Raw genomic sequence first — 114,016 nt, 5'->3', positions numbered from 1 at the left:
TTTAAAAAGAATGTTTTTTTTGTGAGACACAAAACTCCTCTGAAACAATTCTTTGCATATTTCCTTTGAATTCATATTCTTCAGACAAAAGCACACACCAATAGAACTACGAAAAAGCAAATAATGTACAGTAAGTAAAAACGACTTCCACTAACTGGCCAAATTCAACATTTTAAAAAAAAAAATGAAATGTATTTCAGAAATGCTTCCTGCCACATTGACATCAATTACTCCTCACTGATCTTCTACGGTGACAAACACCATAGCGTTCAGGTTCTATTGTACACTCTTAGGTCTATGAAAATGGAGGCAATTTTACTGAACTTCTCCTGCAAGAATTTTGCAAAGTCATGCAATTGAGTGTTCCTACCCCGCTTTCCATCCTCCCATTGTGTTCCCACCAGATATTGCACCGCACATTTCAGATTCAAAGAGAGCTTCTGATATTTGAGAAGCAGCACAGCTGGTTGCGTTAACACAATTGACTTCAACTAGAACAGCGGCTGAGATTCTGCGAAGCTCCATATGCCTCTGTAACTCTCAGCTAAGTTATCTCCCATTACAAGCATGATATGTGCCTGCTTATGCAGAGGTTGAAACTAAATCAGGTCTTGGGCTGTCTAGGTAAATCCACATCCGATTTGTGGCTTCTGGACTGGAATCACCATAGCCCTGCCCTCATTGATACCACAAATTCTGGGCTACGGTAATTTGAAATACCAAACAGCCACAGTCTGCACGCTTACGCTTTGATGCAGAAAGGCTTACTTAAGCTGTTTACCAGACAGTGTAGATACATAAAATTCCATTTCAGCTCCCGTGTGACACACTTCAGAATGGAAACCTGGCAAAGTTGTTTTTGAACATCTGGGTAAAATGTATTCCACAATAATATCACCGTTTTAAAAAGTCACTTTCTAGCATATTTTGCAATATATAAAAAAAGAAACACCTTTCCCTCTCGATTCCGTAAATCAGAGAGACATGTGGAAAAATGACCATCATTTTCAGTTGCTAGACAATGTGCGTGATCATACTGCCAGTATATAATGCATCTTAAATTCAAGACAGCTTTAGATAAGCCAGATTTTGGAAAATTGTGCTGACAGATGAATTAGCACCATAATATTATTCAGTACCATTTTTCAGAAAATGATAATCATAGTAATAAGTTTTAGCCTCTCCATGATCATCAACATTAAAGCTCATTCTGGTATATTATTTAATAACTTTTTCATCACCACAACCCTAGTTTCAACCTCTGGTTTGGCAACTGTATTTTCTTAACCTTAACAACTTGTTATGTTGTCAACAAAGTTGCCTTTCACTTCAGTTATTAACAGAGCTATTCCCACTCCACGTCATTACAGAGTTGTTTCGTACTCCAGCCGTTCCTCAATGAGGGCTTCGTCCTTGTACTGGAGTCGAGGAGGTGAGGACGCACATTCAAAGCTGAGGATAGCCTTCCGCAGACCTCTGTCCAAAACGTGCCTGTCCCATGCTGGATACTTATTCCTCAAAAGGTCAATTTTAATGACTGTTTCTTCTATCCGTGGAGTGCGTGAAGATGGTGTTGAAGGGGCAGTAGGTCTGACCTGAAACACAGGTATACAGCCATCCCTTTCTGTCAGTTTCTGTTCCCTGCTCTGTGACACAGCCCTCAAAGCATTCGCTGCTGCCTCGGCCGGCAAACTGAAAGTGGCCACGGGCTCCTTGCAAGCGCAGCTAGGTGTTTGCCCAAACCTTGGCCCGTTTGGGTGAAAAAAGGCATAATACATCAACATAAAAACAATGCCAGTCAAAAAGCTACTGAAGACAACACAAAGCGCTGGTATGGCAAAAGCATCTGTTATTTGCGGGGCTCTGTACAAGTACCACAGGGCACTCAAGGCAGTGTTTTCCAATAAGATTACAAAGTAGTAGATGAAGAGTCGGCACCGAGTCCTCCCTTCTTTAACGTTGAACCAGCTGAATATGTAGATTATCCCCACCACCATGTCGAACACAATCTCTCCCACTTGGTGATGCAGAACTCGGTTTCACAATGAACAATCCAAAAGGTCATGATACACCAATGCAGCACAATGAAGATCCCAAAATACAACTGGAAAACCGAGGCAAACAAGGCAAAAGTGATGACTCTGGCCGCAATGGTGAAGAAATGCCAGCAGAACTGAATGATGACAGCCATGTAGCCGATGGGCTTCTTGTCGTTTCTGGAGTCACGAAGGGCCTTCTGGTAGGAAGCTAAGGCCCAGGCCAAGGACACGAGGGAGGCTGCAGCTGTAAGGCCTGTAGAGGAAGATACAAAGTACACAAATGGAATAAGTGCTTTATGACCATAACTGTTGCATACAGTTATTTTGACAAATACTTTTATGGTATTGCCTCAGAGTTTTTCGGAGCCCATCTCTCCTTTCACCTTAGTGGATCTGCTGTCCCTTGTGTTTCTGGGCTTCTATTCATGGGCTGCACAGCCAAGAGATATTGGCAGAGCCTAGGCCTATTGGTAGAAGCTTGTAAAAAGGGTGTTGGTTGAGTCCAGCTATGGGAAATTGCCAGGGGCCAGGCCTGAGGTTTTGGCAGAGCCTAGCAATGGGAGGTTGGCAGGACCAAGAATGGGGTATTGCCAGAGACCAGCCATGGGAAGATGACAGAGCACAGAGAGTGGAATATTGTCAGAGTTCAGCGATAGTATGTTGGCAGAACCCAGCTATGAGATATTGGTGGATGATTCATTCTCTTAAATATCCAGTGACAGGAGTAACGGAATTATGAGACCGGCTTATCCAGCACCCATGAGTGCTTGGAGAGCCTGGCAATGGGAGAGTGGCAGAATAATTGAAAGTCCTCTTATATTAGTATTGAAATTATCAGTCCAATTGATTTAAATATCCCTCACTGAAAAGAATATTCTGAATACAAGTATAACGTTATTGAACATCAATCTGGTAAATCCTACTGATGAATGTGGTTTTATTGTGTGAAGCACCACACATTCGAAGGTCTGAGATGCTTCATGGTGAGGGTGTCAGCTTTGAGATCCTTGTTTTAAAATTTGAGATTGTGCAACATTTTTAAAAAATTTTAATTCTATCTGAATCTGGAAAGACGCTTTTCATAAAATCGTAGAATTATACAGCACAGAATGAGGCCATTTGACCCATCATGTCTGTGCCAGCTCTTTGAAAAGAGCTATACAATTTAATCCCACTCCCCCAGTCTCTCCCCATAGCCCTGCAAACTTGTCCTCCCCAAATAATTATTTTCTGCAAATATTTTTAAGAAGCCTGAAAAACTGGCTTCCAATTCAGACTGAATTTAAGGCAATGTTAAATTTTAAGTCAACGCTTTTAAGGCAAGGACCACAAGAAATATTGGGCCTCAAGAACCAAAAGGTTAATTTTCTGCTTGTTGTAAAGCCTATTTTACATTGGGCCAGACTGCAACTACCCAGAAAGGATGGGTTGACTTGTTTGCAGCAGAATCAATCATATATTGCTTGCTTGGAGATGCCTAAGTATGTTCAGGATTCTCTATAACTGATCTCCTCATAGTCTGCATTCAATTGTATTGCTTCCGGCTGGTGAATTATCCACCCATGCTTTCTTTATAAATCCCAGTGATAAAAGGCATTGAAGTAAACACTAATTTAAATTTATCAAAGCTACATTTTCCAACCCAGCCTAAATCCATTATATTAACGATTAAACCATTTGATATAAGCAGCGTGGAACTAATTTGGTTTCATTTGTGACAATGCTGAATCTGCAAGGCTCTGGGCTCTTGTTGAAAATCAATAACCAGACCTTTAACTTTAGCATGATATTCACAAATGTCAACCTAGTCAGAAATCTCTTTCATGCCTTAAGCCAAGATGTAAACTTACCCTTCAGTGGTGCAGTGTTTGCGTTCTGATTAATTTTGATTTACAGCAGTATTAGTGCAACCAATAAAATGGCACATAAATATGAGTTACGCCTTCAGGAGCGAAAGGGTAAAAGGAAAAATAGGCAAGAAATTGGCAGAGAGAATGTATAGCATACTCCTTAGAGATACTTTTTTTTGTAGAACATTAATTGAATCTGTGCTTTTCCATTCTTGCCCTTGAGTCAGAAGATTAAAGATTCAAGTCTCACCTTGTAGTCTTTGAACTTAGTTTAGGTTGACACTTCAGTTCAGTCTGGGGGAGCACTGCATTTTCAGAGGTGCCGTACTTCAGATAAGACTGAGACTTTCAACGAGTTCCCTACTGCTTGTTGAGGTGGATGTTTTTGATCCCATGGCATTAGTTGAAAAGAGAAGGGAGTTTCTCCTGGTGTCCTGGCCAATAATCCTCCAAGTAAAATTGCTCATTCACTTCATGGTTACTTGTGGGACATTGCTGTGAGCATTTTGGCTGCTGCATTTGCCTACGTCACTATACTTCACAGTAAAATCCTGTGAAACAGTTTGAGACATCTTGATGACAGTGATAAGGAACTGTATCAAAAGCAAAGATTATAATTAAATATTACAGTCAATCAGCTTCACTAAATACCAGGGAATATTTCAAGTAAATTAATTCTAGTCAAATAATCCTTGGATTTGATAAAAGCCCCCATATCTCAAAGTGCTCTACAGAGAATTTCTGACAAGTGCAATGTTGTGTGTATTTTGTAGGCAGATGAGGCAACTTTGCACACAGATATGTCCCACAAAGAGCCATGAAGTGAATGACTTATTTATCTGGAGGTTTGTTGCCCCAGCACATCTGGATAAATTCCCTTCCCTTTTTAAATAGTGTCTTGGGATCTTTAACGTCCACCTGGACTGGCAGATGGGATCTCATTTTTGACCTGAAGTATGGCAGCTCTGACAATGCAGCACTACCCAGCACTGCACTAGAGTTTCAACCAAGACTGTGAGCTCAAAGGTGTGCCATAGAGTTGGAACCCAAGACCAGAGTAAAACTGAGCCAAACTGATATCAGCCCCAAATCTTTAAATAGATATCTCTAGTCACAAAAGTTCTTATATCCTTAAAATTTCAGATGGTATAAGTTTGGGAAACAGTTTTAAGTTCATCCTTAATTTGGAGATTGATTTTCCATAGTATCATAAAGAATACAGAAAATTGGCTTCCAAATTTAGACTGAATTAAAAACTATTTTTGAAATTTTCGCACCATCTGAGATGTTAAAAACATGAGAGGTTTCAAATCCCTGGTGTGTTTGCGAGTCTAATGATTGGATTTGTAACCTGTAACAAACAGACATCAGAAAATCTCAAATAGAAACAGAAGTCACTGGGAATACTCAGCAGGTCAGGCAGCATCTATGGAGAGAGGAAAGTGAGTTAACGTTTCAGGTCTATGACCTTTCATCAGAACGTCCTGATGAAAGGTCAATGACCTGAAACGTTAACTTATGGGGTCGGGAGGTCAGGAACACGTGTCATTGGAGTTAATTAAATTGATGCCAAAGCTGTGACTCAGAATAGTCTTGTAAACCTGTCTGCTCTGAACTTTAGTGACATGCAGTCATTTAGACTGAGTCATGGCTTACATTTTGAAAAAGTGTTACCTGCAATTCAGTTTGTGAGACCTATGCACTCATCTGCCACTCTGGGGATGACAATAGTAAAATCCATTATATAACCACATTAATTTCAGCATATTCTGCAATTTTATTCTACCTATTTCACAACTCAAAATTACTTTTAATTTCTGTAGATAGTGAAACAAATAATTCAACACTCAGTGAATGGTAAGAGGACATTTAGAAACTCAAAATGTGAAGGCAGCTCTTGAATGTATAGGAGCTACATGGAGCTAGGGCTAACTCAAGGTGAGAAAGCAACACACCTTTCTAAGCCTCATCCACCAGTTGCAAGCAGTTTGACAGACACCCAATCAATAATAATAACAATCCTTGCATTCCATCAGGGAATGCATGTCCTGAAATTACCTGTTGGTAAGCAAAAATACTTTTAAAAATAGTGTTAGTTACTTTTCTTCCTCTCTTTAGGGTTCCCGCATTTCACAAGCTATTCCCGGGTAAGACTGCAAGCACTTAAGTGACCTGTTTCCAATTCATGGTATCTATCTCTGCTCAGTTACAAGGACATATATCTAGGCTTGATGGTGGAGCTGGCACGAATGGTCACCTTGTGTTCCTACTTTCCTTTGAGGAAACATCTCACAGGCACCTGAACAGCCCCTATGCCAGCCTGGCTGAGAGTGAGCACTCTTTAACTATGACCATAATATATTCAATAAAAAAGTCACTGATTCCAGTAAGAGCAACTGTTGGTTAAAACTGGACTCAGCAGCTCTTGGCTCCTTCAAGTCCCGTTTAAGACCTTCATCTTTGACTGTGCCTTCCCTCCACTCCTCCTTACCTCAACTCCCAGCTCGGGTCCAAAAATCCCTAACTGTCCATTGCCCTGTGACACCTTAATGACGTGAAGGGCACTATACAAGTGCAATTTGTTGTTTAAGCCTCTAACTTTCTTAAACTTATTCCCTCTTTGGAAACAGATTTGGCAAAAGTTGTTTTGTGAAGACAGTGCCCCTTTAAGCTTTTGGGAAATGACTAATACTTATACAGCAGGGTTTGAAAGAAAATTTAAAATAAGTATTTAGTAGAAATATCAAATAATGATTTCATAAATTACCAAAAGAGAGATTAGATCAGAAACCCTTGTTAAATAAAATATTCTTCTGAAAATTACAGAGGCAGGTCACAGACAGTAGTACAATTAGGCTTCAAATGTGAAGCTGCATATTGCTTGATGGGGCAGGAGACAAGAATCAACAATCAACATGCTCTGAAAAGCAGTTAGATTTACATTTTTATTGGACTTTGTTGGCAGTTTTCATCCTCACATTCTATTTAGAGAACCCCTCAAGTACAAATACAAGCTTCCAGTTTGAAGTTATAAATATTTCTGTTATATATAGATGGTAACTGTCTGCACTGCATGGTGTAGAGCGATTAATCAGAATTAAGCTCAATATGTCCTAAAGGTGAGATCTAAGTCACATGCCGAAATGAAATAACAATTGCAGTTTCAGACAAGAAGGAGCTTTCAAAGCAGAGGTTATTTTAAGAGTGAAATTAATGAGAAGGTGTTCATGTTATCCACGTCAGAGGTGATGAGCTTAGAGGTTCCACAGCGTAATGGTTAGGTCACAGGCGATAGGACCGGGGTTTGATTCCCAGGTGGGGCTAATCTTTAGGCAAGTTTCTTTAATCCACACGCCTCTGTTTACCTAGCAGGAAGTAGGAACCCAGTTGATTGTTGATTTGCAGTCGCTTTTCGGGGTTAATAATCGCTACAAAAAAATGATAATAATTTGGTCACTCAATCCACGACTGTTTGTGGGACACTGCTGTGTGCAATTCACTGCCGCGTTGCACCCACAAAATACAAGGTCAATCCACTTTACAATATATCCTTTAAATATTGAGACATCTCAATGATGTGATAAGGTGCTAAATCAAATGCAAGGCTTATTATTATTATTATTATTATTATTATTATTAAAATGGTAAAAATGGCTCTTGTGCCTTGAATGTTGGTCTTGTAATTCTGAAGATACACCTGGAGGGCATAGGTTCAAAGTGCTTTAATATAAAAGACAGTGTAATTTATAATCTGGTACAAAATAAAATCTGCTGGTGTAAAAAAAATTCAGTACGGTGATATAAAATGCGGTGATATAAAACCAGGAGCAGTGATATAAAAGCATTTACAGCGGTATCAAATCAGGTTGGAAATATAAATCAGTATTAATAGGATCAAGGAGACCTCGTGCAAAATCAAAGGCACTGTTTTGATTTATAGAAAGTTCTTACATAATTTATTTTACAAACACTTGTTTTGACAAGCAAAATTCTTTGATGGTTTAATTGATTACATGGGTCTGGTCGACAATCATTACTGAGCTTGGTGTGGCACTGTGTCTCTCTGTGACCCTAAAACTGTCTACTGACCCTAGTTAAATACTTTGACTAAAACTTATTTTCTGCAGCATAAAAAATAACCATAACATTTCTTGTGTTAATCATATTGAATTTCTATTAATTGCCAGAGGGTGATATATTTAATAGGAACATCCTTTAATACAGTATGGTATTACCTTTAGAGTCTCAGCTGTATCCTTTTTGTCAAATAAAATCCTATTCTTTAGAGTGGGATTTGCAGCACTGCACTACATCCTGAGAAGACCAAATTGAGGCCTCAATTCATGATCAGTTGATATCAGCATCAAATCAGTCTATAGTTTGCCGCATTGACTCGACGGGAATTGGCATTCAGTTCAATCTGGAGTCTGATCAGAAACCGTCAATCCTGAACTATTAGCGTACCAGAAATGAAATGGCTGTCACATAGGTGGAGGAATTTGTACTGAAAGTACATCCCCATGGAGTATTCTCCTTTATTATTGTAGAAATGAGTTACCATCAGTAATTGTGGGCCCATTATAATTAGATTCCAATGTTTAAGCTCCATTTCATTCAGAGAATTATCCTGCTACGTTTAAAGATGGTAAAGACTATTTGAATGTCTGTTTTGCAGAATTGAATTTGCAGCTGTACTTGTCGGCTCCCCTATGATCATTATTTCTGTTCATTGCTGCTTGAAGCATCTGACTGCTTGGTAAACATGATATAGATTTAAAAGAGGGATCAAAACATTATGGAAACAACAGAAGTGAAATAAAGGTTAACTGGGTAATGATGTGAGTGAACCATTACATTTCCCAGGGAGATGTCACTCTGGCCAGCACTTAGCTGAGGATAATGCAGCTGCAGTGGTCAGTGTAAGTGAAGATAAGAGCCTGATCATCATCAATTAGTCAGATGACCCTGTCTGCTTCAATGCACACAGAAGCAGCTCTGATTTTCAGAGCCATTAACTGCAAGTGACATTTTAGTTTTGCACCACAGAGACCAGAAATGCTGAAACAACTCGATGACAGTTTGCAGGTTGCATTTTCATCATGTTCAGTGGCTTGTGCACAAGAAGACGCGATCAACAAGGACCTCTGTAAAACAACTGGACCAAATGTCAGCTAATTGTAGGAAATGGTTTAAAAACCTTAGGTCATGAATTTGAGGGTTTTACAAAACAACTTCACCTCATGGTTTGGGACATCATTCCTCTTGACTACTAATGTTTGCTTTTGAAAGATCTTGCTTTCCTCTCTCTACTGGGCTGTCAGCATCCGTTCAATGTGATTTCCATGTATATCTCCGGTTTTCAGGGCATCTTTAATAATATTAAAACAATTAACTGATATCCAGCATTGAGTAATGAAGTTCCATGCGTGCGCAATTAAGTACATACACAGAAGCTCTCCTGCGACAGGCACGGACAATTTGGAGTGGATAATATAAATCTGGTTTCCTGTTCTGAATTGCTCCAGTACTGAAAGTTATGTCACATTACATCCGTAATATAAAAAGGACATTATATTTCAGTGAAATGTATTGCCAAGTGATTTATAATGCTCCAATTCCAATGCTTAATTATGTTCTTTAAGCACATTTAATGTCAAATTTCTGCCCAAAGCTGCTGTTATAATGGTTCTTACAGATTTGAAGTCTGTTTATGGAAGGTCTGAGAGTCACAGAGGGTTAGCACACTGTCCTTTCGACTACCATCTATAGTGAGAAATGTTTGTAAAATTGTACAGGATGCTACCAACTCCAGCAGTACCCCAATACATACACTGGGGTCCCCGAAAGTCTTAATTCTTGCTAATCTGTGTCTAACACGCTCCAGAATTAGAGTGTGTCGCTTCAGGGAGAGTGCACATTCCACTCCAGATCCAGGGACATTTTCATGTGTAGGTGGCAAGAGCCAAGGCTTGGTTGCCATGGTTAGATTGGCAAAAGGATGACATATTTCATGTGGCTCACAGAGCTGGAGTGACAAGTCAAGAAAATCCAAACAAGCATCTCCATCAGTCATTGCCTTTAGCACTTGGCTCAGGATTTTCATAATACACAAAGTACACTTTGTGACCTTCCCCTAAAACAGTTAAGAAAATTAAAAATATATTGCAATAGTGTGAATTGTTTCCTTCAACTTGTGCACTGGCGCACTTGCTCATTTCCATCTCAGAGCTGATGACAGATACCGTTCATTTTGTACAATGTAAGTTTTGATCAACTCCTAACTTGTTAGCACATATTGATGAGTCTCAGCCTTGGTTTGTCCCTCTTCATTATTATGGATAGTGTATGATGCCATTAAACTGTAAATTGTTTTGACAGGTTATCCAAATCTCCTAAAGTAAGATAACTTTAAACGTTGATGCATTATTCAGTAGGTATGTGTCTAAATGTCTCAGTTCCATTTATCGTACTTTAACATTCAGAGCTGTTACAGTCAGTTACATTGGTATCAGCATTGACCATGTGGCTGACACCGTCAGTGCATTGAATTGTTTTCTCCCCAAAACAACAATGACCATTCGTTCTCTTAGAATATCGTAAAGAAAGAATAACTTCATTGCACACAGTAAAAACTGCACAAAAGCCATCCTCACCTTCATTCATATTTTGTGTGACAGATCTGAGCATTTTCTGGTCTCGTCATCTGACATAGGTTTTTTTCTAAAATTTTATAAATTAATTTCTAAAACATGTGTTAAAGAGACCAGTGCAGATAATTTTATGATGTGTTAATTAACATGTGTGCTAATTAATAATAATAATAATCCTTGCATTTGATATAGCGCTTTTCACGTCAGGAGGACGTCCCAAAGCGCTTCACAGAACACACTGTAAAGTGAATTGACTGTATATTTGTGGGCGAACGCGGCAGCCAATTGCGCACAGCAATGTCCCACAAACAGTCGTAGATTGAAAATGACCAATTTAATTATTGTTTTTGGTTTTGGAGGGATTATTATTAGGCGTGTGGAGTGAGGAAACTTGCCCAAGGTTTCGCCCTGCCTGGAATTGAACTCAGGTCTCTCAGTTGCAAAGCGAGTGCTCTAACCACTGAGCTACAGGACTCCACAAAGCTCCACTGAGCTAATTAACAGTTGGTCTATTTAGCAACTCTATGACACACTGACTCGTCTCTGGATAATAATTAACAATGATTTTGATAAAACATCTTACACATCAGAACATCTCAAAGTGCTTCACAGGATTTACTATAACGTTTAGTGACTGTATTCTATAGGCAAACCCAGCAGCATTTTGCGAAAAGCAATGTCCCACAAACACCATGAAGTGAATAACCAATTTTATCTGAGGTATTGTTGGTCAGGACCCGAGGAGAAATTCCCTTCTCTTCTCAAATTGTGTGCCATGTGCTGGAGGTGGATCCACTCTGACATCACACTGAATGGTTGTATCTAAAAAGAACAACTATCATGGTTGAGTCACAAAGTGATATTTCGTGATTCGATCAGATAATTGGACATCAAACGTGATAATTCACGGGGTGGCAACTTCAGAGGTGCTATGGCCTGGCTCAAAAGCTTCCAAAATTGCCTTGGGTTCAACTAGACACACATAGTCGGGGAAGGGGTATTTAGCACATCATAGATTAGTTTTCAGGTACGTGCGCGCGCAAAAAAAAACAAAAAAAAAACCCTCTGCGCCCCCCCCCCCCGGGGCTCACATCAGAGCCCACTATGGTCCTGTTGGGTTCGCTGCCCCAATCTACGGGATAATGCCATCCACCTGACCGCTCGCTCCCGGTCCCCGCGTGCGCACTATGGCTGCCGCTTTGACCCGAGCCCCCTCACCCCCTCCCTCCCGCCCCCCTCCTCTCTCCCCCCAAACCCTCCCCCCTCTGCATCTCTCCCGCTCTCTCCTCCTCTCTCTCCGTCCCTCTCGTCTTCTATCCCCACTTGACCCTCCCACAACCTCCCTCTGCTCCAGCCTGGGAATCCTCCGCCGGGCTCACCGTGGCACTCGGCGTTGGCTGTCCAGCAGCAGCCACACCGACTGCCCCATTCCCCACCACACTCGCCAGCCACCCCGGACACAGACCCGGGGAGTCAACCTCTCCTCCCTCATCCCCATTCCCCCCACCCCTGCCTCACAACCTGGACCCCCCTCCCCTCCCACACACCCTTCTGTCAACCGCTCCCTCCACATCGGACTGCAAAATGTCCGCTCCCTCTGCAACAAGGCCCTGGTCATCAACGATCTCATCCTTGATGAGAACGTTGATATCATGGCCTTAACAGAAACCTGGCTCACCCCAGGCGACACCTTCCCCCTCACGGAGGCCACGCCACCCGGCTACACCTCCCACCACATCCCCCGCCCCAACCGCCGTGGCGGTGGTGTTGCCCTTATCTCAAGGACACCACTTGCCCTATCCCCTACTCCACTGGCTCTTTCCCCTCCTTTGAGCACCTCACCCTCTCCCACCCCTCATTCCTCTCCCTTAAAATCCTCCTCCTCTACCGGCCCCCTAAAACCTCTCCCACCTTCATCTCTGACATTTCAACACTCCTCACATCTCTTTGCCTCTGCTCTGATCGCCTCATCATCCTGGGCGACTTTAACCTACACTTCACCCCCTCCTGCTCCATCTCCACAGACTTCTCTTCCCTGCTCTCCTCACTCAACCTCTCCTTACACATAAACTCCCCCACTCACAGTCACGGCCACCCACTCGATTTGGTGATCACCCGGGGCCTCAGTGTCTCGGATGTCACTATTACCGACAAGGCCATCTCTGACCACTACTTCATCTCCTTCACCACCTCCACCCCCCTCCCCACCTCCACCAGACCCACCACCATCTTCTACCGCCCTTGGAAGAAGTTACCCCCACAATCCCTAACCGATGCCTTGGAGTCCTCTGAACTCCTCTCCCTCTGGCCTTCAACCCTCACCGACCCCTCTTCTCCTCTCTCCCTCCTCCACAATACCCTCTCCTCCACACTCGATACTCTTGCCCCCATCACTTCCCGCACTGTCTCCTACTCCCGCTCCTCCCCCTGGTACACCACCCACCTCCGCTCACTGAAAAGCCAGGTGCGGGCTGCTGAACGCACCTGTGTCAAATCTGGCCTAACGGTCCACCGACAAATCTGGCTGGACCTCCTCAAAATTTACCGCTCCACTCTAGCCTCGGCCAAGTCGTCCTTCTACTCCAGGATAATCCTGGAGGCGAAGAACAACCCCAGGCTACTGTTTTCCACCACAACCCGACTCCTCCGTCCCCCCCGCCACCCCGCGCAGGTCATCTCCTCCAACCTTCACTGCGAGGAGATGCTGGATTTCCTTGAATCCAAGATCAAGGGAATCCGCTCCGCGGTCACTTCCCCTCCAACTTCCACCACCCCCACCCCCTCACTCCCACACTCCGACTGCTACCCATCCTCCCCTACTCACTTTTGTACCCGTTTCCCCACCCTCTGTCACGAAACTCATCCTATCCCTAAAACCAACCACCTGCTCCCTTGACCCCATCCCCACTCCACTCCTTATCTCCCAGCTCCACTTTCTTGCCCCACATATCACCGACATCATCAACCTGTCCCTCTCCTCTGGCTCTGTCCCCATTCCATTAAAAACTGCCACCATCACGCCCACCCTGAAAAAACCCTCCCTTGATGCGTCGCAGCTATCAAGCTACCGGCCCATCTCCAACCTCCCCTTTCTCTCCAAGGTCTTGGAAAGAGTTGTCGCCTCCCAACTGCGCTCTTTCCTTTCCACCCATTCTCTTTTCGAACCCCTTCAGTCAGGTTTCCGTGCTGCCCATAGCACAGAAACTGCCCTGGTCAAGGTCACCAATGATATCCTGACCATCTGTGACCAGGGCTCCCTCTGCCTCCTCGTCCTCCTCGACCTATCGGCAGCATTCGATACGGTCGACCACGCTATCCTACTCCACCGCTTGTCCTCCCACCTCAACCTTCAAGGCACTGTCCTTGAATGGTTTAGGTCGTACCTTTCTCACCGTCTTCACTTTGTCTCGACGAATGGCTTCTCCTCCACCCCCCGTACTGTCTCATGTGGTGTCCCTCAGGGCTCTGTCCTCGGTCCCCTCCTCTTCACCCTCTATATGCTCCCCCTTGGTGACATCATCCGCAGACATGGGTTAACTTCCACATGTATGCGGATGACACCCAACTCTACCTTTCCTCCTCTACTCTCAACTCCACGACCACCGATGTCCTGACAGCCTGCCTGTCCGACATCGAGTCCTGGACGAGAGACAACTTTCTTCAGCTCAACGTGCGAAAAACCGAGGCCCTCCTGATTGGCTCACGTCAGCGCCTCCGCACCTCAGGCGCTGACACCATCAGCATCCAAGGCTGCACTCTCCACCTCTCAAAGCCAGTCAGGAACCTCGGCGTTTTGTTCGACCCTGAGCTGTCCTTTCTCCCTCACATCCGCACCACAACTGGCACCGCCTTCCATCACCTCCGGAACATCGCCAGACTACGGCATTACCTCACCCCTCACGCTGCTGAAACCCTGGTTCACGCCTTTGTCACCTCAAGGCTGGACTATGGGAACTCTCTCCTCGCCGGCCTTCCCGCCACCTCCCTCCACAAGCTGCAGGTCATTCAGAACTCTGCAGCTCGTGTACTGTCCCGCACCAGGCTTCGGGACCACATCACTCCCACCCTCGCTCGCCTCCACTGGCTCCCCATCCCCCAGAGGATTGATTTCAAGATCCTCATCCTCACCTACAAGGCCATTCACGGCCTTGCTCCCTCCTACCTCTCCAACCTACTATCCCCCTACCTACCTGCCCGTACCCTCCGTTCCTCCGGCTCCGGTCTGCTCCACGTCCCCCGCCCCAATCGCCCTACCATCGGTGGTCGGGCCTTCAGCCTCTCAGCCCCGAGGCTCTGGAACTCTATCCCCCAGTGCCTTCGCCTTGCTTCCTCCCTCTCCTCCTTCAAGGCCGGTCTCAAAACCTTTCTCTTTGACCGAGCCTTCAGCTCCCCTCTCGACTCTCTTCCCCCTTCTCGCTCCCTCCCATCCCTCCCCTCACCCTGACCATTTCCCCCTGCTCGGGTCATGACCCAACTGTGCAGCGCCTTGGGACGTCCTCCTGACGTGAAAGGCGCTTTATAAATGGAATCTTGTTGTTGTTGTAGCTGCAGTCACTTACAGAATGGGGCAACGGGAGGAATGGAATATCCCACGGTCTGATAATATAAATCCACCAGACTTGAATGTGAACATGCCTTTACTTTGTAAATTTTATCTGCTGTACAAATAAACAGGAGGTGGGGAAGTCTTTTTAAGTTTTATTATTATAAAGTCTTATTTTGAAAATATACAGCTTTATGAGTTTACCAATATCTAAATTTGACAAACAGGTTGGTGTGTCTGCCCACCATCCATCTCACTGCTTTGCTGTAGCTTTCTGGCCAGTACTTGAACACATTGAAAGGTATGTACAAGGGAAAGCATTACATCATTGTTTGATTTCACAGCCGGCTGAACACCAAATTCATCTGCATTATGGCTCCCAAAGCCCTGCTGATGCACCAAGTACAGAATAAAGATAAATAGTCCTGGCCTTACAGATCCAGCATTCCCCATAACACAATCTCGGCAGATAATTAATGCATGTTACCAAACAATAGTCAAATCGCTTTATCCTACTTTTCCAGTGAATTAAAAGCACACAATTCAAGTAATAATTTATTCACTCAATTAAAAATCTTGCAAGTGAGAAAATTGAACATTTAATAAGATGGGGGAATGCATATTGAAATCATTTTGTCAGCCTCTGTACACACTTGTGTGGAAAAAAGGATTCCATTTCAAACACTCTTACTACTGAATATGCCGGTGAGATTCTGGGGTGGCGGGGGAGAGAAGGGTGGGGAGGGATTCAGGTATCACTGAAACGGTTTAAAATTCAAGATTGTGCAGAATTCTTTGAGAATTCTTGTGCTCTTAAAAAGAGCTGAAGAAAAACAGCTTCCAAATTCAGACGAAATTTAAGGATTTTCAGAACTTCTGCACAAACGTAAATTTTAAGACAATGGTCTCAAGGCTAAGGCAATTCTCTTATTAGTTGCATGAGTTTTTCCTGCAGGTCTTTTTATATACAAGAAAGCAAATATCAGAAAACGCATTGTGTAGGATATTGTCTGGATATCCTGACAGCAAGCTCTCATATATCACGTTTGCTTGAGATATGTTAAATAATACAGGTTGGAAGATATTTCCTGGTACAAAGCCCCAGTGAAGCATGAATATTATCTTATTAGAAAGCAAGGCCAGATAACTTGTAAATATTTTCTAATCCTATCTTCGTCTGGCTCTTTTTCCCCGAGCTGATCAACTTTACAAACCTTGTCCTCACCTTCAGATGTCTTTACGGCCTTGCCGCACTCCATCACTGCAATCTCTTGCGATACAATCTCTACCATCCCATTTGCTCTGCCAGCTCTGTCTTCCGTCATGTTCCCCACCCATCAGTAAGCAGGTTTTTGGCCACTTTGGCCCCATCCTTTGGAACCTTTTCTGAACTCCCTCCGCCTGCCCTCCTCTGTTTATACTTTTAATACCTGCCTGAGGTGACCAAAAGCTGACCAAATAAATCTCAATCTAATGTGACATTTATTCACAAAAAATGTGATTGTATTATAGATGAATTAAGGTTATGTTATGAAGTCAACAGTAACTCATTTTAGCTGGAAATCAAGGCTAGATGTAGTTATGCATATTCATGACACCAAACCATATCTGTGGATAAAATATCTGTTCTTAAAAATATATAAAATAAAGAATGTCAAAAAATTGAATTCATGTTCTGCCATCATTTCTTTACTCTTCAGTCATGTAATAATAATAATAATAATCCTTGCATTTGATATAGCCCTTTCACGTCGGGAGGACGTCCCAAAGCGCTTCACAGAACACACTGTAAAGTGAATTGACAGTATATTTTTGTGGGCGAACGCGGCAGCCAATTGCGCACAGCAATGTCCCACAAACAGTCGTAGATCGAAAATGACCAATTTATTATTGTTTTTGGTTTTTTTTAGAATTTTTTAGAATGTAGAATTTTCTCCTAGGTCTTTGGTTTGGAGGGACTGCCTGTGTAGATTTTCTTTCATGTCCTTGATTCATAGCGAGTCACAGATTTAAGTCTATTCATTTTTATCTGTCAGAGGAATTATCAATGGGAAATCCTCCTGAGTGAGCGAAAGAAAGAGAATAGGCATTGTGATTGCATTATAAGTTGAATCTTATAATTTGCAATGAGCTGAACATTTTCATCCAGAATTCCTCTCCCTTTACCCCGGACTTACATAGACTAAAAATACAGAACAACAGAAATTTACAGTACAGCAGAAGGCTATCGTGTCTGTACTGGCACTTTGCAATTGAACACTGCACACCACACACTGAAGTATGATGTCATTTGTTGGTAAGGGCATTGGAACAAACTTCCTTTGCTTGTGTGAATAGTGCCAATGGATCTTTAAGATCCATCTAAACAGGCAGGCAGGACTATGATTTACCAAAGCATGGCACCTGTGACAATACTGTGCTCTCCCAGCACTGTACTGGAATGTCAACTTTGACTACATTGTTTGAAGGTCACTTCTGCCCAACATGTTCTTCCTTGATACATACGTTTCTGCCCTTCTTATAAGAGCATTCGGCAAAGTTTTTGTCGAGTACGGAAACCTTTTCAAACACTTCTACGAGAGTGAAGAACTTCTCAAAGGAATTCTTATTGTAAAGAAAAAAAATCAGTGTATGCACACAGTTAATGGAATGACGTGACTTGGGGCATTGACCCTCATTTTCAGAAGTCACAGGACATTCACAGAGTTGGCTGCAAAGGCTAATGGAATCCACTTTACTGTCAGGGCTTACATAAAAATTATCTTCCGCTTCCCTTGCCCTCACTTTTCAATGTCAACGGCTGGTTATCGTGCCCCCCACACACTTTAAAATATCCTCTTGTCACATGTTTACTTCTGAAAACAGTCATTCTATTTGACAGTAATTACAAGCGAAGTGTTTTGAGATATTTTGATGCTAAAATACAAGTTTGTTCTTTTATGAGTTGGAAATGTGGTCTGCGGCATATCAGTCATGGCTACAAGTGACCAGTTTATTCTCTTGTAATTTTATACTCGGGATTTATTTGGTATATTTCTGTAGAAGCTTATTTTGTGTTGTTTCCAGTCTATTATTGTTCAGTTGGTGATCAAGCTTAAAGTGTTAATACTTGGACATTCTTAAATGCTCAATAAATAGAGGAAATCTAAACCCAGATTAAATTTGTCCTCAATATAACACTGGTGAATTGAATGCAGATTTTAGCATGGGGGGGGGGGAGGGAATTCCACTTTTTTACCCAGAATTTGGCAAATTCTTAAATTCAGCCTTCATTTTGAACCATGTTTTCTGTAAGTTTCTTTTAAGAAATACAGAAAATCAATTTCAAAGATAAGACTGAATTAGTGTTAAATTCTGGACGCTATAAAATACTACATAAATAGAGGAAATCTAGATCCAGTTGGGATTTCTCCCAATATATAAGGTCAAAATACCTTAGTTTGACTTACAGTCCAATTTTCATAAGAAACAACTGGATTTCATTGGTTTATTTATCATGCGTTTATCTACATTAAAATATACCTGCTACTCCTTAAACCATTGTTTTAATTGATCCAGCTTTTCTTGAATGCTATTTATCCTCTTTATCTCAGTCACCTTCCTCCATTATGTAGCTTGGTATCATTAATAAAGGTTAAAATATTGTAAGTGCTCTTATCCGAGTTATTTATGGGTCATTCCAGTTGTTAATGTACAGTAACAACCGGCATTAATTTAGCACGCAAATTTCCTGCAACTGAATGTTGACAAGATGGAAGCCATACTCTTTGGTTCCCGTTAACGTTTTTTCTCCTGCGGTTCAGACCTCCTCAAACTCCCCGATCTCCTCACCCTCCATCGGCGGCCTTCAGTCACTACGCCCTGGAAGCTGTGGAACACTCTCCCTCAATCCCTTCGCCTTGCGCCCTCTATCTCCATATTCAGGTTGCACCTGAAGACCTTCTTCTTCGACCATGCCTCCAGTCACCTTCCCCCTCCCCCCAGCTCAGCATCGGGCTTCACCACTGTTAATCGCTCCGAGAGATGTGGATGAAATCCGCTGTAAATACAAGTTGTTGCTGTTTCGGAGTGCTGTACAATGATGGGTCAGGTGCCAAGCTTCAGAGAGAGGTGAGGGGGAGAGTGGAAGGGGTGTAACCATAGATGCTTTCAAAGAGCTAGGTTTTAAGGCAGGATTTCAAGACAGATAGTGAAGAAGTGAGAAGGAAGAAGGGAGCTCTGGAGATTAAGGGCATAAAGTGAAGACTTGGGTACCAATGATGGTATGTTATGATGGAGAAGCAAGCAAGCACGTGTTTGCCAAGCGAAGGGAGTAAGTAGAGGTAGGAGAAGATCAGAAAAATAAGGAGTAGCTAAACAGGGTATGAAAAGATTTACAGATCAAGGTGAAGACTTTGAAATCAGTCATTTCATGAGATTTACTTTTCTTTAAAAGTCCCAAACATAGAACTTGATCACTGACAAGTAACCGCAGAAAATTCCACACGTTCCTTGCACGTCACCTGCACATTTTACAGTTTCATATGAAAGTTCTGCAAATGTTGATGGTGGAATAGAGAGAATAGTACCTGGTTAAATAAAGAACTGGAAAGGTTCTGAAATTGCCATTGAAAAAAAAGAGACAAATTTGCTCTCACTCATAATGGCCCTCAAACATGCTTCTGTTGTCTTTCGAACCAGGCATCACTGTAATTTCAGAAAACACAAAATACTGCACATTCTGGAAATCTAAAACAGCAAAAGTCACTGGGAACACTCAGCAGGTCAGACAGCATCAATGGAGATGATCAGATCATCTCTTTAACCCATCATCCCCATTTTCTCCTTTGTCTTCCTTGCCCTGTCTCCACCCTCCCTGTTAGTCCTTAAAAGCCTCTCCCTCCTAACATGACCTAGGGTCATGGACCCGAAACGTTGACTCACTTTCCTTTCTCCATAGATGCTGCCTGACCTGCTGAGTGTTCCCAGCAACTTCTGTTTTTGTTACTGCAATTTCAGAAATGGCTTCACCTTGATCTGCTATAATAATACATGTTCCAATATAATTTCTGATTCAACTCATGTACCTGCGGGGGGGGGAGGGTTGTGATTTATTACTTGAAACATCTCATTTGGAATTCAAACTACTTTCATTAGTGGGTTTGCCAGCAAAAGGAGAGTATGTGCCACTAACATTAATATTTATAAACGTTTAGGGTTGAGCAAACGATTATCTGTAATTACACCATAAATATGAGTGCAGATCTGGGTCAGAAATCTGAGGTGACCCGCACTTCAATGGTTGGACCAATACTATGCATTGGATTTGAAAGCTGAGCTACGCCAGTTCAAGATGAAACAGTACGTGATTCTGCTATTTTTAGCTTTTCAGCTCCTTCTTGGCGATTACATCACCAGTAACAGCAGCAGCAGCAGCAGCAGCACACTGCAGTCATAACGCAGCATAAATCATGCCAGATGCTGCTTGCTGCCCGTGAATGAGCTTCACATTAAAACTGTTGATTAGCTAGCTTCAGGAAACTGCGGAACTTTGCTTGAATTTTCATAGAATCATAGAATCATAGAATCGTACAGCACAAAAAGAGGCCATTCGGCCCATCGAGTTTGTGCTGGCTCTTTGATTGGAGCAATTAATGTCAATCCCACTCCCCAGCCCTTTCCTCATAACCCTGCAAACCCGTCCAACGCGTTTTTAAAAGTAGTTATCGAATCGGCCTGGACCACCCTTCAGGCAATGCGTTCCAGATTCGAATAACTCGCTGCGTGAAAACATTTCTTCTCACCTCCCCTCTGCTTCTTTTGGAGACTAATTTGAATCTGTGACCCCGAGTCACCGACACACGCACCAGTGGATACAGTTTTTCCCTTTCTAACCTATCAAATCCCCTCATGATTTTGAAGACCTCTATTAGGTCTCCTCGTAACCTTCTCTGCTCCAATGAGAATAATCCCAGCCTCTCTAGCCTTTCCTCATAATCAAGGTCCCTCATTCCTGGTACCATCCTCGTAAATCTCCTCTGCACCCTTTCCAATGCCTTAACATCCTTCCTAGAGTGTGGTGCCCAGAACTGGGCGCAGTATTCTAACTGAGGCCTAAACAGTGTTTAATTGGCCCAACCCTACTTTTGACTAGCCTTTTATTCTTGATCTGCTTGTAAAATATTTTAGAATTTCCGTTAATGTTACCTGCTAACCTTTTTTCCTATAATCGTTTTGCCCCTCTTATTTCCTTTTTCAAATCTCTTCTGCACTTCCTATATTCTATTTGGTTGTCTTCTGTATCTTGGGTTTGACACCTGTCATACGCCTCCTTTCTCTGCTTCATACTAGATACAATTTCCTTCGTCATCCAGGGAGGTTTGGAAGCCCTACTTTTCCCTTTTATGGGAATGTATTTATTCTGTCCTCGAGCCATCTCATCCTTGAAGACTTCCCACTGTTCTTTAGTTGTTTTACCTGCCAATCTTTCTTTCCAGTCCACCTTGGCTAGGTCCCTTTTTAACTCACTGAAATTTGCCCTCTTCCAGTTGAATATCTTCACCTTAGATGGTTCCTTGTCTCTTTCCATATGCACTCTGAATCTAATGATGTTATGATCACTATTGCACAGATGCTCTCCCACTGAAACCTACTCCACTTGCCCTACTTCATTCCCCAGAACTAGATCTAGCACTGCTTCCTTCCTTGTTGGGCTGGAAACGTACTGATCAAGAAAGTTGTCCTGTATGCATTTTAGGAATATTTCCTCCTCCTTGCCGTTTGCGCTGTTGTTTTGCCAGTCTCTGTTGGGATAATTAAAGTCCCCCATTATCACGACTCTATTGGCCTTGCATCTCTCTGAGATCTGCTTGCAGATCTGCTCATCTATTTCCTTCCCACTATTTGGTGGTCAAAAGTATACCCCTATCAGTGTAACAGCTCCTTTTTTGTTCCTTAACTCTAACCAGATAGATTCCGTTTTGGGGCCCTCCAACACCTCAACCCTTTCCACGGCTATAACCGTATCCTTGATTAACATTGCCACTCAGCTCACCAATCTTATTTGCTAAACTCCGTGAATTTAGGCACAGGCTCTCCAAGACCAACTTGACCTGTTCTGCACTTCCCCCCTGTTTTTTTTCTCCATTTTCTAACTCTTCATTTTTTGCATTCCCTTCCCCCCATAAAACTAGTTTAAACCCTCCCCTACAGCATTAGATAGCCTGTCTGCAAGCACATTCGCCCCAGCCCTGTTTAGGTGGAACCCATCCATATGATACAGGTCCCATCTGCCCCAGAACTGGTCCCAATAATCCAGAAACCTGAAGCCCTCTTTTCATTTTCTGAATAAATCACAGCAATCTAGTACTTCCTGACTTTTTTTTTCAGAAACGTTAATGCTGCGTCCCCGGGGTGGGGGGTGGGAGGGGGTGGTTACTGAACTGTCACAAATAGGACAAAATGAAGGGGCAGAAACGCAACACAACTGATTCAGTCACTGACTATCACTGATACAAAAAACTGTGTCTCGATCATCTGGGGAAGGGAGATAAAAGCACAGTCAATGAGTATTAATTCACTTAATAATAATAATAATAATAATCCTTGCATTTGATATAGTGCTTTTCACATCGGGAGGACGTCCCAAAGCGCTTCACAGAACACACTGTAAAGTGAATTGACTGTATATTTGTGGGCGAACGCGGCAGCCAATTGCGCACAGCAATGTCCCACAAACAGTCGTAGATTGAAAATGACCAATTTATTATTGTTGTTGTTTTGGAGGGATTATTATTAGGCGTGTGGAGTAAGGAAACTTGCCCAAGGTTTCGCCCTCTGCCTGGAATTGAACTCAGGTCTCTCGCTTGCAAAACGAGTGCTCTAACCACTGAGCTACAGGACTCCACTCTACAGGGGCACTTGCAGCTGTATAACAATCTTGGATCTTTTGACCAAAATGAGTTTTTTCCGCCACTCTGAGGCTCAGAGTGTGAATGTGTACACTGATACAGAACGTAACAAACATGAGATAAACTGCAGCTGCCTTATCAAACTTTTGAGATGCAAACAGCTCCCTTATCAAAGCTTTGTAAAGAGACCAATACCATGTCTGATCATGTCTATAAAACCTAACATCCCACGCACTATGACCATCAATTCTTTTATTTTCACTATTTTATGCCTTCTCTTGAGAAGGAAGACAGTAACACAAACACGCCTACATAGCTACCAGTTTGAGCTGCAAATGTGTGGTGTGTAATTTATTTGATTCAATGCAACTAGAACAAACTACCTGGAGTTATTTGAACTGATACATTGTTTAGCTCCCTCCTCTCCTGATGGTCTCCAAAGGTATCCTTTGGCACTTGACCGAAATGCCCATTTTTGACTTACGATCCTTGACAGTGCATGTTGGCAGACACTGTAACTATGGGGCATTGCATCCGAGTCAGTTGCTGTCCTCACCTGTCACACTCGGCTACACACACAGATGCACTATTCAGCAGGAGTCATCGAATAGCTATCTGTGGTCAGAAATTTCTCATGATCTTAGCCTTAAGACCATTGTCTTACAATTTTGCTGAATTTTGGAACATTTTATCTTCATTTGGATGCCAGCTTTACTTGAAGATGACACCTCTTGCAAAATAGCACTCCCCCAGCTCCGCATTGGAATGTCAGTCAAGATTACGACATGCTGAGTGGTGCTTGAACAATGGTTGGAAAGGGGTTATTTAGGGGAAAGGGGGAAACAGCTGAACGTATGGGTTCTAATCACAGTTGATACTGGAGTCTGTGGTAAGCAGACCATTCCTTACCTTGGAGCGCTTCTAACCGATGGCTTTGAATCACGATGCAGAGCTGCAGAACGAGTTGTGGAGCACTCTCCAGAAACGTTGCCAGCAGATGAAGCATACTTACATCTGCGTACTCATACACCATGTTCCAGTAAAAGCGCCAGCGGTCCTGCTCTCCACTCCGGCGGCTACGGATACCAAGGTATATGGTGCGTAAATACCTTTGAACAAAATGGAGAGAGAAAAGCACTTAATTATAATAATAATAAAAATAATCATACTTAACTTGCTATAGCACCTTTCACATATTTATGGGGTTTACTGTAGAGTGCAGTCACATTGTGTTTTGAAAGCAAACTGGCAGCCAATTTTGATCACAGCAATGTGCCACAAACAACCATGAGCAAAATAACCAATTTTATTTGGGAGATTGCTGGCCAGAACTCCAGGAGAAATTCTCTTCTCTTTACAAATAGTAGCTTGGGATCTTTAACATCCACTTGAACAGGCAGATGGGACCTTGATTTAGTGTCTTATCTGAAGGACGGCATCTCCTACAGTGCAGCACACCCCCAGCACTGCATTGGAGTGTCATCTTAGACTATATGGGTTCCAAATTCCAACATGGGATTTTAACCCACAACCTTCTGCCTCAGAGGCGAGAGTGCTACCAACAGAGTTAGGCTGACAAACACATTTAAGAACCTTTATGGCACACTCTGGTCAACTTTCCGTGAAAACATTACAAGAAATTGGCATGTTAATCTCAACCAGCAAATGTTTTATAGCACATGTGAGAAGTTCTAAGCATCATGTTATTTCATTCTACAACTGTTCCATAAAAAGATCCAGTTGGACAGAGTTCTAGGTTACAACGAACACGAGGAAAAACTTAAGCAATGGATGATCAATGATGGTACATGAGATATAAATTCTACTTCATGAAATTCAAATGAAGCAAAGTAGCCCCCTGAGAAAAATAATGTTGTCTACAATATTAAAAATAAACTGTTACGGATCAAGCTCTTTTAGTGGATTGCTATCTCTACCTACATCTGGAAGTATCTGTCCTCAATTATTCTCACACAAGCTGGCATGACAATCACAGGCATGAATCTATGCCCTTCCCCTATGGCAAAGCTTTACAGCTTCAATGTATTGACCAGCCACCCACTCTCTAAACGTTACCATAATCCCAGTTGCAGCATGTTACAACATGTGAGTTGCTTATTTTGAAAAAGGTCAGTGCTTTAACTCTTTATTTACCAGGCAACAAATAAAATAAAAAGCTAGATGTAATAATGAGGTCTAAAAGAACGCTATATTTGCAACAGATTTCACAAAGGATTGGTAAATATTGAATCCTGACAATCACAGTACATGTTTTATCCTGGACCCTGGGAGCTCTTGGTAATCCGTCTATTTCTGAGCAAATTGTGCTCTCAATACCACGTTTTAGATCCTTGATTGAAAGAGTGTGAATTCTGATGCATTTTCTTCACGCATCTATTTTGATTTGAAGTCAGGCAGAATTATAAAAGTGAGCCCAGATGTACTGAAATATGAAGAAACACACTTTGAGTTTATAATTGTGCTTATTCTACACATTTATTAACATGTTTTTCTGTAATACTTGGTAAGCTGTAACTGGCTAATGAAAGGTTCAGAGACTGATTGAACCAGTGAAGGCTCACCCTTCATTCAATTTAGATTGAATTTATTTCTCAGCAAACCATTGCTCTCGCTCCAAGTGTCTAGTCAAAATCTAATCAGTATTGTAGATTCCCTTTATTTACTGAACACACCAACTATTCTCACTTGGCATTCATATCCTTAATCAACATTCACTTAATATTTTTTGCAAGAAAGACACTGCAGTGAGAAAATCATCAGAGGAAAAAGAAGCAGGCATATCAGTTTGAGCCAAACAAGGTGCACTATGTTTCAGCCCCCACAAATTATTACCATCCCTCCCCCCCACTCCCACTGTTGGCCCTGCCCTCATCATTGCTATTGTTAACAAGAAACTGTTTCTAATCTGTTCAAAGTTAGTCATTACCCTCAACAGTATATACTGTGAAGTACTTTGAGATGTCCTCCCAACATGAATAACAACAACAACAAAATTACATTTGTATTGCGCCTTTCACGTCAGGAGGACGTCCCAAGGCACTGGGCAGTCAGTGTTATGGACCCGAGCTGGGGTCGCGATTGGTGAGGGTGAAGGGCAGGGGGGAAGGAGGGTGGTTGAAGGCACGGTAGAAGAAGAGGGTCTTGAGATGGGTCTTGAAGGAGGCAAGGGAGGGAGTGAGGCGGAGGAACTGCAGGATGGAGTTCCAGAGGGTGGGTGTAGAGTGGCTGAAGGTTCGCCAGCCAATGCTGGGGCGCGCGAGAAGGGAGACGTGAAGCAGGCCGGAACCCACTGAGCAGAGGGCGCGAGCAGCTAGGTAGGGGGTAAGGAGGTCGGAGAGGTAGGGGGAGCAAGGCCATGGAGGGCTTTGAAGGTGAGGACCAGGATCTTGAACTGTATCCTCTGTGTGATGGAAAGCCAGTGGAGTTGGGCGAGGATGGGGGTGATAGGGTCGTGGAGCCTGGTGCTGGAGAGGACACGGCTACAGAGTTCTGGATGATCTGGAGAGGCCGACAAACAGGGAGTTTGCTCAGTCAAGTCTGGATGTTATGAATGCGTGTATGAGGGTTTCGGCGGCTGTGGTGAAAGTGTTGTATCAAATGTTAACAATTTAATGATTTTAATATCACTGTATTCTCTTTACGTGAAATGTTGCCCAAGTGTATATGACCGCATCAGCAAGCAGACTGCAAGTTGCAATGGCCCTGTAAACATTGTTTTGTTTTCATGTAAAGCATATTCCTGTATCAAAGGGAGTTGCATTATGTGATACAGAAACAAACTACTTTCTGGGCAGAGAATTACATAGTGTAACTGAAGGGCCAGCATTTACAAGTCCTGAAAATTAGCTCTGTACATTGCTTATGACATACAGTCCAAAAACAACAACTTGCATTTAACGCAGCCCCTTTCACATAAGGTAAGGTCTCGGAGCTTTTCGTAGAGACAAGGCTAGGTGCTGAGCAAGAGAGAACGGGAGGAAGGGGGAGGTGCCCACAAATACAGTTCAAAGAAGTAGGCTTTTAGGCAAGATTTAGGGACAGATAGAAAGGGGGAAAGAAACGCATGGGGAGAAGGAGGTTACGAGCGTAGCAGCTGAAGACTCAGCCACTGGTGGGTATGACAAATTGAAAGAACCAATTTGTTTTCCAAATTAGACTTAACTTAAGAATTTTGCAAAATTCGGAACAATTAAACTTTAAAGCAATGATCTCTAGTGTAAGTTTATTGGCACCTTAGGTTGGCATTCATAGCACAATTAAACAATTAAACAATTAAACACTATGGGAAGAAATTCTACTTCTGCGTTCTTGAATGAAGTTACAGAAAACTGGTTTTATAATAAAGGCTGTATTTAAGAATTTCCCAAGTTGTGGCTGCTCTAAAATGATATTTTTTGGGGAGTCAGCTGAGTGTCTGACACATTTCCACATGTGACCCATCACCACGCTTCAGAGTATCCAAAGTTTCTGGAACAGAATGCACTCTCTCTCCTCGAAGGGATGCACTCTTCTTACGTAATTGACATGTGTTGGTGACAGCCAAGGCTTGGGGACCAGAGTGTACATTGGAAGAACTGCTGGAGTTTAACCAGCTAAAACCATACACTGTAACTTGCAAATCTAGATAAAGTGGGTATATCTTCATCCAATTTCTCCCTCCAAAAAGTGTTTCAAGGACGCAGGGACAAGTGACAAATTAATTTGATCTTGAAATAGATATAACACCCTATTTTAAAGGGTTTGAAAGTTATTTGTATTAATTTCCTGATTCTTAATAAACTCAGGGTAATTCTTTCATATATTTTCATATACACATCAGGACATGGGGGGTCACAGGTTCAGGGTTTTCAAGAGGATTTCAGAACAGATACCAAGTATTTCCTTAGATAGATGGTAATCGATGCCTGGAATGAATAACCAATAAGTAAAACAGAAGCCAGCACGTGGATTGATTTGAGAAATTCCTTACTGGAAATTCCTTAACAGGAAGGCTATATGTATTTTGACACAATAGAATCAAATGAAGGGATTTCTCCACCCGAATCTCGTGTGAATCTTTTTGTGATCTGAACAAAGCCAGTTGGTATGATGTTGGTATGATGCTGGTAACCTTCTCATTTGATACCAGGCTCGGGGGAAAGCTTACAGTAACCTTTTGATAGTGAAATTGCCACATTGACACAAAATCACTGAATCAGTGTAAGTGATCGATTGTTACTGATTTACAGAGGAAGCAGCAAAGTTAAAGTTCAGTGACAGTAAACATCTCAATGTCAGCCTAGTTTTGACATTGTTTGAAAGACGACCAGAAAGCATTCTGCATCCTCGTATTCTTCAGACTGAAGGCCCGATTTTAAATTGACTGCATACTTTTACAGGTAATTTTTTTTGGACAGCCAGGTGACTGACACATGCAGAAAGCTATCACCATGCCTAAGAGTATCCAAACCAATCTAAAAACTCCATGCATCCCAAATTCCATGCAACACATGGAAATTCTAGAGACTAGCTAAGTTGTAATCTTGAAATAGATATTTTTGCAATTGAACTGAAATTGATTATTTTGGAGCATCATTGGGAGCAGAGATTGAGTATTTTATGAATTGGCTACATTTGTTTCCATTGTTCTTTGAGATATTTAATCTTACTCACTACACAATGGAAGCTGAATGCTCTGATTTCCCTGTAACTGAAGTGCAATTTCTTCCACCTCATATGAATTCATAAAGATTTTGTTCCATTAATGCAGGCAATTCAGGCAAAGCAGTTTCATTCCATCAAGATTTCAACAAGCAGTTTTTACTATGAAAGGCACCCACATTTGTTGGTGAATACCATTTTTCAATGCACCAAGACTGCAAATTCAACAATGTAATTTACAAGGGTATTTTTCAGCTAAATAGCATATGTTTCACAAGTAATCAGGAAATGATTGTCTGTGTCTCATATGACATGCAGTTGCCGATCCATCAATGCTTCTTTCAATGGTTCAGGTACAGCCTGGGAAACATGCTGTTATTTGCAGATCGAGTGCTATTATTCTGCAGCTGGATACGTTGCCTGATCCAATAATCCATTTAGAACCAGGTCTTGTATTCCTTCAAAAATGTAACTGCATTCGATTATCTCCTCTTACTGTCGCAATCCATACCTGCTGTTCCTGTGATAACAATGACAAGACTATAACACATTGCATCAGCCACTGGCATGTTTGTCACTCAATTCCCCAGGGGCTACAGATCTCCACCAGGACACCACACTCTCCTCATTTCATATGCATTGACAAATCTAGTGTTTTAATTATGGTTCAAATAACTAAAGTTTGTCTTACTTAAACCAGACTGTGGAAGCTAAAGACTGAACCTAGCAAACATTGCTTATGCAGGAATTCCTCTATTCAGCTGCCATAACATCAAAAGGAATGGAATGGGAAAGGACCCTTTGGTATTCGTCAGTTCCACTCCTTTTAAGACCCACTTGGACCCTGACATTACACTCTCTGGAGTGAAATAATAGTTTGCTGGAAAAATATCTGCCTCGTTGCCAGATAGTGATCTCCAGTTAATATTGAATTTGTGTATGGTGGCTCGAGTAAAGGGATTCCTTGCAGGAATCGCAATTCATATTCCGAAGAGCCTATTTCCAGCTTCATGGTATCATTCCTAATGCATTGTTTCCAAGGAAACCTGGATAGGGGTGGATTTTTGGGTCAAGGGTCACAAAGGGAGAGGTAGCCTGGATAGGAGAAGAAAGAAGGGAGAAGAGCTTGGATTGCAGTGGAAAGAAGGAAAAGGAAGACTTGATGAGAGGGTAGAAAGGGTTTTTTGCTTTCGGTCAGCAGAATATCCAATGAGCTGGATAACCCAGCCTGTGCTTATTGCAAGAAATGCAGTTGAATCCATTTTCATTAAGGGTAAGGCTATACTTCGCCACTTCTTTCGATACTAGAACTTCCACAATCTCCATAATACATATTGAAGCCCAGCTAAGAGATCAGGGATATCCAACTGCTACTTTTAAAGCCATTTGAAGGCACCGTCCCCTCTCCCATGCATTTCACAACATGGACAAGTCAGAAAGATGGTCCCTTTTATTGCAAAAGCAATATCCCACTTACATGAGCTGCCATGCTTCACTTCTGCCATTAACCATCTGGGGCATTCCGCCACCTGGGAAAGATGCATCTACAAAGAGCCTTGGGCCTCTCCCTGAGTAATTCCTCTTTGTAATTCTCTATCGATGTGAACAATGCTGGACTCTCATCTTACAATTAGTACTGACTCGTGGGACATCTATTGTTTTTGGTCAAACAGAAGGTAATTGACACGGTGTTGCTGTGCCCTCTATTATCTTACAGGGCAGCCCATTCATTAATAGAAATTTGACAGCTGTAAAAATGAATTTCCCATTTAGACTGTGATGTGTCCACCCTGCACATGTTATTATGTTCACACTGATTCTGACAGATCAAATTTGTTATGGGTGCTGGTCACATCAAGATTAGAGCAGTTTTAGTTGTCGAATAAGTTATTTTAAACTAGAAACATGCAATGTAACTGTCAGTAATGTTTACAAGTCAGCAGAAAGAGAATTTGAGCAATATTCTGTCTGTCTAAGATAGAAAAGTTACTGTGTGCAAATTAGTTCACCGACAAAACACACACTCACTGCACTTTGCAGTGAATCCTGTGAAGCACTTTGGGATATCCTCCTGGCGTGAAAGTCTCCATGTCAAAACATGTAAGGATTATTACAAGTTGCCATTTTCAGCCTACAAGTGGCTCAGCACTACTCAATGCTGGAGGCAACTGAAATGGGAAATACAAAACTTGTCTGCTATGTCTGAGACTCACAGAACACAGAGGTATTTTGTCATGGGGTAAAAATGCAGTGCGTCATATTATTAAATTATTTCCTCTGTCCTCTCCTAGGATCTTATGGGAGCAGGAAGCAGTCAATACTAATATGTGGATGGATCCAAAAGCTGAGACAGGACGGCTTGAAAAATTTGAGCCTCTCTGATTCATCAGTGGGAGTTGGAGGGGTAGACTTGTCACTGAAGGTTTGGTATTCTTCTACTTCAGATACTGCTAATAATAATTCAAGCACCCCGAGATACTTCCCATGTGAAGGATCCTATATAAATGCAAGTTGTTGTTGTTGGTTAGCCTTCAAGCCAATTGCCCTAGCCAACAGGGTGGTTGTAACTGGATGAGCAGTGGGAAGCTAACCATTAATTCCATGATGGGAACTGTAGGATCTTAATACCTTGACGCTTGCTGACATCTGTGTCCTCCCAGGATATGAACTACTCCAGAACTGGCAAAGAGAACATCCTTTGAATGTTTTAGCAACTGGAATTGGACAGAGTCTCAAACATGTCATGGGATTTCTGCACATACTGTATAAGACTCTTAGCTGATAAAAGAAAAATAACAATTTGCCTTTATAGAACACCCTTCACACAGGGTAACATTGGAGTGCTTAACAGTGATGGAGAGTGATGCCGAGCCTGGGAGAGAGGGGCCTGACCCTAGGTATGGTTGAAAAGGAAGGTCTTCAGGTGTGACCCGAAGACAAGCAAGGAGGGGCAAGGCAAGATTGAGGCAAGGAGGTTCAGAGGATTAGGGTTTACTGACTGAAAGCATGGCCGCTGATGATGAAGATGAGGGGGTGAGGACATGTCGGAGATTGAAGTCAGCTGAACGAAGGGGACAGTTAGAGGAATGGGGTGGAGAGGTAGGATGGTGCCAGGGGATGAAATGATTTGGACACGAGAGTGAGGATCTTGAAATCAATCCTTTCTGCAATAGGTAGCCAGTGGAGTCTGGGGTGATGGGGTGTATGGAGTTTAGTACAGGTGAGGAATTAATTAATTCATTTTGAAATAATTGTATTTTATGAATGGTGGAGCTAGGGAGACTGGTGAGGAGGGTATTGAAAAAAATCGAGACAGGAAGTGCTGAATATGTGAATAAGGGTTTCGGACTGCGTTAATTGTGAGATACAGTTGGAAGCAGGCAATGTGGCAGAGGTGAAGGAAAGCAATCCTGGTCGTGGACCAGAAGTGGGGTAGGAAGGCAGCTGGGAAATTAACTTGAAGCCTAGATTGCACAAAGCTTCAGTACGTCTGAGGGATAGGCCAGGGAGGTTAAGGAGGTTATAGCCACAGATGAGAAGACATTGACAGAGCCAAAGAGGTTACCTTCCGACTTGTCAACATTTAACTTCAAAACAAAACGCGAAATACTGCAGATGCTGGAAATCTGAAACAAAAACAGAAGTCGCTGGGAACACTCAGTAGGTCAGAGAGCATCTATGGAGAAAGGAAAGTGAGTCAACATTTTGGGTCCCTTCGTCAGAACAGAGATGAAGGTTCACGGACCAGAAACGGGGATTCACTTTCCTTTCTCCATAGATGCTGCCTGACCTATTGAGTGTTCCCAGCGCCTTCTGTTTTTGTTAACTGCAAAATATTGGTGCTCATCCAGGCCTTTACGGCTGACAAGTAAGCAAACAGAACATCGGTGCACCTGGGGTTGTGCCTGGATGAGGAAAAGTAGATTTGGGTGTCATCTGCATACTTGTGGAAGTTAGAAAAGATTAAAACACAGTACAAGCACAGATATGGAACACTGTTAGTTAACATAAATTGTTTCCAGGTAATAATATGTTTTTCAGAATTGTCAGGCTCTAATTTGCCATTTTCTCAACCAAATTCCTCAATAAAGAATCCCATTAGAATTCCCATTGACCTGCAGGAACTTTGCTCCAAAGGAAAACTGCATTAGAACAGTGTACTTCCATCTCTGCATCTTTTGAAACCCTCCCAGCAATTAATGATTTCCAACAGATAGCAATAGTGCAATAAAACTGCATTAATTGTTGTTTTCAGAAAGCATTCCTATCAACATGGAATGACAATTCCTTTCATCCGCTGTACAACGATGTGCCAATTATGCTGCAAAAATAGATATGAAATAGAATAAAAAACATAAGCCTGTAAAGCACTTTGGTTTTCTCTTTAAATTAAAACTTTACTGCCTGCAGCTGTGTTTGGAATTGTTTGAGGTTATTTCAATCAGCAGCTTGCATATATGCTGCATTACACCTGGAAGGATATGCTTAGTCCCAATACAGATCAGGGTAAATGAGGCAGATTAGGGCATTATTTGCATCTAATTCTGCACATTACTGTGTCCATTCAACAATATCTTTAATTATCAATAAAAAAGCTTATTCGGTTGTGTTTCGTTAACCCATATTCTAAACCTTTTCCTGTAAACATTTCTTTAGATCTGCACATTTAAACTCTTGTTCATCAAACATTGCTTCAATGTGTGTGTCACATCATGTGCACCCATTAACACAAAACAAATGTCTCTAGTCCGTGGACCATTCAATCCTCCTCCACCGCCTCTCCTCCCACTTCAACCTTCAAGGTTCTGTCCTTGACTGGTTCAGGTCCTACCTTTCACATCGCCTCCACTTCATCGCGGCAAATGGCTTCTCCTCCAGCCCCTGCACTGTCTTGTGCGTGTTCCTCAGGGCTCTGCCCTCGGACCCCTCCTCTTCACCCTCTACATGCTCCCCCTTGGTGACGTCATCCACAGACATATAAATTTCCACATGTATGCGGATGACACCCAACTCTGCCTCTCTGCCTCCATCCTAAACTCCAGGACTACTGATGTCCTGACCGTCTGCCTGTCTGACATCAAGTCCTGGATGAGGAACAACTTTCTCCAACTCAATGTCAGCAAGACCGAGGCCCTCCTGACTGGCTTGCGCCAGCACCTCTGCACCTCAGGCGCTGGCAGCATCAGCCTCACTGGCTGCACACTCAACCTCACTAAGTCAGTCAAGAACCTGGGTGTCTTGTTTGACCCTGAATTGTCCTTTCTCCCCCACATCCGTGCCATGACCGGCACTGCCTACCACCACCTCCGCAACATTGCCAGACTCCGCCACTGCCTCACCCCTCAGGCTGCTGGCCACGCATTCATCACATCAAGGCTCAATTACGGAAACTCCCTCCTCATCGACCTTCCCAACTCTTCCCTTCACAAGCTGCAGATCATCCAAAACTCTGCAGCTTGTCTACTCTCGCGCACCAGGCTCCGTGACCTCATCACTCCCACCCTCGCCCGACTCCACTGACTCCCCATTCCTCAGAGGATCGAGTTCAAGATCCTCATCCTCACTTTCAAGGCCATCCATGGCCTTGCCCCTCCTATCTCTCTGACCTGCTAACTCCCTACCAATCTGCCCACTCCCTTCATTCAGCGAGCTCCGGTCTGCTCCCTGTCTCCCGCTCGACCGGCCCTACCATCGGTGGCCAAGCTTTCAGCTTCTCTGCCCCCATGCTCTGGAACTCCATCCCTCAGTCCCTTCGCCTCGCTTCCTCCCTTGCCTCCTTCAAAGCCGGTCTCAAGACCCTTCTCTTTAATCATGCCTCTAGTTGCCCTCCCACTTCTCTGCCTTCCTTCAACCCTACGCTACCCTTCCCCCATGCTCGGGCCCCAACATCTGACTGTTCAGCGCTTTGGGACGTCCTCCCGACGTGAAAGGCGCTCTATAAATGTAATTTTGTTGTTGTTGTAGTGAACACAATGTTAGGTTCCTAACGTGTGTTCATAAAGCTTAGAGTCAGTCTGTCTGTGGAGACTGAGTGGAGAAACAGAGTATAGAAACCAACTTTGAGAGTAGTAAATCCTGAAACTGCATACTAAGAAGCAAATTCACGCGTGGATGTGATGGTTGTGCTGAATTCACTGTATAACCGGCTGACTTTCAGGAGACAGTTGATGCTAATCACTGGTGACACAACAGAGATGATCAAAGCAATGTTCCAATCCCCAACTCATACAAACTACAGTAAGAGGTGGAGTTCAGCTGGATAGCTACATTCATGACATAAATTGCTTTAAAGGTATGATGATTTAGGACAATGCCTTATCTGAAGGATGGCACCTCAGACAATGAGTGCACCTCCAGCACTGCACTGGAACATTAGCCTAAACTATGTGAATCCAACATCCTGACCCGGGAATTGAACTCACAACCTTCTTACTCGGAGGCAAACGTGCTAAAACTGAGCCAGGCTGACACCTAATACAAAGTAAAACCTTAAGCATTTTGAATTATTTACTGAATGCTGAAACACTAGGAAAATAATACATCTTAATGTCATTTGTACTACTGTGTTCAATCTGTTGTAAGGAAAGCAACTTTGCTTCTAATATAGTATAAAGTGATGCAAAGTGTGAGGCTAATTTACACTTCCCACTACAGATCACATTAAGGAACAAAGGGGTAAAACCTGGGATGTTTAGCAGCATGTTCTTTGTGATTGTCACAAGGTTGGCATTATGAAACATCACACATTTCCCCCCACAGATCCTATTAAGCAGCACTGAAACATTTCAGAATCAGATCTTTTTTTAAAATGTTACTGCGTGACAACAACAAGAAGAAATTACATCTGAATAGCGTCTTTCACGTTGGGAGGACAGCAGAATTTAAATTTTGGAGTGACTCATCCCAAAATTTAAAAAGAATCTGTCCTTTGAGATTGCACTAGTCTGTGCAAACAGTTTTCAACCGTACAGAAAAAGCAAGTCCAGCTAGATGTGCACCGATCATGTTTGTACTGCAGTGGGTGTGTACTGAATCGCGTAGTTTCTCAAGCCTCCGCCTCCAAATGGTGTCAGAAGTAATGCTCTAGCATGATTGTCTCTAGCTCAATGGAGTCCTGCACCTTTGTGGTTAAAGGACCTCGATTTGATTCCTGGCAGGGCGAAACGCTGGGCAAGTTTCCTTACTCAATGACAACAACAACTTACACTTATATAGTGCCCTCTATGCAGGGTAGCATCTCTAGGGGACTTAACAGTGGCGGAGCCTGACTCCAAGCCGGGGGGGTGGGGGGGAGGAGGCCGTAAAGTAAGCAGGGTCGAAGAGGAAGGTTTTCAGGCGGAACTTAAAAAAAGAGGATAGAGGGGGCAAGGCAGAGGGATTGAGGGAAGAGTGTTTCAGAGTTTCGGGGTGGTAGTGACTTAAAGTGCGACCTCCAATGGTGGGGCGGAAGGTGTAAGGGATGAGCAGGAGGCTGGTGCCAGTCAAGTGGAGGGGCCGGGTGGTGGAGAGTGAGGAGGTTGGAGAGGTAGGGCGGTGAAGGGAGTGAAGAGATTTGAGCACAAGTAAAAGATTACTCCACACGCCGCTGTTTACCTAGTAGTAAGTAGGAACTCGATTGTTAGTCAACTGGCAGATCGATTTTCTGGGGGTAATAATTCCTTCAAAAAATAATAATAATTTGGTCACATAATTCACGACTGTTTGTGGGACACTGCTGTGCATGCTGGCTGCTGTGTTTCGCCCACAAAAGATACAGTCAATTTACTTTACAGTATATTCTGTGAAGCGCTTTGAGATGTCTAGATAACGCGTAAAGGTGCTATATCAAATGCAAGGATTATTCCTCTTATTAATATAATCGCATCTGAGAATTGCTGTTATAATCACACTGATTCACCTCTAACCATGCAGGTTAAATAATAATAATGAGGGAGTAAATAGCAATAATAATTGAATTATTATTCCTGAGCTATTTGTTCAATATATTACTTTGAATTGAAAAATATTTTCCTGGATTTTTCGGTCATTGCTATAGCTCCAGTAATAAAACTCAAAGCTCACAGATCATGGCTTTTTAGATCAGAGCTATTCATAGGCACTTTCATTCAAATGCTGATTATTTCCCAACTACAATGAGATGCATATTTCAATTTTTCATTAAGAGTATCCTTAACAGGCAAAAGGATGCTACTTAATCTCCACAAATGACTTGTTAGGTTATTATGCACTTTCACATGTCTGTGACTCCTTACATGTATTATCCATAATCAATTCAAGCGAGGATTCATTAAAAGATTACTGTTAACACGGTGTCTGTAACCTGAGGAGGTAGTGGTTAAGCAACATATTATAAAGCCTACAGCACTAAAATAATAATAGTTCTCACTGCATTTGATACAATGCCTTTCACAACAGGAGGCTGTCTCAAAGGAATTTATGAGATTAACTGTAGTGACTGTATTTGCAGGTGAACTGAGGTTAGCTGAAGCTGTCAAGTTATGAGATCTACTGCAATATTGTACCATAGATGGGAGTTCTTTTCCTATTTATATTGATTGGGAATCCAGCTCGGCAGCTTCACGTACATCTGGAGGTTGTTCATTGAACACAGCCATTGTTGGAACTCTTCAATCATTCTTGTGTCTGCCTGGCAAGGCTGAAACAATCTTCAAACGCTTTGATGTCAGGCTTGGTGGAAAGGCAACAGTGGGCACAGGTCAGGAACAAACCTGCAGAAGCTGTCGTTGGATGTGGCAATAGAGCAAAAGAACTCTTTGACACAGTCAGTCAGAGCACTTATGAACAAAAATACCATGTTCCGATAATGGAATTAATCTGTACCAACCCTGAGGCTTGAAAATCCAACTGTTGACTTGGAAACTAAAAGGCTCTGGTTATTAAAAGATGCAGCAATCAATTTTAAAGCTAGAAAAGAAAATACTTGCATTTTTTAAGTGACTTATCACAACGAAAAACACTTTACAACTGTTTATCTTCAAGTGCATTGACTGTTATTTTTGTAGGCAAGCACAGCAGTCTTTTGCACTATCGTGGTTCAACAACAGCCTTGAGGTGAATGACCAATTAATCTGGACTACTGTCGACAAGAAAACTAACTTCTTTTTTCCAAAAAGCATTAAAGGATTTTTAAGTTTTACATGAACATGCAGAAGTTCAATTCAATGTCTTATCTGAAAGACAGCACCTCTGACATTGCAATCCTGCACTTCCCCAGTGCTGCTCTGGAGTGTTAACCCAGATTCAAATCCACTCAGAGGATTTGAATCTACACCCTTTGGCTCAGGGGCTATCAACTGAGCCAAGCTGAAGTGCTAAAAAAATTCTATTGCAAATGTAACCGGAAAACTGCTTTCCTGAAGCTGTTCTGAAGCAGCAGAACAGTCCTGTACATTCTGAAATTAAATCACTTTTTGCTTTAATTTTTTTTAATGATTTTCTCCTTTCTCTCAACCACCTCCATCCTCCAGCATCACATGAAGCACTTATCTGGGAAGGTTTGATAGCTTTCCAGCTGTATTATCAATGTTGCTGTCTTGCAAGCTGGAGGTGTGTGAGAGCCTCAGGAATACAGTTGGGAACATTGTGTACTGTCACATATGAGGCACTGTGTTGTTACTATCCTAACCTATAATCATCTGTTAAAATGAATCACTGCTCTGCAATCACCAATTAACATTTTACAATAACTTTACAATTTTAGCAAGATTTGAAACACTATGGCACACAGTGAGTTCCCACCCCTTGACTAGGAGGCACTGCCCTATGATTAACTTTGCTCCATCTTCCTATCTTTAGAGAGCAATTATTTGTAGTTCAGCATAATCTCATGTTTTATTGCTTTATTGGCTTTTAAGATAGTGAAATTGGTGATCAATAAGGATCAGTGGGACTGCCTTATTTCTCCCAACACAGGGTCAATGTACAATTTGAAAGTCCACTTTGGCGTTAGTTACTTCAAAGTGAACAGTCAGTCCTGATCATCTGAGACCATTTAATTAATTCACTTTCTGTTCTGCAAACTCCTGTTGTGTTTGCCAGAAATGGACTGCTCAGACTCAGATTTGATCCTCAGCTGACAGGAGGAAAACTCAGTTGGGACCACTGGTCCCTGAAGCTGGTCAGAAGTAGACATGTGATAGAAAGTCTCCAGTTCAGAGTGAGCCGTGTTTGTGTGTGTGTGTATGTGTATATATATAATAGAAAAACTTTAAACCATCTAAAAATAAATTGTGGGGGTTGTAAAAACGTTTTTATTTTGTGAACAGTTTTTCATGATTTTAACCTCTGCCTACAACCCATATGTAGCTTGAGTCAGACATGACTAAGAATTTCCTGTCTGCTTCTTATGTAATAAAGCCTGTTGTTGAGAGACAAAGAATGATCACAATTAAACAATATTAAAGCTGCAATATTAAGAGAATCAAGAGACCATTTGTTTATAATAAATAATAATAATAAAATAATCTTTGCATTTGATATAGCGCTTTTCACGTCTTTTAGACATCTCAAAGTGCTTCACGGAACATACTGTAAAGTGAATTGACTGTAGATTTGTGGATGAATCGCGGCAGCCAATTGCGCACATCAGTGTCCCACAAACAATCGTGGATTGAAGTAACCAATTTATTATTGGTTTTTGTATTAGGTACAGGAGGCCATACAGTCCACCAAGTCTGCTGCGTCAATTTATTAGTTTGTGGCAGATTGTTTAATCCCATTTCACTACCTTTTCTCCACACCCATAAAAATTCATACTTTCCATGTAACCATCAGGAATGTTGTGGAGCCATTTTGAAATGTTCAGGCACCGGGTTTAGTGAGATCTGCCGTTCTGGAGGCAGAATTTGAGTCCAGCAGGAGAGGAATTTGCAGGGGAATGAGGGACAAGGTAGGTAAATGGAACTGAATGGATAACTCATTTGAAGACCCAGCAAACATAAATGAGTCTTTTTCTGTGTTGTAAATTTCTATGGATATATGGACGGAATTCAAAAAGGATTTTAAGCTACTCACTATTTGAAGCTATGTTCTGACTCTTCCAGGCAATATAGTCTCTTCCAGTCTAACCTGGCATCTTTGGTTGGCGTTGCTGCTTGATTTTCGAGCAGTCTCTTTTGGACCACCAGGTTTGGGACTAGCTGTGGAGCTGGTCCTTGTGTCTGACAAACACAAACCTCTACTACTTTAAACCTATTAATCTTTTGTGTTGCAACATTGATGGCAATCTGCTACCAGGGCCCTTTTATAGTCTATTTTTTATACAGGCTGACAAGTGAGTATCAAAATGAAGAAAGTGCGCTGTGAGTGTCAAAAGCAGAAACAAAGACATCCTCCTGATGTGAAATATTAAATGCAAGGGTTATTTTTTTTTACTGGTTAGGTTTGGTATCGCCTGAATTTTGGCAAGAGACTGACCCATATCCTCCGTGCAATAATCAAACATTTGCATTATACCACATGAGCCTTGACCCCAATTCCATACTTTATCCCTCATGGATTTCGTCAATATTTTGAAACATCTTATATTGGTTAGCTCCAAAGTTAAGCTTATTTAGTTTACTTAAGCTCAGCCAGGATGGCTCTGTGGGTACTTAAATTAACCTTAGTACCCCAGGTTAGGGAGAAATCCACCAAATTTCCTAATTGAACATTAAGAGAACTGAGAAAAATCACTGTTAATTCACTTGTGGAGCATGGAATTGGAGATAGATCAGTATCAACATTGAAAAAGTTGGTTTATTGAATTTCTTAGCAACTCTCAAAGGTTATTCTTAAAGCAGTGACTTGTGATTTGCCAAGGCTTATTTTCAATCCCATTGTTCTAAATAGATAGAAGAAACATTTGGAAAAGAATCATAATTTAAGTGGCTGAGGTCATACCAAACCTGTCCTTCGGAGGTGAGGCTTCTTTCACTGTAAGTTCAAGCGCTGAACATTTCATGTCAAGCAGCCGATTGTTTTTTTTGTGTGGGCGAAATGCAGCAGCAATGAAATTGCACACAGCAGTGTCCCACAAACAGTCATGGATTGAGTGAACAATTTATTATTATTACAAGACATTGACATCCACTGCAGTTACAGACAGATTTTACTTTAGTGATCATTCTGCTTGTATAGATTGCTATGATCAATATTTTAGTTACTCTTTAGTTTTTATATAATTTATAAAGAGCAGCATGCCCTCTGGGTACATGTTCATTAAATGAATAAAGCAATTACTAGTCCAACCGACTGAGGACTGGCCTACAGTAGTCTTTGTTACACCAAAGTCATATTATAGTTTCACAAAGTCACTTCTGAAAGACAGCATTGAGCATCAGACACCGATTAAGCTTTTTAATATATACAGGAAACATCCATTAGTGTAAATGTACTCAATCAAGGACTAAAGCACTTGTGCTGTTATACATGTCACGGAAGATAAAATGAATAGCCAAGTCCTTAGTTGGACAACTAATTCTACTGTAATTATTTGTATTCGATCCATTTGCTTCAACACAACACAACACAAGATGCTAGCATCTCTGATGGCAAAATCAAAACTAGTAAGAGGAAAAAAAGGTCAAGGATTCTTTTATTTTAATAAACAGCAACAATCTGCAGGGGAAGTATGAAAAAGGTTTTAAAAAAATCAGGGTTATTATTTACAGTGAGATATTGAGCAATGCAGATCGACACAGTTTGGGGCTCCATCTCTTATCTACAGAGATGAAAGTCTGGTGAAGCATACTAGTCTCTGCTTTTGCCCTGTTACTATGATTTCAGAATTAAAAGTCAGACCCAAAATACTAACAAAATGTCCTTTTGCAGATACTAAAAGGCTTTTACCAGCACTTTCTATTCTGGCATTCAGTATTTTCCTTTTCACTTCTTTTCAGAGGAAGACACCTATACTTACAATAATAAAACTTCCATTTGTTATAGTGTCTTATCACATCGTATAACGAATCAACATGCTTCACAGGATATACTTAAATGTGTAATGACTGTGAATTTTAAAAGCTGATGCAGCCGTCAATTTGCGCACAGCAGTGTCCCACAAGCAGCTATTAAGCAAATTAACAATTTTATATGGGGGTTTACTGACCAGGACAACAGGAGAAATTCCATTCTCTTTTTGAATACTGTAGTACTGTGGGAGCTTTAACATCCACCCGAACAGGCAGATGGGCCATGGTTTAACATCTCATCCAAAGGACGGCACCTCCGACTATGTGGTACCTTCCCCATCCCTACCTTGTTGTATCAGGCTAAACTATGAGTTCTGAGTCTCAATGTGGGGCTTGAATCCATAGACTTCTGACTCAGAAGCAAGAGTGTTACCAACTGAGCCAAACAGACCCTCAGATGCAGTATCAGTCTAATTTACAGATTGGGTTAATAAAACATGGACAAGGTTTGGGGGCTGGGTTAACCATGTGCAAATGTATACAGGATCTTTAATCATAATTACAATCACTGGAAAGGACCAAAGAATCAGCAATAATCCATTTCATTAAGATAGTTAATTGCACCAAATGTAAGTTTGTTCTTCTGCACACTTTGTGCACAACTTATGCATTTTGCAAAAGAATTGGCAGCTCAAACTGCAAATGAGACCCCAATATCTCATAGCACTACTTTCACGGATCTAACAATAACAATCAACCAGGCCCTGGACTGACTGTGGTGCCATAATGCCTATCCATTCTTTCCTGAAATTATTAAACTAACACTACAATCAAGTACATTTCACAGCAGCAACCCAAATTTCACAAAGAATGTGCTGCATGATGAGCTAACACTTACATCTGGCATACAGCCGAGGCATTAAAATCAATTTCTCTCAGACAGATGTGCCGCCTCTTTGCTTCACTAAAACAATGAGTGTAAAAAACAGCGGCAGCAATACAACTGAGTATTCTTGTCCTAATGGTTAAAAACAGGCTGTTTGTGACATTGTGAATTTGCTGTTATGTGATGTGGAAATAATTTAGTATGAGAGAATGAGCATTCATATCCTTTGTGGACATTTCACGTGGAACCAAACAGGCTATTTTTTTTACTCCCGTTTCCTCCAATGCACAGTCGTCTTCATATCACAAATCTTTCCATAACTAGGAGAGGACAATGACTGATTCACACTCAATATCAATCTGATCTGTCAGTGCTACAATACTACCATGCGAAGATGAAATGGTCAGCAAACTGGGATTTTTTTTTATTTTAAAATCTCCAAGATCTTTGACTCTGGCAGTCTATCTGAGACACATGGGTAAGAGCAGCCCTGTGACTTGAATACCTAACCTTCAGCACTGTGGGAAGGGGAATTAATTGCAACTTTCTGCTGTTTTGAAAATGATGTGAGGGATAAGGTCATGATTTAGCTGCATTCTAAAGTCACCACAGTACTATGGCTATCCTATTCCATATAGCCATGGTGATATAGGATAAGGATTACAGCAGCACAGCATGGTCCTCCTCAATTCACTTGTGGCAAACTCCCACCTCTGTGGGCCAAGCAGTTTTGTATATTTTCAATGTACAATGTACACTCATACTGAATGGTGCTGAAAGAATACTATGCTACCAATACAGTGATTTATTCCAACCTTGGGAATAGCTTTATTTACAATAATGGTAATCCTAAACAACTAAACAAAATGTTAAAAAAAAATTATTAGAAACAAAAATTCCCCTGTGCTCCTCCTATTGTCCTCTTTTTCCCCATCAATATTGTCATTGTACCTTATAAATGCTACTTTTGCTCTATCCAACATGCTCCATCCTATATATGATAATAACCCTTGCATTTTGATATAACGCCTTATTACATTTTCTAAACATCTCAAAGCGCTTCACAGAATATTCTGAAAGTGAATTGACTGTATATTTTGCGGATTGAGTGACCAAATTATTATTATTTATTTATTTTTGGAAGGAATTATTACCCCCAGAAAAACGATCCGCCTATTGACTAACAATCCGGTTCCTACTTACTGCTTGGTAAACAGAGGTGTGTGGAGTAAGGAAACTTGCCCAACATTGCGCCCTGCCTGGGAATGGAACCCAGGTCCTTTTGCTTGTGAGGCGAATGCTCTCATCACTAAGCTACAGGAGACGTATGCTAACAATTTAAAAAAATACCTTATGATTCACTATCCATTTTGGAGATGGGGCCAAGTTCATTTTAATAAAATGCTGATTCCCACTCCACCATCCACTGAGTGGGTATCAGCCTATCTGCCCCCACTCTCTGGAACGCCACCTCAGAGTCCCTCTGACTCACTCCTTCCCTCACCTCTTTCAATGACCGTGTCAAGACCTTTCTCTTTAACTGCGTTTTCAGTCAACTTTTCACTCCCTACCAGTTTCACTCCCACCCGCAGCTCAGATTCCAAGCCAGGATTGTTAAGTGCCTTGGGACATTCTCCAGACATGAAATGTGCTATACAAAGGTGCATTTGTATTGTATTGATAGATGTTTTGAAGCTGGTTGTCCATCCAATGCAAAGCTCATATGCTAAAACGAACAGGGTTGCCTCACAGAATTACTGGCATTTGAAACTGTGTCCTAACTAGTGCAGTACCAGTGAGTAGACCCAGGAACCCAACAGAGCCCAGAGGAGTGAACTCACTTGCAGCTCTCAAAGGGTAAATTGATTGCCTCAGATTTCACATGGAGCCGTGTATCACAGAACTAGACTGAATGTGCATTTACAGTCAGGAACTGCTATTGTTGTTTCCTCATGATCACACCCTTCAGTACCCACTTGCACTCTCCGTGCCCCCCACAGCGCTCGTGACTTGAGGGCCTCCCACATGCTCACATACATAACACGAGGTCAAGCATTAGCTACAATCAAATAAAATGTCAGCTTCGTTGTGACTTACACACAGTTTCTATTTGTCATGTCATATCGATCCTCGTCTCGTCTCCATCCACTTTTCTTCCTGACAGCTTCTCATTAAGTTTTTAATGCTACATTAATTACAAACTGCAAACACCTACGAATAGGATTCAAGTCATCAACACATCTCAGAATGCTGATGACTTTCATTAACCTTACAAATACCTGAACCATGAGACACTCTTAGGTACCCATTAATTCCAGTTGAGTGGTACAACGGGTCAGGATACATTCCTTTTACTTCTGGGCTTTATATCTAAATTTAGCTCAGCCTGATGGGATGACTATCTACTGTGAGCATCCTAAGAGAAATGAATACGTCCAGTTTCAATCCAGGTCCTTTAATGGTACAAGTATTCTGTACTACACAATTTGATGATTTGACACTGGACTGAGTACCATTCAAACTGGCATTAAGAATTGCTTGTGTGCTATATGGAAATTAAACACTGGTGCTTTTTTGATGTAAGCTTTACAGTTCATATGTAATGTAGTCTGGAAGGTGCTTTTAGCCTTTTTCTAACTCATGTGAAACCTGTTCTTAATGCTGAAGAGAAACATCGGTGCTGGGTATAATCATTACTGGAATACAATCCCTCTCGTATTTCTACCTCCAAAATCGAAAGCTACAATTAAATATATGCATTTGAAGCACGGCCTTAACAACTCAAAACACTTCATACGATGAAGTGCTTTGACGTCAGCAAATGTAATACTGTGTGTCAGCCTGTCTCAGTTGGTAGCGGTATTGGCTCTGAATCAGAAGGTTGTCAGTTGAAGCCCCACGTTTGGACTTGGAACTCACAAGTTTAGGCTGATACTTCTATGCTGGGGTTTCTGCATTGTTGGGGGTATTGTACTTTGGGTTAGATGTTAAACTGAGGTTCCATTTGTCTGTGCAGGTGGATATTAAAGATCCAATGGCCCGATTCAAAAACGAAAGGGAGTTTCATCCGGTGTGCTGGCCAAAAATACCCCAAATAAAATTAGTTATTCACCTCATGGCTGTTTGTGGGACAAAGCTGTGCGCAAATTAGTTGTTGTGTTCCCCCACAAAATACACAGTCACTTGATTTTACAGTATGTCCTGTGATGTGCTTTGAGACGTCCTCTTGATGTGATGTACCAAGTGTAAAGATTATTATTATGACCAAACCTCATCCGTAGTTCTCCACAAACAGCAATCCAGCGCCTTGGGACGTCCTCCCGATGTGAAAGGCGCTATGCAAATGTAATCTTGTTGTTGTTGAATTTGGATAAGGAATTAAGATATTGAATATCTCTGTCCTTCAAAGTAGGACCAAGGGGATATTTAGCTTCCACCTAAACAGGCAGACGGGATTTCAGTTTAACATCACATCCAAGGGATGACACCTTCAAGAATGTGTCACACCCTCAGGACTGCATTGCACTGTCAGCCGAGATTATGACTTGAAATCTCAGTCTGGAGCGTGAACCCACAATCATATGACCCAGATGCTACCAATTGAGCCAAGCTGACATTTGCTGTTATAGTCTTTATTTATTAGGTTTGTAAATTTCATTGCAGTATTTATTTTTTATAATTTAGTTTATATCCTTAATTTGTATTTTTGTTTTGCGATGGGCATCTGTAATAGCAGTACAAGCTAGTTCAAACCACCTATAGTACTGTACTTTTGCAAGAAACAAATAGGTAATGAGTCCATCTGTTCGCTTAGAGCTATAATATGTTTTCTGGCTGATAATGAATCCCAGATAGCAAATACATTATGCCATGTTACTATAGCAGCTGAATTTATCTCAGCAGTAGAAGAAAGTCAGTCCAAACCTGGGTTGCTAAAGCAAACACAAACATAGTCTCGCAAGCGCACAGAATTTTCATGTGCTACTTTCATTGTCAATGATAAAAAGATTTGTATNAAAAAGATTCATTGGTTGCACTGGAAACTGTTAGACTGTAACCATAAATCCAAAGAGCAGCATCAAAAAATGTTTTTAGAATCATAAGGAACATGGAACTTTCATCAAAGAACAAGTCAACAACAATTTGCATTTAATAAAAATAATAATCCTTGCATTTGTTATAGCTCCTTATCGTGTCTTTGAAGAGTCTCAAAGCGCTTCACAGAAAATACTGTAAAGTAAATGATGTAATAATAATAATCCTTGCATTTGATATAGCGCTTTTCACGTCGGGAGGATGTCCCAAAGCGCTTCACAGAACACACTGTAAAGTGAATTGACTGTATATTTGTGGGCGAACGCGGCAGCCAATTGCGCACAGCACTGTCCCACAAACAGTCGTAGATTGAAAAAGACCAATTTTTATTATTATTTTGGGTTTTGGAGGGATTATTATTGGGCGTGTGGAGTAAGGAAACTTGCCCAAGGTTTCGCCCTGCCTGGAATTGAACTCAGGTCTCTTGCTTGCAAAGTGAGTGCTCTAACCACTGAGCTACAGGACTCCAGACTTGACTGTATGTTTTGTGGGCGAACCACAGCAGCCAACTGTGCACAGCAGGGTCCCACAAACAGTTGTGGATTAGGTGACCAATTTATTATTATTTTTAAAAGGAATTATTACCCTCAGAAAAGTGATCCGCCAATCGACTACTTACTACCAGGTAACCAGAGGCGTGTGAAGTGAGGAAACTTGCCCAACATTTCGCCTTGCCAGGAATTAAACCCATGTCTCTCGTCTGTGAGGCGAGTGCTCTAACCACTGAGCTACAGGACTCCACAATTGTATATTTTGTAGGCAAAACGCGGCAGCCAATTGCTAACAGCAATGTCCCACAAACAATGATGGATTGAGTAAAATTATCATTATTTTTGAAGGGATTATTTGGTTTTGGAAGCAGGAAGCGTATAATTGCAATATACAATATGCAAATGTCGCATTAAAGTCAACTTGAGGTCGCTTTTACTCCAAGAAAAACTGGCCAAATTTCAATAATGTTTCCTCATAATAAATCCTTAATACTATCTATCATTTTCTTTGCTCATCTGTGCTTCCCAAGGACAATATTCTCTTAATCCTGGTCTCGCAAATGATCAGAACTGGAAACAGCATTCAAGATGGGAGTTGGGGATGGGGAAGGGAAAGGCCTCAATAATGGCATATACAGCAATAATGGATTGCCAATGGGATCATTAAAGACTGCCTGAACAGATGTGACTGCCAATAATATAGCACCCCTCCCCCTCTATAATGCATTGGTGCGTCAGCCTAGAACGGATGTCAAAGTGCCAACTTGGGATTTGAACCTGAGTCAGAAAGTGCCACCTCAGTCTATCATATAGTATAACGTATAAATAATGTGCTAGAGTAGTTTTTAACAATTCTATATTGCTTTTCTCCTAAAACTCCTCTCCAACTGAACACACAGTAACGGTTAATGCCAGCAGTTCCAAAAATCACATCATTCTCATGAATTGATGTGCCAGATTTGGAACAATCCAGAAGGGAAGGATGTTAGTTAAAACAGGTTTTAATTAGATGAATATTTTCTGTTAAAAAGTGATGCAAATTGTTAATGGTATGAATTTGATTCTTCTACCCCTTAATTATTGATTTAGCTGTTGATCCACTTGAATGGTAATGCATAATGCTGCGATTAATTCACTGCAGAAAGTTATACAGCAATAAAAACTCACAAAATATATTTCATAGCTAGCCAAATGGGGCGATTTCCCACCTGGAGATAATTTTAATGCTGTCTTCCTGCCATGCAGTAAATGCCGGTAGGACATCAACCCACAGATGACACAAAGTCCAGTATTTCTTTGCACAGAGGGTAATCAAAAGTTGAAACATTTTACCAGGAAGAGTGGTGGAGGCCAAGCACTTAAAACTAATTTAAGAAAGCTCTAATGGGAAAACGGCAGAATTAGTATTCTGGAAGGATGAGATCAAATGGGCTGAAGGGCCTTCTCATTTGTACATTTCTTGTATATGATCTTAATGTGCTGTCAACATACATTTACATCAGGGTGGGCTGTTTCCCTGGAGCCATGGTCATCTATTTACATTTGTGGCCCAGAATAGCTTCTATTCCTGAATTTCCTTTTAAATTCCTGATCAGTGATTGATCCTGCCACTTCCGTGATACAATTCTGGAGTTTAGTTTCAGTATTTGCGAAAGGCTTTGCAAATTAGGATTCCTGCAGAAGCCTGTATGAGTGTCTGGAACTCTGCTCAGATGTCAACTAGTATTGATCGTGGTCGATGGAGGCACCGGGCACGCAGGGTCCATGTGAAATTTCTGATCTGATATATACTAATACCTTTTGTGAATACTGCAATCAGCCAGCCCCTGGCACAATCCATCCTTACCCTTTGGTTTGTTGGGCTGGTTGTGAGCCAATAAAAATTACTTTAAAAAACGCTGCTTCCAACTTTCAAAGTAGAAGCTGGAAGAAAGCAACACCTTACAAAGATAGATAGAGAAGGGACAAATATAGAAAGAGGGCAATAGATGAACAGTACATCGAGAACAGTAAAAATAATGGTGAAATTATAAAGAGAATAGAGAAACAAAATAGAATAATTCGAGGATAACAAGCAGTTATAGATAAAGGTTTTAAGGTGTTTCCTTTAATGCTTTAATTTCCATTTTTTCTATTTATTTTAATGGGTTTGGACCAAAGACGTTTGAGGGGTGATTTGATAAAGGTCTTTAAGATTACAAGGGTTTTAATAGAACCAATAGGTAGAAATTACTTCAACTGGTCTGCAATTCAGTGACGAGAAGGTATCAATTTAAGATGGTTATAAATGCACAGATGGGGAGGTTGAAAGAATCCTGCTGGGAGAAGTGATTGAGACAGAATCCACATTAGGTTTCAAAACTAAATAAATATCTAAAGAGGAGTAAATTACAGCGGTATGGTATGGGAAAAGGGCAGGTAAATGCACAAAATAAAGCCCAAGCAAGTGGTCTTTAGTTCGGGACTCTGTAGTTCTTGCAGCTCCCCAAATGTTGAGTCACATTTAGTCTGTCTTCATAAAAAGACATGAGGCAGAAAACACGCAGCTGATGTGACAATTTGTAGAGGCTTTCACCCATCAAGGGAGGAATGGAAAGAAAAGTGTTGCACATGTGAGCATAACAACTTGAATTTATATAACACCCTTCACACAGGATATCGTCTCAGAGTGCTATACAATGGCAGGGTTGGCCGCAGAGCAAAGGAAAAGTGGGAGGTGATCGTAGACACGGTCGAAGAGGTAGACTTTTAGATAGGATTTAAAGATAAAGAACAGGCGAGGAAGAGTGATTGAGTCAGGGAGTTTCAGAGGTTTGAGGAGATCAGTGCTGGAAGTGAGGAGACAATGGCTGTAGCCAAGGATGGCTTCCAACTTGTACATAAATAGGGAGACAACCTATTTAGGAGAGGAGGTGCATTGATAGGGCTCAGATATCTCACAAAGGACTATGGAGGGATCTGTGTATACCAAGGTTCTCTGTGCAGGATGTGAAAGAGGTATATTTGGTGCTAGCCCAGAAGGTTTCGCCCACAAATATACAGTCAATTCACTTTACAGTGTATTCTGTGAAGCACTTTGAGATGTCTAGAAGAGTGAAAAGCGCTATATCAAATGCAAGGATTATTATTATTATTATTAAGGTTCACAAAATACTTGAGAGAATCCTCTATTCCAGCCTCATTCAACCTGTATAAACAAATTTATCTTTTGACCATGCCTATAGTTATCTATCCCTCACCCTCCTACTTTGCTTGGCATCCATCCCTACCACTTTGCAGTGCTCTGAGACACTATTCTGGGTGAGGGGCACTATATAAATACAAGTTGTTCTTGTTGTGAAAGGAGCTATATCTGGTTCCTTCCTGTAATAAGAACATAAGAACATAAGAATTAGGAGCAGGAGTAGGCCATTCGGCCTCTCGAGCCTGCCCCGCCGTTCGATAAGATCATGGCTGATCTTCTAACCTAACTCTAATTACCGTCCTATCCCCTAATCCCTCTATTTTTTAAAAAATCTATCAGTCTCAGCCTTGAAAATGTTCAAGGACTGAGCATCTACAGCCTTGTGGGGTAGTGAATTCCATAAATTCACTACCCTCTGAGTGAAGAAATGTTTCCTCAACTCTGTTCTAAAAGGCTAACCCTTAATTTTAAGACTGTGACCCCTGGTTATAGATTCTCCTACCAGGGGAAACAGACCCTCAGTGTCTACTTTATCCAGCCCTTTAAGAATCTTATATGTTTCAATAAGATCTTCCCTAATTCTTCTGTACTCTAGAGAATACAGCCCTAGTTTATTCAGCCTATCCTCATAGGTCAGTCCACTCATCCCAGGAACCAACCTAGTGAATCTACGCTGCACCCCCTCCAGGGCAAGTATGTCCTTTTTTAAATAAGGAGACCAAATCTGCACACAATACTCTAGGTGCAGTCTCACCAAGGCAGTTGCAGCAAGACTTCCCTACTCTTGTACTCTAAACCTTTTGCAATGAACATGCCATTCGCCTTCTTAGTTGCTTGCTGCACCTGCAAACTAACTTTTTGAGACTGATGTACAAGGACACCCAAATCCCTCTGAACACTAACACTATCTAATCTCTCCCCCTCTAGACAATAATCTGTTTTTCTATTTTTGCTACCTAGGTGAATAACTTCACACTTCCCCACATTAAATTCCAGCTGCCACCTATTCGCCCATTCCCCTAGCCTATCTATATCCTGTTGCAATCTTTTTGTATCATCCTCCGAGCTTACTCTCGCACCTAGTTTAGTGTCATCCGTGAATTTAGATACATTACATTCAATGTCTTCGTCTAGATCATTAATCCTGTGGGCCTTAACCTTGTGCAATAGCCTTTTGTGTGGCACTTTATCAAATGCCTTCTTAAAATCTAAATATACTACATCTACTGGTTCCCCCCTATCTAACCTGCTAGATACATCTTCAAAAAACTCTAAAAGATTAGTTAAGCATGACTTCCCTTTTGTAAAGCCATGTTGATTCTGCCTAATCTTGTTATGGTCTTCCAGGAATCCCATAACGACATCTTTAATTAAGGACTCAGGAATTTCCCTACCACTGATGTCAGACTAACTGGTCTATGGTTCCCCATCTTTTCTCTCCCACCCTTCTTAAATAGTGGTGTTATGTTTGCAATCTTCCAATCAATGGGAATCGTTCCAGAATCCATATATATTATATATTACTAAAGCAATATATATATTACTAAAGCAACCTAGCAGCTGAGAAGACAAATCTTGGGAAATATAGAAAAGCAACAATTTTTCAGCATAAGTATTTTCTTCTTTGACAATTAGGTAAGAAAACTTTTAAGAGTGAATATTCTGAGATTTTCTTTCCTCTTTGACGTATTGTTTCCCTTTCGGTTGCTAGTTGACAGATTGAGCATTTTCAGCATTTTCTATATTTTTTTTAGTTCTCAAATTTCACCTCTAAAGTGAACACAAAACCTCTTGAGGAAATGGATTCCTTTACTTCACTCCTCTCTCTACAGGAGTTCCACTACATTTGATACCACTAACTCTGTAACCCTATATCCAGTCTGGCATAAGGTGCTCCATTCCTGGGTCTCAGCTGCTATTCACACTGTAGAGCATTACAATGTTGTTCATCTGCTGAGGGAATTAAATTCACCAAATAATACATTCTGAATTAGCACCTAGTCAAACACTAGCGCTGGTTGCTAGGTTATTGCTTGGCAACCATAATAAGTCACTAATGAAGCGCTCAAATGAAATTTGAATGAGGATAATACAATTCTCCTCTGGTGACCATGGCTGCCTAGTGAGGGCAAAGGGTTAATATGACAGTCAAGGTGTATGTAATACCCAACACTGGATTTCTGGCTAATGGGAATTAAGTGAAAAATGTTCCATCTGTAAGTATTGCCAGCCCTCGACTTGATGAATGCAGAGAATATAAATAAATGATTAGTGGGCTGCACCAACGCTCAGATATAGAAGTTGCAGAACATCTTACATTTACATCGCTTGGCAGTTCACAACACTTGATTAAACTTTACAACCAGATCTCTCCAGCACCTTTTGAAAGGATAATTAATACGCTTTATACCAAGGACATTCCAAAGATTTAACACTTTTTAAAAAATAAAACTCTTTCCAATTTTAAAAGACAATTTCTGTGTGATGTGCAAATCGATAGCTAAAAGATACATTTACCTTCTTGGTATATTAGAGCTTCTATTGCTACAAGTCCCCAATAGACCGTAAAAAAACACAAGATCCTTTTAAACATGTTGTATTAGAAAATAGTGAAGAAACTTGAGATCTGTGCATCTTTCTACACACCATGACATTTTACACAGCATGAAATTTCTTTGTGCATTTGTGTATTTTGTAAATATATATAGTTTAAGCGTAATATATCAATTATAGAAACTATGAGGTAAAAAGTGATAAGGAAATGTCTATCATTTCTGCTTGCTTTTGTTCCTTTCCTTTTTTGTTCCCAATCAATTTCCTATTTGTTTTACTTTCATTATTTTCCTTCCATCGAAATTACATTTAGAATACTTTCTTTTCTCATGAAATTATTTTCTTCAAAGTAAAGCACAGGGGTTACATTCTTAATATCTATTGTGGAGAGCAGGAAATTGTCTTGGAATGCTATACAATGAACAACAACAAATTATATTTGTATAGCACCTTTCACATTGAGAGGACATCCCAAGGCGCTGGACAGTCAGTACTTGGATCCGAGCTAGGAGTTGGGATCAGGAGGGTTGGAGGGCAATGAGTTAAAGACAATTCGTTGATCTCGGAGATAAGTTAGAATTCCAAACCCTGACAGATGGCACATTCTCAGATTTCAGTTGATTGTTAAACAAGTTCAGCCAGAATCATCCCAGATCCCAATGGATGTAAGACTACAGCAGGAAAGTGGCCGTGGGTTAACGCTAAGTGGGCTCTCATGCAGAGAGACTACAATGACATGTCTTGCAAAAAAATTAAAATGTTACACTCATGCAGCAGGGAACACTCTATTTAGGGTGAGGAAGGGCGATTCCAGGGCAGATCATAGCAATTGTGTTGAGCACTTTTCTTTATGAGCTCCCAGATACGATCCTAAAAAATTAATCCATTGTTTGTGAATAAGTGACACTGTGGTCAGTTTTATGGTATTTCTTAATAGATTTTATAATTAAGAAATCCAGATGTCTATGACTGCCAACTCGCAGTAATGCCGCTCCAATTTAACCTATATTCAGAGCTGGGTCCCTCTCGAGTCATAGTGACGTTCTTCCAGTGACCAGAGTAGTGATCCCTATTTGGATTTCTTCATTAGGAAATCCATTGAGAAATACTGTACAATTGACCACACTTTCAGAACTCATTGTCTGTCGGTTATTCTTCCATCTTGGGTAGGTGTTCCTATATGACAGACTCGGTGGACCAGAAGGGTTTTGGAACAATCAACGGAGGGGCACAAGGAGATGGAGAGATCCTTAGAAAACAGAATTGTTACAGGATATACTGAGAGGGCAGGTAAATGGGATTGCGGAAGGTGGAAGAAGGTGGAAGGTAGAGACATTGAATGTTCTGCAGGAGGAGTGCGCTCAACTAGTCAAATAACCTTTACCTGTTCCTAAAATACCTGATGATGTGGAATGCAAGGGTTGAGTCCAGCATTCAGGATTGAGTGACAATGGTTCTTGGAGGGAACATTGGTTTCTGGAGTGTATACAGCTCTCTCAGGAATACCCTAAGTATTTTTAGACTGATCATGAATCTGAAAACAAATCGCAAAATAACACCACACATTGAGAGGGAAGGATATCGCTCTGATAAAGTGTTACTTACACTGAAGCTGACCTTCTTACTTGTGAATTTTTGTCTCTCTTGACCAAGCAGAGTGCAATTTTGAAAACAGTTAGCACTCTGCATGCTACACAATGTATGATCATATGACACGTTTGACTGTTGCATAACGTGCTGCGGCTTGGTATGTTTCCAAAACCTATGTGACACTTTGAGATGCATATTAGCAAGTGCTGTGATGATAGCACTTACTCTCAGAAGTGACGTTATGTCTGTTAATAAGGTTGCGTGCAGGCAGCCACACATATGAGTAAAATATTAAAATAGATTTATCAATGCAATGCAGACAAAAGTGCTGCCACAGAATACAGAATACTTTTTTTCTTTTATTGATCAGGTGGCAAGTGACCAACTGGTGAGTATCCTCTTTGGCGGGGGGGGAAGAGGAGGTAGTAAGCAGAAAGTAAGTGGGGTCCTACTGGAGAGGCATGCTTGACAAAGTCTGGAAATTCCAGGATAATCCAAGCAATAGGTTTAAAAAGCACTTCATCTACTTTGGAGATGGAGATGCGTTGGCAACTGTGCAAGTCAAATCCCTATGAGTGGTCCTAGCTTGACAAGTATGTGTGAAGGTATCATTTGAGACGTCTTGAAAACTTGATAATGCGTTATATCAAATGCAAGTTATTATTATTATTTCTTTATTGCCTTCCACTGGAAATACACCTCAGGCCATAAAGTGCATCTTCTCCAGAGAACTCTATGCATACCCATTAGTTATTGTGGGGTGAAGTATATGAGGTGACCTGGAGATGAACTTTACATCCCAAAGCATCACTGCCACCGAGTTTAAAACTCCTTTGCTGTTGGCTGCCCAGCCTGTTCAGCACTATGAATGAAACTTTGGAGATGTAGATTGCTCGTCAACTGTGGAAAACAAACCCGTGATGATTAGCGTGGTGGTTTTAGCTTGACAAGTGTGTGTGAAAGTATCATTTCTTTATTTTATTATTCAGTACTCCATTTCAGTATTCATTTTCAAATAATTTATAGTATTGCCCTGTGAAAATTTCTTATGTTCATGTTCTGGAACAACATTTGTCTCTAGATAGATTAAAAGGAAACAATACGCTGACTGAGTGTATTTTTGCTATCTCTGCCAAATGAAACCTTTCAGAAAGTGGCCCTGGGATTTGTCACAAGCCCATTTCCCCAACACTTGTAAACTTAGAGAGTTCAGGGAGGGAAGCCCCCTACCCCCACTCCCCCTCCTGTAGCGGTTCATAATGACCAGTTACACGTAAAAGGAGAAACATATGAGCTCCTTAATGGCTCTGGTGATAAATATACTATTCATTGTGTAACTGAGCTAAACCAACGTGCAGGATCCCAGGTTCATTCCCTGCTCTGTGATGAGTAAGCCAGGTGAATGAGGGGGTGGGGGTGGAATCAGGAATGATCCCAGCTGGAAAATAGACACGTGGTCAGGAGAGGGTCAAGCTCAGGTGAGATACACCGCCATGGTCAGATAGTATGCTGATGTTGGTTTCCTAGTCTTACACATGATGAACGGCCCCTAGAGTCAGACAATTGAGGGTCATCTGTGGGACAAGTGGAAACTGCTGTGCTTCAGGAAAGGAAATTAGAGGGGAATATTTTTTTAAAATACAGCAGAAGGTAGTCTACTGAAATGTAACATAATCTTAAAATGTCACCTTATTACATTGTTTAATGCTTTAGAATTGCAGATGAAGCCAGTCTGGGGCAAACATTTTGTGTAAAGCTCCCTCACTGCGATAGCAATGAAAGCCATGGATTGTGGTTAGGATTCCTCACTCCCAACACCAATAGAGATAAGCTACATGATATTGGGGCAAGAGGAGTGATGCACAAAATATCTGCTCCCAGCTACTTCTGACCAGCAGTTCAAAATATAAAATAGGCTTAAATGTGGATGCTTAGAGATTCCAGTAAGTATCCTCCTACGCAAGATTAGATTTTAGCTCTGCTTTAACAAAGCCCGAAGGACTTGGTGCAAAAGGTTGACTAGTTCTTAGAAAATGAATTTGTGCAAGTCGCCCCCGAGTTTTACTTCTTCCACCAGTGTTATATTTAGAAATATGATCTCTAATAAAATGATTCAGCTATAGCTCTGCTTGGGATGGAAGCAATATGGCAGCTTTACACATAATAAAAGAATGCATTACATATGATGTAGCATCTTTCACATCAAGAGGAAGTCTAAACGTGCTTCACAAGATATACTGCAAAGCGATTGTGTATTCTGGAGGTGAACGTGGCAGCTGATTTGTGCACAGCAATGTCCCACAAGTAGCCATGAAATGAAGGGTCAATTTTTATTTGCAGGATTGTTCACCAGGACACCGGGAGAAACTCCCATCTCTCAAAGACAAGAGTGCTCCCAACTGAACCTGCCTGACACATGCAGATAAAGGACAAAGTAAAAGAATCTTTATTCTATTAGCACATTTATTTGTGAAAACAAACTGCTGACTGACTAACTTCCATGCCATTAAAAGGAATTGTTATTTATAAATACTTGCAAATAAAGCAAATAAAAGTGCTGGCAGGACTCTCGCTTGCGAGGCGAGTGTGCTAAGCACTGAGCTAACTTGTGTTTTATAAATTAACTGGAAAAGTTTCACATACCAGGCTGCCAGGATTTCTTATAGTGAAATATAATCATCAAATACTAATTGCTAATAGCATGACATAAATTTGATGGTGTTACCACTTTTTCCTCAGCAACTCAGCTCCTCCCTACACAGGCTGCAGATTGGCCAGAACTCCTTAGCCTCTGTGCTCTCTGCAAGCTTATCACTCCCATCCTCACTCAACTCAACAGGTCTCTCTCCCCCCGCCCCTCCTCACACCATCACACAGCGGATTGAGTTCCTCATTCTTGTGTTCAAATCCCTCCAAGACCTTGCCCCGCCCTGTGTCCACAATCCTGCTAACCCAGATGCTCATCTAACACCAGTCTGGGTCATGTTCCCAGCCCGATCCCCTCCCACCATCAGTGGGTAAGCTTTCAGGTATTTTCTGTTCTCTGGAACTCTATCTCAGATCCATCTCATCCCCACATTTAAAGTCTATCTGAAGACCTACCTTTTTGACACCCATTTCAGACACCCTTTTCTCCTAACCTTTCTCAGCTCCCAATCCCGGTGCCCCGACACCTATCTCAGGCTCCGAGCAGTTTGAGTTATCCTCCTGATATGAAACTCGCTATATTGTAAATTATTGTTTATTATAATAAATTTGTGGATTATAACAAATTTATTTGTGGAGTCCTGTAGCTCAATGGTTAGAGCACTCAACTTGCAAGTGAGACACCTGGGTTCAATTCCAGGCAGGGCAAAACCTTGGGCAAGTTTCCTTACTCCACACGCCTAATAATAATCCCTCCAAAAACAAAAAAATAATAAATTGGTCATTTTCAATCCACGACTATTTGTGGGACACTGCTGTGCGCAATTGGCTGCCGCGTTTTGCCCACAAATATATGGTCAATTCACTTTACAGTCTATTCTGTGAAGCGCTTTGAGACGTCGAGAAGACATGAAAAGCGCTGTATCAAATGCAAAGATTATTATTATAATACAAGCATGTTTCTAGTACAGTTAAACAACAGGATTCTCCAGCAACAACATAATGTAATAAATAATAATAATAATGTAATAATTTAAAGGCTCATTACATTTCTTCTACGGCTTCAACACATATCCTAGCAGAGTGTCTGCATAATTTTGGTATTCAACCATGCAAAGTAAACTTAACAGAAGTGTAAGGAAAATTTTCTGAAGGGCATTCTGAAACTTATGTCTTAAAAATGGGATGGGAGTGGGAGGGAGAAGAGAATTCCTTCTGTTTCACATTAGATTGTGCTAACCAGGTCTTTAGTACAAGTATAAATAAGGAATTACAAGGATTCTTAATTACTGTATGCAGTTAATAATGAATGAAAGATTGTATAAAATTGTATAATTCCTTCTTTACACATGGTTTACACAATCCACAAATAGCATCCCATGGATAATTTTTCTCCATCCATCAAATTGCTGCTGCCAACCCTTCACACAGCAGCCGCCAATGCCAGTCAGTATTTGCCAAAAGCTGGTGATATGTTTCACAGACTCTGATAAGTTTCCCCCACTAACATTTGCAGCCTGAGATAAGGCATAGCACCAATACAGGAGTTGCATGCAACAGCTGATTAACTGGCAAAATAAACTGACTGCTAAGGAAGGGACTACAGTCTGAATGCAAGTTGAGGCTGATCATGTGAGCAGTCGGAAATATAGCCACATACAAATTACAGCATCAGCACAAAGGATAGGCATTCAACCCATTGGGTCTGTAACAGTGTTACTTCTGCTCTTTTAATAAACAGACTATGTTTTATTCATTCTCATTTTTCAGCTCTTAAAGAATATGGGAAAACAGCTAGAATTCTTTTCACTTCTCAGATGCTTATTCAGCTCCCATTTGAATGATTCTACTAATACGGCCTCAATAGCTACTTGTGTTAATGCAATCCACACTCTGAATTCAATGCTTCTTGAACTTGGTTAAGAATAATAGATTGTCAAGGGTTCATACTGTAAAAATCAGTGTAGAGCTATAACTTTGTTTTGTTTTAAATGAAAGCAATTTTGACATTAACTGAGCAAAACATACTTCAATCTGATGTGCTTTGTTTTTATCCAAAATGTTGTGGCCCCAGAGACTATAAATGCTCTCCAACCAGACCAGGACAACAAAATCAATACTAAATGTACAGTGTTATTTCAGTTTTTAAAACCACCTCCTCAGGATCTGGCACTGCTCACCCACTGGATTGTTAAATGCAAAGTGGAAGAAGTGAGAAATACAATCCTAGAGAGCTGCTGATTCTCTTGAGTGTTAGTTTTCACAAACTAACATAAGACTTTTTTTTAGCAGTGCTTAGAATGGAAGCTAGGTTAAACTGAAAATACAGCCAAGTTTCCAATATGCATGGTGTTCAAGCCGAATGACATAAATCTTCCGTTAGAATGAAATGACTACTCATATACAGTGAAAATCAGAGCACTAATCTGATACTGTTCAGTCGAAAAACCACCAGGGGTTCAGGACAACAGTGTCTACCATCAGACAATGTTTAACCAGGCTGAGCAGGAACCTGATCTCCTAATCACAAAAACAACTCATCCATTACAAGAGGACACAGTATTAAAATAAGACCTAAGACATTCAGAATTTAAGTCAGCAAGCGTTTTGTTAAACAGAGATTTGTGAAGACGTGGAATGCTCGATAGTGATGTTTAAGAAAGAGACAGATCCCGAGTAGTAGAGGTATTAAGGGGTCTGATGAACGATTGGAGCATTGAGATTATAAAATCTGACGAGTTCTAGTATACTGGTGGAAGAGTTTTGATGGGTTGAATGATTTCCTCCTGTTCCAATTTTCCTGTATTCCTATCTTGGCTATATTGCAGTAACTTCAGAACATGCAGAGTACAATATTAGCAAACAAAACTTAGTATCTTCCTTACCAAAGGCATTGAATAGAAACCACCTCCACAGGACAGACAATAAGTTGCATTTCTTTAGTAATATAGTATTTCATATGCAAGGATACTATCAGGCAACATTTAGTTCTGATCCAGTACAACAATAATAACTACAACAGTATTGTAATTTAAAGTAAACACACATATAGCACATAAAGCCAGCAAGTACAATCGAACATTCTTGTGTTGTAAATGTCTGCTTCCTGTGGATTAAGGTTTTTCCCTCATATCGATCACAGCAGCCCTCATTGACTGCTTTCCATTTCCCTGACTAAATCCTATTAACAAGTGATGTCCATCTGGGGTAGGTTTTCATTATGGAAGTGCCCACATCACTCAGCTGAAGGCAGGTCTTTTACAGCAACAGACCTGTGTGTCTGATCCCATCACTCTGCAAACCGCAGCAACAGAAGGTTCGGAGATTTATGAAACCCAACATCTGTTTCAGCACCGCCAAATGCAGCCATGGTGTTCGCCATCAATCAGATGTTCCTGCTAATAATGCAGGGGTGAAAATTGTGAACCCCCCCTCACCCACCTCCACCCCCTAACTCTGCCTTTGCACAATGATTGGCTCTAAAGGATGGTCAATGATTCATCCATTTTTGTTGCCCCTAATGGATGCCACTGAGTTTGTTGAGCGTTTATTGTAATTTTCACTTTTAAGAAAAGTTTAAAAGATACACCATGCAGATTCTTTTAGAGAGAGGGTAGACGCTTACATTGGAGCAGACGGTGTGTGAACATGTTGCACCAGAACTGAAGAACACCTTTTATCTCTGTAATTTCTCACAGAATCAGGCATCTAGCTGCAAAAACTAAAGTGCAACACAATTTACATCTTGGAGGAACCATATGGATGATTTAAATTGACCTTTCTCTTAAAATGATCTGCTAAGACATTCAAATCTCTTGCAGTTCAATGTGATCCTAATGTTTATTTAGTAATAAACTCTGGGGCGGATGTACAGCATTGGACTCATTTCCTATCTCCCTGTGGATCAGGGTGGAATATTTAAAAATCAATGAGCTTCCTAGAATTAACTTCATGTGGTTGACCTCAGAGTCCTTATGGCCACTGATGTCTAAGGTCCTTGAAAGAGTCGTCGCCTCCCAGTTGCGCTCTTTCCTCTCCACCCATTCATTATTCGAACCCCTTCAGTCGGGTTTCCATACTGCCCATAGCACGGAAACCGCCCTGGTCAAGGTCACTAATGACATCTTGACCATCTGCGACCAGTGTTCCCTCTGCCTCCTCGTCCTATTGGCCGCATTCGATACGGTCGACCACGCTATTCTCCTCCACCGCTTGTCCTCCCACCTCAACCTTCAAGGCTGCACTCTCCACCTCTCAAAGTCAGTCAGGAACCTCGGTGTTCTGTTCGACTCTGAGCTGTCCTTTCTTCCTCATATCCGCACCACAACTGGCACTGCCTTCCATCACCTCCGGAGTATCGCCATACTATGGCATTACCTGACCCCTCACGCTGCTGAAACTCTGGTCCACGCCTTTATCACCTCAAGGCTGGACTATGGGAACTCTCTCCTTGTCGGCCTTCCCGGCACCTCCCTCCACAAGCTGCAGGTCATTTAGAACTCTGCAGCTCGTGTACTGTCCCGCACCAGGCTTCGGGACCACATCACTTCCACTCTCGCTCGCCTCCACTGGCTCCCCATCCCCCAGAGGATCGAATTCAGGATCCTCATCCTCACCTACATGGCCATTCACGGCCTTGCTCCCTCCTACCTCTCCGACCTACTATCCCCCTATTTACCTGCCCGTACCCTCCGTTCCTCTGGCTCCGGTCTGCTCCACATCCCACAGCCCTACCATCGGTGGCCGAGCCTTCAGCCTCTCAGCACCTAGGCTCTGGAACTCTATCCCCCAGTGCCTTTGCCTTGCTTCTTCCCTTTTTTCCTTCAAGGCCGGTCTCAAGACCTTTCTCTTTGACTGTGCCTTCAGCTCCCCTCTCGACTCTCTACCCCCTCCTCGCTCGCTCCCTTCCCTCCCCTCACCCTGACCATTTCCCCCTTGCTCGGGTCCCGACCCAACTGTCCAGTGCCTTGGGACGTCCTCCAACGTGAAACGTGCTCTATAAATGAAATCTTGTTGTTGTTGTTGATGTATTTGAAACATTGGATAAAATGTTCATTGCTATTCTCTGGGGTGGGAAGAAGACCTTGGATGGTGCATTTTAAAAACTGCACAAGCAACACATCTGGGGCAGTGTTCAAAAAGATTTGTATTCTCGAATTCTGTATGGTCGTAAATTTTAAGACAGTCTCGAGTTTATTCTTGAGCTAGTTTGGAAGCTGATTTTCCGCAGTACTTTTTCGGTATTGTTGAAAAATCGACCTACTGAATTAAGACTGAATGTAAGACCGTTTCCCGAAATTCTGCATAAGATTACATTTCAAATAATGGTCTGAAGCCAAAGGACAAGAGAAATATTCGGCCCCAGATGGGCTGTTACACCAGATGGTATTCTTGGGCCATTCAATTAAAACAGTTTCACACTGATGCTTCCCACTGATGCCTGGGGCCCCGACATCTTGGTGCTTATTGCTTCTGGCGATTAAATTGTTGCTATATCCTGTCATTGTAAGGATGCATTTCCCATTCAGCTCTACACTAATTCTCAAGTGTGCTTATTTGTTTGCTGCAAAATAAATTGGTGTCAGCCTGTATTAGTTGGTAGTACTCTTGCCTCTGAATCAGAATAATAATCCTTGCATTTGATATGGCGTTTTTTCACGTCTTCTCGACGTCTCAAAGTGGTTCACAGAATAAACTGTAAAGTGAATTGACTGTATATTTGTGGGCGAAACGCGGCAGCCAATTGCGCACATCAATGTCCAACAAACAGTGGTGGATTGAAGTGACCAATTTTTTTTTTGAAGGATTATTATCAGACTTGTGGAGTAAGGAAACTTGCCCAAGGTTTCACCCTGCCGGGAATTAAACCCAGGTCTCTGGCTTGTGAGGTGAGTGCTCTAAACACTGAGCTACAGGACTCCTGAATGTTGAGGGTTCAACCCCCACATGTGGACATTGAAGTCATATAGTCTCGGCTGATACTCAATTAAGTGCTGGGGGTGTGCTGCATTGTTGGAAGTGCTGTTCTTCAGATGAGACAATAAACCAAGGTCCCATCCACTTTTTCAGGGAGACGTTAAAGATCCCATGCCACTATTCAAAAATAGAAGAGGATTTCTTCCAGTATCCTGGCCAACAATCCTCCAGATAAAATTGGTCATTCACTTCCTAGCTGTTTGTTGGGCATTGCCGTGCAAATTGGCTGCCATGTTTGCCTACAAAATACACAGTCTACATATTTGTAGGTGTCATACATATGTGGAATTCTCAGTCTGGTTTGAATACTCTTAAGCATGGTGATCGTCATCCACATGTGTCAGACACCCAGATAACAAAACAAATATTTCTACAAATTTGCAACTTTTACTCCCTTCATCTCTGGAACTCTCTCCCTCACCCCATCGATCTCACCCCTTCTCTATCAATCTCACTCTTTCTCTATCAGTCTCACACCTTCTCTATTGGTTTTCAAGTCCCACCTTAAAAACTATCTCTTCGACTATGCTTATAGTCACCGTCCCCTTCTTCATTCACTCCTGCTTTGCACCATCTCCACTGCTGTAAATCAAACCAAAAACATTATTTGATGTGAAGGGTCATATAAATGTAAGTTGTTGCTGTTGTAGACAATGTACATATCAGCAGGCTATTTGACCTAGACACCAAAAGCAGAACTAGAGCATACTTTTTTTCGAAAGGTCTATTGGACACAAGTAACAAATATCAACAGAACCCCTAGATGCACTGCCGTTAACTGCTTCAAACAACCTGATAAAAATCAGCTTGAGGATGAACATGACCAGAGTGCCCTTCTCATTCTCTGCCGTGGTCCTTCAGAACAGTGTCCAGGGAAAAGTTGGTGTCGACTATCCTGTGGTACTGATAAAAAATCAACAATTGGGATTGATGCCCCTTGTATCTTCCAATCAATACCCTTGATGTCTTCTTTTGAGCTGTGCAGAACCATGATTCCGAACTTGGGGCCACTCACCACATAAGGTCCCAGTGCAGGTCAAGTTTGCAGCATATAAAACCTATAAGCAAACAGTCCTCATTTATGGAACCGAGCTCCTGCGAATACAGTGGAGGGGCTTCCTCTGGTCTATTTGCAAAATCCAGGTCTGTAGTAATCCAGGGCACTGCTTATGATAGCACATCCAGCCTGGATCAACGGCAGGACTTGGAAGGACAGACCAGTCACTGGAGAGCAAGGAATCTTCCCTCTCAACTCCTGTTTACCTTGCAAGTCAAAGCCCTAACAGGTAGGATGGTTCAAGATGGACACTCTAGGGTCCCCAAGCCTCAGCTTGGCTCATACCAACCTGTTGCTAAACTCACTGGGATTAGGCAAGGTATGTCCCTGTAAGGAGAGAATGTGCACAAACAAACAAAATGGAAATTTCTACATGTCTGTGAACCTCTAAAGTTTTGTTTCGAGATTATTAAGCTTGGTGATGGGTTTCTACATGTATCAGACATCTGACCAGCCAATTTTCCTGCATCACCACCATCACACTTCAGCTCGGTTAAGAAGCTTGCAATGTTTACCCCATTGTCCTTAGTGACAGTCAAAATTGAGGGAGATCACATTTGGCGGTGTGGACTTTGCCATTCCTAACTTGGATTTCAGCACTTATGTTTACAGTACTCCACCATATTTATGAACAAAGTGTGATTATAATTTGTAGCCATTAAGTGCTGTTTAACTAGCTAAATATAGAGGCTATAAAATCCATAATTATAGCACCCACACTTTAGGAGTTGAGCCAACACTGTTACATCCCATATTGTAGTGTAAAAGAGTGTTACAGCCAGGGTTGGCCAATCATTTCAAATGCTAATCAATCCATTTCATTTGAGATAGATGTGTTTGCCCTACTTACGAAAAGAACACTGGTTTAGTCACTTTAAGAATTTACTGCGCCCAAATTACATCAGACCTCTTAGCAAGAGATTGATTACGCCTCATGGAAAGTGACAAATTGCCAATAGTTAAAGTAAAACTTTTGGTTTATTTGCAAATAATAACCATTAAACACAAGTCGTTCATATTTTCCAACTGATTTTAACAGTAAGCACAGGTAAAAAGCGAAGGGGCCTTCTGACAAGAACAATTAAAAAAAGCAACAACTTGCTGAGAATCATCTGCTTCCTCCATGGCAATTGGACGGCTCCACTCCAACCTCCCTCTAGGCATTGCTTCAGTTAACACTTTTCTCTTTGTACCATTATTCTGACAAGTCCACCAGCAACACTTGGGAATACAAGAAGCAATGTGCACCCTCCTCCCACGCAGTTGTACTCATATCTACAGCTAGTTACGGAAAGGCATCAAGTAACCTCACACACTCACTGTACAATAGACAATGGCAAGGAATTCACTTGAGAGTGTCACGTTTAATACTTCTAATGTAAGGACAACCGTTTCTTAGTTTGATCTGAATAAAGTAGCTGCATATTATTAATCAGGAAACAACGGCCAATGATATGTGTTGAATAGAATCTTTATTATTTAATAGACTTAAATATTTAATTAAAAAGCTTTTTTTTCCCTTTTCCAAAAAATTGCAGTAAGAATTTTTTTCTCAAAATCTATATACTTTGCTAATGAGGATTTAATTTTCCTCATTATCTAAACACGCAGGACTTTGTGACTGCAAGCCTGCAGGGCTCACTTCATTATTTTCTGTCAGGTTTAGGCTCCTGTCAAATTGCAGATATGCCAACACTGGTGTTAACTAGTTTATGGAAGTGTCAAGTTAGCAGGTTATTCTTCAAAATTAACATTTCCTTTGCAGCATATCTCTTTGGACAGAAAAAAATAAGTCTTCACTGCTATTTTGCACTGGTTCTTTTTATAATTGTTTCTGACTCATGCTGGGATACGATTTCCTAAGCACCAGCTTCCCTTTGATACCTCAAGCAAATGGTCTAAATGCATCAGACTTGACAGTGGCAAATCATTTCTCATCACACGACAGCAAGAATGCTGGCTTCAGCAATCAATCATTCTGTTGAATGTGGACAGACTAAGCGAGTATGAAGGGAATTGGAATTGAGCTCCAACTTTCAGACGCACTCTTAACAGAAAGGTCCATTAGATGGTGATCAGAAATGGGAACCCTGGCTGCCCAGGGAAGGGAAGGTCAAATGTATCAAGCCTACTGCCAATCCAACTGATATCAGTTACATCAGCACAAATCGGTATAGTTGCTCTGCTTCACAGTAAAATCCTGTGAAGTGCTGTGATAAGGGACTAGATCAAATGCAAGGATTATTATTATTATTGTAAGGGAAATCTTGAAGCCTACATATGAGAGGGGAACACGAGGGGTGGAGGGCTCAGTAAGCTGGAGTATAAATACCAGCATGAACTGGTTGGGCCAAATGGGCTGTTTCTGCGTTATAATTTGATGTAATACACATCACTTATTTGGGGGCAGCCTGGTGTCTGTACAGCAAATTTTCAAACGGAGTGGAAAATATGAAACTAAAAAGATAATCAATAATTATTTTTTAGAGTTATGGAGTGGCTTCGAGTCCCAGTCTGCTCAGTTCTTCACCTGAGTTGTGTTCAGCAGGGAGCATATGGCGTTTACTAGCGGTGGGAAGGGGAAAATCAGACTTAAGTATTCCTGTCGTCTCTTGGCAGCTGGCTAAAAGGAAGGATTGGTGGCAGCCTAGAAGCAGACAAGACACCCACCTTATGTGATGGGACACAAAAGAGTAAATAACAGGAGAATGATATCTGCACACCCCATTAAAAATGTGGGAGAATAAATTCTAAATTACTGCAGACTGAATCTTTGAAGCCAGCATTTCTTAAAAATGACAGGTAAAATAATTCATGGTGCTCTGCATGCCTGTCTACTGATGGAGTAACAGTCTTGGGGGACAAGAGACTGGACACACACAGGCACTGAGTGTGTCTTTCTCAGCTTCCCTGGAGACAGGTAATCAAGATGGGGGCTCCAATCGGGAGGCCATTCACAGGTTGGGCAATTCCTTTAGGATGCTAATTTAGGGTGATAAATATTAAATAACAATCTGTCCTCTGGTGTTAATTATTTACCATTCAGGTAACCCTAGAACAAGGACATTTTACCAGCCTTGTCTCTAAGTATTAAATTGTAATATCCCGTAAATGTGGTAATACAGGATCTCACGTTGGTCATTTAACTCACACTACTGTTAGATTAAATCTACTCAATTTAGTTTGTTCGAACCTGTTTACATGTTTACATGAATTAAGTGTTTTATTCGCTAGTTTTGGTCTTGACAGAAGATTTACAAATTCTGGAAGATGACTGACAGAACTAAACACCTCTGATTATTTAGAAACAACAGGTTATATAATTGTTCTCAGTTTCTCACAAAACTAGAAACTTCCTGTTGGCATCATAGGGTAGAAATTCCACAAGGGTCTAGATTTGGTTTGTATTTCAGAGCTTCTGAAATTTGGCAAATTGTTAAATACAACCTAATTTTGAAGCTGGTTTTATGTATGCTTCTTTTAAGAACAGCAGAAAACCATCTTCAAAGTCAAGACTGAATTCAACAATATGTCAAATTCTGGATGTCCTGAAATTCTATGTAAATAGAGTAAATCTAGACCTGGATGGAATTTCTCTTCATGTTTGCTTTGGCCAAACATGTATGAGTGGCAGGCAATGGAGACGGATATTTTATAGCATTACAATAAAACCACTTTGCCTAAGAGTTGCGTTGTCTTTACCTAAAAGAATTTCAGCACTCCAGGAAGCTACCCTGCACGAAGGAGGCTATATAAATGTAAGTTGTAGTATCTGACATAAGATTGCCCCCCCCCACCGCCATTCCGTTTATAGAGGAATTTGTATCACAAAGAATACAATATTATTATTCAATATAATAGTTGAAGTTGTACATTTAACCGTTGCAAACAATATCTGTGCAGCTCACATCAATACTTACCTTCACACATTCCGATATTAACTACGGTTAAAATCTTGGAGAGAAATTTACATAAAAGTTTTGCAGATGGAATACAGATGTAAAAGTCAACTTCATGGACCTCAAATAAGTCCTCACTAGTCTCCAACAAAATTCCATTCAAGACAAGTGAGAAAGTGGTGAATAGAAGAGGTGCAATTTTTTAAAAAAAACATTATTTTGGAGATTCAAAGGATTTTACTGTGGATAACTTTGAATGTGCGTGGTTATCTGTAGCTAGTGAAAATCCGCAGTTGAGAGAAGCAGCTCTCTCCCTCATTCTCTTTGCTTCACTGCTCATTTGAACTGATACAATAAATCACTAATGGGTGATAATGGAGCATCCGATGTGTGGTAGCTTTAAAAGCTGACTTATGCACATTCCTGGAACCGTCATAAAAATGACTTGATCCAGCAAGTTCAATGTGGCTGCAAACTAGCATTTCACCAATCCTGTATGATAAAGGCATGTGGTGAGGTGGCAGAGGCTGAATTTATTCAAACATTGATTGATGCAAATTTTTCAATAGTGTGCTAATTATCACCATTGATAATTATCACATCTCACATCACATTTCTCACTTCACATTTTACCCACTGCATAAAATATTAAACGTATGACTATTTGTCTTCATTACAGATAGGAGCACTGCAGTAATGAGTCCTTGCAGGAATGAATAGTCAACCTTTTCACTCTATGTACCACACAGGCAGTTTGTCTCCACTGATCTCTGCATTGTGTATCAGCAGATGTACAATATCAGTATTGGGTAATTTGAAGACAATGGGAACCGCATTAAATTACTAACATTAAGGGCCACCTGATGAGGCCATATCCTGATCTACAGCTGAATAACCAGTGTCAGAATGAATGTATTTGGAACTGAAGAAATCTGAGCACCATTTAGTCAACTGAAACATGTAAAGGGCACTTACTTATTGAGTTATCTTTGTTTTCCTTGTACATCGTGTTATGTGGAATTAAAACAAATTTTTCCACTCCAGCCTGAGCAACCAAGATGTCAAATTCACCAAGGATAACGTCAGTTGCATGATATGACCACCTGGGAGATCAATATACAGTAACGCTTCTATTTAGTACTATAAATACAAATACACAGTCACTGCAATAAACTCCTGAGAAGCACTTTCAGACACCTCAATGACGTGTTATAAATCAAACATATCAAATGCAAGAGTTATAGTAGTTGTGTGCAGAGCATTGTTCCCCACATCAGTAGAATATTTAACTTCAAAATATTTCTGATCTTCTAGAAATTCAGAGAAGCATTGATTTGCACTCTTATTTGTCCAAGTATTGTACTTAGTGGACAACTCTAGAATCTGTGTGGTTATGCTGAGGGAGAAGGGAATAGAGGGCCATAAGAGAGGGGATTAAGAGGTGTGGGGCCTGAGATGGAGTTTAAGCACTGGTAAACTGGTTGGGCCAATGGCTGTTTTTCGTGTTGTAATGCTATGGAATTGTATGAACCAGCAGACATGACTTTGGTTTGCCATCTCATCCAAAAGGCAGTAATTCTGACATTGCAGTGCTCCCTCACTGTAATGCAGTGTCTGACTAGACCATGAGGCTTGAACCTACAACCTTGTGACTCAGAAAAAAAGTGGAGAAATAGTACTGGGGTATGGACAAGTGAAATCAGGCAGGCTTACACATGTGTTAGGCTTACACATTGCCTTACATATTCTGATGACACCTTAGGAGATTTATTTCAAGAAAGAATCCAAATCAATCAAAAGCTTTTTGTTCGAGTTTACCTGTGGAATAATGACAATGTCAGATACTGAAAACCCACTACTTTAGATATTTAGAGACAGTACATTGATTTCACTCCTGAAATGTTTCATCAAATGTACTCCGATTTATGTGCTGTACAATCAATACCTAGATCTTTTGCCTTCTCCTGTTCCTCTCTATTTCTTCTCTGTTCACTGAAGACAATAATTCATGCAGAGTATGGTTCCACAGTTGTAGCAGCCCATTAGTACCTCAAGCAAGCAGTCATTTATCAAATGTCAGAAGATGATCTGACCAAGTGAATCTGATCATGTTTTTTGCTGAAGGCCATACAAACCAACCCCTTGTCCACTAGCAGGAACCCTGACTATTTTTATTCTCTGTGGTTCAGGAACACTGAGGTCAACTATAAGACCTCCACCATTTCCACCAGATAAGATCGCCTAACTAAGCACAAACAGATGGAACCTGAGATTTTCTTTGTTCATATGCTTCTATGACATGTAAACTACTTAACTATTGGAAACCCTGGGAAATCCTCACTGACATATTTTCCCATCTTCAAAGAGATGTTAACGGGTCCGATTTCCTTTTCAGTTAAGGTGTAGTTACATAATTTATTGCAAAATTCTCTCATTTGTCCATAGGATTCTTGAATCAGTCTAGTGTATTCTCATCAATTTTAAAAAAAGATATCAAATACTTACATGAATGAATAACTCCTTTGGCCTTTGAGTTGTTTTTAAAATCTGAACAGAACCGATGGTGACATAGCCTAAAGCTATGCTTACTCTGAATTCCAACTATTGCAATCTCCTCAAGCATATTTGATTATTATCTTCATTTCTTGGGTGTTCATGAACTACCTTGGTTGGTCAGGTACAATTTGCAAACCTGTCAAACCTCATGCTTGAGGTGTGGAACGTCCATATGGTGTCACTCATTCAAGCACGAGTTTCAAATCTGTGCTTTTAAATATAACACATTGTTAAACACTCAGCATCATCGGAATAGGCAACAATAGTCTGCAGCACTAATTGGATGTCGGGAGGATGTCTCGAACAGCTTCACAGGAATCACTGTAAAGTGTAGTGACTATGTATTTTAAAGGTGAATGCAACAGCTAGTTTGCACACAATAAAGTCACACAAACAGCTACAAAATAAATGACCAATTTTATCTTTTTTTTGTATAGGCCACCAGGAGAAACTTCCTACTCTTTTCCAATAACACCAAGGGATCATTAACATCCACCTGAACAGTATTTGGGTTTACATCTCATCCAAATGATGGCACCTCCAACAATATGACAACAACTTGCATTTATATAGCACCCCTCATGCAGGGTAGCGTTCCAGAGCTCTTGCCAGTGGCAGAGCACAATGCAGTGCATCCTAGCACCTCTTTGGTGTGTCAGCCTAGAGTTCAAAGACCAATGTGGGGGTTTGAATCCGCAATCAAGATAGTATAGATGCAATTAAAATGCTAGATTTTCACATGAGGGAGAAGAGAATAGAAGGGTATGGGACGGAGTAAGGAATAGGTGGAGACTCATATGGAGTATAAACACCGACATGGACTGGTTGTGCTGAATGGCCTGTTTCTATGCTGTACATTCTATGTAAATCTATGAATGTAATTTTCTGACTCAGAGGTGAAAGTATTACTAACTGAGTCAGGCTGACAGCTCTTCACTTGGTCTCCGAGTTCAAACCCTTCTTTCCCAGAACTTTATGAGCATGGAACTCTTACCACAGTTTTCCCTTCATAATACATGTTAAGAATTTTTCTTTGCCAGTTTACTTCCTCTGCTCCTCTTTTTGTAGCTCTACTGCCCAGTCCGTCATGGAGATTCTCAATTTTAAAAATGAATTACAGAACCATTTGAGGGAAAAGAGATATGACTTTAAAATATATTTCCGACAGTGGATGAAAATGTCTTTTTAGTCTTGCAATATGGAAATAAAATTCAAACTTAAAATGTGAAGCAAACAGCCATTGATGTCTGGCACTGTGTGGACTACACAGATAATCAATCAAGAGTGGTGTGACAGAATAAGTTGTTCAGAGATTGATGGGCTCAAGTCATCTGTCAATGGAAAATGACAGTGTTTATCGTTATGAGAAATATCAAGCTTTTTTTTAAAAAAAGAAATATATCCAGTGTATTTAGATTTTTGACACCTGTCATTTTTATAGATATATAAAAATTATGAATGAATCTTCAGGAAGCGTTGGGTTAGAAGGTGGCAACTTTGTCTGACAGGAGGAACTGATGATTGAGTGTCGTTTTCTGCAATTTATTTAAAGTTTTTTAAACCCATTTCACTCTGGCAATTTCTATAAGGTTTGCTGCTTTATATAATATTTTTCCAAACAGTGCGGCCACTGGTGAAAAATAGAATTGGAAAAAACGGCCAAGAACTAAATGATCAATTACCATGAAGGATTCTTGGCCAGGACACAGGGAGAAACTTTCTTCTCAGTTTGAATAATGGCATCTAAATTATACTCTCACAAGTCACCTCTTCGCAAATGAAAGGACCTGGATTAGATTCCCGGCAGGGCAAAACATTGGACAAGTTTCCTTAATCCACACACCTCTGTTTAACTAGCCGTAAGGAGGAATCCAGTTGATAGTTGATTGGCGGATCGCTTTTCCGGGGGTAATAATTCCTTCAAGATAAATAAAAATAATTTGGTCACTCAATCTACGATTGTTTGTGGGACACTGCTGTGCGCAATTGGCTGCTGCGTTTCACCCAAAAATATACAGTCAATTCATTTTATAGTATATTCTGTGAAGCACTTTGAGATGTCTCGATGACATGATAAGGCGCTATATCAAATGCAAGGATTATTATTATTATAATACTTGGAGGGGACCAAGGTTGTGCAAGAAATTATTATTCCAAATGCTACACTGTGAATAAGAAACCTACCCCAGTGATGATTTTTTTAGTGTAACTACCACCCTGGGATTAGGTACCATTTAGTCTCCCTTCAAAATCACAGTCATTTCGATTTGAAAAGCTCAGAAGTGACAGTTACCAGGATACACTCAAATGCCAAGAAAATACTTTACAGAAATGCAGAATGCAAACTAACCATATTTCTGATGTGCTGAAAGCAAGTAGACAGTCAGCAGAAACCCTATCAGGTGAACCTCTGCTATGATGTGGCATATATCATGCAAATCAGTGCTAATCGCCTCCACTGGCTCCCCATCCCCCAGAGGATCGAATTCAAGATCCTCATCCTCACCTACAAGGCCATTCACGGCCTTGCTCCCTCCTACCTCTCTGACCTACTATCCCCCTACCTACCTGCCCGTACCCTCCGTTCCTCTGGCTCCGGTCTGCTCCACATCTCCCGCCCCAACCGCCCTACCACCAGTGGCCGGGCCTTCAGCCTCTCAGCCCCGAGGCTCTGGAACTCCATTCCCCAGTGCCTTTGTCTTGTCTCCTCCCTTTCCTCCTTCAAGGCCGGTCTCAAAACCTTTCTCTTTGACCGTGCCTTCAGCTCCCCTCTCGACTCTCTACCCCCTCCTCTCTCTCTCCCTTCCCTCCCTTCACCCTGACCATTTCCCCCCTGCTCAGGTCCTGACCCAACTGTACAGCGCCTTGGGACGTCCTCCCGACGTGAAACGCGCTCTATAAATGGAATCTTGTTGTTGTTGTTGTTGTAATGCTGTGGAGTATACCATCCTAGCCATATTATCTGGTGTATACAGTAAAACTCACATACGTTGTATCAGATGGGACCATAACATTTAATATGATTTACGTGAAGTCTGAGTTCCAGGCAACTTGTGTAAATCATACAAAATCAGATTAAATCAATAACCTACTTGGCGTATGCACAAGTCCATGCAGCCGGTAAGTAGAAATGCGATAGTTGGTCACCGGAGCCAGTAAATTATACTCCATACTAGCCCCTATTACCCTTAATCCCCTCTCCATATTGTCACCATTCTGTGAGTAAAGGAATTCCTCCTAAACTGTTAAAGGCAGTGGCACAACGATCCAAATACATGTCAAATAGAGCTAGTTCTTCATTACTGGGTTTCTGAATTTGTATTTCCTTAATCTAAAAAGCTCAAGATGTTTGTTAAGACACAGAAAGTCAGCCTTCGACTCTGTAGTCGAGATTCATTTATCATTATATCTTCTCATTAAAATAAATCCGCAGTGGCATTACCGCATTCCCTACATTTTCAGCCACCATCACTGTGTGACTTCACTGCTTAGTGCCTGGAGACCTGGCCATAAACCCTATTCAAATATCAGTTAATGGCTGCTCTGATCCAGCGAGAGAATTCCAGTTTCAGATCTATTTTCATCTATTTATAAAGTTATAAAAAGGTGAATTGTGTGCAATTCAATACTACAGGTGTGCGTTTTTTATTGACATTTGTTTTATAAGTGGAATTCTCCTTTAAAAGAACTCCTTTCTTATGATCGCATGAGCCTGTTTCTGCTACCATCAGTTACTGTTACATATCACAGGGAGGCAGATAAGAGTCTGCACAGTAACAATGCCTTGGTTTTTCCCACTGATGGTAGCAGAAGCAGTGTTATCACCATCTTCCCTGAGATTTTCTCACTCAGCCAGTGTCGAAAGTCGGCTTAGGAAAAGGGCCTGAACAGTCTTTCTATTAATAACTGGGTAACCAATTTGCACACAGCAATGTCACGCAAAAAGCCATGAAGTGAATGACCAATTTTATTTGGAGAATTGTCAGCCAGGACACTGGGAATAACTCCCTTTTCTTTTTGAATAGTGCCATGGAATTTTTAGTGTCCACCTAAATAGGCAGACGGGGCCTCAATTTCAGGTCTCATCTGAACGACGGTACCTCCGACAATACAACCCCCACCCCACCCATCCACCCCAGCACAGCATCGCTTTGCATTGTCAGCTTGCCTATATGAGTTCAAGTCCTGATGTGCAGCTTGAATCCACAACCTTTTGACTCAAGAGACGAGAGTGCTACCAACTGAGCCAGGCTGACACAGAAGGTTTACAGTATATAGTTTGGGACCCGACATGTCTTGAGACTGACAGAATGGTGGAAGGAGAACTGGATGGATCTTGGCTTAGCAAATTCTTATGTTCTTATAAATTGTTGCTCTTGGAATCTTATGACTCTTGAATGTCAACGTTAGTAGGTCGGTAAACAAAAAACAAAGTAAAAAACAAAGCGTATCCTCTCCCGCACCAAATTCCGTGACCCCATCTCCCCCACTCTCGCCCGACTCCATTGGTTCCCTATCCTTCAGAGGATCCAGTTCAAGATCCTGGTCCTCACCTACAAAGCCCTCCATGGCCTCTCCCCACCCTACCTCTTCGACCTCCTAACCCCCAACCAACCCGTCTGTTCCCTCCGCTCAGCTGGCTCTGGCCTGCTCCACGTCCCCCGACCCACCCACCTCACCCCCTCCTTAGCCTCCTTCAAATCCCCCATCAAGACCCTCCTCTTTGACCATGCCATCAGCCACTCCCCTTCCCCTCCCTTCTCGCTCCCTGACCCCAGCTCGGGTCTGAAATGCTGTACTCTGACCAGGTCCTTAGGGACGTCCTCCCGATATGAAAGACGCTTTACAAAATTGTTGTTGTTGCTGTTATTACAGCAAAACTCACAAAAAGCCATATCAGTTGGGACCATAACATTTAATACGACTTATGCAAAGTATGAGTTATGGCAAACTTGCATAATAATAATAATAATAATCCTTGCATTTGATATAGCGTTTTTCACGTCAGGAGGACGTCCCAAAGCGCTTCACAGAACACACTGTAAAGTGAATTGATTGTATATTTGTGGGCGAACGCGGCAGCCAATTGCGCACAGCACTGTCCCACAAACAGTCGTAGATTGAAAAAGACCAATTTTTATTATTGTTTTTGGTTTTGGAGGGATTATTATTGGGCGTGTGGAGTAAGGAAACTTGCCCAAGGTTTCGCCCTACCTGGAATTGAACTCAGGTCTCTTGCTTGGAAAGTGAGTGCTCTAACCACTGAGCTACAGGACTCCAGACTTGACTGTATGTTTTGTGGGCGAACCACAGCAGCCAACTGTGCACAGCAGGGTCCCACAAACAGTTGTGGATTAGGTGACCAATTTATTATTATTTTTAAAAGGAATTATTACCCTCAGAAAAGTGATCCGCCAATCGACTACTTACTACCAGGTAATCAGAGGCATGTGAAGTGAGGAAACTTGCCCAACATTTCGCCTTGCCAGGAATTAAACCCATGTCTCTCGTCTGTGAGGCGAGTGCTCTAACCACTGAGCTACAGGATTCCACAATTGTATATTTTGTAGGCAAAACGAGGCAGCCAATTGCTAACAGCAATGTCCCACAAACAATGATGGATTGAGTAAAATTATCATTATTTTTGAAGGGATTATTTGGTTTTGGAAGCAGGAAGCGTATAATTGCAATATACAATATGCAAATGTCGCATTAAAGTCAACTTGAGGTCGCTTTTACTCCAAGAAAAACTGGCCAAATTTCAATAATGTTTCCTCATAATAAATCCTTAATACTATCTATCATTTTCTTTGCTCATCTGTGCTTCCCAAGGACAATATTCTCTTAATCCTGGTCTCGCAAATGATCAGAACTGGAAACAGCATTCAAGATGGGAGTTGGGGATGGGGAAGGGAAAGGCCTCAATAATGGCATATACAGCAATAATGGATTGCCAATGGGATCATTAAAGACTGCCTGAACAGATGTGACTGCCAATAATATAGCACCCCTCCCCCTCTATAATGCATTGGTGCGTCAGCCTAGAACGGAGTTCAAAGTGCCAACTTGGGATTTGAACCTGAGTCAGAAAGTGCCACCTCAGTCTATCATATAGTATAACGTATAAATAATGTGCTAGAGTAGTTTTTAACAATTCTATATTGCTTTTCTCCTAAAACTCCTCTCCAACTGAACACACAGTAACGGTTAATGCCAGCAGTTCCAAAAATCACATCATTCTCATGAATTGATGTGGCAGATTTGGAACAATCCAGAAGGGAAGGATGTTAGTTAAAACAGGTTTTAATTAGATGAATATTTTCTGTTAAAAAGTGATGCAAATTGTTAATGGTATGAATTTGATTCTTCTACCCCTTAATTATTGATTTAGCTGTTGATCCACTTGAATGGTAATGCATAATGCTGCGATTAATTCACTGCAGAAAGTTATACAGCAATAAAAACTCACAAAATATATTTCATAACTAGCCAAATGGGGCGATTTCCCACCTGGAGGTAATTTTAATGCTGTCTTCCTGCCATGCAGTAAATGCCGGTAGGACATCAACCCACAGATGATACAAAGTCCAGTATTTCTTTGCACAGAGGGTAATCAAAAGTTGAAACATTTTACCAGGAAGAGTGGTAGAGGCCAAACACTTAAAACTAATTTAAGAAAGCTCTAATGGGAAAACGGCAGAATTAGTACAGCACAGCAATGTCCCACAAACAGTCGTAGATTGAAAATGACCAATTTATTATTGTTTTTTTTTGGAGGGATTATTATTAGGCGTGTGGAGTAAGGAAACTTGCCCAAGGTTTCGCCCTGACCTGCCTGGAATTGAACTCAGGTCTCTCACTTGCAAAGCGAGTGCTCTAACCACTGAACTACAGGACTCCACAATATTATATCATAAGTCGTATGATATAATAATAATAATCCTTGCATTTGATATAGCGCCTTATCACATCTTTGAGACATCGCCTTATCACATCTTTGAGACATTTCAAAGCTTCACAGAATATACTGTAAAATGAATTGACTATATTTTGTGGGTGAAACGCAGCCAATTGTGCACAGCAGTGTCCCACAAACAGTCATGGATTGAACTGACCAATTTATTATTATTACTTATTTGAAGGAATTATTACACCCAAAAAAGCGATCTGCCAATCGACTAACAACTGAATTCCTACGTTCGGCTACATAAACAGAGGTGTGTGGATTAAGGAAACTTGCCCAATGTTTCGCCCTGCCGGGAATCTAACCCAGGTCTCACGTTTACGAGGCAAGTGCTCTAACCACTGAGCTACAGGACTCCTATATGACTCAGGCAAAGTTATGTACACGTTGGGTTTATATGACTAACACATATTTGCCGTGTGTGATGATGTTGATGTTTCGCCCTGGGAGGTAATAATAATAATAATAATAATAATCCTTGCATTTGATATAGCGCTTTTCACGTCGGGAGGACGTCCCAAAGCGCTTCACAGAACACACTGTAAAGTGAATTGACTGTATATTTGTGGGCGAACGCGGCAGCCAATTGCGCACAGCAATGTCCCATAAACAGTCGTGGATTGAAAATGACCAATTTATTATTGTTTTTGGTTTTTGGAGGGATTATTATTAGGCGTGTGGAGTAAGGAAACTTGCCCAAGGTTTTGCCCTGCCTGGAATTGAACCCAGGTCTCTCACTTGCAAAGCGAGTGCTCAACCACTGAGCTACAGGACTCCAGGTAGGGCATGGAGAGCACTGGGGTGCGCAAGTTCAATGTTCCATTTGAGGCAGGTGCAAGAAACAAAGTTTTGATCTGGCAGCCGGTAAGTCCCCCCCCAACTTTGGCACAGTGATTAGGTCCAATCAAATTGACTGTCAGCATCTTTGTTTTCAGAGATCAAGGGGGAGGTCAGTGAGTATTGTCGTCAAGGTCAGAGAGTATTGTTTCAATGCTGCTTCACAAGATACTGGCTTAAATGTTATCAAGAAAACTTAAAGGTTATTCATATTTCATATTCACAAATCTGAAGGCATATTTAATTGATAGATAATACTGTGCCAATACTTGCTATTCAACTCTTCAGCTAAAGCTCATTTTAAAATGCTCATCTGAGGAAATCAGAAAATAATTGTGGGATAGGTTGTCCGTGAAAGGCTCAGTCACTGTCCCTGGGGCAGATAATTAAGCAGTATGCTTCATGCACGTTCACTGTCAGTCACTTATTAAAAAGAGTTCAGGTTATGCTTTCCAATGAATTTGGTTTCCTGGCAACAATGTTGCTTCATTATCAGAAATGAGTCTATTATACATACAGTAAGTAACAGGACAGTAGAAATTTAGCACGTTTTGATACTGAAATGAAATAAAATTTCAATTTATTACCAATTAATCCCATAAGTGTTTGCTATCTGATTGATCAAATGATATACAGTACCTTATTAACTGAATCAGCTTTTTCATTATTTGAGGAATCCATTTAAGTTACCACCTACTAGAAACAAGAAAGTGCCATCTGTTTACAGGGGATAACTTTGATGACATCAAATCGATTATGAAATGTTACAAGTTTCACCCCAGGGTAAACTAGCATTAGTTCCACACTCCCGAGCACAACACTATTAGTATTTTCAGAAGGCCTTTTGTTCCCTACACCTTTCTAGTATTAATGTTAATGCAGAACCTCAGGATAGAAAGAAGTCCATTGAGCCCGCACCGGCTCACAGAACAGCAACACAGGAAAATACACAGGGCCCCATGAACCACCAAGTTATTTCGTTTGGACGTCTGACAGCATAGATGGTGAAAGGCAGAAATGGATGTTTCACCTTCGCTCTGTCAGTCTTAATTGTTTCTGTCACCCCCCACCCCACCTCCTTCTATCTCTCATAAACAAATATAATGTACAAGTCCTCCTGTCACATATCACTTATTAATGCATCAATTAGAATTGCACTTTAATATTTGAAGGAGAGATTCTTGGAGACAAATGCATTCCATTTTTAAAACTATTCTCCCAGCATATGCTATTCAGTGAATTCAGCGTTCATTTCTCCTTCCGGTCTGAATGACAAGTCCCAGCCAGTACCAAGTCCAGCCAAGAACAACGAGAGCTGACAGACCAGCTGCATGGTTCACCAGACCAGCTCCCTGATTGTGACATTGGTTCAGCTAATCTCTCCCTTTAGGTGGGAAACATTTTCTCCCAACTTAACACTATTATTGACTTTTAAGGCTGGCCAAGTCACCTGATAATCAAATCAAATGCAGGTCAAAGAAAGCAGAGTCGTCTTTACTATCCATGCTTTTTCCTCTAGGTGTCAAGGAACACTCACTGGGAAATCATGAAGTATTGTACAATTTCTCTTTGCACCACAAAGTGGCAATTCCTTGCATCTTTTTAAATTTCAACCTGAATATTACTGAATTCCATGAGGAGTCACACATTGCATTATACACTTCCAGCTGGACAGCAGGTTACTTTTAAATGCACAACTGTTGTCAAATAGTGTTTTACTCTTGTATTGCTGTGCTGAATAAGACAGAGCTCACATCTCTCGTAAGAACAAAGTTAAAAAGCATAATCCTCCAGAGGTATTCACAGTTTCGGACAGTGTTTTCAAGCTGTCACGCTATACAGTGCTCAGCTGGTGTTTCAAAGGCTTTCCACTGAATGCATTCAATCTGCCTCTTGCTTTCTATTCCCTACTGACAGTATGATCAAACAGAACTGCCACTTTAAGCTCAACACCCGATGAAAAGATCCAACACAGTGTAGAAAAAACACGTGCTGAACTACAATCGTGTTACCATTGCACCTAACATAAATTTAAACGTTGCATCAAAGTAAATTATTAAACCGTAAAGAAAAATACTTGGCTCATAAAAGCATTGCAAGTGGGCAGCTGCTGCATAACAAGATAGTTCTGTAGGTACACAAAATAAAAGGCAGATCACAATATTACATTTCCACAAAGATAGCTTGATCATTTGATATCAATGACATCATGCACCTTGATAACAGGCATTGGTCTTGATGCAGAGAAGCTGTATTCAAGTTTCACTACGGTTCTCCAAGCATGGTGAAAGCAACGTTTTAATAAACAGAATATCAGTCAACACATTGCCACAGCTTTGCTAGGGTAGGAGCAGAGCACTCACCAGGGAATAGAAAGCAGATTCCTTTTGACCGAAAATAAACAGTACTACAACGGCAAGAATATTTTTTGTACATCCAAAGATGAGATCATCATTTGCTGGGATTAAGACCACATCCCTGTCACTCTCACACTATTCTCTGCTGCAGAGCTGCACCTGTCTCACACTCTTCTACAATGCGTAGAAAGCTTTTAAAGCACTTTTGATTCCCTATGCCACTTCACTATCAATGTCAGTGCGGGACTTCGGTGACTTGTCTATAGTGATAAGAGGGCAGACTGGATTCACTTGAAGTAACGGTGTGGAAAACTCATCTTGTTTTGGGGCAAATGACAAGTGGCTCAGACCTCATCCTGAAGTAATAATGATTATAATAACTCTTGAATTTGATATGATGCCATATCATGATAAAGTTTCACAATTGAAGCGGACTTTAAGAATTTGTCAAAATTCTGTACCGTCTTAAATTAAGACAGTGGTCTCAAGCTTAAGACCATGAGACAAATAAAATTGCTCATTCACTCCATGACTGTTTGTGAGAACTGCTGTGCGCAAATTGACTGCCGAATTCACCCACAAAACATACAGTCACTCCACTTTACAATATATACCATGAAGTGCCCCTGACATGAAAGGCGCTATACCAAATGCAACAATTATTATTATTATAAACTGCAGGTCACATAAGGCTGTTGTTCTACAATGCTAAAATGAAGCACTCCATCTAGTGGCCCTTTCTACGAGCTCTCTATTAGATCAGTATCTGTTTCAGTACTGAACACAAGTCTTGGATTGAAACTTTGATGGGGGTGTCCAATAGTCTGTCATGAGAGCTGACAGGCATCACATTGCTGATTTTCTTATGCTCAAAAAAAGTTTTGTTCTGCCCCAGGTGTACAGCAACAACAATAACAAGACCCACAAGGCAAATTGGCAAAAAGATCAGCAAGAAGACCCAGTATGAAAATTAGACCCATTTAACTTGAACCATAATTCCCATATTCCTTGCAAAGCAACCAAAGTTGATCAGAAATCATTCCACTAAATCGGCTTCTGCACATTCAATCAGAATAGCCTGTTTGAGCTTTTGTGGCATCTGCAATTAACAAATACAATTTGTTAAAAAGGCAGAACAAAACAAGGGAACTGCTAAAACAGATACTGGCACCATATAATGACAGGTACCATTATAGACTCCGAAGTCCCTGACCAGGTCATCCCCAAGGCTGAGAATTTGGTTGTACTCGTTCCACACAAGTGCTCTCAAATTAAAAAAACAGTAGTTGCTATAATTAAGTGACGATATGAAAACAGGAAATTGTGTTTCTCTTTAATTTGTTCTTTGTGCTCAATGTGTAAACCTGGCTCTAAATTTCCCCTCTGCTCGGGTCCTAACTCAACTGTCCAGAGCCTTGGGACGTCCTCCCGACGTGAAAGGCGCTCTATAAATGGAATCTTGTTGTTGTTGTTGTTGTAAATTAACGGCTTTTTCTCAAAAGGACTAAATCTGAGCCATTTATATTAACTAAAACAAAATTCTCACAAATTAATTTTGTTGTAATAACTTTTCATAGAGAACACCAAAAATGCACTGTAAAAGTCCTTTTATCTAATCTGAAATTACATAGAATTATAGCACAGAAGAAGCCTATTTGACCCATTGTATCTATGTGGGTACTAGTTACCCCATTGGAGCGATTCACTCTAATCCTATTTTCCTGCTCTTCCTTGCACCAATTCAGATCATTTTCCCGCTATTAAATCCCTTTTAAATTCTGTGACAAACTCTGCTTCAACAACCAATTATTATATTTCGAATTCTAACCCTCATTGCAATAATGTCTTTCAATCTCCTGTTTTTGTATGGCAAAAATACACAATATACTTGTTACTAATTCATTGATCCACAGAAATAATCTCTATTTACCGAATCAAGACATTCATAATTTTGAAAAGATCTGTTCAACCTGTTTTCAACTTTGTCTTCTCCACAGTTTCCTTTACAATCTCTAGAAGAGAAATTATTAGAATGAGTTAAATGTTAAATACGATACATTGTGAACCTCAAAAGGGTTGGAGAGGGCAGTAACTGTGCTACATTGGTTCTTCCTATTAGCATACCTGTAAGGTAAGCACAACAAAGGAGTCAGCCCTCTATGTTTCCTGGAACAGCAAATGAAACACTGACATACAGTTCTGGGAAATGTACTCGTGGATTGTGCCAGGTAATTGTGTTAACTGTCTGAGATAAGCATAAATACATATCAACAAATAAATATATATATTTTGTAAAAAAAAATCTGTTCCACTGTCTAAGAGGGAGCGTCCCAAAAACTGTGTGCACATCCTGTGAGCTGTGAACCTGTCCGCACTCCCCACTAATGTTGGAGGGAATAGGTAGGGTGGTACAGGACCCCATTTGTAACTGAGCCCGGCTAAGGGTGGCAGAAACGTGAGGCAGGGAAGTCTTGGTCCCTCCACCAATGTGGAGTGTGCAGAAGCAACCTCCACACCCCCACCCCAGCCGCCACAAGGGGCCGGGTCTGTTGCATCCTGTAATCGGATAATAACATGCTGCGTTTTTTTTTGTAATGGGTTTGATACTGTCTGAGATAAGCGTAAATATATGTCAACAAATAAATATATATTTTGTAAAAAAGGAGGTTATTGTCTTGTATTACTCGTTTCTACCACAACCTACAATTATATAACCCCTTTCACATTAACAAATTCATCAAAGCACTTTACAGGATGAAATTGGTTAGAAATTAAGTGACTGCTGTGATGGAGAAACAGCTAATTCTCCCAACCACCCACATGCCACAAGCAACAATGGTACGAGTTGACAAAACTATTTGAATTTAGAGCAAATTTGGATGACAACAACAACAAAATTACATTTATAGAGCGCATTTCACGTCGGGAAGATGTCTCAAGGCATTGGACAGTCAGGGGTCAGGACCTGAGCATGGGGGAGCGGTGGGCTAAGGGATGAGGGAAGGCAGAGAGGTGGGAGGGGTGACCGAAGGCATGATCAAAGAGGAGGTTCTTGAGACTGGCCTTGAAGGAGGCAATGGAGGAAGCGAGGCAAAGGGACTGTGGGATGGAGTTCCAGAGTGTGAGGGCAAAGAGGCTGATAGCTCAGCCAACAATGGTAGGGCAGGTCGGGCGGGAGACATGGAGCAGGCCGGAGCTCGCTGAATGGAGGGAGCAGGCAGCTTGATAGGGAGGCAGCAGGTCAGAGAGATAGGAGAGGCAAGGCCATGGATGGCCTTGAAAGTGAGGATGAGGATCTTGAACTCAATCCTCTGAGGGATGGGGAGTCAGTGGAGTCGGGCGAGGGTGGGAGTGATGGGGTCACGGAGCCTGGTGCGCGAGAGTAGACGAGCTGCAGAGTTTTGGATGATCTGCAGCTTGTGAAGGGAAGAGTTGGGAAGGTCGATGAGGAGGGAGTTTCCGTAATTGAGCCTTGATGTGATGAATGCGTGGCCAGCAGCCTGAGAGGTGAGGCAGTGGCGGAGTCTGGAAATGTTGCGGAGGTTGTGGTAGGCAATGCCGGTCATGGCACGGATGTGGGGGAGAAAGGACAGTTCAGGGTCAAACAAGACATGACGGTTCCTGACCATCTTGTGAGGTTGAGTGTGCAGCCGTGGATGGTGATACTGCCAGCTCCTGAGGTGCAGAGGTGCTGGCACGAGGCAATTTAGGAGGGCCTTGGTCTTGCTGACGTTCAGCTGGAGAAAGTTGTCCCTCGTCCAGGACTTGATGTCGGACAGGCAGTCGGTCAGGACGCCAGTAGTCCTGGAGTTCAGGATGGAGGCAGAAAGATAGAGTTGGATGTCATCCGCATACATGTGGAAATTTACTCCATGTCTGTGGATGATGTCACCAAGATTTCACATCTTCTAGACATCTCAAAGCACTTCACAAAATATGCTGTAAAATGAATTGACCGCATATTTGTGGGAAAGAGTGAAGCTGGGAGGCAGCTTCTCTCTCAAGGACCTTGGACAGAAAAGTGAGATTGTAGTTGGGCCGGTATCTGGATAGCTGTGTTGAGTCAAGGGAAGGTTTCTTCAAGGTGGGGGTTGATAGTGGCTCTTTTGAGGGAGGTAGGAACAGTGCCAGATAACAGAGAGCTTGATGATGTCGGCGAGTAGTGGGGCAAGAAGGTGGAGCTCAGCTTTAAGGAGAGGGGTGGGGATGGGGTCCAGGGAGCAGGTGGTGGGCTTCATGGAGGACACGGTGATGATGATAGAGGAGGAAGTGACAGGTTCAAAGGTGTGGAAGAAGGGATGGGTAGTGGTTGGAGTGTGGGGGGGTGGGATAGGGAGGGGGTGGAAGTTGGGAGGGCAGTGGCAGCTGAGCGGATTTCCTCGATTTTGGACTCGAGCAAGTCCAGCATTTCTTCACAGTGGGAGTCGGAGGAAAGAATCTGCGAGGCGGGGAGGGCAGAGTTGCTGGTTAGTGGTGGAGAACAGGAGCCTGGGGTTGCCCTTCGCTTCCAGGATTAACCTGGAGTAGAAGGATGATTTGGCTGAGGCGAGAGCAGAGTGCTAGGTTTTGATGTGGTCCAGTCAGATGTGTTGGTGGACTGTTAGGCTGGATTTGAGTCAAGTGGGTTCGGCAGACCGCACCTGGCCCTTGAGCAAGCAGAGGTGGCCGGTGAACCAGGGTGAGGATCGGGAATAGGAGGCAGTTTGGGAGGTGAGGAGGGCAAGGGCGTTGAGTGTGGTGGAGACAGTGCTGTGGAGGAGAGTAAACGCAGAGGATGGGTTGGTCCGGGAGGTGGGCCAGAGTGGGAAGTGTTCAGAGGACTCCAGGGCAGCGGAGAGGGATTGCGGGGAGATCTTCTTCCACGGGGGGTAAAAGATGATCGTAGGTTTGGAGGCAACAACAACAACAACAAGATTCCATTTATAAAAGCGCCTTTCACGTCAGGAGGACGTCCCAAGGCGCTGCACAGTTGGGTCATGACCCGAGCAGGGGGGAAATGGTCAGGGTGAGGGGAGGGAAGGGAGGGAGCAAGGAGGGGGGAAATGGTCAGGGTGAGGGGAGGGAAGGAGCAAGGAGGGGGGAAATGGTCAGGGTGAGGGGAGGGAAGGGAGGGAGCGAGGAGGGGGAAGAGAGTCGAGAGGGGAGCTGAAGGCTCGGTCAAAGAGAAAGGTTTTGAGACCGGCCTTGAAGGAGGAGAGGGAGGAGGCAAGGCGAAGGCACTGGGGGATGGAGTTCCAGAGCCTGGGGGCTGAGAGGCTGAAGGCCCGACCACCGATGGTAGGGCGGTTGGGGCGGGGGACGTGGAGCAGACCGGAGCCAGAGGAACGGAGGGTACGGGCAGGTAGGTAGGGGGAGGCAGGGGGATGTGTGGGATGAGAGGGGGTAGTGGATTGGTTGGCAGGGAGGGTGGGAATGCGGATGAGGGAGGTTAGCCACCGAGGTCTGGGTCCGGGGTGGCTTACGGTGGTAGTGGAGAATGGGGCAGTCAGTGTGGCTGCTGCTGGACAGCCAACACTGAGTACCAAGATGAGCCCGGCGGAGGATTCCCAGGCTGGAGCAGAGGGAAGCAGTGGTGGGGGGTCAAGCAGATACAAAGCGGAGAGGGCGTAGAGAGAGCAGGACAGAGCGGGAGAGTTGCAGGGAGGGCTGCATTTTGAGGGACTGCCAGCTCGGGTCAGGGGCGGCAGCCAATATGCACACCCTGAGACGAGAGGCGGCAGATTAGCGGGACATTGTCAGCCTGCAGGAGGCTGTGGGGGCTAGAGGTGCCGCAGAGGGGGGTGGACGCTCATTGTTGTTAGCAATGAGCAGCCTGCAGGGGAAGGACAGGGAGACAAAGGATGGGAGGGAGACACTGGTAAAAACTACTATACCTGCTACCAGGGATTCAAACCTGGCGGGCAGAAATGACGTCACGCAGAATGGCGGGAAAATCTGGATGAGGAGGGAACATAAGCCGGGATAACCTATTGATAGAGCCCTTTAATATCCCTATGTCAATTAATGTTGTATAACATCATTCTTGAGCAGAAAGTGTGCAGCATTGAGTAAAACACAAGCTTCAAGTTATTGAAAGTAATAAAGATTACTGAATGTGTTTCACCTATAAAACACACAGTCACTACACTTTTTTAGTAAATTCTGTGAAGTACTTTGAGATGTCCTCCCAAAGTGAAAGGTGCTATATCAAATGTACACATGATGAAAGTCTCCTGGTGATAGCCTGAAGGCATACTGTTTGGGTAGGATTGTTGCCAATTCTTCCGGCATATTCCTGATCTCTAGAGCCGCAATAAAGTGCTTCCCCACAGGGAAGGAAAATTGCTGGGCGAGTCTCCTCAGCTACTAATGTATCTCTTAGCAACCACTTTACAAAGCTACAATGTCAGAGGTCACAGATCACACTGACTGCTCAACCTCTCCGTTTGTAGCACTGATTTATGATATTGAGGAGAAGGGGAAGAGACAGAAATTAAAAATGGTCAGCGTCAAATGGTCACACACCAAAATCACACACAAAAGCAAGTAAATTGTAAATTACTTGGTTCTTTATGAATCCTAAGAAGGAAATTATGAGACAAAAACTGCTAATGCAAATTTTATTGGGTGCAAATCTAAAGCTGCAACAACCCACAATCCAATAGAGTTCACTATGAAACACTATAACAACAACTTGCATTTGGATAATGCCCTTCATGCCTGGTTGTCAGTCAAAGAACAAGAAATTTAGATGAAACAAAGAAACACAGAATTTTTTAGCACAGAAAGGTGGCCATTTGGCCGATTGTGCTAGTTGCCTTTTCCCCATACCCCTGCAGTTTACTTTGTTTTAGATATCAATTTACATCTATTTGGTTCCTTTTTGAAATCTAATTTGATTTTGCCTCAACCATTGCTCTGGGCAGAGTACATCATAACACCTTGAGGTGTGTGGGGGAATACCCAGGGCTATTTGCACTGTACTCCCAGAGTTGGGGGCTGGGGGTGGGGAAGGGAAGCATGGTCTCCTTGGAGCTGAACTGGCTGGCAAATAGAATTCCAGATTGGAATTGAGTCAATCCTCTGTGGTGATCTTGGCTTTCCTTCCAACGTGAAAGGAGCTATATGAATGTAAATTTGTTTTGTGGTCCGGTTCCTGAGCCAGGTGGGTGTATTCGCAGTACTCCAAGGCAATGCAAATGTCAGTCCAACTAGCCTGGGTCAGATTAGTAGGACTTGCAGGGGGCATGGATTTAACCACTTAGCCCCTGTTAATCCTGCACGCTAAAGCTCTAACGGGTTGGTCCAAGCTGGACAAACAGCGAGAAGCTTGCTAGAGAGCACATTCAGTTTTCAGTGGCAAGCTCTGCGATTTTAGCTTGGAGTCCTGTAGCTCAGTGATTAGAGCACTCGCCTCGCAAGTGAGAGACCTGGGTTTGATTCCCAGCAGGGCGAAACCTTGGGCAAGCTTCCTTACTCCACATGCCTGAAAATAATCCCTCAAGAAAAGAAAAACAATAATAAATTGTTCACTTCAATCCACAGCTGTTTGTGGGACACTGCTGGGCGCAATTGGCTTCCGCGATTCGCCCACAAATATACAATCAATTCACTTTACAGTATATTCTGTGAAACGCTTTGAGACATCTAGAAGACGTGAAAAGCGCTATATCAAATGCAAGGATTATTTTTTTAGCTGTGCCCAAATACACACTTCGGGGTCCTTATGCCTTGGCTCTCGCTAAGCTGCACCTAATACTCTCTAGAATTAGATATGCAGGTTGAGTCCCACCAGGGAGAGAGTGCTCAGTCCATTCCAGTCATGGGAGTTTGCGTGTGTTGGGGGGTAAGCATGGATAAGACACACGTCTGACCCAAAATATCTTTATTAGCAAGTTATAAAAATGTACAAAATTTGATCAAAATTAATTTTTTTCTCTAACTGCATAATATTTGGAAAATAGTAGGTTTTAATCATTCAATTAATAAGTTATGTTTTGGCGCAGCTCAGTTTTGTTTGTTTGATCTTTAACAAAAACAGCAATGATAGTCAATTCTAAATTCTATTCTAAACAGTGTGTTATATATTTAGTCTCATAACCCTGCCTCTAGTAAGTCAAGTGATTCTTTTGATTCACTTGCCTGAAGACATCTTGTGTTTCAATGAAAAGCAAGGCAATGTTTTTTTTAAAAAAATACAATCATTCCCACATATGCTGGCCCAAATATATCAGCCAAATTATCTAAGTGCCCACATTATTAACTGCCTGCATTATCAACAGGGAAAGGGAAGTCATTTTACCTAATTTTGGGGACTGGTGATCTTAACAAACAACATTAGCTGAGAAACTGTAATTCTATTAATCTACATCACACCCTCAAAGGTTTTGAACTCGGAATCTTGCCCTAGAGGAATCTCAGAGCTAAAAGTGCTCCAGCTAGAGTATCTGTCACAGCAGACATTAATCACATTGATAAACAATGACAGTGACACATGGGTGCAGAGTTAAGAGTCAAAAATTAAAAGTTTTACTTTCATCTGTTCTTGTAGAGTCTTTATTTTTAAATCAGATATACCTGTACATGGATGGTTCACTCATAGTTCACTCATTCTTTCACACGATGGTTTGAAAGTCATACATGGAGCTGAATGACTGGCACAATGGTATTTAATTAGAGAACAATTGACAAGCCCTTCCACATAGGAATCCTATCATTCATAGCAACTGGGAGCTGTGGTTATAGGGAGATAAGAATAGGAGGAGTCATTTCAGCCAATTCATTAGATTATGGCACATCTTTCAATCCTAAATCCCTGCCTTTTCTGCATATTTCTTAATACATTTATAACTCAAGTATCCATCGATCTCTCTTTTAAACATCCCTATCTGTTCTGCATCTATAGCCTCTGGAAAAATGCATTATTTCTATGAAGAATTTTTTTCTGATCTCACATCTAACCGTTTTAGCTCTAATTTTAGGACTATAATCATGGAGCCCTTTCGCCTGTCAATTCCCTCAAGCACTCATCAGATCACCCCTTAATCAGCTCTCAGGTACATAACACAAGTTTACCCAACCTCTCATCACAGTTACACTCCAAATCCCGCTTATTAATCTGGTGAATCTTCCTGCTTTGATTTCTCAAATGTACTTCTCGCTGGTCTTCCCAGCTCCAATTATCCACAAGATTCAGCTGATCCAAACCTCCACTGCTCGTATCCTCACCAGCACCAAACTCTGCGCATCCTCACCCCAATTTTCGTACGTATCAGGAGAACATCCCAAGGTAAGGCGCTGGACAGTCAAGGGTTTGCACCTAAAATGGGGTTGGAATCAAAAGGGGTGGAAGGCGGGGGGAGGTCAGAAATGGTATTAGCAGGAAATTGAATCTTACACAATCTCCAAAATCAATATTGGGTCTAATAAGATTTGTGTGGAGTTCCTGCAATTTACTATTTGAGCACAGTTCCCATAAATTAGTGTAATCTATTTTGGTCATTATATAATAATAGTAATAATCCTTGCATTTGATATAGCGCCTTATCACGTCTTCGAGCTGTTTCAAAGCACTTCACAGAATATATTGTAAAGTGAATTGACTGTATATTTTGTGGGTGAAACGTGGCAGCCAATTGCACACAGAAGTGTCCCACAAACAGTCATGGATTGAGTTACCAAATTATTATTGAAAAATGTTTTTTTGAGGGATTATCATCCCCGGAAAAGCAATCCGCTAATCGACTAACAATCGGGTTCCTACTTACTGCTAGGTAAACAGAGGCGTGTGGAGTAAGGAAACTTGCCCAACATTTCACCCTGCCGGGAACAGAACCCAAGTCTCTCGCTTGCAAGGTAAGTGCTCTAACCACTGAGCTACAGGACTCCACTATGTGAACCAGTGCTACCAACAGTCACAAAACAGAACAAGTAGTACTATACATTGTGCACCTCAAAAGGTTTGGGGAGGGCAGTAAATTTACTACATTGGTCCTTCCTATTAGCATACCTGCAATGTAAGCACAACAAAGGAAAGGAGTCAGTCCTCTGAGTTTCCTGTATCAGCAAAAGAAACACTGTTATATTGTACTGGGAAATGTACTCGTGGATTGTGCCAGGTAATTGTGTTAATTTTCTGAGATAAGCATAAATACCTATCAACAAATAAATATACATATTTTGTAAAAAAAAATCTGTCCTAAGAGAGAGCGTCCCAAAAAATGTGTGCACATCCTGTGAGCTGTGAACCTGTCCGCACTCCCCACAAAGGTTGGAGGGAATAGGTAGGGTGGTACAGGACCCCATTTGTAACTGCGTCTTGCAAAGGTTAATAGAACCCCAAGGCGGGGAAGCCTTGGTTGCTCCACCAATGTGGAGTGCGCAGAAGCAAACCCCCCCTCACCCCCTCCACAAGGGGCTGGGGCTGTTACATCCGGTAACGGGTTAATAACATGTTGCATCTTTTTTTCTGTACTGGGCTTGAGACGGTCTGAGATAATTGTAAATATATATCAACAATATAGATTTTGTAAAAAAAAGTAATGGTGTTGTATCACTGGTTTCTACCACAATCTATGGTCATATAACCCCTTTGACATAAATAAACTCATCAAAGTGCTTTACAGGATGAAACTGGTTAGAAGTGACTTTTGTGATGGAGAAACAGCTAATTCTCCCCAACATTCTGCAAGCAACAATGGTATAAATGACAAACTTATCTGAATTGTGAGCAAATTTGGATGAGGAGGGAACATAAGCCAGGATAACCTACTGACACTGAGCCATTTATATCCCTATGTCAAGTAATGTTGTCTATTTTGTGGGAGAAACACAGCAGACAATTGCACACAGCAGTGTCCCACAAACAGGCGTGGATTGAGTGATCAATTCTTTTTTTTGGAAGGAATTATTATCCTCAGAAAAGCAATCCACTAATCGATTAACAACCAGGTTTCTACTTACTGTTAGGTAAACAGAGGCGTACGGAATAAGGAAACTTGCCCAACGTTTCGCCCTGCTGGGAATTGAACCCAAGTCTTCTTGCTGGCAAGGCGAGCGGTCTATATACAAAGCTATAGGAAAAGAGAAGAGAGTTACTCTCTCCCAAGATGAAGTCTTATAGCGTATTGGGCAAAGTCTCACAAGCGAAAGGACCTGGGGTGGATTCCCGGCAGGACAAAACCTTAGCAAGTTTCCTTACTCCACACGCCTGTTACATAGCAGTAAGTAGGAACCTGTTAGTCGACTGGCGGATCGTTTTCTGGGGTTAAAAATCCCTTTAAAAAAATTAAATAAATAATAATAATTTGGTCTCTCAATCCATGAATGTGCCGTGTTTCGCTAAAAATAGAGTCGATTCACTTTACAGCATATTCTGTGAAGCGCTTTGAGACGTCTCAATGATGTGATATATCAAATAATAATAATTTTTGTATTTGATACAGAGCCTTATCACATCGTTGAGACGTCTCAAAGCAAGGATTATTATTGGATTACTGAAAGGGTCCCCACTTGGTTTTCTTGTTAAAGAAACATTGCCTACAAAGAGTCATTCCACCTTACATAAAATCTTGTGAAGCACTATGAGTCATTTTAACGATGCGATAAGGTGCTTTTAAATATCTTTTTAAATACAGGGCTGAACTGTTCTTAAAGGATATGTATATTCTCCAGAATGACCACATAATACATCGATACTATATCTATACGCTTCACTCTCTCCAGCCCCACGTGTAACATTGTGTAAATTAACTTAAAGAAATGCAAACAGTGAGCAATGGTACTGTAGTTATTCATCCTGCCATAACAAAGGTCTACACTTTTCTTTCTTTGAGACATCTTGAATTATTATTACAGTCAATGGTTATTACAATCAAGTTTGTCTTTCAACTCATGGCTGTTTGTGAGTCATTGCTGTGTAGAAATTGGCTGCTATGCTTGCTTACAAAATAAACAATCACTAGACTCCACATTAAATCCTGTGAAGCACTTTGTGACTGACATGATAAAGTGCTATGTCAAATACAAGAATTATTATTATATTATACAAAATAGAAATGTACAGTCGGCATTTTAATAAAACACTAAATGTGTTGAGGAGTTCATTCAGCACATTTGATGTATGGGAAATTAGATAATTGCACATTTCATATCTTAAATGTTGCAATTACTTCCAATTTCATTGCTGCAATAGCATCATGCACACTAAACATGACAGCTGTCCTAAGAAAGTGTAAACCATGATAATAATCCTTGCATTTGACATAACACCTTATCACGTCAGTAAGATGTTTTAAAGTGCTTAACAGAATGTACTGTAAAGCGGTGTGTCTATGCATATTTTGGGGGGATGAAATTGGTAACAATAAGTACACAACTTTCTCCCTTTTACTTGAGAGGGGATTATGATCTTTCAATAGAAAACATTTCAATTTAATTTTAAAATAAACATTTTAATCAGTTTAATGTTCCAAAGGGAAAGGATTATTGCACCAATTTGTTAATAAAGCTTTCTTTGTTATCATCCACAAGAGACTCCACGAGCCAATCATCCAGCAGATTAAATACAAGATCTTTGTCCTCATTTTGAAATACCTCCATGGCGTCGTCCCACCCTACCTCTGTGACCCTGCAGTCCCGACTGCTCTTTCTGTTCAAACTCCGGGCTGCTACATGTCCTCCACCTGACCAGTCCCACCGTTGGTGAGCAAACATTCAGCCATTCTGCACTGCTCTCTGGAACTCCATCCTGGAGTCTATCCGCCTTGGTCCCTCCCTAACCACTTTCAAATGTATCTTATCGACCACGCCTGTGGTCAACCCCCCCACCCATACATACACACACACACACACGCACACAGTTCGGGCTCCCAGTCAGCTCTGTGAAGCACTTTGAGACATCTTCCCGATGTAAAAGACACTATATAAATGTTAATTATTGCTGCTTGTTACATAATTGCTCAAGGTAATAAAGGCGATTCACTTTAAAAAAAATCACTGCACATTATATACAGTCAGTCCAGCTTTGAGCTTACAATTGTGCTGTAAAAAGGCAACATTACTCATTCAAAGAGCAATCCCGTTTGCTTTCTGAAAAATACAATCCAAATCAATTCAATAACTAGCAGGTTTTCAAACCTAATCTCCCAAAATCCGTCAGTTTTTTAGTTTTATTCGTCTCCTTGAACAAGCATTGTGTCACCAAAAGCCATTCATCTACCACACATTGAGGACAGATTAAATATATTCAAATATAAACCAATCCCATACTTATTCTGTCCCATCTTGCTTTGAAAATGTAATTTCCAAATCTAATTTACACAATTAGTTGCACTTTACTCTGTTGTAATTATAAATTTAAAGTTTTACTCCGTGATCAGTAAGGTCTTATTTAATTAATTGTCTGTTGAGGAGTTTAATTTACAATACTTTGCAACAAAAAAATCATTTTTTCTTGACATACTTATTAACCTACTACATACTATATTATACTATCTCACCCCTTTTATTATAAGATGTTCAATTCATTATTTACAAGCCAGATTACTCTCTTGAATACCCAACAATAGCCAACACAGAACATTTATATAATTCTCATGATGCATTTAACCATCTTATACCTATAAACACCAGATGTCATTTCTCAAACTATACAGAACCAAGTCCTTATGGATATTTTGGGATTTCTTATCTCCTCTTAAAAATACATTCAGCACCAGTTTTCCAATAAACATTTTTCTTATTTACAAAATAAAGAATTCCTGTTGCCGCAAGAACTAACTTTGCAAGCATTTCAAAGATAATCTTTCCAAGTTTTTTTAAAAAAAAACTTTCCTTAGTTCCTATTAACTTGTAGTATATAAAAAGGAATCTGTAGCAAAGCCAAGGTCAATAATTTGTTTCTGCCAATTTACAATAGACCTCACAGATTTTCAGTGCAGTTTAATTACAGCTTGTGGTATAAATCAAGTGTTTTTCTGCACCTTTAATAGACACTGTATAGCTCGCCCAATCTTTCTCCCTCCCTTCCAAGAAGATTATTGCTGCCTTTCTGTAGAAAATGAAAGACTACCTTTGTCGTTATGCCATGGTTGAATGATGCAGCAGTGACCAGAGTAAGGCTGTCTGGAATCAGGAGAAAGAACATTCCTACTTCACGCCTGACTTGCCTGTCCCTGACAAGCGGCATTGATATAAAGTATGTCCCGCATGCCACAATACTCTATTTTATTAACCACACCTAAGAACATAGCAGATAAGCATTTTAAACAAGTATGATTTGCTGGAGTTTATTTACTGGATTTATGGACATTTAATCAGGTAAAAAAAAGCTTATTTTAAAAGAGTTTATTTTCGACCGTGCTTTTGGTCACCTCCCTCCACCCTCACCCCCAGTTTGGGCTCCCAGTCAGTTGTGAAGCACTTTGAGATGTCCTCCCTACTTGAAAAGTGCTACATAAATACAAAATTTTTTTTTTCAAATCATATAGGTAGATCAACAGAAACAGGCTTTGAAGAGAAGCGAGTTAAACAGGGTTAAAGATGATAATTGTTTTGGTCAGCTGGGCGTCTGACACATACAGAAACCAATGACTATGCTTAACAGTGTCCAAACCAAACAGAGATCCACATTAGTATGCCATCCCCTGATGGAAATGTCCTAGTGTTTGGAATAGAAAATACCCTCTCCCGAGAGGAATTCACCCTGCTTTCTAGAGGGTAACCCGAGAGCCATTACATGGGATCGCAGAATGTGTGCTGGGTACTTTAGAGTTTAACCAGCTAAAAACACCTGGATTGCCATTGACAGTATTGTCTGGCAAGCTTATCACTTCTTGTACAGGTAGGACCAACCGATCTTACACACAATACACACAAGTGCTGCCCCCAGCAAACCTCAAGAAAAAAAATAGGATTGAGTGTCCATAACAATAACAAACAAACCATAAGAAAGGTCAAGGCAATAGAATAAGAGAATGTTGGGTTAGAGCTTGAAACAATCTCAGGACAGACTCCAAAATATTTGTCTTTACCCAGAAATTATTTAATGACTGAAACATGTTGCCAGAATGGCTTGTTGAGGCCAGGTTACTGAACTCATTTAAAAGTCAGCTTGATGCTGTGATGGTAAGCGAGTATTCTGGAAGGTTGAGATCAAATAGACCAAAGGGCCCACTTCATCCAAACCAATTTTGTTATGTAATTGTACTAATTGAGGAAAATTCCCCTTCAAAACATATACACCACATCTAGGTTGAACACTTAAAACATCATGCTGTTTAGAAATAACAAGCAACTTCAGTGGGAAAAATGAACACGAAAAATAGTCAAAATACTGCAACACTTCTTATAAAAAGTGTGGTCACATTTAACCTTTGCTTAATTACACTGTTTCTATGTAAAATAGATGATCTCAAATAGGCAATTCACTTTATAGCCATAGCTTGATCCACTGAAGTAAAGCTGCAGGTCCATTAATTTTCAGTGCAAAATTAATCTTGCTGCATAAAACCAATTGCTGCCAGATCCCACGTTGCAAACAAGGTCATATGTGAAATTTATGCAATTTTAGCAGAATGAGTATATGAAAGCCAAAGATGGGCAGCATCACTCAATTAATGCCAAATTCATACAAAATCACTGTACCATGACTCAGGCCAAATGCTTTATCCTAGTACTATTACCTCCAAAATAATGAATGTCATTTGAAAATTTATTTTGCATTTTTCAATTGTCCAATATGGTATTGATATAAAAGTAATGCAAATCACAGGGGGTACTAACCATGTTTCTGTGTTATAACAGACTAGAAATTGGCAATTTCATTGTGCAATGCAATTATAACTTAATCATTAGATGCCCTACTGCTAGCATATCATTAATGTGGCTGAGTCTTGATAATTTGTGGTCTGAATAAAATTTCATATTTCTGTAAACTCCACGTTAAAATAAACAATAAGTAAATCTTAGGATTGCAGCCTTTTTTATTCAGCAATTCAATATTGACAGACACATTCATAACATATATTCTATGAGGATGTGGTTACACATCTAAAATATCTTGTTATCTCCCAGTACAACTTGCCTGCAGACTGATTATATTCACAGTTAATGCTTGATACACTGAGAAAAGCTTTAGATTTGGAACTGGAATTCAATTTGGTAGATGGGAATGGAAAGGTATTTCTTGCATTATAATTGTTTGTGTGTATGCCTACCTTCTATAGACTAATCTGTAACTTTGTTTAGTGGCAAATGAATGTTTCCAATCCTTTACAATGCAGAAAACTCCAGATTTTCACTTTTAGATTAACAATTAGATTCTGTATACATTTGATATGCAAGTATTAACTAAATTCCATTTAAGGAACTATACACAGGATACACACCCACAAAATACAGTCACACCACTTTACGTATATCCTGTGAAATGATTCGAGACATCTTGAAAATGTGATGAGGAATTATATCAAATTCAAGGATTATTATTGTTATAAAATTAATTTAATCATCTTTTACAAACCTGTATCCTATGCATGTGAACTAAATATTTGATCGAAGTGAGGCGGAAATCATTATTGCCAAATACGCTCAGTAGAACACATTCCACATTTTAGAAATTTGACACATACCCTTTATAATGACTGAAAGACTGAAGTTTGAAAGTAATGTGATTATAGTTTACAGCAATTGACATAGTTGAGTAGTAATATACTCAACTATAACTACCCTTATAGTTGAGTAATGGCATGCTATGCAATGTAATGCTGAACAGATGTTAAATTATTTCATATTTTTTGATTAGTCAATAATGTTGCAGGAGTACAGACCAATATTCCTTTGTAGTTGATACTTACATCATGCACCATAATTCTAACTTAATGGTCTGCGATGTTTCAAATACAACCTGAACGATAACTATAGAGAAACTGGAATACTGAGCTGAGCAGCTGTACATTAGCAATGTTCTTTCACTTGTGACAAAGATATTCATAAATCCTTCATGCCACAAAACAGTAAGGAAGAATAGATCTTTCAAATCTATGAAAGAATACTGCACCAAAAGTGACACATTTTCTGTTTGACTTCAGAACTTTTTCTTTTAAGTGTTTTTTTCTCTCCCTTGTTCCGAAATCCTAAGTGACGATTTTTGTCATTTGAACTTAGATCCCTCTTCATTTACATTTTCACTCTGCAGTGTGTAAACTTAAGATTTTAATCTTACATGACATGAATGTGAAGGTACATCAAAGTTCATAGCACTTACCAATCAGACATTCAGTGGAAAAAACAAGTTGATAACAGATGTATGGCAAAAATACTGGACTTATAATCGTACTCTCGCCTTGCAAATGTTTTCCACTTCTATATATAACAAAATCCACATTTTTCATCGTTCAACTCAGTTTCACTAAAGTTGAAATTTTATATAACATTCTATATAACATTGTATTGCATGATTTACCATTCTCATAACTATTACATGTAACTATAATTGTGTATGTGCAAATGTAGGATATTCAGTATTATACACACCATTCACTCTTCACCAGCACAAGTTACACAGAAGCCTCAGCATCCACTCTACGGCGCTATTATTTCAGCACACGCTTTTCTTTCAAAAGAACGAATGCTTAGGTTACCGATTCAGCGGAAAAGGATAATTTACGCTCCGCGATAAGCGCGATAAGCCTTGAAGGCCGACTTCGGCGGTTTGGGGTTTCGTGTTTTAAAAAAAAAATAGAAAAAGAAATGCGAATGCCACTCGCCGAATAGCAGCGGCCTCAACAACAACAACAACAACAACAACAAAAAAAGACGCGAGATTGCATTGTAAGAAAAATTGCCTCATTTGACAAAAGGTTTCAGTGCCGAAGCTATTCATTTGAGCACCGTGGACAGCTCCGGCTGATGCGCAGTGACTCCGGCTGTCAACACTGCAGTGAAAGCACTCGCTGTCAGAAGAAACATTGCACTGGTGGTCGCACCGCGTTTTTAAGCAATAATATCACATCAAAACCACTTATAACCAGCAGCGGGATTATCAATCACTTCTCTCTCCAGCCCACCCCCCCCCCCCCAACTCTCTCTCTGTGTGTGTGTGTGTGTGTGTGTGTGAAACACACGGCGAAAGACTGGGACAGAAGGTAACTTCCAGCTGTGACACACACGAAAGTGCACCCCAGTTTGCGACTCGGGACTCTTTGCGGGGTGGGGGGAGGGGGGGTTTGCGTTTGCGTTGTGCAAAGGCACCTTCGTGCCGCAAAACACCCTCGCAAAAAGAAGAAAAAAAAACACGACCGCTTTTTGTCTGCGAAATGCTCCGAAACGTCCGTCCCCCCCCCCCCGCCCCCCCCCACCGCCCCCCCGACGCAAAGGCGGTGGAGCAACGAGGTTGGATTGCTTCTGGGGGAGTTGTTCTCGTCCCTATCGTGTCCGCCTCACTCCAAAGATGCCCCACACTTCAGGTGTGTGCAAAGGAAAAAAAAAAATCCACCCAGTGGTCCCTTTTGCTCAATATGCACGGTATTCCCAGCAGCTCCAATTTTGCTGGAATTCCGACCCTTTGCATTGGCGCAGTGGCTGCATTTACAAAGTGAGTGGTTTGTTTGAACGTGCGCTGCTCGAAACCATATTCACAAATACCTTATTTTTTGGGGTGGTGTGGGGGGGTGTGGTGGTGGGGGGGGGTGTGTGTGTGTATGTGTGCATCCGTGTGTGAAACGATTTGCATTTTCTCTCTCTCTCTCTCGGTGTAGCTGGACCTGGACGGTGCGCAAAAAAAAAAGCAGGGTCGCGATTTCCCGAAAGGATACCACTCCCCCCCCCCACACACCGAAAAAAGAAAGAAAGACGTTTTGCCCAATGTAGATTTGCTGTATTGCATCGAGGCTACGAGTTGCAATGTGGAATTTTTTTTTTTGGGGGGGGTGGGGGGGGGGGGTGGGGTGGGGGGTGCGATGCTGGTGATCGTTGAAACCTCCTGAGATGTATCTGGTTTTGCTGAACGAGTTACGTGACTGGTCGCAAGGCTGTCAAACGCTGGAGTTGCGATTCAATTGCAGAATCCGCACATTTGAAGAGTGGCTCCCCATGTCTTGCATTCGAACACTTCCGGTTTCACACACACACACACACACACACACAAAAAGATACTACGGCAATGTCTAACCATTACATAATCACACCTACAAAGCGGGGCTACAAACACCAGCGGATCAGATAGACTGCCACACAGATGTACAGCGATCACAGACCATTCAAAACGGCCTCTTCTTTGTTTACACGCACACACACACCACTCACACACACACACACCACTCACACACACACACACCACTCACACACACACACACCACTCACACACACACACACCACTCACACACACACACCACTCACACACACACCACTCACACACACACACCACTCACATACACACACACACACCACTCACACACACACCACTCACACACACACACACCACTCACACACACACACACCACTCACACACACACACACCACTCACACACACACCAATACACTCACCAACACTCACACACACCAAGACACTCACTCCCACTAAGACACTCACGCACCAACACACTCACACCCACCAAGAAACTCACCAACACACTCACACACCAACACACTCACACACACCAAGACACTCACCAACACACTCACACCCACCAAGACACTCACACACCAACACACTCACACACACCAAGACACTCACCAACACACTCACACCCACCAAGACACTCACACACCAACACACTCACACACACCAAGACACTCACCAACACACTCACACCACCAAGGCACTCACACACCAACACACTCACACCCACCAAGGCACTCACACACCAACACACTCACACCCACCAAGACACTCACCAACACACTCACACCCACCAAGACACTCACACACCAACACACTCACACCCACCAAGACACTCACACACCAACACACTCACACACACCAAGACACTCACCAACACACTCACACCCACCAAGACACTCACACACCAACACACTCACACACACCAAGACACTCACCAACACACTCACACCCACCAAGGCACTCACACACCAACACACTCACACCCACCAAGGCACTCACACACCAACACACTCACACCCACCAAGACACTCACCAACACACTCACACCCACCAAGACACTCACCAACACACTCACACCCACCAAGACACTCACACACCAACACACTCACACCCACCAAGACACTCACACACCAACACACTCACACCCACCAAGACACTCACACACCAACACACTCACACACCAAGACACTCACCAACGCACTCACACCCACCAAGACACTCACACACCAACACACTCACACACACCAACACACTCACCAACACACTCACACACACACACACACCAACACACTCACACACCAACACACTCACACACACCAACACACTCACACACCAAGACACTCACACACCAAGACACTCACACACCAAGACACTCACACACCAAGACACTCACACACCAAGACACTCACACACCAAGACACTCACACACCAGCACACTCTCACACCAACACACACACCCTAGCACACATACCACACACACACACACACACACACCAAGACACTCACCAACACACTCACACACTAACACACTCAACTCGCACTCACACCAACACACGCACACTCACCCCAGCACACACTGCGGACTTTTTTTTAAAAAAGAATAAAACTTCAAATGCTTTCTTTTTTAAAAAAAAGAGAAAAAAAAAACATGATTTTGTTTTCCTCTGCCATAAATTGAACATACCTATATTTTGCAAAGGTATTGATCTGGTTTCCTCCTTCCTCCCATCCCCACTTCCCCCAACCCACACCCCCCAATCTAACCCTCCAGATTTGACCAAAGAAAACCCATGTGAGCGTGTAAAAAGGTGGGGAAGGGTGTCCGCGGTTTGCGTTGCACTATCCACACAGCAAAGGACTGAGAGGAGGGAGAATCCAATCGCTTACTTTAGCAAATAATCTCTTGTGTTTTTTTTTCATAAATATTTTTTTCTTGGGGGAAAGAGAATTCTGTCTCTCGTTCTCCCCGTCTTTATTTCTCTCTGTCTTCCTCACTCTCTCTCTCTGTGTCTTTTTCTCTCTCTGTCTTCCTCACTCTCTCTCTCTCTCTCTCTGTGTCTTTTTCTCTCTCTGTCTTCCTCACTCTCACTGTGTCTTTTTCTCTCTGTGTCTTCCTCACTCTCTCTCTCTGTCTTTTTCTGTCTTCCTCACTCTCTCTCTCTCTGTCTTTTTCTCTCTCTGTCTTCCTCACTCTCTCTCTCTCTGTCTTTTTCTCTCTCTGTCTTCCTCACTCTCTCTCTCTGTCTTTTTCTCTCTGTCTTCCTCACTCTCACTCTCTCTGTGTCTTTTTCTCTCTGTGTCTTCCTCACTCTCTCTGTCTTTTTCTGTCTTCCTCACTCTCTCTCTGTGTCTTTTTCTCTCTCTGTCTTCCTCACTCTCTCTCTCTCTCTGTCTTTTTCTCTCTCTGTCTTCCTCACTCTCACTCTCTCTGTGTCTTTTTCTCTCTCTGTCTTCCTCACTCTCTCTCTCTCTGTCTGTCTTTTTCTGTCTTCCTCACTCTCTCTCTGTGTCTTTTTCTCTCTCTGTCTTCCTCACTCTCTCTCTCTCACTGTCTTTTTCTCTCTCTGTCTTCCCCACTCTCACTCTCTCTGTGTCTTTTTCTCTCTCTGTCTTCCTCACTCTCTCTCTGTCTGTCTTTTTCTGTCTTCCTCACTCTCTCTCTGTGTCTTTTTCTCTCTCTGTCTTCCTCACTCTCTCTCTCTCTGTCTTTTTCTCTCTCTGTCTTCCTCACTCTCTCTCTCTCTCTCCGTCTTTCTCCCTCTCTCTCAGTCTCCCTCCCTCTCCCTCTCCCTGTGCCACTCTGGTGTGCGGTGTGTGCGTGCGGATGGCGAGTCTGACAGCCACCGCCGCCCACAGTGATATCCGAGGTGTGAGTTACCTCCAGAGCTGTCCGAGTTGGAGGAGGTGAACGAGCGACTGCAGGAGGCAGAGGCAGAAGGAGCAGGAAGACCTCTTGCCGGCGGTGCCGGGGGCTCGGTTGGCCGATGGCTGCTGTTGCTGCTGCTGCTGCTGCTGCTGCCGCTGCGGGGACCGGGCACGGTGACAGTCCTCGCCCGCTGCCTTGCCGTCCACATGGCTGGCAGCGGAGGCGCCGGTCGCCGAGCTGCCGCCGTGGAAGTCGTGCACGAACCACCTGAAGCTGAAGACCTGGACGGCCACAGAGCCGAGCGCCGCGAAGAGCAGCGTGAGGGCGAACCACCAGTACCGCGAGCGCAGGTAGTAATCCACCGCCAGCCACAGGTCAGTGCCCACATCGCAGGCGTACACGGCCAGGGCGGCCAGCACCCACACCCCGTCCCACAGCGTGTACCTCTCCTCCCGGGCCGGACCCGGCCCGCGGGCCCGGCCCCGGCACCGGCACAGCCCGGCACAGCAGCGCGGCTCCAGCCTCAGCTCCTCGGCACCGGCACCGGCCCCGGGCTCCGGCGGCGGCTCGGCCCCCGCCCCCGCCCCGGCCTCGCCTTGTTCCCGGTCCCGCTCCCGGTCCCGCTCCCGGTCCCGGTCCTGCCCGGGGTTGGGGTAGTCGGAGTTCTGCAGTGGAGTGAAAGCCACGTCGCTCTTCTTCTTCTTCTTCATCTTCAACACTCCGTCTGACTTGGCAGCCATCAGATCCTCCTCCTCTACTCTACTCTTTCTCCTTCTTTCCCTCTCTCTCTCTCTCTCTCTTCTTTCTTTCTCTCTTTCCCCTCCTCTCTCTCTCTCTCTCTCTCCTCCTTCCTCCTCTCTCTCTCGCTCTGTGCCTTCAGCAGCTCCCAAATGAACAGGGCGACCTCCACTTCCGGCGTGTGGGGCTGGTTACAATCTCCTAAACTTCCGCCGCCTCCTCAGCTGATGGAGAGCCACTGGCCAAGTCCACCCCTCCCTCTCCCTCCTCCCTCCCTCCCTCCCTTCCTCTATCTCCTCCCTCCCCTCTCCTCCCTTCCTCTATCTCCTCCCTCCCTTCCTCTATCTCCTCCCTCCCTCCCCTCCTCTATCTCCTCCCTCCCTTCCTCTATCTCCTCCCTCCCTCCCCTCCTCTATATCCTCCCTCCCTTCCTCTATCTCCTCCCTCCCTTCCTCTATCGCCTCCCTCCGTCCCTTCCTCTATCTCCTCCCTCCCTTCCTCTATCTCCTCCCTCCCCTCCTCTATCTCCTCCCTCCCTTCCTCTATCTCCTTCTCCCCTCCCTTCCTCTATCTCCTCCCTCCCCTCCTCTATCTCCTCCCTCCCTCCGTCCCTTCCTCTATCTCCTCCCTCCCTTCCTCTATCTCCTGACTCCCTCCCTTCCTCTATCTCCTCCCTCCCCTCCTCTATCTCCTCCCTCCCTCCCCTCCTCTATCTCCTCCCTCCCTTCCTCTATCTCCTCCCTCCCCTCCTCTATCTCCTCCCTCCCTCCCTTCCTCTATCTCCTCCCTCCCCTCCTCTATCTCCTCCCTCCCTCCCTTCCTCTATCTCCTCCCTCCCCTCCACCTCCTTTTTTTTCCCTGCTCTGTGGCTTCCCGGCTGGACAAGGTGGGTGAGGTTCCCATCCTTCCCCTTTACCAACCCATCTTCCCAAAGAAAACCCAACCCGGCGATCCCCAGGTGCCAAAGGGAGATAGAGAGCAAATACTCTCCTCTCCCCCTCTCTCCCCATTTCCTTTATGTATGTGTCCAGTTTCCCCCCCACCCCATCCCACCAAACCCCCCCCACCCCCTCCACACACCCCCTCCACACCCCCCCATCAAAAAAAGGTTTCAGCACTTTGATTCCAGTTTCTAATGAAGGGCATTTTTTTATTGCAAAAGCTCTGCTGATGTATTCTGTGTATTACCGCATGTATGTATTCTTAAAGCATTCTTGCACTGTAAATAATAAAACATGACATTTGTTCAGTATTAGGGTTGGCAGTAGCCGATTTCTAAATTGTTTTTTTAAAAAAAAGACAATATTAATGGCTGTTTGTTGGTCACTCCCCTGTGCAAATTGGCTGCCGAGTTCACCGACAAAATATACGGTTGTTCCATTTTTCAGTAAATCCTGTGAAGTGCTTTGAGACATTTTCCCGACGTAAAAGCTATGATATCAAATGCTAGGAGTGTTATTAAAATATAAGAGGGAAAAAAGAGAAAACCAGAACTTTCTGGTGTCCCACCAGAATGTGTGCACTCACTGTGCACTTGATCACAGATGACAGTCAAAATACACAGTCACTGCACTTTACAACAAAATCCTGTTTGAGACAACATCCCAATATGAAAAACACTATATCAATTGTTGTTATCCCTTTGCTTGTGCTTGGCTTTCAAATGCATTCAAAACACTTTTTAATCATTGCACCCCTTGTATCTTCTTCCCAATTAGGTGATACATATCAACATTGAACGTTCCTACATTGTAATGTGCAGTATTCCGATGTTCTTTCCAGAGTTGATCAGAGAAATAGTGAAGTCCTACAGCTCAATGGTTGGAGCACTAGCCTCACAAGCAAATGACCTGGGTTGATTCCTGGCAGGGCAAACCTTGGGCAAGTTTCCCTACTCCACACGCCTGATAATAATCCCTCAAGAAAAGAAACAATAATAAATTGTTCACTCCAATCCATGACTGTTTGTGGGACACTGCTGTGCTCAATTGGCTGCCGGGTTTCACCCACAAATATACAGTCAATTTACAGTATATTCATTGAAGTACTTTGAGACGTCTGTAAGATGTGAAAAGCGCTATATCAAATGCAAAGTTTATTAGATATATATCATATATACATGAAATTACACAGAACATTAAAACAGCAACAACAACTTGCATTTACATAGTGCCACTCACGCAGGGTAGCGTCTGAGAATGCTTGACAGTGGTGGAGCACGTCGTCGGGGGGTGGTGACCGAAGGCACGGTCGAAGAGGAGGGTCTTCAGGCATGAGCTGAAGATGGGGAAGCAAGGCGGAGGGACAAAGGAAGAGTGTTTCCAGAGTTTTGGGGTATAGAAATGTTCTTGTTGTTGGTTAAAGCTAACATTTGTAAAAATCCCCCCACCCCCCTTCCCCCCCTCCCAAAAAAAACCTGGTAAAATAAACTTCGATATTACCTATCAATTTTTTTCAAAATGGAAAGTTGGCAACCCTGTTTATAATGGTAAACAAAAAAAATGGTGGTTCACATTGAAATTCAGACCACAAGTAATTCAACTATTAAGTAATGGGAGGAAACATATGGGATATGATATGATGTGATATTTATCACCAGTAATGAATTTCAAATACAACACATCACATACATAAGGGAAAAGGGAATAAGAACAACAACTTGCATTTATATAGTGCCCTCCACTTCGGGCGGAGTCTCAGAGCGCTTAACAATGGCGAAGGGATTGAGGGAGGGAATTCCAAAGTTTCCTGGCATAGTGGTATGGGAGTATGGGAGAGGATATTAGGAGGGGCAGAGTAAAGGGGTATGGGAGAGGTGATTAGGAGGTGCGATGGCTCTTGTCGCGTATAAACACTCTCACTGACTATTTGGGCTAAATGGCCTGTTTCAGGGCGGTGCAGCTCATGTAATAATATACACTACATTAGTGTTGATCATTTGGAGGTCTGTCACATGTGGAATTCCATTGCCATGCTTAATAGTATCAAAAACAAATTGAGAGTTCCATATGTGCGTGACAGCTATACATGGAAATTTCCCATTCTCTGGAACATATGCACATTCTCCTTCTGGAGGCAGTGCAGGTTGGTACGAGCCAAGGCACGAGGACCCCAAAGTGTGTGTTGGCATACTGCCAGGGGAGTTTAACTAGGGAAGTTTAACCACTGGAGCACTGCGGACTGCCACAAAGGATTGACTCATTCTGACATTTTGTTGTCAGGCATGTTACCTTGCAGCCATCTCAGCTCCAAGGGGAGACCACTTATTCCTCCCCTTAAATTCTTAAATCAAGGATCTCAGGAGCATTCCATGTTTGTACTAGAATGATCTATAATGCATGTGAAATGGAAGTATCTGCATTGGAATACTAATCTTATCAAAGATTAGTATTCCAATAAGATATTAATAAGACAATATATTTTCAAAAGGAGAAGATTCTGGCCAAAATAAACTGGTATTGTTGTAGCTAGAATTTCTGAATGCCCATTGAATATGAAGGATCCGAGCTGAATCATGGATCACAGTGTAAAACACCTACATCAGCGGATTCAGTGTCTGCCTATAAATACTATGCTTTACAGTAAAACCCTGTGAAGCACTTTGAAGCATTTCAATGATGTTGTATCAAATGGAAAGATTATTATTATTATTTTTATTATTACTACTATTAGTTTAAAATCCTATTCATGTCCTGCACAAAATATACTTTCAGCACCAACCTTACTAAAATTACTCAATGTATTAATATTAATATCATTGTCGCGCCTCTAACCAATTGAAAGTATTGTTTGCCAATACAATACAGTGGAAGATGCAGATTTCAAACAGCACAGACTTCACAAAAGGATGTGCATCCTCCATGGTAATAGCTGCTGTTCTGTTGCTTAGTTACCTGCAGATGTGTCTCAATGTTAGCAGAATCAACTTTATTTCCTTCACCATCTGGCTGGGAGAAGGCAAGGTGTGTGTGTGTTGGCGGAGGTGAAGAGAGGTTTACTGGTACTTCTATTTGAATCTATCTATACATATATGTATGTATATGTACATAGTATAGTGTTTTTAAACCTGACAACTTATTTTAAGTGACATTATCAATTTATCTTTGCAATGCGTTTATTATTTTCTTAGTTTATCAGGACCAAAGCCTTTGAGGTTAACCTGAACCAAAATAAGGAATTTACTGGTACATAGTATTTGGCTTGTTGCCTTGAGACAGTAAATGAATGATCATGACATTACTGAAGTATATTAAGGAGCTTCGTGTAGCTCATTTCATGATGTACTATTTAGTTCATGGGGTGACAATTGCAATATTGTGATGTGCTAATTAACACCTATGGTGCTAATTAGCACATACATTGAATTTAGTGACTTTATGATAATTAAAGCAATGACTAATCCCTGGGTGTCCTGAAGGTAGAGCCTCTCACCCCCACACTTCTCATTGGTCACGGCATGAAGTAGGTCACACCACATTGGATTTCTGGCTCAAACATCACAACATTGGTTGGCAGTTGTTACTAAAAAAAAGCTGTATTCCACTAAATGGTACAGCCATGAATACGGGTGGTGGTCCCCTTCCAGCACTTCCTGGTGGGGGGTGGGGGTGGGGGGAGGGGGAGGGAAATTAGTCGATTTGTTCATGATCATGAAGTCACTAAGTGCTGTGCATTATTGATGAGAACATCACGTCATTGCAATTTTCACATGCACATTTGTTATTTTTGTCATGATTGAATTTGTTCCTCATTCCATTGATAAATAAGATTTGTTCCCCTTTTTGTTAAATTTAGGTTTTATTATATTTCCCCCACACTGCCTCTTAGAAATTGGAAACAACGTTGTGATACATAAAGTATTTGATTAAAGACAAGATTGAAACAACTGCTAACATATCTGGTGAAATCAACAGTTTTGAAATGTAATGGTAGTATAATTGATTGGTTTTACATTACACATTCTGTTGGCACATAAAAATACAGTTAAATAACCTGCCTGATTTTGCCATTAGGTATCATTTAATTTTTAAGGGCTGTATAGATAAACAATAAGAAATAATGCACTGGTATTTCACATAAATTTAGCAGTGCAGTGTACTCCCATTAGAAAAGTTTAGCATGCATAAAGGACTGTCATGGAGGTTGACAGTACAAGCAATGTACTGGCACATTGATTTCTGAATAAATTCTCTGAGGAATGCAATAATGGTGCACGTTGCAACATTGCCATGCATAATGTCCACCTCAGAGAATACATGTAATGGAGTGCGTAAATTATACAGTGAGAAATAGGTGAAAAAATACAAAATGCAGCATGAAGCCATGTGAACTCATGCATTAGAATGCCATTTATATTGCCTTTACGATGGATTGAGGCTATTGGTCACAATGTAAAATCATTTTGCTGGCAATGTAGCCAGAAGAGAAAGTAATTCATTCAGATTGTATACTTAGTTTATGTTTCAATGTTTGGATGATTTTTAAAATAACATTTATGCCAATATTAATATGATATAATTATTAGGTATATGCATGCTAAATCAGGGTACAATTGTGCTGCATGCAGTTGTTTGTTCTGTAAAACATCAAGTGCTTAGTATTGCTAGTCCAGTGTGGATATAGATATGTGAACATTCAGTGACAAAGATTTTATTATAAGATTACTATGTTATATTATATTACTTTGTTATGGTGTTATATTACATTAAATTAACTTTGTTGCTAACTATGATGTGCTTGTTGGTTGATGTCTGCTTTTGAAACATATACAAGTTGATCTCGGTATAATGCACGACCTGGGGACTTGGGGAAAAAAGAGTGTTATATCCGGGTGTTCGCTATAAACATTTAAATACTGAAAAGGCTGAACGTTACACAATGTGAGCAGTCATCTATTGAGGGGAAATGTACAGGGTGAAGTGTAGGGTGAACGGCTGCTCTGCACTCTCATTCTCCATGGCCCAAGATTTGATCTGCATCTTTCTAGCTTACATGGCTTTGTGTTGCTGAAGGTTCTCTCTCCTGTATCATGTAACATGAGGGTTCAGCCAGAGGAAATGTGATGAAGACAGATGTCACAGGATTCTGACTAGTGATTGTTGAGAATACAGAGTGATCTGAAGAATTGTACGAAATACTACTGGGTAATTCATTACATCCCACAGCCTATGGCATGCTGTGATAGGTACAGCAAGTGAACTACAATTTTGCATTGAAATCTCCAGGTTATGATGTTATTTGTGGAGTTTTCCAGATGCACATTTATGTTTTCAGAGGAAGTCAATTATCCAATTTAACCGATCATCAGATCTTCCAAAGGGCCAGGCTCTCTATTAAGCATATGCCACACCTTAAGTAAAGGCTTATCTCCAGACTTTTTAAATTGATACAGATCACTGAGTGGCAGCTGCTCCTGTATGTATGTCATTATTGTGTGATGTGACATAAGTCAGCAGAAACACATGGTGCTGCTCCTATAATCATTTTGTGAAAGCCTGACAGCTGATCTCTGCATCTCACCAATGTTATTAAGGGTAGGTTCCAGCATGAGTTACATCATTTTCATCCAATGTGCTCGTTTACAGTGTATTAAGTTTAAGAGATGTCAGATCATAGTCTTGTTTGGCAGATCACATAGAAAACTCATCAAAGCTGAATACATTTGATATAGCACCTTTCACATCAGGACGTCATCCGAAAGGGTTTCATAGAATAGACTGTAAAAGTGCAGTAACATTTTTTTGTGTGTGGGCAAACGCGACAGCAAATTTGTGCCCAGCAATGTTCCACAAACAGCCATGAAGTGAATGACCAATTTTATTTGGGGAAATTGTTGGAGAGGTCACCGGGAGAAACTCTCTTTTAAAAAAATATCATGAGATCTTTAAGGTCCAGTTGAACAGGCAGACAGGGCCTCAGTTTAACATCTCACCTGAAGGATAGTACCACCAACAATGCAAATGAGTGTCATTTTAAACTATATGAGTTCCAATCCCAAGTGATACTTGAACCCACAAGCATCTGACACAGAAGTGAGAGTGCTGCCAACTGAGTCAAGCTGACACAATGTGAAAGGTGCTGCATAAGTGAAAGTTGCTAACTACATTCAAGCACATCCAAATGTGTCAATTAAATAATTAACCAATGAATGATTTACAGAAGCACCTACCGTCCTTTACATTGTTCAATTTACATAATTAAGGACACATGTATGTGTTTGAACGTGGTTAGCCAATGGGCCAATTATTAACCTAACTCACATTTAAGACCCCAATGTCACAAAAAGCTCTTACTAGCTATTATTTTGCTGAGCTTCCAATGCTACATAGTACACAATAACAGTAATGGTTGTTCAGCCTGACTGATTTTTTCATAGATCAGCACAATATTTGATTATTTCCACTGATAAGTCACAACTGAAACAGAACAATGTCAGAAGATGGACTCTTTTCAGCATTAAATCTGTTTGTTAAAGAAAGCAAACATACCAAAAATGTGTCTGAAAACGTACTTAAAAGTCAGTGCAATTTATTATATCAATGTAAAATTCTTTGCAGAATAGAATACATATTTTAGCTGTCGAATACAATAGTTTACATTTATAAGACTTTCTGCATATTTGGTCTAGTCTGCTTAAGAAGCATGTTTTTAATACTTTGGTCAACAACAGAATTATGCATTTAATCTGTTTATTTAATAACACCAACAATACCAAACATCTCTATATTCCATTATTTATCTCTTATTAAATTCTAATTACTCACATAACAGATACTTTGCAGCAAAAAAAATCTTGAAATATGAGATCTTAATTTGCTCTAAAAATGAAAGCGTATTTTATTTTAATGCTATGGAATTAAATTAAAGGAAAAAACTGTATATTTCAGTTAATTTTCAAATAGATTTAGCAACTGCTAATATGTTAATTTGTTTTATACACAGCATCCAGTAGATATTTAGCCCAGTGTACATTTTTTTTCTGCTGACCCCTGCATCATTATCATTTTACTTATTTAGAATATTCTACATTTAGAAAAACACCGATCATCAAGAAGGGTATATTATAAGAATCATATCAGAAACTAATAATGTTTAAATTTTCTTTGTGACTTTATTTGCAAAGATTCAATGAAAGAACTTGCTAATATTTCAATATTTCACTGCACTAGTTCGTGTTTGACTTTCAATGCTTTGTAGATATATCACTGTCTTTGGCATTAGAATAATGTGTAGCTTTCTTTAATTTTCTTCCATGGTTCTCTGCAAAAGAATTTATGAATATAATTTTAATGAACACCACATTAGAGGAACTGACGGAGAAATGGAAAATGCATGACTGCAAGCTACACAATATACACCAGATAATGGGCACCTGGTTAATGGAAATAATCATTTAAAAGGAACATTTGCTCAAGCACCATTCATTCCACTATATATTTTAATGAAAAGGCTATTAGTTCATGAGAACAACTTGAACTGCAATTGATACGAACGTTGTAATAAATTGAATATTCAAAGATGTATGTAAGCCAAATAAGTCAACAGGATTTCCACTATCAATTAATCAAGGGCTATTCCATGTGCCAGTATTTTATTTAAACCTGTGCACTATTCCCCATTTGAGAAAATGGAAAGAAGACAACATTCTCTCAATGAAAATCAATTTTTGATGTTTGATTTGCTAGGAACCTGCTGAAACAGTAAGAATGTCCTGCAATAGCAAACAATAGATCCAGTAATCCAGCAGCTCACTGGTACAAGTGAGATCTACTTATATGTTGCAAATCTGTTGCTAAAGATGACTTGATATAAATTATTGGGTATTTGTACAAAGTATTCCTACTGGGATAAATATGTCATTTTTTTATGTGAGTTTACTAGAACTGGAAACCGAAAAGATTTCACTTGCCTCAGAAATGTTCACATTAAGAGTCTTCTACAGGAGGACTATAAGTTTGAAGTTTACTTAAATCTTTTAAATACAGCTGTACAACAGTCCCTTTCTCCACCGTAAACCACCTTAAAGAAGAAAAAAATAAAATGCCGTGCTGATAATTGAATAATTTAAGATCTTATCCAGCTTATAATCAATACATTTAAAGCAATAACAACATATTGATAACTGCTACAATTTTATACCAGGTATAAATTCCAATAATTCCTCCAGCAAAGAGTTCATGAGTTTGTAACGTTTACTTTATCCTGAAAAAGTCCAAATCTAGAAAGAGTTTGTTCTTCACAACAGTGCATTATGAGTCATCTATTTACATCTATTCAGTGTTTTCACTGTATTCACAACATCCAGATTTTTGTCTCCTGTAAGTACCTACATACAGAGTTAATTTTAGAAACATAGTTTAATACTCTGTCATTTTAACACATAAATTGGAAGTGAGGATGTCTGGTTATATTGGTAGAACCAGATGGAAGGAAATATTTGTTTTGCTTAACTCCTTGTTGTTCCTGATTTTATTCTCTTTCTTTGCTGTTCTTTACTTTGTTATTAGGTATTTCCTCATGCCATACACACATGAGAAAATGGATGTCTTTTGACTTTTCGAAAGGTATTCTTCGTGTGTGCACTTCTGGTTTCAATACAAACTAATAGCTGGACGTTCCAGCCTTTAAGACTATTTTGTCTTGAAATTTAAGGTCACACCAAATTTAAATCAAATTTCACAATTCTGCAGCGTGTTTTGTTTTTGCACATTATTCTAAATACCTTTAGAGCTGTCAAAGCATTGTGTTCTCAGTGTACGACTAGCTCAGTTTATTAAACAAGATATTGGTTATGTGTTTGTAAAATTTGCCCATTTCAAGTTTTCTATTTTGTCAAGTAATTGGTTTTCCTGAGCTTGTATTTTGTATCCAAGTCATACTGGAATCTTTTCCTAAATGAGAGTAGAATATTTTTCTAACTGAATCTCGGGTGACTGTCATAGACAGGAATTTAGTGAAGACCTTGGAATTTAAGGTCTGGAAGCAATGTAGGAAAAGTTGCACAAGTGAATATTGCTGATGCAACAAAACATAACTTGGTATTACCAGACTGCAGAGGGTATCTTAGACAGTGTGCAATAAATAATACATTTTCTTTGAGTAGATAAAGATCTTAAACATAATTTGCTTGTGACAGGTGAACAATTACTCCCTCTAAACCAACATAAAAAGCCTGGAAGTAATGGTCTTAGTCTTAAGGCCACTGTCTGAAGAAATGTTCAATTGTGCAAATTTTGGAGATTTCTTAAAATTCGGTCTTAACTTGAAAGCCAGATTTTTGTAGTTCTTAAAATTCACATAGTCTTAAAATTTAGGACGATTGTCTGAAGACTAAGACTGTGTGAGAACTTTTGGAGTTCAGGTACTTAGTTACACGGATATGTCTTTATCAATGTACCTTCTTTCAAACACAATTAGAACATAGAACATAGAGGGAGAGAACAGCTCTACCAATATGTTCCTTTGATACATAATGAATGTGTTGAAATCTTTAGTGCTGATCCATTAGCTATGATTACAGTATCAATATAGCTTAAACTGTCAGGAATGATGAATGAGCTTCGAGGCCTTGCCACATAGAAAATTAACTGGGATTGGTCTAAGCTGTTTCAGGATCCTACACCTTGTTGCCTTTTAGATGACCCTTTGATGTGATAAATTAATTGTAAGGCATGGGG

At 41.5% G+C, this 114,016-nt stretch overlaps 1 protein-coding gene across 1 annotated transcript; it reads right to left on the bottom strand.

Annotated features, from left to right (window-relative positions):
• Window positions 1-1,288: 1,288 nt before the first annotated feature.
• xkr4 (XK related 4) lies at window positions 1,289-103,394 on the bottom strand. Its single transcript, XM_007891037.2, is given in 4 exon segments — window positions 1,289-2,014; window positions 2,017-2,292; window positions 23,881-24,080; window positions 102,615-103,394. Coding segments are annotated over 4 exon segments (1,854 nt in total). The 5' UTR covers window positions 103,343-103,394; the 3' UTR covers window positions 1,289-1,364.
• Window positions 103,395-114,016: the final 10,622 nt, after the last annotated feature.

Source organism: Callorhinchus milii, unplaced genomic scaffold (assembly GCF_018977255.1).
Source record: "Callorhinchus milii isolate IMCB2004 unplaced genomic scaffold, IMCB_Cmil_1.0 Scaffold2, whole genome shotgun sequence".
Taxonomy (NCBI): domain Eukaryota; kingdom Metazoa; phylum Chordata; class Chondrichthyes; order Chimaeriformes; family Callorhinchidae; genus Callorhinchus; species Callorhinchus milii.
The sequence above is the reverse complement of the archived record's forward strand: the minus strand, read 5'-3'. Positions and strand labels throughout refer to the sequence as shown.